The sequence below is a fragment of the Calypte anna genome, chromosome 11 (genome assembly GCF_003957555.1).
Source record: "Calypte anna isolate BGI_N300 chromosome 11, bCalAnn1_v1.p, whole genome shotgun sequence".
Lineage (NCBI taxonomy): Eukaryota > Metazoa > Chordata > Aves > Apodiformes > Trochilidae > Calypte > Calypte anna.
Genome location: NC_044257.1, coordinates 2667962 through 2807037, shown reverse-complemented (window position 1 = coordinate 2807037; position 139076 = coordinate 2667962). Strand labels below are relative to the sequence as shown.

Below are 139076 nucleotides of genomic sequence, written 5' to 3'. Positions count from 1 at the left end.
CACGGCTCTAAAGCTCAGAAGTGAGGTAAGTATACTGTGAAAAAGGACACAGAAATTTAATCTTTTTGCATAAGTATTATAAGGGCCAGAAGGCTGTTTTGTTTAAGAGCAGGTGGTGTACTGCAGTACCAGTTTTGCCTTAGGAAAAAGAACTTCATGTAGTCTTGCACTGCATATAACTGCAAAACTGGCTTTGTGAAAGTGTATTGCTTTTCCATGTGTTCTCGAAAAATGACTACAGGGAGTGACCACATATAGATTGTAAATAAAGAGTGGCAGATCAGAAGTAGATTGCATCAAAATGCAAGTGTATAACATTAATTTCCTGTCTTGTAACTACAGAGTATATATTTCGTGTTGGTATACGACGCAAAGGCTTATTTAAAGGAAGTGAAATTTTTTTCCTGACACAAGTTAGTACAGTTTCTTTTTTTAAAAATTAATTAGCTCTCTAAACCTGGGCTATCCAGTTTTCCATCACCAGTACCTGGAGTACAATTCAAACATTGTTGATTACATTTTTCAAAAGATTCATGTGAATGGTGCCTATGTGGACTGAAGCAGAAACAGTGGACTTCATCAAATAAGGTCAGTATGCGCAGGTTGGTTACCTTAAACAGTCTGACATACAGAGTGATGCGGTCTGAAGGAAAAGCAAAAGAAATTCCAGCTGTGACCTTCAAGGTGTTAATCCCAATAACTTTACCATCCAGGTTAACATCCTTTTCAGATACTTAAAAAAAATACTTAGAATAAAAAGACCCCCAGCAGGGGGATCTTTTTTTTCGCTCTCCCAGCTGGGTGTTCTTTTTTCTTGGGTCATGTTCATCGCCTGTGTTTGGATCCAGAAGGACCTGGGTTTTGGCAGGCAGGATAATTTAGGAGGCCTCCAGGAGCACAGCTCCTGGGGAGCATAGTGGATCTATGGCAGAAGTAGGTACCAATGATAGTAAAATGTAATTGGGATCTTTGCAGGAAAGGCGTTGTGTCGGATCTTGGAGAAATGAAAGGCAACACTAAGATAGTAAGGTAGGCAGATGCTATGAAGGTTCCCTAGTTTTATCTGTAATTCACTTGTGGAACAAACGGGAGTTAGTATAAAAAGGTAGGGTTTTTGGGGTTTCTTTTTGTTTGGTGTTTTGTTTTGTTTTGTGTACTGTGTCATTATTTCCTTGGCTAGGGACAAATAAAACTTTAATAAAGCTGTGGTTTGCCTTGCTCTGTCCTGCGTCATTATTTCCTAAGGTAGATTTGTATGTTTTCTCTTTGTAGTGACTGGATTGGTATCAAGCACTAATGCTTCATCTGGGAGACAGCAATTGAAAGTTCAGCTACGGAATGCGGCAATTATCAGAGACATTTACAAGAAATGTGACATTGCAACAACAAAGGTTCACCCAAAGAAAAACTGCCAGTATTGTGCCTGGGACACTCAGCTGATCTGAGGCCAGGAGGATTTGTGGTGGCAATTGGAAGGCCTTTTGCCTTACGTTTGTCGTAGCTGGAAACAGAAGTGAAGGGAAAAGGGCCAAGAGGAAAAACTGCCACTTCCCTTTTCTTCTCGGATTTTGTTTTTTTTTTTGTACAGCAAAAAAAAAAAGTGGAGTCTCGTTGTTGCATTTCACTGATACACACAGACTTTCCGGAGATTAGTAATCCTTTTCCTATGAAAAAGAGAAAAGATCTTGACAGGATTATTCCTGTACGGACAGTGGATCGGGCCAAGTTGTTTATGTGAATTTACCTTATGTAGAATTAAAACTTGTAATATATGAATTTGTATTCATAACTAGTAGAATTCAAGGTTAAACCGAGAAAGAAGTGAACAAAGCAGCTGAGACATATTTTCCACTAGAGCAATATAACCAATACAAGGTCATAATGGGATATACTTCTACCTCGGAGATAATTAAAAGTGTAAGTCTTGTTCTTAAAACAAGAAACTGCCAAGGCTATTTAGGCGCCAACTGGGCTCCAAAGAATGTGAACAAGAAGAACATAAAGATGTCACCACCAACTGATAAGAAGAAAGTTATGGCTGGGGTCTGATATCACCTTGCAATAATATAATGAAGTCAGCAAGAATTGACAATGTAACGATGTTGTAACCTCCTCTTTTACTGTATAAATACCCTAACTTTTTCCCTTAACCCTTGCAACATTTTGTCCAGTGCAAGCCTGAAGTTCCCCGGATCTGAAAATAAATACCTTTGCAGTTTAAAGAATCAAAACTCTGTCCCTAAACAGTTTTGTTGGCCTTTTTCCACTTCATTTTGGAGACATTGGCAGGCCTGGACTCCATCATGCCATGACCCAGGGGGGCTTGGGGGACGCTTTTTGGGGCCCCCAACTTGTGAAATATTGTCAAGATTGGTGGCCGCTGCATAAACTAGATGATGGGCAAAGGTGGCCACCGGAGGAAAGCTTAAATTATAATACCATCCTACAATTTGTGCTGTTTCTCCGTAGAAGCGAAAAGTGGGATGAAGTAATATATGCAGACATGTTTTTCACCGTAAGGGATAAGCCTGTTTGGCAAAAGCATTGTGGAAGGAATGTATCACCCCAAGATCCATTTGTTTTAGAATGGGATCAGAAAAACAGAGAAGCTAAGAACCGCTGTTGTGATGCTTTTAGTATAGGAAAAGATGCCTTAAGTTGAAAGAAAAAAATAGTGATGGGGAAAGTACCATTAGCCCCCAAGAATATCAGCCTCTTGTGGCGGTATGTGGAGTACCGCTGCCAATGTCACAACAGGAAAGTAGAAGTAGCTCCGCAGAATTGAAAAGCGAGAAAGAGAGAAATTGAAAAGCGCTCCCCAAAAACCCGAGGGGGGAGACAAAGATGAAGAGAAAGCCCCACACAGGAAACAGGGAAAAAGGTGGAGAGAACAGAGCAGACACCGAAAACCGGGGAGATGCTCCGGAGAAGGGACTAGCCATTCAGATTACACAAGGGCAACTGAGCGAAAAGAAAAGAGAGGCAGAAATGGCAGAATAGGAGAAGAAAGAGCAAAATTAGAAATAGAGAAAGCGAGATTAGAAGCAGACAAAAGCTAAAGTAGAAGCCAAAGCTAAAGCAGATAGGGTAAAACTAGAAGCAGAGAAAGCAAGACTGTAGGCAGAAAAAGCAGGAGCAGAAAAGTCAGAAATAAAGACAAAAGCTCAGATCAGAGACCATGAGGTAGAGGGAGGAAAGGAAATCCCAGAGAACAAGGAAAAAGAGGTCCCTGTACCATAGTCCCTCTTCGAAAAGTAATGCCCAAATTACTGCTAACGTGCATTTTTAATAGCAAAATGGTCATTCTTACATCCTATCTGCTCGGTGACGCTGATTTAAAGGATGTATTTAAAAAACACAAGAGCAGAATAGGGCGTTGACAGTTTCCTAGAAGCAAGTATAACTGCTGAAATTTGTTGCTACTAAAAATGCTTATGCTAGAAGTGAGTGTGAGAAAACCGCAGTTTCCCGCTTCATTTTTTTTCTTGCAAAGTTGCCGATTGGAATACTTTACCTTATACATCTAAATTTCTACTAACATCCTGTGATGTAAATGCCATTTGATGACCATACCTAATTTTGCTTACTTCTTTTCGCTGTTCAGTGACTTATTGTGTTTGTGTACAGAAGAGATGCAGAGATTGTAAGCCACTGCTGTCTTATTAATGTAGTTTGGTAAAGGTCAGTCGCAGATGTCGCGAAATCTCAAACTTCACCTGATTTTTTTGGGGAGAAAATCTTAACAGGATTATCACGAATGAGGTGAACAAGTAGTTGCAAAATGTCTTTTAATCGCTTGCATTAGAGTTTGAAATCTTGCATGTAATGCAAAATGCCCCTTTAGCAGTTCTGCTCAGAAGTCAGGTGTCAGTCAGCCTGTGCTTAGCCATCCCTGCTTCAACAAAATGAGGGGGAGAAATTAATAAGACTATGGGAGGCTCCCTTGTGGAGAAAGTTGAAACTTGACACAAAGACGTCATAACTGTAGTAAAAAAACATAAAGATTTTCTAGTGGTTGGATCTTGCTTTTCCCCTTAGGCTTTACTGAGAGTGTCTTCAGTGTCAACTAAATTCTAAGTCAAAAGGGCTGTCTCAGCCATTTGGTGTATCTTCCTTAACTGGCATTGTGAGCTAATGACTTAAAAATTAAATAGCTCTCTAAACATAGGCTACGCAGTTTTCCAACACGAGTATCTGGAGTTCTATTCAGACATTGTTGGTTACATTTTTTAAAACATTCATGGGAATGGTGCCTGTGTGGGCTGAAGCAGAAACACTGGCCTTCTTAAAGTAAGGTCTTTATGTGCAGGGTGATTACCTTACACAGGCAAGTCAAATTATTATTGTTAGGCACTGGATGAAAGGGGGTTTTTTTTAGCAAAAAAGACTGAACATTAGAATTATTTTTGTATTCACTGTACGTGCGATAGTAAAAAAGTCTACTTTGATCACTTCGGATCTCATAACATGTTTTTTCCCTCGTTATGATAAAGTCGAATAAATAGCTTATTTCAACACAAGGACACCAAAGAACCATTACCGTAGAAAACTGAGAGAAGAGTTTGCTTTGTAAGGATGAAGAATTTGTTCAGTCAGCTGTGTAACAGTATTAAATTCTCTTGAAGCCTACCTATGAATGTCACTATCTTCTGTGGAATCAACATAGATTAAATATAAAGAACAGTATCTTTAGACTCTTAATCTTCCTATGTCAACCACAGAACATGTATTAACCCTTATTTAATTAAGAGCATCAAGAGGAGGGAAGAAGTCACTAAAATTCCAGACACCTATCAGCTTTCACTTAATAAATATTTCTTATGATTGGTACATCTGCTTGTTATCCCTGTCCAGAAAAACAGTCCAGAGTACTTAATTGCTCATTAGACAGCTGGCTACAGTTAAATATGTAGTCTGGCTAACATCATAGTCGAGTCATAAATTCAACACAGAGTTACCTAAGCCATGTATTCTCAAGAACAACCTTTGGACTGCTTGTTGTTCAAAAATCACATGTGAAAGTTATAGAAAAGAGTTGTGAGCTTAATTTAAGGGGTTTATTCCCTTCCTTCAATTGTGAGTTTCATAAGAAATGTTAGTATTGCTGAGACATGCATAGGTTACATGGTTGCAGAGGTACTAAAAGATGAAGTTTATTCGTGACTTTCTGCTACCAAGGTCAAGTTGTGAGTTTATTTTAGGATGCAGGTTACCTGGGGACTTAATCACAAGTTGCTTTGGAAGGGATGTGTTTATTTAAAATATTACACAGAAGTGTGTGATTAAAAATAAATGTGTGATGTTTTTACTGCATTTTGCATCCCAGCAGCTCTTTGATAAAGTGCTTGCTCTGGATTCCAGCAAGCACTGCACAGCCGAGCAAGCTCTTCAGTGTTGAGTTTCTGAGAGATGTGGACTATGGCATAGGTAAATTAATTTCCTTGTTTGGTATTTTTCTGCTGAATTTTCACTGAGCAACATTGAGCATACAACCCTCTGATGTTATGATATCTGCTAACCATGACATCTAAGTGATAGCCAGTAGTACAAGGTACTAATGTTTTTTTTTTCTGTATTGTCAAATAAAGGTATTCTTATACTTTTGTAGAAACATAAAATCATAACAACTAGAGTAATGTGTTGTGGGTTTTGGAGCACTTTCCAGCTCTGCTGGTCTTACTCTTGTATGGCAAACACTATTTTTGAGGAAGCCTATTTCTTCAGCTAGGGCAACAGATCTGCTGTGATTTAATATAATGGAGAATTAGTAGAAAAGTGGGGATAGAAGAGGGCAGAATGTGTTCATATTGATCTGGATTTAAAAATTCAGGGCTCTGCCAGCACCGACACAGGCTCATTTTTAAATACTGAGCTATTTTCTTCTCTAAGTCATGTATTCATAAGGGGTGCTGAAATCCATGCTGCTTTATTTCTCCATTCAAAATAAACGACCACAATAGGTGCGTGAAATCATAGCAAATTCTTTGAAATTCTGACTTCCCTGAATCATCATTTTTTCTTTATGACAAACTCCATCTCATTGACGAAATTACATGTTATCAGAAACAGGCATTTTCCCACTACTCATTGATTGCCTTCTTGTCCTTCAAACGCAGGTTGCTTTTGCATTTGTACCACTAGCTTCTGAGTCAAGTAGAGGCTGGTCATTTGAACATTTGTTAGAATCCAGATGGTGAGTTAGAGTGAGCCAGAATATGACAGAAAATGTATTTTGCAGACGGTCATTTTTTTAACAGAGAATGTGGTATGACAAAGCTAGGAAATTTTTTGGGGACAGAAAATCTTACAGCTAAAGCAGGTGGCCGAAAGCCCCAGTGTAGTCATTTTCTTTATATTGCTTCTTACTATTCCATTTCCTATAGATACAGCCGCAAAGGCAGTGAGTATATAAAGGCATGCCATTTCTAATGCTGTCCAAACCCCCTCTTTGCCAGTTGTGTCACTCATGCTATATTAGTCTAACTTATGAGTTGCTGAAAAATGCCAATTTTAAATAATACGTAAACCAACTTTTCCCTCTTTAGCAAAAAAAAGCACTGGACAGCAATTAAACGAGAGTGAAGTGGCAATCTCACTAACAGCAGACTGTTGCCTGTGCCACCTGCTCAGCTGGGACAGCCTAAAGTGGAGACGACTGTGCGGAGTGCATTTGCTGTTCTGCTGTCTCAGTTATTCACAGGCTCAGCAAACAAAAGGATTTTGTGTTGGAGGAGGGGAAAACGGATCGGGAAATTAAATGTCTTTACAACTCATGCAGTCGCCAGAGCCCACCACTCCTGTGTCTGTCAGCTGGGACGAGGTGGAATCTCCAGCACGTGGCTACCCACGTCTGCTCAAGTCATTACATATGTCTGCTGGTACTGAAAGTCTTTATTGATATCTGTCTGAAAACTAGATAAATTGATTGTGCATGTTCAGAAACTCTAGATCTGAAATTTATTTTGTATTTCACCGCCTTTAAGAGGATGCAAAATTTAAGGACATCAACTTTTTATGGCACTCTTTCAGACCTTCTGAACTCTGCGCATTTGTGCTTTTTTATAAGTTTGGACCAACTTTTATGTAAATCAAAGCAGGGTATTTTTCTTTTTCCAAAACCATTTTTAGTCAAAGGTCACTGTCAGTCTTTACACTGCTTTCAGAATAATTGTGGAAGGTGTACTTTGTGCTCATTTCTGATAGAAAATTACGACCTTTTTCTTGATGCGAAATTTTATAAATATTTGGTCAACTTTTTTTTTTTTTTTTTTTTTTTTCTTTTAGGTGAAGCCAAAAAAAGCCTGCAGAACTGTTTAGAGACAGAGTTTTAAGCCTTTAAGCAGCAAAGGTATTTATTTTCGGATCCGGGGATGTCCCAGTTCGCACTGGACAAAGGGTTCTGAAGGTTAAGGGAAATTTATAGGTTAAGGGTATTTATACAGTAAAAGAGGAGGTTACAGCATCGTTACATTCTCAATTCTTGCTGACTTCATTATATTGTTACAAGGCTATATCAGACCCTAGCCATAACTTTTTTCTTATCTGTTGGTGATGAGATCTTTGTTTTTCTTGTGCAGATGTTCACATTCTTTGGTGCCCAGTTGGAGCCTAGATGGCCTTCGCAGTGTCTTGTTTTAAGAAAAAGACTTACACTTTTATCTCCGAGATAGAAGTAAATTCCTTTAGGACTGGTTACATTGTTCTAGTGAAAAATGACATGTCTCAGGTGCTTTGTTCACTTCTTTCTCAGTTCAACGCTGTATTCCACTGGTTATGAATACAAATTCATATGTTACAAGTTTTAATATACTAAATTAAATAAATTAAATAAATAAAGACATTTCACACAAACAGCTTGGCATGATTCACTCTCCTTATAGAAGGTAATCCTGTCAGGATCTTTTGTCTTTTTCATTTCCCCCCCCCCCTTCGTTAGAACTTACGAGTTCCAAGGGAAGTTTGTAGTGTAGTAACAAATTTAAGAAGGATAACACTAGTATTACCACTACCATGACTAATAGAGGGTACTTGCGTGGTCACTGGGGAATATCCCGTGAAGATATTACACCCATGACGCATCCCTACTTGTTCTATCTTTGTTAGCACCTGCTGTATACCTTTTGAATCATACCTTACTTGCCAAAGCATGCGTTGTGTAGTTTTATTAACTTCACGAATTGTGTAGTTTTATTAACTTCACGAACTAATAGTTCTATATCAGGGTGTATAAGCACTGCCTTCGAAAGATTAATATTCATGCCTATTTGCATTACGATACAGAGTATATTCAGCTTGAATCAATTGCATAGTGGTTATAGGAACAGAATAATCAAAATCACAGCCTACAATTCCTGAAAAATTACACACACATAAATTCGTACCATTTGCTATCTCAGGACAATAATCAATAAAAATGTTAAGGCATAATGTTCTGCATAGTCATGCATAGTCATTTCTTAGATAATAAACCTGTGATCAGTTGTCATTGTGGGGAATCAAATCGTCATTTTCTATACTGATTGATCACTCCTGGAGTGATCAAAACTTGCCCAAACATTATGGCCTATGGGTCGAATTACAATATTCTGATACACAGTTCCTAAGGTAGCGCATTAACTATCGTTGTACCCGACTATGGACATCCCTGGGCAATATTTTGTTATAAGGCCATACTTATTCAGAGTCCAAGCAGCAACACTAAAGGTCGCCAGTCCATAATATTGAGCTCCTTCAGGAACGTTCTTGGCAATGATCAGGGGCCCTCTTGACTCGGGAGTAGTAGATCCAGGTGGTCGCTCCTTAATTCGGACTGCAGTGAAGCAACACTTCAAAGGGTCCTTCCCATTTCTCCTGCAGAGGTTTTCCTAAAAGATTCTGAACATATACCCAATCACCAGGACTAAAAGGATGCAGTTTACAATCAGGTTGCTTAGGTTGGTGTTTCATCATCGTGGCATTTTTACCAAAGAGCTTTATCACAGCTAAAACATAATCATACACATATTGATTACCTATTTGATCTACAGCCTAACTATTTACAGTCTGCATTGCATATAAGATTTCAAATGGGCTCAGTTTTTCTTTTGAGCGGGGTTTCACCCTTAGTCTGATTAGAGAAATAGGTAAGACTTGGTACCACTGCAAGTTAGTCTCCAGGCATATTTTTTCAACTTGTTGTTAAATAATATGATTCCTCATTTCTTTAGCTTGAGGTGTATAAGGCTATGAATAAAAAACAAAACAAAACAAAAACAAAAATTAAAAAACCAACAAAACCAAACCCCAGAAGAAGAAGGACAAGTGGCAGTTTTTCCTCTAGGCCCTTCTCCCTGCACTTCGGTTTCTAGCTACGGCAATCGAGCTTCCAATTGCCACCACAAATTCTCCTGGCCTCAGATTAGCTGGGTGTCCCAGTCACAATACTAGCAGTTTTTTTCTTAGGGTGAACCTTTGTTGATGCAATGTCAGATTTTTTGTCAGTGTCTCTGATAATTGCCGCATTCCGTAGCTGAACTTTCAGTTGCTGTCTCCCAGATATAGCATTAGTGCTTGAAACCAATCCAGTCACTACAAAGAGAAAACATACAAAACCTGCCTTAAGAAATAATGATGCAGGACAGAGCAAGGCAAAACACAGCTTAATTCAAGTTTTATTTGTCCCTAACCAAGAAAATAATGACAAAGTACTCAAAAAATGCCTTTTTATACTAGCTCCCGTTTGTTCCACAAGTGAGTTACAGATAAAACTAAGGACCCTTAACAGCATCTGCCTGGCTATCTCAGTGTTGCCTTTCATTTTTCCAAGTTCTGACACAATGCCTTTCCTGCAAAGATCCCAATTACATTTTACTATCATTGGTACCCACTTCTGCCATAGATCCACTATGCTCCCCAGGAGCTGTGCTCCTGGAGGCCTCCTAAATCATCCTGCCTGCCAAAACCCAGGTCCTTCTGGAACTAAACACAGCCGATGAAGATCGTGTTGCAGACCGACCAAGACACAGGAAAAAAAACCACACCCAGCTGAGGGAGAGAAAAAAAGAAAAAACCTCCCAACTAAAGCCTTTTTAGTCTAGAAATTTTTTTTAAGTACCTGTTCGGACATCAGGGACCCCATTCAGCGATAGGGGAAATGGCCTCTGCGGACTGGTAGATTCAAGGTTATTGGTAAAATCCAAATCCGTAGGACGACTGTTGGTGGTGCTGTGGGTAGGGTTCCATGTGAGGCTTAGGGCCAACCAAAGTTTTCAGTGCTCACTCTTTGCATTTGTTTGCCAGTCCCGATATTCGGACTTTTGGGACCTCACTCAGCGGTAGGGGAGAATGGCCGCTTTGGGCTTCTAGATTCAAGGTTTTTGGTAAAACGCAAACCCGTAGGCCGATTGTTGGTGGTGCTGTGGGTAGGATTCCATGTGAGGGTTAGGGCCAGCAAAACTTTTTGGTGGTCACTCTTTGCATCTGTTTGCCAGTCCTGACCTTTCGGAGTTTTTGGGGCCCCATTCAGCGATAGGGGAAAATGGCCGCTTTAGGCTGGTAGATTTAAGGTTTGTGGTAAAACGCAAATCCGTAGGCCAAATGTTGGTGGTACTGAGAATAGGGTTATATGTGAAGGTTAGGGCCAACAAAAGTTTTCAATGGTCACTCTTTGCATTTGTTTGCCAGTCCCGATATTCGGACTTTTGGGACCTCACTCAGCGGTAGGGGAGAATGGCCGCTTTGGGCTTCTAGATTCAAGGTTTGTGGTAAAACGCAAATCCGTAGGTCAACTGGTGGTGGTGCTGTGGGTAGGGTTCCATGTAAGGGTTAGGGCCAGCCAAAGTTTTCAGTGATCACGCTGTGCATTTGTTTGCCAGTCCCGACCATTCGGACCTTTGGGACCCCACTCAGCGATAGGGGAGATTGGCCTCTGCGGACTGGTAGATTCAAGGTTATTGGTAAAATCCAAATCCGTAGGACGACTGTTGGTGGTGCTGTGGGTAGGGTTCCATGTGAGGCTTAGGGCCAACCAAAGTTTTCAGTGCTCACTCTTTGCATTTGTTTGCCAGTCCCGATATTCGGACTTTTGGGACCTCACTCAGCGGTAGGGGAGAATGGCCGCTTTGGGCTGCTAGATTCAAGGTTTTGGGTAAAACGCAAACCCGTAGGCCGACTGTTGGTGGTGCTGTAGGTAGGGTTCCATGTGAGGGTTAGGACCATGGAAAGTTTTCAGTGGTCACTCTTTGCATTTATTTGTCAGTCCTGACCGTTTGGACTTTTGGGATCCCATTCAGTGAAACAGGAAAATGGCTGCTCCGGGCTGGTAGATTCAAGTTTTTTTGTAAAACGCAAACCCGTAGGCCGATTGTTGGTGGTGCTGTGGGTAGGATTCCATGTGAGGGTTAGGGCCAGCAAAACTTTTTGGTGGTCACTCTTTGCATCTGTTTGCCAGTCCTGACCTTTCGGAGTTTTTGGGGCCCCATTCAGCGATAGGGGAAAATGGCCGCTTTAGGCTGGTAGATTTAAGGTTTGTGGTAAAACGCAAATCCGTAGGCCAACTGTTGGTGGTACTGAGAATAGGGTTATATGTGAAGGTTAGGGACAACAAAAGTTTTCAATGGTCACTCTTTGCATTTGTTTGCCAGTCCCGATATTTGGACTTTTGGGACCCCACTCAGCGCTAGGGGAGAATGGCCGCTTTGGGCTGGTAGATTCAAGGTTTGTGGTAAAACGCAAATCCGTACGCCGACTGTTGGTGGTGCTGTGAAAAGGGTTCCATGTAAGGGTTAGGGCCAGCCAAAGTTTTCAGTGATCACGCTATGCATTTGTTTGCCAGTCCCGACCATTCGGACCTTTGGGACCCCACTCAGCGATAGGGGAGATTGGCCGCTTTGGGCTGCTAGATTCAAGGTTTGTGGCAAAACGCAAACTGGTAGGCTGACTGTTTGTGGTGCTGTGGGTAGGGTTCTATGTGAAGGTTAGGGCCAGCCAAAGTTTTCGGTGGTCCCTCTTTGCATTTGTTTGCCAGTCCGGAGCATTCTGAGTTTTGGGACCCCATTCAGCAATTAGGGAAAATCGCCGCTTTGGGCTGGTAGATTGAAGGTTTGTGGTAAAACACAAAGCCGTAGGCCTACTGTTGGTGGTGCTGTGGGTAGGGTTCCATGTGAGTGTTAGGGCCAGACAAAGTTTTCAGTGGTCATTCTTTGCATTCGTTTACCTGTCCCGACCATTCGGACTTTTGGGACCCCATTTATCTATACAGGAAAATGACCATTTCGGGCTGGTAGATTCAATGTTTGTGGAAAAACACAAAGCCGCAGGCCGAATGTTGGTGGTGCTGTGGGTAAGGTTCCATGTGTGGGTTAGGGCCAGACAAAGTTTTCGGTGGTCATTCTTTGCATTTGTATTCCAGTGCTGACCACTCCAGTGCTGAGTTTTGGGACCCCATTCAGCGATAGGGGAAAATGGCTACTGCGGGCTTGTAGATTCAAGGTTTCTTGTAAAACGGAAATCCGTAGGCCTCTGTTGGTGGTGCTGAGGGTAGGGTTCCATGTGAGGGTTAGGGCCAGACAAAGTTTTCGGTGGTCATTCTTTGCATTTGTATTTCAGTGCTGACCACTCCAGTGCTGAGTTTTGGGACCCCATTCAGCGATAGGGGAAAATGGCTGCTTCTGTATTGAAGATTAAAGGTTTGCGATAATACACAAATCCGTAGGCTGACTGTTTGTGGTGCTGTGGGTAGGGTTCCATGTAAGGGTTAGGGCAAGCAATAGTTTTCAGTGGTCACTATTTGCTTTTGTTTGCCAGTCTCGACAGTTCGGAGTTTTTTGACCCCATTCAGCGATAGGGGAAAGTGCTTCTTCGGGCTTGGTAGATTCAAGATTTATTGTAAAACACAAAGCCGTGGTTCGACTGTTGGTGGTGCTGTGGCTAGGGTTCCATGTGAGGGTTAGGGCCAAGCAAAATTTTCAGTTTTCACTCTTTGCATTTGTTTGCCAGTCCCGAATGTTCGGATGTTTGGACCCCATTCAGTGACAGGGGAAAATGGCCATGTCGGGCTGGTAGATTCAAGGTTTGTGGTAAAACGCAAACCTGTCGGCCTACTGTTGGTGGTGCTGTGGGTAGGGTTGCATGTGAGGGTTTTTGCCAGCAAAACGTTTTCGTCGTCACCCGTGTCATTTGTTTGCCAGTCCCGACCATTCAGAATTTGGGACCCCATTCAGCGATATGGGAAAATGGCCTCTTTGGACTGGAAGACTCAAGGTTTGTGGCAAAACACAAAGCCGTAGTCCGACTGTTGGTGGTGCTGTGGGTAGGGTTCCATATGTGGGTTAGGGCCAGACAAAGTTTTCGGTGCTCACTCTTTCCATTTGTTTGCCAGTCCTGACCTTTCGGACTTTTAGCACCCCACTCAGTGGTTCTGGAAAATGGCAGCTCCGGGCTGGTAGATTCAACGTTTGCTGTAAAACGCAAACCTGTAGGCCGACTGTTGGTGGTGATGTGAGTAGGGTTCCATGTGAGGGTTAGGGCCAACCAAAGTTTTCAGTGGTCAATCTTTGCATTTGTTTGCCAGTCCCAAACCATCGAACTTTTGGGACCCCATTCAGTGATAGGGGAAAAGGGCCGATTCGGGCTAGTAGATTCAAGGTTTGTGGTAAAACGCAAATCCGTAGGCCAACTGCTGGTGGTGCTGTAGGTAGGGTTCCATATGAGGGTTAGTGCCAGCAAAACCTCTTGGTGGTCACTGTTTGCAATTGTTTGCCCGTCCCGACCGTTCGGACTTTTTGGGGCCACATTCATCGGTAGGGGAAAATGGCCGCTTTAGGCTGGTAGATTCAAGGTTTGTGGTAAAATGCAAACCCGTAGGCCTACTGTTGGTGGTGCTGTGGGTAGGGTTCCATGTGAGGTTTAGGGACAGAAAAAGTTTTCAGTTGTCACTCTTTCCATTTGTTTGCCAGTCAAGACCGTTCGGACTTTTGGGACCCCATTCAGCGATAGAGAAAAATGGCCGCTTCGGGCTGGCAGAGTGTAGGTTTGTGGTAAAACACAAAGCCGTAGGCCGACTGTTGGTGGTGATGTGGGTAGGGTTCCATGTGAGGGTTAGGGCCAGACAAAGTTTTCGGTGGTCACTTGTTGCATTTGTTTGCCAGTCCCGACCGTGAGGACTTTTGGGACGCCTTTAAGTTATAGGGGAAAATGGCCGCTTCGGGCTGGTAGATTCAAGTTTTGTGGTAAAACACATAGCCGTAGGCCGACTGTTGGTGGTGTTGTGTGTAAGGTTCCATGTGAGGGTAAGGGCCAGCCAAAGTTTTCAGTGGTCACTCTTTGCATTTGTTTACCTGTCCCGACCATTCGGACTTTTGGGACCCCATTTATCTATACTGGAAAATGGCCGTTTTGGGCTGGTAGATTCAATGTTTGTGGTAAAACACAAAGCCGTAGGCCGACTGTTGGTGGTGCTGTGGGTATGGTTCCATGTGAGGGTTAGGGCCAACCAAAGTTTTCGGTGGTCACTCTTTGCATTTTTTTTCCAGTCGAGACAGTGCGGACTTTTGGGACCCCATTCGGTGATACGGGAAAAAGGCCGCTTCAGGCTGGTAGATTCAAGGTTTGTGATAAAACACAAAGCCGTAGGCTGACTTTTTGTGGTGCTCTTGATGGGGTTCCATGTGAGGGTTACTGCCAGCAAAACGTTTTGGTGGTCACTCTGCATTTTTTTGCCAGTCCCGACCGTGAGGACTTTTGGGACGCCTTTAAGTTATAGGGGAAATTGGCCGTGTTAGGATGGTAGATTCAAACTTTTTGTAAAACACAAACCTGTAGGCCAACTGTTGGTGGTGCTGTGGGCAGGGTTCCATGTGAGGGTTAGGGCCTGAAAAACAGTCTCCTAGTTTCTCAGCAGGTCAGGCTTTCCTGCCTCCTGGTAAACTGCAAAGTGTTTATTGCTTTAAGTCCAAACAATGCGTCATTCATGGAGAACAATTTAAGAGCTAGACCATGAGAGTGCAGAGAACGTTGTGCTTCAGGAAGGAGACAGTCATGCAGTGCCAGCGTCTGATGAAGAAACAGGGGAAACTTGATCAATGAGTGACATCATTCAGTGTCATAAATAAAAATAACTCTATAGGCTCTTCCCAAATGCCCACTACTGCACATCATCTCAGCAGCTAAAACATTCCTACAGGGGAATTGTTCTAGAAGAAGGCAGGAATGGCCCTCTGTGGGTGACCATCATCTCTAATATGCAGAGGTTATTTCTGTCCCAGTGACTGAGAAGCTAGCAGATCTAGATGTGCAGGGTGTGTGTGAGGGCACTCAACCCCAGGGACTTTCTTTGGCTGATGACTTCATCCAAGGGGACAGTCCCTGTGCATCAGGAGGCTGATCCAAGGAGGACTGACTTGAATTCCCACTCTGGCAGGGCTCTGATACATGGTCAGGTCTAACTGGCTGGGCTATCTTCTGGGAACTGTGAGCCTGGCAATAGGCAAGGTAAGCTCATGAACAAGAGTGTAATCAAATATCAATAGTTAGAAACTCTTCTCCACAACACATGGAAATCTTCCTTTTTTCCACCAGTGCTTTCATGTGGGCTTTTTTTGTGAACAGTAGAGATATCCCAGAAAGAAATACCCCAGGGGCTGCATGTTTCTTCATCTGGTCCTTGAAGAGACGAAAGGCAAATGGTCTGGAAATGGTAGTATGAGCGCTTGCAGGTGCCAGCCACCAGGTCTCTCAGGTGAAAAGCCCCTCTGCTAGACACCAGTATTGTCTTTTATTGAAAGGGTTACTTTTACTGGAGGCCCCCCCTCTGCTAAACACAAGGCCTTTTGTATAGCTAACTAGGCATATAAGGAGAGAGGAAGCTGTAACTACAGAAACAGACGAAGACTGGTTCTGGACAGTGTAAGTTGCCAAGTGCAAGAACAAAGAACAGAGCAACTGTTGGCTTGTGACTTAAGTTCACCAGAGGGTTCGCCAGAGGGCAAGTGATGAAGAGGAAGTACGACAACCAGATGAAGAAAATTACCATCCCATGACATCCCTCCTATCCATATCATTCAGCTGGAAAATGCCTCCACATTGGTTTTGGCCCCCTGCACTTCCCTGTGTAGTGTGTGTCTGACACTCGTCCATGGAGCCGGCCATGGCTCACCTTGACCAGCCCTACCTACCCTGCTGCTCTCCCTGCCCTTGCCCATCACAACTCCAGCCCCAGTCCCACTTGGCAATGCACTATGTTGCCTATGGCTGACTGCCATCCCTCAGCTGCCCAAGTACCTAATACCTGTGCTTGCAATGGAGCAGCTTGGGCATTCTGGCTTTGCAGGGCAACCAGAAGGAGGAGGACAAATATGCAGGCAGGGGCCACATCCTCCAGCACCTGAACCATGGTGACCCTCTTTTTGCTGCTATGGCTGCTGCTGCCACTGCCAGCAGGCTGTCCCCCAGCAGCCCACGGAGAAGCGCAGTGGAGCAGCCCCTGAAGGACCACGGTGGGGTAAATGTGGATTTGTAGCCCCTGAAGTGTCACAGGTGGGCAGATGGGGAGCCGGAGCCTGTGAAGGGTTGCAGAGAGGGGCAGATGTGGATCTGCAGCCATGGAAGACCCAGATGAAGTGGCTGTTCCTGAAGCAGACCATCACTCTGTGGGCAGCCCAAGCTGGAGCAGTCTGTTGATGAGGGACTGCACCTGGTGGGAGGGACTCATGCTAGAGGACTTCATGAAGGACTCTCTCCCATGAGAGGGACCCCCACACTGGAGTAGGGGAAGAATGTGAGGAGTCCTCCCCCTGAGGAGGAATGAGTGGAAGAAACAATGTGTAGTGAACTGACCCTAAACCCCCACTGCCATAACCCTCTGCTGCTGAGTGGGAGGAAGGAGTGAAGAAGTGATTAGGACTGAAGAAGAAGGGAGGGGCAGGAGGTATTAAGAGCTGGTCATGTTTTCTCTTCCTCCTAGCAGATTAAATTAGTTTTCTCTTCCTAAGTTTAATCTCTCTGGTTTTTCCCCTTACTGTAATTAGGGAATGAAAACCTCCCTGTCCTTTTCTTCATTCACAAGCCTTTGGGTGGATTTTATCCTCTCTGTCCCATAGTAAGGTTGAGGAGTGGAGGCCCGGTTGATAACAAGCTGGTACCACAGGCCCTGTTCTTCCAGGCCTCAGCATTTACCACCAGAAGGAGCAACCACACCAGGGCAGCTCCTCAAACAGCTGTGGAGGAGACCAGTATGGCCATGGGAAATGCCTCCAGGGCACACACCGCTGGCTTAGCTTAAGCCCCCACCATAGCACCCGGGGAAAACACCTTGTCCTGTCTTGCAGTTCTTCTCGGGGAACCCTCAGGACTCTGAGACCAGCTCTGGCATTGCTGGGGCTTTGCATAGGGCCTGGGCTGAACCCCAGCACGAAAGGCTCAGGACACCTGAAGGCATCAACATGCCAGGTAGCTGCATGGGCTGCAGAACCCTGAAGCCATCCCACAAGAACCCAGGAGAGCAGCCCCAGCCTAGTGCAGCCTGCCTTGCTGGGTCCTCCGTGTCTTGGAGGAGGATGTTATCATCATTGCACTGCAGGAACCTCTTGGATTGCCTGTGTCCAGATGTGTTATCCCTTCAGCTGATGGTTGAAGTTCTCCACTGAGGACCAGGGCCTGAGAACATGAGGCTACTCCTGTCTGCTGGAGAAGGCTTGATCTACTTGTTCTTCCTGATTAGGTGGTCTATAGCAGAAACCCACCATACCTGCCACCTTTGCTTGTCCTCTCTCTAAACCTAACCCTTAAACTCTGGGTTGGCTCCAACTTCATCCCCAGGCAGAGCTTCACACACTCCCAGATGCTCTCTCACATAAAGGACAGCCCCTTTTCTCATCTGCCCTTGCTGTCCTTCCTAAAGAGCCTCTGTCCTTCCAGTCATGGAAACATTCCCCTACACGATCCAAACAACATTGTAGCACTGCAACTACATGCATCCCTCATCCCTCGTGTTTATTCCTGTGCTGCCTGCATCAGCCTACAGGCACTTGAGTGAGACATCTCTGTATGCTGAGCCCCTGGAGAGGGTTTGCAGGAATTCTCTACCCTAGTGCCTTGTGGGCATCTTTTTTGCTTGCAGCCACAAGAGGTAGCTAGAAGCAGACAGCAAAACCAGCCAATGCTGAATAAGTTGTCTTCACATGAGATGTCCAGACTCAGAGACTCAGCTTGTCACTTGTGCTCCCCTGCCACCAATGACAAACTACAGGAGCTCCCTTTGGCAATGCAACCTCCTCCATCTCTGAGCCCCAGAATGCTGTGGTCAGCAAAATTACCACCATGCAGAGTCCACAGCCTCAGGAAGGCTTCTGTAGAAGAAAAAAGAGGGTCTGCAAAAAAGAGCACTAAGAATGGAGGAAAATGTAAGAGATGGCAGAATTAATCCTTTACTTGGAAGTGTGAATCTTTCACAGAATCATAGAAACACATAATGGTTTGTGTTGGAAAAGACCTTAAAGATTACCTAGTTCCAAACCCACCCTGCCATGGGCTGGGACACCCCCAAGACCAGGTTGCTCAAAGTCCCACCCAATCTCTCCTTCAGTATTTCTAAGGATGGGATATCCATTTGCAGAACTCCTGCTCAAGCCATCACTTTATAAATAAATGATGGAGAAGGCATCTATAGTTGATATATTCTGCATCTAACTCATTTCTTAAAAAAATGATTCAGAACAAATCAAACCTACCAGCTAATAGACCATCCCAAGGGAATGTCAGATGAGGTGAAAACTAGATGAGATAATCTACATCAACAATCCCCACAGAAAGTCTGTGGGGGACCCTGGCATAGCAGCTGCGTCTTCTACTGATAGTTGGACCCTGCATCCACCACAGTGAGCCTAGCTGTGAGTCTGCGCCAGCAGAAGAACAGGGAGGGTTGGTAGAGGCAGGATACAGGCACCTGGGACAGATCCGATATGCATGGCTGGGTACTACAACATGGTACCAGGGAAATGGGATTCTCAGGAGCTTGGGGAAAAATAGGGCATAGGGGTGTTCCAGTCTTACAGAATCTATAGGGGAGCTTGATGAGGACGTGGCCCTGTGGTGGAAAAGCAGTATGGAAAAGGTGCGGGGGGGGGGGGAACTCTAGGTCCCCCTTTGCAAAGGAGGGGGACAGGGAAGGCAGGGTCCTCAGGGCTGTCTGGGACCAATGGCAAGGTACGGGAGCCCCTGACTCCCCCCAGCCCAAGCATGTGGGAACTGAGACTAGGTCCTTGAGTAGCTGGTATTTGAGCAAGGAGATGTGTGCTATCAAGGTATCTGGGACTGCTAAGAGAAGAGGGACCCTTCCAGCACAGCTGGTTTTCATGTACCTGGGTGTTGTCAGAAGTCTGTCTGCATGCCAGCCTGGCAGATGGGCAAGAGCTCTGCAGCAGGAATTCCCTTCCCTCAGCCTCTGGGGTGTTGCTGTCCTGCCCTGGGATCACCCAGTCTTCTACCTAGGAAGAAGAGGAAGGATGTGTCCCATGCCATCTGAGCCTTGTCCCTTTTCAGGCCATGTAGAGACAGCAGATCAGGCATCAGCCACTGTTGCTCAGAGCAGATCTCCTGGGTCCAGCCCCCTCTGCTGTGCACCTGCAGAGCCCTGGCCTGCTGGCCTGCCAGCATCTAAGTGTAAAGGTGCTATTTAACACAAAACCCACAAATCCTCAATAGTGTCGCCAGCAGGACCAGGGTAGGGATCGTCCCCCTGTGTAGCGGTGAGGCTACATCTCTAATCTGGGGCTCATCTTGGGCCCTCACAACAAGAAGGACACTGAGGTGCTGAAATATGTCCAGAGAAGGGCACCAGAGCTAGAGAGGGGGCTGGAGTACAAGTCTGACCAGCAGCAGCTGAGGAAACTGGGAGTGTTCAGCCTGGAGAAAAGGAAGCTGAAGAAGGTAGACCTTCTCACTGTAACTACCTGAAAGGAGTAGGAGGAGTGAGGAGGTTTTCAGTCTATTCTAACAAGGAACAAGCCATAGGATGAGAAGAAATAGCCTCAAGGTGTGTCGGGGGAGATTTAGATTGGATGTTAGGAACAATTTCTTCCCTGAAAGGTTGTCAGCCCTGACACAGGCTGCCCAGGGCTGTGGTGGAGTCACCATGTCTGGAGGGATTTAAAAGTCATGTATCCATGGTGTCAAAGGAGGTGGTTTATTGGTGGCCTTGGTAGCGCTGGGTTAACGCTTGGACCTGATCTTAAAGGTTTTTTCAAACTGAAATGATTCTGTTATTCTGTGATTAATAACATCTAACACCAACACACCCTTCCCCCAACTTAAAGGGAGGCTTCACTGTCCCTCCAGCATGCCAGTTCCGGCTCTGGACTGCCCATATCCTGCAGCAGCAGGTCCTTGCTCCTCTATGGTCTTCAGGTACTCACATAACCACTCCCGTCACAGCAGCACGATTCTCCCAGCTGCAGATGCACTGACACCACAACCATGATGTTCAGTCCTAGAGCCAGGAAAAAAAGTCCCCAACCCAGCCCCACCAGGATAATTCCAGCCTATTCTCAGATCCCCACAGATGAGGCTCACCTGGGGTGGCATGGGGACAGCAGGAGGGAGAGGCAAATGTACACCCCTGCCAGAGAAGATCCCAGGACCAGAGGAAGAAGAACATAACGCTGGAAAGAGGGAAAGAGAGAGAAGGGGCAAGAGGGAGGCTCCCAAAAATCAAAGCAGAATGAGAGAGGTGCCAGCAAGGCACAAGCCTCAAGGAAGAGGAAAAGAAAGAAGAAAAGAAGAGTCAAAGGCAGGGAGACCAGCAGAGCCCTCCAGCCAAACTAGCCGAGAGGCTGGTTTGTCTCGTTTACTCAAGGCTGCGTGCCCATATCTCAGCTGAGTCTTAGCAGTTTGCATCCCCTCCCAAATGTCCAGGCTCTTCTCCACTCAATTCAAGCAACCATAGACTACATGGTCACTCTCCCTCCATGCCCTGGCTCTGAGACCCTCTTCAGGGACTGGGACCAGTCCAAAATCTTGCTAGTTCAAGGCAGACACTGACATACCAGTGCAGGGATGAGGGCTAAGATGTAGGGAGGGGATCCTTCCCTTCTCAGGGACATCTTCACACACTTGGAAAGGGCTGTCGCCTGGGATGTTCAGACCTTCATGGGGAGACAGAGAGCCTGCAGTACTAAAAGAGGACAAGGAGGCTGGATCTCCAAAAGACCCTGCTTATCGCCAGAGTTGTGCAGCCATGGATCTTTGCTTCCCGAGTGGATCCAACCTCCCCTTGGATCCAACCTCCTTGGGCCACAACTGGCAGTTTTCCAGTCTCCATCCAATCCCAACATATGACACACCCTGCCTGAGGCTTTCTCAGCACCAAAGCACCCCACAGCTCCTCTCCAAGTGCACTCTAGGGTCTTGAGCTCTCCTCCATGGGCACCCAGGTCCCCCTCTTCCAGCAGTGCAGCCCCTGGTGAGGTTGGTGGTTAAGGTGCCCCCCTTGTCTTCCCTGCCTCCCAGATCACTGCAGGCAGGCCTAGGATGGGCTTGGATCCATTTCCCAGTAGCATACTGAAAAGAGCACAGCAGGTTCTTATCATCTTTATTAGCATGTTGGTTTTTCTCCCAACACAGTAAATTCTCTCTACAGCAAAAGGTTAGTTAAATCCAGTTTGCATATTGCTATCTAGTGTGAGCTGTGGCCTTGATGCCACTATGACAAAACTCACAGGTTGCTTTCAGACGGGAAAATGCATTGAATTCCACTGTGACCAGGAAAAGGTGAAACCAACAAAAGTAAAAGAAAACAAACAAACAAAAAAAACCACACCAAGGAAAACCAAAATGACCAGCAAAACCAAGGCAAGGAACAGAAAGCGAGCATGACCAGACCACCTCCAGGGGAACCACACAGCACCGCTTGGACAAAGATGCAAGGGGGAATGAACTGACCAGACAAACCCTTATATATATTATGCACATGTATAGGTATTTATAATATCTATTATCTGGAAGGACAATAAGAAAATGAGAGATTGCAGTGGTATCTACAATAAAAAGAAGCTACGTAGCTTTCAGAGTCACACCAAGAAGGAAGCACATAGCAGAACAAATGGGTGGACAAATGGGGACACTGGTGTTTCAGGGTGACCATTCAATATGGGAGGGGTGGAGTGGGGCACCCAAAAGCCCTCCAACACCTGCTGAGAGCCCTGGGCCCCTTGCTGGGACAGGGTCTGGGGGATGCTTTGCGGAACCGGGTGGGACCTATCCCAGCAGGTTGGTTCTGGTCACCCAGACGGGAGAAGCTGGTGGGTCCCCTACAGATCCCTGCTTGGGTTACCCACAGACCATCCACACAAACCTGAGCACCCAGAGCCTGGGGCTCACTTATCCAGGTGTAAGAGGAGCTGGGCACTGCTGCCTCCAGTGTGGGCCGGGGATGGCAGCAGAGGTTGGGTAGTGATGGCAGGGTTATGCCTTGTCGCAGCTCCTTTTGCCAAGCAGCAGGGGCTGGATCCACCCAGAGCCAGTGGCCTGATAGGGTCCCGTGGCTCAGGGGGAACCAAGCTCTTAAGAGATCCTGGGGATGTGAATGTGTGGATGTGGCCATGGTGGGTTTCACCAGCTCTGTAGGTAAAGCCAGTCTGAGGGCAAAGCCAGGCACTGGGGTGCTCACTATGTCCCATGGGTCACCTCAGACTGCCAGTGCCTGGTAGGGCAGAGGGTGCAGAGGGCTCCCTAACATTCCAGAGGGACAATGCCTTATCTTATTGCTAATGGCTCCACCACAGTGACACCACCAGGCTGTGGCAGAAGTAGAGGGGTGATTTGCCATGTGACAATGCCCAAACCCAGTGGTCTCTGAGCCCTGGTGGTCTCATCTCAAAAGATGGCAATGGAACCATCATTGTGTCAGGGAACAAGCAATCCAGGGCACACAGCTCCACTTCACCTCAGCAAGGGTTTGGAAGCAGGTGGTGGTTTGTCCTTCTTGCAACAAGGGACCAAGGAAGTGCCACCACAGGTGAGGGCATGGGCAGAGACAGGGCACCTCCATGCCACCCTCCTGCCCCAATGGCACCCTTTCCCCCTGCCCCAGGGTGCTCTAAGGGTACAACAAGGGTGAGGGGACAGTTTGGGGTGCAATTTTTCACAATGCTGTCAACTCTGAGGCAGCAAGTCCTCAGTGTGCTGGGGGATCCCATGCAAGCTCTTCCCAGGGAGGGTCAGAGCAGAGAAATGGTAGGTGCGTGCTCAGGAAGGGCCCAGTGACCTACCAGTGAGTGAGGCTATGTGGTCCCTGCCTTTCTTCCGGCTTGGCCAGTCACCAGTTGACCCTAGGGAACCAACCTACTTCCTGTATCCTCTCCACATTCTGCTTCCCTGCCCACAGGCTGCCGCCCTTCCCCCTCCCACCATCCTGTCCCCATCTCAGAACACAGCCCTTGCTCCTCCATCCAGGTTCCATACCCCTGCAACCCACCCTCCCAAGTCAGGGTCAAGCTGATGCTAGGAAGGGTGAGGACTAATACAGAACTGCTGGGCAAAGCCAGGAGCCAGAGCTGGAAGGCAGTGAAGCAAAGCCCCCCCCCTCCTTCTTTGGTACCAGACAAGGGGATGAGGCCAACAGCAAAGAACATACAAATCAGCCTCGAAGGAGCAAGGGCACTGATAGAAGACATCCATGTGGCAGGTGGGTGCTGGTGGGATGCTGACAGATAGGAGATGGCTCTGGAGGAGACGGCTCTGGAGGAGACGACGGCAGCAGGCATGGACCTCAGCATGATACCTCCATGGTGTGGTTGATCTGCCCCATGGCCTCGGTGCTCTCCGAGTGGGTGCAGGCACGTGGGCGGGTGCCGTCCATCGAGCTGGCGCTGGTAAGGGAGGCTGTGCGGGAGCGTGCCAGGCGGGTCATGCTGGCTGATGGCACTGCACAGGCACAGAGAGATGGCCAGAGTGCTCAACTTCCTCCGAAAGCCAGTGAGACCTAAGCTGACATTGCCTCGTGCAGGCAAAGCCACAGGTTCCACTCCCCTATGCAAGTGACCCCAGCACAAGCTTGTAGCATGTGTTGCTGTGATAGCGTGAGCGGCTCCAGGCTGGCACAGGACAGGGGGGCATGGATGGGGCACCCTGGGAGCAGCTGCATGCCAGGCAGATCTCCCAGGCCACAAGGCTCCAGGGAAGGGATGAGCTGGGATTGGAGTTCTCTGGTTCCTAGGATGTGCAGGAAGGTGACAACCCCATCCATCCAGGATACCCACTGGGCACAGCTCTTGGATGCTGGAGGAGGGCACAGTGGACACACTGCCAAGACTGTTCCCAAAGCAGGGAGACTTCTCTAGGTGCAATTTCTTAGCCCTGGCTCAGAGTGCCATTTCAGGCGAAGCAGAGCAAGGCAGAAGGCACCCAGCTGGGAAGGGCCAGCCCCACACCTGGACTGCTCCAAAGGCTGCCCAGGCAGCCAAAGAGCACAGGCCAGGCAGGCACCATGCAGCAGCGGGCATGGACTGAGCAGCAAGGAGCAGTACCTGTGCCTCCACTCAGCCTCCGATCCTTCAGGTGGGTGACTGGCAGGGGCAGAGCAGGAGGGCAGGGAGTGCAGAGACAGAGTGTCAGCCTAGCCAGCCACTCCATGGGGTCAGGACCCACCCAGCCCCACCTGTGCACACACATGAAGCTGCCTGTGTGCACCCAGACCTATATACACACAGACATGTGCATGAGGCCTATAAACACACACATCTCTGTACATGGACCTTTGTACACATGCACACACAGGTATGCACACATATCTGTTCATGGACCTACACACAAGTGCCCACAGACCTCTATACATGAACTCTGCACATCTGCGTGTACACAGACAGTCCCTGCTTGTGCATGCTCACACACACAGACCCTGCCCACACACATATACCCACACACACATGCCCTCATGCACACAGAACTTGTATACCCCACGCCCCTACAAAATGCCTGCATAGATATCACGTACCCCTACACATACAATGCCACAGACATACGTGCAGCTCTCCACTGGGACAGATAGAGGGGTGTCAGGATCCCTGCCTGGATAAGGTCAGCACATGCACACACAGGCACACACTGGATCTCACAGCCCCACGCCCAGCCCTGGCACTCACTGTAGCCCATGCCTTGCAGGAAGTACTTGAAGGCTTCGGTCAGCTTGCCGGGCTGCAGGGAGAGAAGGGCAGAGCTGAGGCAGTTCCAGGCCAAAAGCCCACTCATCCACAGATGCCTCTGGCAGCCCCTGCACAAAACCAGTCTGCCCACAGCAGCCAACCCACCTTCTGCCAGCCCTGGACAGTACCCATGCATGTCACAGGGACCAGTACCCCCTGTTAACACTGGGAAAGCAGGGGAGCTCACCTGTGTGACCTGGGGCAGCCCACCAGAGTCAGCCATCTGCTGAGAGAAGGTTCTGCTTAGTTTGGGGGAGTGCCTTTGCCACCCACCCCATCCCCTGCGCCCCTTGGCAGGATGCCACGGCTGGGGCCACCCTGCTCTCCCCCTCAGGCCCCAGCCCCATGACCAGGATGGGCTTGGAATGAGGAGATGGGGACACCCTGCAGCTCTGGAGCAGAGGCCAGTGAGGTAGCAGAACTGCCCAGCTGCCCCCTGCCACACACCTACCTTCAGGAAGGTGGTATTGGTGGGATCCAGCTTGGAGTTACACTCCACCTGCAGGCAAGGGGGATGGTGTTAGCACCCCGGGGTATCCTGACCCTGGCAGAAGTTGGCCATGGTTACCAACAGTGGCCCATGGCACCCTAGTTGATACATCCCAGAACCTGATTGTGCAAACATGGACAACTACATGGATGTGTGCAAGCACATGCATGTGCTGGCAGCTGTTTGGGTGTATATGGCCATGCAGGGAGAAGGCCTGTGTGCTGCACATCCAGGTGGAAAAGAGGCTTTCTAGGTTTGGCAACCACACACGGCTGCATGTGCAGCTGTGCCCACACAAGCATGTAGGTTTGCACGTGAGCATCCTCCTGCACCTAGGAGCATACATATGCCTGAGCAGGCAGCTCACATCAGTATGCCCACACATGGGCACTGTCCACATGCCATCCCACAGGCTCTACCCCATCACTCACCACCCCCTCTTCAGCAGGAGCATTATCTCCGACCACCAGCATCACAGGGCAGCTGGAAGTGAGAGGACAAAGGGCCAGAGTCAGGGCTTGTCCTGGGCAGACTCCCCTGCCCTGGGACTCCCATACCATGCCACTCTGTCACTTACCGCAGTGTCTTGGCATTGGGCACAGTCCCAGGCCGGTTAATGTCCAGGTCCCTGCGGCTGATGGAGGAGAAAGAGGGCCACTGTGAGCCCAAGACAGGTGATGCCACCAAGGCCATAGCACAAGAGCAAGGGCATCACCAACTCTGAGAAACAACGTTCAGCATTGCTGCTCCACCACTCTATGGATGGAGTACAAGACTGCGTGGCTATCTCTGCCATGCCTGAGCAAAGCCCATGCTGCAAGATGCAGCACCCTGCAGGGTAGCAAGGCTTCCAACCCCCTTCACACATGGACAGCATCTCTGCTCCTGTTCCCAAGCCTGTGCCAGCACCCAGCACAGGAGACCAGGCCATATAGACCCACGGCCATGGGCTCTGTGACATGGCAAGGCCCTGACACAAGTACCACCACTCCTGCATCCCCGTCCAGCACCAGTGTACAGCTCTGTACTGCTGCTGGCCTGCATTGGTGGGTGATGGCAGCACCCAATGAAATCAGGGATCCCACGGTGCCCTTGGGACCACTCCCCTTTGCTGTAGCCCCTGGCCCTAGCACAAGGATGCTCACCTGTTGTACATGTTGAGGAAGAGCTGGAGGTTGAACTGGTTCACCACACTGCCGATCTGCTGGCGATAACTCTGCACCAGCTCCGTGTTGTTCATCAGCTCTTCCTGTGCCACAAAGGACAGTTATCAGGGCAGGCACTGCCAAGTGCCATGTAGCTCCCCACTCCCCTCAGGCCTGCCCATGCAACGCTCAGTGCAGCAGAGCAGGGGGATGCTGGGCAGTGTGGCTGGGCACAGGCCACAGGCAGTACACCCAGGCATAATGCAGGTACAACTTGCACACTGGCAGGGCTTGGCTAACCCCATCCCTAGGTTCAGGGTCCAGCAGGTCCAGCAGCACCATGGCAGTGGCAAGCAGGGCAGGGCACACTCTGGGCGACCTGCTGAGATACTGAGCAGGGCAGGCAGGGGGCCATCAGGATGCTCAACCCTTACCTGGCTGAACAGGTGGGACAGGACATTGTCTGGCAGTGTGCTAGTGAGGCCAGAGAGCTGTGGAGAGAGCACAGGGAATTATGACACAATGGCTGGCTCATACCCCAGGGAGCCTGCAGGGCCTGGAGAAGGGTGGGAGCTCTGCCTACTTTAGTAGCTGCCCAGTCAATCCAGCCCTTGCCGTTGGGGTCAATGTTCATGAGGACCAGCCCTTCAACCAGGTCAGGGAAGATGAGCTGCAATGAGCAGGAGGGGCAATGATTAGTGGGACCCAGGGCAGCCCCCACTAGTACCACTGCACAGTGCGCTGTCCTGAGAGCAAGGGGAGAACTGTAGAAAGAGTGCCTGGCCCCTCAGGAACTTTTGCAGTGGCAATGACTGTGTGTGGGGTGTCAGCTCTTGCTCTTCCCCATGCCCCAGGCTGACAGAAGGTATGGACAACTTTTGGTCAGCCCATCCAGCCTCAAGGCTCACCGCAAACTTGGCCAGCACGTAGGCTCCTGCCCCAACGCCGATTCCAATCACATACTTGAACCTGGAAAGCAGAGAGATGTGGTTTTGGGGACAGTACGTTCCCTGGGGCACCCCACCACCAGCAAAATGGGGCACAGGAAGACATGCAAGGTGCCAGCTTACAGGGAAATTTTCCCATCCTCAAACCTTTTCCTCCTCTCCATCTCCCTGCTCAGCTCCCTCAGCTGGCAGTTGTGGAGGAGAGGCTGACTTACCCAAAGTGTTGCACCACACTAGGTAACATGGCAGCCAGCTGGTCCATGGATGGGTACTGGTACCTGTGACACAGGGAGGCACAGGACAGAGGTGATGGAAAGGCTGGGACAGGGCAGCTGACCTGCCCAAAGCCATCAGGGAAATGCACAGGACAGAGGTGATGGAAAGGCTGGGACAGGGCAGCTGACCTGCCCAAAGCCATCAGGGAAATGCCACCCACCCACAAACCACCCCACTGACCACCCTGGACCAATTATCTGATACGGTTCAGAGAGACACACAGGCAGGGCACAACTGCCAAGGCACCAACAACCCAGCAGGCACTGTTGGTGGGAATAGTGAGCCCCTGATTCTAGCACCTACCCCTGAGGGAACTGCGAGGCTCCTGCCTGCTGGCCTGGTGCATCCACGTGGCACACCACAAAGTGCTTTGTGATTTCCTGCATGTCTTCATAGTTGAAGAATGTGTTGAAGCAAAGCTTGTCTGTCAAAGGGCAGACAGGGATCAGAGACCAAACATTGTCACGGGGACCTGGTGGGCCAGGTGAGCATAGAGAGAGGTCACCTGCCCTCCTACTGCCCTTCAACCTGGTGACCAAAATGCCACCAAAGCCCTCCCATCCCATTCCCTCAAAGCTCCTCATCCCCACAGCCACTGTTAGCACCCCCTCTGGTCCCTACTACAACTTGCCGTGAGCTGAATCCATGCTTTGAGTACCAATAGGTGCCAGCAGCAGGGATTGACCCAGCATCCCCTGGAGAGTGCCTGTCCCCACCTAGCATGGGTGGGTAGATAGCCAGCACCAGAGTGGCAAAGCAGTCCTGGCTGTGCTCAGCCCAGGCTTTGGGTCCAGCTGAGCATCCAAACCCTCTCGCTGTTTTCAGGTGCCTGGGGAAACTTAATGTAGCCTGGAGACCCTCCAAGGGAAGAGGCAAAGAAACTGAGCTGGGGTCTCTGGACAATGTCCTTGCATTCCATAGCAGCACCAAGCTCACTCCCACCTGCTCCCAAGCCCCTTGACCCAGGGATCAGTACTCACAGTTGAGGCCCACGTCATGGTATGTCAGGATAGCTGGCCGATTCCCCTTGGGTGAGCCCCGGATGACCACATGCAGCAGCCCATAGGGGGTCTCAATGTCATGTTCCTGCGGTAAGAGGAGACATGGAGTGATAGCTGTCTGCTCCAAGATTTCATCTCCTGCCTGACCACCCCAGCCCTCACCGCTGCTTTCTGGGATAGCTGAGCCCTGTGGGAGCAAAAAGGAAAGAGTAGCCATCCCAAGAAAAACCCCAGCTCAGGGCAACCTGTCAGTGACAGAAGGCAAGACAAACTATGCCAAAATGCTCCCAGATTGCATCTACTCCCCCAGTAAGGAAAGACTTGGGATACAATAGTAGGATTTTGGATTGGATAAGTGTATCATGGGATGGGATCAAGGAATAGAGGTTTGGGATAGGTTGGGATGGTCCAAGAGGGCTTAGGAGAGAAGGATCATGGGATGGGACAGGAACTCTTCAAAGGTCTGAGACTGAGGGCATTTTGGCAAATGGGTGGAGGATCACAGTACGGCTCAGTTGGCCTGGACTCACCGTACCTGGGACAATCAGACAGACAAACATCCCAGGAAACCCTGCAGACTGATCCCAAAGTGAACAATAATGTTACTTTAAAATCCCTTGGTCTGAAGTGGCTGTGTGCCCACACAGAGACCAGGACTGCCATGTGCCTCAGTTTACGTGGCTGGGAGAGCTTTAGCCTCTTTGTCACAGCCATCGTCCCCAGCCAACATGAGAAACTGAGGCTGCAAGCCCAGGTGCTAGCCAAGGCATTGCCTGGGGACATGGGACTAGAGGTTGCCTCCAGACACCTGTGCTAACCAGCCAGTCCACTGCCAGTGACCTCAAAACTGGAATCTAGGTGAAGCAGGAGCATCATGCATTGAGCAGGGCTGGGCAGGGGATCCTGGCAGGGTCCCCACCTGGCATGGTCCTCACTGGGGCTACTGGCAGCCGCATGGATGGGTTGGTAGGAGGAGTGTGTGTACATGGACACTCCCATGGGTTATACATTGCCAAGGACTCTGAAGGACATGACCTCAGATGGAAGGAACCACTGAAGACAGGGTCTTCTTAACTGCAGTGCAGCCTCCTCATGGAGATGTGCTGTCCCCAGGCAGATGTAACATCTGAGGGCAGCTCAAAGGCTCTGTGGAGGCAATGCTCAGCTCCCCAAGGGCACCCCAACCCAAGCCCTCATCTGCAGCTGTCCTTTCAGTTCCTTGGGCTGTATCAGGGAAAAAATGATGAGCAGAGACATCCCCCCACAACAAAGGATGAGTAAACTGAGGCAGGGAAAAAGGTGTGGCCCAAGGTCACAGAACAGGAGGTGTCCATGTGGTCTAATCCTGCGCATAAGGCTTCCCTTCCCCTCCCCATGCCCACAGGTCCCTGTCACAGCCCGAACAGCTCAGCCCGCAATTCCACCCAAAAATCACACGTCCAAGGTGGGGGCTCCTTCCCCAGCACTGCTTGCCCGCAGCCCCCATCTAAAGCCAGACACATCCTTGCTCGTGCTGCAGCCTCTACAGTGTCGCTGATGCCACAGCCCTGCCCTTCGCTGCAAGGATGTTCACTGGTAGGGATGTAGGCAGCGACTGGGGTTGGCACTGACAACCCCGTGGCCTTTCTGAGAAGGGGCACAGGGTCGCAGCACTCATAGGTGTCTGAGAGAGCCCAGCCCTCCCCATTGCAGTGATCCCACCTCAGTCATCCTCCTCTGCACCAGCCATCGAGTGTTGCCATCACTGCAGAGGCCGGAACACATCCAAGGGATTGCAAAACAGCAAGAGACCCTCTCCCTCTGCAGCCCCGGGAATGGGGAAGGAGCAGTGTGCCTCTCTCTTCCCAGCAGCCAGCCCCCCCTTCAGCCGCTGCAGATGCGCCTTCTCCACCTTGGGCTTGGCGCAGCATCTCGGCGGGGCTGGGGGAGGACACGCTCAAGGACAATGCGTCCCCAAACACGCAACACGTTAGGAATGCGGCAGCGGGGCTGGGGAAGGAAGGTTCACCCCAATAGCAAGGCCCCCCCATCACGGCAAGCCCTCCCGGGAGCGAAGGTCCAGGTTGGGAGAGTAGTGGGGTGATGGGGAAAGCTGCTTAAGGAGGGTGGACAGAGAACAGGAGCCGGTGGTACCTACCCCATCCCAGCACTCCGGCATGTCGAGGGACCGGGGCAGGAGGATGCGCGGTCGGGGAGCACGCAGAGGCCCGGTGCAGCGGGCTAGAGCGCAGCCGAGCTCTGCGGTGGCCGAGCCCCGCGCCCCCTTTTATAGCCGAACCCCAGCTCTGCGCTGGGCCCGCCCCTCCGCCCCCTCTCTCCAGCGCAGCCCCGCAGGGTCGGCGTTATTGCTGCCGTGGAGCTGGCCCGCAGCCATTGGCTGCCGAAGGGATTATCCATGCTCCAATTGGCCTCAATACCCTGTCCGTGAAGGAAAACGCCTGGTACCGAGCGATACCCGCTCCATCTTCCCTCCTTCGTCAGAGCCAGGCAGGCAGGGGTGCAAGGACGGGGTCATACCTGCACCCCCGGCAGCACACCCAGCACTGACAGAGTGCTGCAGAGCCCAGCAATGCTAGCCTGAGCCCAGCACACACACATCACACACACACATCACGCACACACATCACGCACACATCACCCACATGCACACACTTGTGTGCCTCCTGCCCCACAAGAACATGCAGGATCACACGTGAGCCTGCAGCCACCCAGACCAAGGCATAGCAACACACATACCAGGAAGCATACACACAACCCCATGAATGGAGATGGTACATGCTAGACATACAGGAGAAGGACATGCTCTGCACACTCACGTCACCATGCACAGAGAACACACACCAACACAGACACACAGGGACCAAGCAGAAATGTGTGTGTCGTCCCCCCCCCACGTGTTGGTGCATGCAAAGTTTTGAAAAATAAATACAGTTACATATGCTGAAGCACATGCACCCCCCAGAATGTTTGTGCATGCCCCCACATGGGCATGGTCCCCATGTGTGTGTTGGTACACGTTCCTGTGCATGTATGTGCATGGGCACTTGCATACAAGGAGTGTACCTGCTGCATCCTTCTCCTGTATGCTTAGTATGTGTGCCATGGTCGTCACCATGGACGCACAATGACCTGGAAACACATAGCACCTTGCACACAAGTCCACAGAGGGGCACATATGTATACACATGAAAACACTGCTCAGATATCTGTGCTACCTTACCTAGTAGCACAGTCATCCCACTTGCTGCAGGATGCTGGCATGCAGGGGGTGTGCAGGATTCAGCCCCAACCTGGAGGTCACCACTGACAGGTAAATAAGGCAGAAGGAAAGACAAACCCAGCAGCACCACAAGGCCAATGTGTGCTGTGTGTGCATGCACATGTGTGTATTCTTGTATGCACAGACATGCAGGCAGATAGTTTCTGCCCTGATTCCAATGAGGTCTCATGAGAGAGCAAGTCTGTCTGACTTCAGCTCGCCTTCTCACCCCTGATGACCACAGCCTCCAGCCACCCAGCAGGCTCTGCCACCCCTCTGCACCCTGTCCCTGCCTAGCTCAGCACAACTGGCACCCAAGCTGCTCCAGCACAAAGCTGGGCAATCACATATGAAGAGAAAAGTCCCACAGTCCCTCCAGCACTTGCCAAGGGGCGCTGCAGAGTCAGCCATGTTTCAATGCTGGACCACAGCTGCATCCTGGAGGGACCCTCCAGCCTCCCTGCCCTCCACAGGGTTGCTCTGAGCCAACTTGATCCTGCTATCCTTTCAGAATCAGCCACACAGCTTTCTACCACCCTGCCCTAGCACATAGAGCAGCCATGTGCAGATGGGGTCCCACTGCCACCACCAGCATATGCATGGGCTTCCCATGACGGCAAAGCCCCATGTCGTTGGACTTGCCCAACAGCCTTGTTCCTGTGGAGTCTCTGATGTGGAATAACAGAGCTGAGCCACTTTTCCCTGGAGAAAGCCCTTTCCTTAACCTGTGACCTGACCCACAACTAGTAGAGAGCCCCTGAAAGCTGTTTCCTCCAAGGTGATTCCTGAACCTGGTACAAAGCCATTAGGAGGTCTGGGTGTCATTTTTGCTTTCCTCTGCCCTGCTGCCTGCAGAACCAAAGAGCACAAGCAGCCATTGCCTCCAAGCAAGAGATGCAGAGGGTCACGAGAAGGCAAAAAAAGACATAAGGTGGCAAAATAGAGGGGAGAAGGGGTGGAAAAGCTGAAATGAAGCATGGCATGAATGCAAAAGGGCAGCAGGGGGATGGGAAAGCTGAGTAAGGGTGACTCCATTTGAATGGCATTTAATGGCATTGCTACCCCACTGGCTATTGGCCCATCCACCTAGCAGGTGGCCCAGACCTCCAGCAGGGCTAGGGTGCCCAGGCCCCAGGGAAAAGGCACTTGCCATCCCCCACTCCCCAACCTTAGCCTATGCCAACAGCCCCAAGGGTATTACTTTGTCAAGGGGTGGCACTGGGGCTACCCACTGCCCCCCACTGCCCTAGCCAGGCCAGAGAAGATTAGCCAGGGAGCAGTGAGTGGCTCCAGGGGAGAGCAGAGAGATGGCAAAGATCTAAGCTGGGTGCTGGATTAAATCATTCCAAGGAGCTGAGCCTAGAAAAGGAGGTGAGAATGCTCTGAGGAGAGTCTGGTAATCCCAGCCTTTGCAGGGAACTAACTGGGGTAGGGGAAAGGAGGGGGTTTGCCCTGGCACAGCCTGGGAAGCTCATCCCATCCCCATCCTGGGGCTCTTGGAGGGGAACCAAGAGTGCAAAGGGCCTGACTGGCTTGGGAAAAGCCACCTTGAACTTTGCCCAGTTAATTGTTTCAGGAACCAAAAGCATGCAAGCACTTGGCTGCAACTTTCGCTGTCTGGATGAGCTCCAACTGGGGACCACCAGCGAAAGGGGTAGGCCAAGCCCTGAAATACTGTGATGAAAAGATTGTCCTAAAAGAGTCTCTGCTCTTTATCATTCCTTGAATACCAACTGTGCCTCCCCCAGAATAGCTGAATTAGAGCCTAACTGGTGCCCCTGGTTCTGCAGGGAGCTCTGGGCAGCCTGGCATTGCCACTTCCCTCCCTTTTCATCCTCACTTCTGTCCCATCAGGGAGGTTTGGGTTCCTTCCCTTTCTCAGAGACCCTGAGCAAACAGAGCAAGAAGCTCTGTTTGCGAACACCTTGCTACTCCCCACCCAACATCTTGTCAGCTTTGGAAGGGTGGCATTTCTCTTCCACTACAGCCATTTTTTAATAATTTTGTGGCCTCCAAGAGGACCACCAAAAATCTCCTACTCTGGGAACCACAGCAGACACCACCCACCATCCTGATGAAATTCCTTGCACTCCACCCAGCTGCACCCTTCCAGATGCCTGAGCGATGGAGACAAAGCAGGCCAACCCCAAAAGCCTGGCCACCGCTTTGGAGTGCCAAGCTGGCATAGGCTCCCTTGCCCCTGTCCTAGGAATAATGAAATTCAGATTTACTTTATCCTTGCTGCTGCTGCTGTTTCAGTGCTGAATCTGGTAGAGCTCAGTGAGCACTCACCCTTCCAGCAGTCCCAGCCACTAGCAAAGCAGCAACACACAACATGAAGTGGGTGTTGCCTGCTTTGTAAGAGGGACAGGCAATGAGCTGGGGTCCAGCAGCCCCATCATCCTCCCTGTCCATCTACCTGCAGGGAGCCCAATGGAAGCCAAGCTTGGACAGAGGTCTGAGCACAGTGAGGATCAATACAGGAGTCAGGCTGGAGCTCAGGCCACATCGTGGTGCTCCCTCAAGAGGTACAAGGCAGGCAGGTACCAGCCAGTGGAGTGGAGGGACTCAGCTCTCGGCGAGTGGTGGAGGTATGGGGGGTAATATGCCAGCCCTTCAGGAAAGAAAAATGCTTTCAAACATCCTTGTGTAAGCAGGGAGCTAGTATTGCTGGGAAACCATTGCCATGGCAATAGCAGAGGGGCTGGGAAGCAGCTTGGCCCTCCTGAGAAGAAATCGCCGGTTTTAAAGAGGTTTTGTCCCCGGCCCGTCGCCAAGTGTCCGGACACACATCTGAGTGCCAGCAGCAAGCATGCCTGACAGGGAACCCTGTCGCCTCCTGCTGGGGACCACGCGGCAGGTGCAGCCCCATGCACACACTGCCCGGGCCCAGCAACCCATGAACGGGAGGGCGGCAACACCCCCGGGGCCCCACAACACCCGCAGCTTGCCCTTGCCACATGCTTCGGTCCCAAGTAGGACCCAGGGCACTCCCGGGCCCGTCCTACCTTCCAGTCAGAATCCACAGCGGAGAGGAAGACATCAGAGTTCTCCTGCGAAAAGAAGGAGCCATCAAGGACAGAAACCCCTTTGCCAGCCCCACATTACCCTCCTCCCACCAAACTCCACTGACACCTGTTTCCAGACAGAGCTGACTGCACAGAGCTGAAGGGACACAAGGCCTTCACATGTGCACACACACACATGTGCATTAAGTATGTATGTGCATCTTTTCATACATACATCATCACACTAAATCCATGATCACCCACGTATATGCATTGCCACCAGCATGTCTGCATGCACACATGCACTCAATATCAACGTAAATGTGCACACACGTGTTTCCGATACAGCACAGATCTGTGAACACATCCACACCAAATACCCACACATAGGTGCACACACGTGTCCCCAACGTGGCACCTGTCTACACATACATATGCACTGAATGCCAACATGTGTACACATACAAGTAACTCAACACCAGCACATCACCACACACATATATATATTCAGTTGCACTGAATAGCAACACACATGCACATGTGTCCCCAGTCTCAACTGCCCTCAGCCCTCCCCCTCACCCCCCATCCTGGCCCCCATCCCACAGGGCCCTGTGCCAGGCACTCCCTGGACCCACCAGCTCAGTCTCCTGGCCTCGCAACAGAGGCTTCTCCTCCGTGAAGCGCAGCTCAGCCATGGTCATCTCCTGCAGCAGCAGCCCTGCCAAGGGCCAGGGTGATGTCAGAGTCCACCATGGCCCCCCTGCCCCAGCCTCCCAGAGTCTCCCGGGTCTCCCTGCCCACAGGGACAGTATCCAAATCAGTTTCCAACATCTGCAATGAGGACTTGGTGCTTCAATTCATCCAGAAGCTGCTGCCAGCCCCTGCACTGGGAGCTGGCAGCAGGCATGGGGTAGACAAAGCCTGGAGGAGTTCAGCTCCCAGCTCCCACCCACATCTACTAATGTCATTTAAGAACAGACCTATCTCCATGGCATGGTCTTAGGCAAACTGGGAGACAAACCAGGTCTGCCCATTCTGGTCATCCCTGTAAACACTCATCCCAGGACAAGAGCATCCCAATTCCCACCCCAGCTTCCAGCATCAGTCTGAGAGAGAACAGCTATGGTTTTGGGGGAGTTCTAGGCTGCAGCCAGACAGAGGTGGGACAGAGGGAGCTCTCCCTGCGTGGTCAGAAGGGGTGATGTTCCGAAGCTGTGCTGGTAGCAGAGAGATGCCCTGAGCAGCAGGGGAGCAGAGAGACAGGCTGAACTTTGTATTGCAACAATGGGAGAAACCCAAATGCTCCCAAACTCCTCTCCTTGCCTGCCAAGTAGGTGCTGGTGAGCCAGGAGTTCAGCCCAAGGGTGTGCAAGGTTAGGCTTCAACATGGCTTCACCAAGGACAAGCTTAATTGCAGAGCTGCTTGCCAGCACAGATGTGTATGATGCTGACCAGGACATTGGAGCTTGGTACCCAGCCCCAGTGCCAGCATCTCCAGAAACACCTCCAGGGATAAGCTTAACTTGGAAAACAGAGGGGGGACAGGAGGATGCCTGCACTCCCAGAGGCTGGGTGCACACAGAAGATGACAGACACGGGGGGCACAAGGAACAATCCAGGCTCATCTGGGATAGATAGGGTGGGCAACTGGCAAGTCCGAGCACAAGGGCTTTATCTGCACTCAGGTGGGAATTGGACCTCAGGCATTTGTTCTTGAAGCCTCCATTTCCCCACCCTTCCCCAAGGTCAAGCCTTCAGACAACTGTTGCTGCTCCAAAGAGTTCAGCACTGGTCCTACACCCCCTTCACTTGCCACTCACCCTTTGTAGACTGCCTGGGATCCTGGAATGATACTGGGCTGTGTGAGCACTTCAGACAGACCTCGCTCCATCCACAGCCTTGGCCAAGCCTGCTTCACTCTTTGTCCACTTTCTAACTTGGGTCAGCCCAGGCTGACAATGTGAAAAGGCCACCAGGAATACAGGAGCTGGTCATAAACTGCCCTCCAAAGCCAGCTTTTTCTCATCCCATCAAGTTTTCCATTCACAAAACAAGTCGGCTGTTCCACCCATCTGCCTTCTGCAAACACTGCTTTGTTCCTTGGGATTCATCTAACAAACCAGAATGGTTTGGAGGGAGAAACATCACTACGAAGCCTCTTGGAATACTCAGGGCAGCCAGCACTGGGGGTCTCCATGTCATCCCACACATCCCAGTGGACCAGGGTCACAAACCCTGGTGGGGTGAGGTGCTGGCAGCCCTGTGGAGATGCACACATCTGGGGTACACTGCTGCAGGCAGGGCTGCTGCTGGGCAAATGGCTTTACACAAGGGGACAGTCCTTACCTGAAACCCCCACTACATCTGGGACCATGCAACCTGAAGAGGCACTGACCAAGCAATCCCAAGATCCCCTGGGGCAGGATTCTAGGGTTAAAAAATGTAAGGAAAATCGGCCTCACAAGCAGATGAGTCTGGAATAGAGTAAGAGAATCCCACGCTGACTGCACCAGCCTACTGGGGTGGCTGGAAGCAGCACTTAGCCTTTATTAATTAAAGCTTCCAGCTAATATGGGAGAGAGGGTGACCAAGCAATGAGGAAAGGTCCTGTGACCTTGCTGGCTTGTGGGGGGGGTGGAAAGCTGGGTTATGAGTGCTATGGCAGAGCTCTGTGCCAACCAGCATCCTCAGCACAGGATGGGAGGTCACCAAAAGTGGTGCTGAGCATGGAAATGGAGGGTGCTATGGGCTGTGAACAGGATAGCAGCCATGCTTCAGGTTTCTCATGGGTGCTCTGCTTCCCAGGCCACCCCACAAGGTCTCCTCATCCCTCCCCCAGCCTGGCTGGGCCATTGTCACTGCAGAGGGCTGGTGAGAAAGCCAGGGCTCCAGGTCTCCTAGCCAAAACAACTTGGCTCCCATTATAAGCCGGGGCAATGTGACAATAAGCCCTTTTTGTTTCAGTTTGCCTCAGTGCTACCTGACAGCACTCATCCCCAAGAGTGGGGGCCAATGGGCACCCATCTCAGTTCCTGCTCTGCCTTCCCAGCACAGTGCCACCATTTCCCAGGCAGAGTTCGGACATGCCTTTTACCTCATCCCAAATCAGTCCCAAACCCAGTGCAACATTAGTGCTCTGTTTGTGACTAGTGCTCTGCCCTGCTGAGGCCCAGGCACCACATACATGAATAGGAACAGAAACAGCCATATTGGATTCACAGCCATGTTGTTATTGGCAGAGAAAAAACTCGTGGCAAGGAAATACACTATTATTATCATTACCATGATGAAGCTGTGAGAAGGGCTTAGTACTGGGCAGCGTGCCTGGTTGTAGTCATAGAATCATTAAGGTTGGAAAAGGCATCTAAAATCATCAAGTCCAACCATCAGCTGTGACCACCATGACAACTGAACCATGTCCAGAAACCAAACCTAAACTAAACCTGGTAAAATAGGATGGGATCCCTCAAAAACACACTAGCCCCATGGAGTGTCCCTATTCACCACCCACATCCTACCCTGTTGCAGACATGGCACCCATGGGATGATAGCACATATTCTGAAGACTAAGAGAGAAGGAACAGACAGGGAGGTAAGTCTGGAGAACCAAGGGATGGACTTGTCAAGCAGCAAAGCCATGGCAATTTTCAGTGAGGTGGGAACAAGAAGGAAGGGAACCTGCAGCCCAACCTGCTCACAGTATTGCCCCTTGAGATGAAGCACTGGGGTGTATGAAAACCCTAGGGTGACACCACCGAGGCCATTTCCCACCCAGGGCAAGGTGAACACCCACAGCTCACTCTGACCACCATGGGGGCACAGGTCAGCACTCCTGTAGGTACCACAAATCAGACTAATGATGCAGTCCAACTAAGATGCCATAGTGTGACAACAACCACGACAAGGAAGCCGATGCCACTGACGCAGGTGCTGAGCATCCCAGAGTCGGGGGCTTTCTGGAGCACCGGGGGGCGGCAAGAGCAGTGGAGGACTCTGCAGGGCATCAGGGAGCGGCGGGGGCAGCGGGGAACTCCCTGGGGCAACGAGGAGCGGCAATGCCAGCAGAGGGCTCTGCGAGGGCATCGAGGGGTTCCGTGGAGCAGCAGCAGGCCCTGAGGGGGCACAGGCTGTCGCACAATGGCTGTTGCTAAGAGCATTCCCAGCCCCATCGGGGGGGCACAAGGAGACCCTCAGGGCAGTCTGGAGGAGAAGCGGGCTCTGCCGCCACAGGCATCCTCTCCCCCTCTTTCCCTGCTGGGTAGACCCCCTCCCAGGAGGCTGCCAACCCCCTTTCCCCTTCCCAGCACCGCCAGGGTGGACTCCCCTCGCTGCCTGGCACGTTGCCTGGCATCATCTCCCGTACGCCAAAAAGCATCGTTCCTCCCACCTAGGGAAGAAGAGACAGGCGGCAGGAGGGGGGCGCCCCAACTCCAAGGCGGGGGCTGGGGCTCTTTCCTACCCCCGACCCCGACCCATCACCCCAGCGAAGCGGCTCCTCCTAGCCTCGCCCCCCGCCGGGAGCCACGGGAGCAAAGGGGACGGACCGGACCGTACCTGTCAGCAGCTCGATCTTGTGCCGGAGAACCTTCATTCCGGGGCCGGGAGGAAGGCCGGGGGGACAGCGGGATCCGGCGTGGGGAGTCACAGGAACCCGGGAGTCACAGGAACCCTAGCCGGTGCCGGAGCCCGTGCGAGGGGCGGTGCCGGGGAGAGGTTGGGCACAGCCCCGCAGAGTCCTCCCATCTCCGGACCAGAGGGAAGGAGACGGGGTCGGGAACGGGGCCAGGAACGGGGTTACGCCAGAAGGACATTGGAGCCGGGCCGAGCAGGAGGAGAGGGATAGTGCCATGGGGAGGGAGAGAGGAATGGAGAGATGGAGTGGGGATTACATGGCGAATGGAGCGATGCAAGGCGGGGGAGGGGAGGCGTTAGACGGGAGATAAAGCGAAGCGGGGGAGGGGAAGGGATGGAGGGGACAGTGGCACACATCAGCCATGTGTAGGGAACCATGGACGTCCCAGAGCTGGCCTATGATGGCCAGTGTGTCCACGGAATCCTTGTGGTTGTGGGGTCCCAGGAGCCTTGGGGACCCCCTGGTACAGGGCCATGCCCAAGAGATCTGGGGGTCCTCAAAAGCAGGGGATGGTGATAACCAAGGTTCCTGGAGAGGATCCTGGGACAAAAGGGATAGATAGGCCCAGATGGTCCTAGGGTAAGGGGGACATGTGCCATAATGGTCTGGGGGCGCCAGGGAGTGAGGATGGGGATAGCTATTGTCTGAAGGATGTTCCAGGAGTGGAGGCCATGACTAGGGTGGTGATGACCCCACACATTGATTCTGGGGCTGCAGAGTGGTAGCTGTTTGGGGAAGAGCAGGAGATTGTGGGGCGGCTGTTGAGTCAGACAAAACCAGAGGCTCTAACTACTGCCATGGAAGCTGGGGGGTTTGGAGAGGGCCAGTCCCACAGCAGAGCAGATGCAGGACTGTCATCTTTTGAGTGAAGCTCATGGTGCTGCTCTCTGTCCTGACTGTGATCCAGTATCTTCAGGGGCAACTAGCTCTGCATGCCAGTCACCCTTGTCATGTTGCCCAAGTTTTGAAAGGACTGAGGACCCCATCATGTCCCTTCTTTGGGCTTGGCTACGTGTAGAGCCTGTGTCCATTGCAAAGGCAGAGTGAGCAAGTCAGGACCTGATGCTGCTTCATTGTTGCTATTTATGTAGCCTGGGAAAGCCAAAGTGTCTTGGGGGTTGCATAAAGCTCAGGTTCTTCTAAGCCAGGAGAGGTCCATGCAAGAGGATCCTGCAAGAGGGTTGGGATTTGGATGCTGGGATTGGCAAGACAACCCCTGCCCTGAAGGTCCTGGGGACCTAGCAGCAGGAGACGTAGGCTGGCCCTGGAAAGGGGTTTCATGGCAGTCCCTGTCTTGAGCCTTGGGAGCAGTGCTGGCATCTCAAGGGCACAAACCAGGGTTAGCACCACCTTCATCTAGACACCCAAGTTTGCCCCAGACCTAAATTCCCAGGATGGCAGCAGGTGAGGCTGGTCAGGGTGCAATGAGGATGAGGTTTGGAATGCCTAGTTGAGATGCAGTGGCTGATGAATGTACCTCAGTGCTTCATAGCACCTTCCACTGCTGCATTATGAGGGGCTTTGAGAGCAGCCATAGGCAGCTCATCCTGCAAGCACCTCTTCGGGGGCTGCAGGAATGTCTGCTGAGACAGACATTCATCTCCATCCCTGGCACATCTGTTTTAATGGCTTGTCCCCAGCTTTTTGGATGGCAACCAGTTTTCAGATGATTTCAGCCTCTCTGGATGAGTCACCAGGAGCTCTGTATTTGCCTTCACACCTCAAAGGGAGAAACCACCTAGGATTTCAGGGAGCACATGGACCCTTTAATCCCTCAACAGGGATGTAGTCCAGCACTCAGCACTTTAATAGTGTCAGACGTTCCCTGCCTCAGCACTGCCTTCCACCCTCTTCTTTGGTTCCAGGAGCAAAGAGGTTTCCTCTGAACTGGTCAGGGATGAAATAGAGTTGGATTCAGTCTCTCCTCCTGACACTGTGCAAATTTAACATCCTCTTTCTTCTCCAGTTGCCAGTGGTTTCTATGGGAATAAATGATTTTTCACTCTGGGGAGTTATGTTCTCTGCATGAAGTCCATCTTTATCAAATAACAGCTGTTAGATGGCTACCTTGCCAAAGGAGGAGGGCCAAGGGGCAGAAACAATGGCACAATTAATTAGGCTTGGGAAGAGCACAAGGTCTCCGTGTTCTAAGCTGGAGGGATTGGGATGTCATCCCATGGGGGAGTTCATAAATCACCTGTCCATGGAGCTGTATTCATTCTGAATTGTATCATTAAAGGGAAACACAAGGTTTATTTCCACATTATTTTTCACTGCACTTTTAATACAAGTCAATGTGGCATTCTCTATGTGGCTTTCCCTGTGCTTTTATCTCAGTCACATAACACTAAGCACAATTGATGAGAGGTCTGGCTTCAGAGATAGCCTCAGGGAGGTCACAGCCCTGGCTAGAGACTCTCCAGGACCTCACTGGCAGTTTGGGGATCCTGCTTGAAGACTTTTGTCACCTCCCAGCATTTAGTCACACACCCCTATGCTCATGTGGCCCCAGTGCTTCACTCTGCCCAGAGATGTCTAGTACAATGTTGAAGCTGGGCTGCAGCTGCTGAGGGTCATCCCATCCCTTGCACCAAAGACAGGTGATTGTGTTGGGGATATTTCAAGCCTGAGTGATGTTCTCCAGCATCCAGGGTCTGCCCAGAGAGGGGTATCCACCAAGTGCTGCCACAGCCTAACCTCTTGGTCTCTCCCAACAGGGCTTTGCTATGGTCTCCTGGGCATGGGACAAGAATCCCACCTTTGTGCTGCCATTTCAGAGTGGTTGGGTGCTGCGGGCCACAGATTCAGCCTGGCCATCAAGCAAACAGCCTGAACCTCCATCTGCCAAAGTTGATCTGAGGGCAGAAACTGAGCTCCAAATACATCCCACAGTGTGCTGCCCCTGTATATCACTAAGGGCTGGTGTCCCCTAATCTGCTGGCTGCCAGCCGTTAGCCTCCCCACCAGCATGTGGACTCCTGGGCAGGCTTCTGCAAAGCCTGAGCCACCTGGAAGCCACATGATCTGTGGCACAGCATGCCAGGCATCAGCCCCAGCAAGTCAGAAGCCAGAAGTTGGGTACTGCAGCATGAGCCACGTGATATGTGGTGCAAAGGCTGCCCAAAGTACAGTGCCACTGGCCAGACCCTAGCCTCTGCCCTGCTGCCACACCTGGTATGCAGTCCCAGGGCCATGCACCCCCTTGTGCCACTCCCCCCTTGGAGCCACCCTCCATCCTGCCCCATGGGGAGCTGAGGGAGCCAAGCCAGCAGATGATATTTTAAGCCCCTGGCTGGGAGCTGGACCCTTCCACCTTGTCTGTCTGATGTGTTTCCTAAGGCCTGCTCTGGCCAGCATCATTTTCCAGCCCCCTTCTCAACTGTGCACCTTCCCAGAACCCCTAGATTGATTCCAGGATGGGTCAGTCCCCCCAGAACTGCTGGGCTCCACTCAGCTGTGATGCATGAGCACAATGCTGGGGGTGCAGGCAGGAACCAGCCTTCCACTCACCAGCCTCACATAGCACATTTTGCTGACACTGCTGGGGAATAGGCACCCTGCAGTAAGCTTGGCATCCTCTCCCCACACACAGTCCCACACCGGGAGCAGTGTCTCTTAGGGGCCAAGAGCAGGACAGAGTTGTGCTGGGCCCTGCCAGCTCCCCCTCTGCCACACAAAGCATGTGCTGAGGCTGGCGAGCTGCCATCCCCCCTACCCAGCCACCTCCTGAACTCTCAGTGCAGGGCTACCAGTAATTTTCCATCGTGGCTGTTGGCTCTGCCCTAATGAGATGCTCTACATCCCTCTAATAGGGCTGGACCCCACTAAGTTTATCTGTTCATTCAGACCCAGAGTAACCCCTTTGGCTACTCAAGCTGCCCACAAGATCTGCAGGATGGCTGCTCCTCTGGGCCCTATTCCTCTCTGCACTTGCAGCCCCTCTGTCTCAAGGAAAACATAGGATTTCGTCCAAAAGACAGAAAAAAAAAAGCCCAGCAACCTGCCAAGAAAAAAAATATTCTCATGGTTCAGCTGCACTCTTGGGCCAGAAACAAGGCAGCTCCTGGGACTTTGTGTCTGCTGTTTCCAAAGCTGCCTCTGCATGGTCACCTTTGTGAGGAGTTGAAGGTCTGTGTCCATCATATGCATTGGTCAGCCAAGCATAGAAGAGCAAATTTGGTTTACAGAGGAAGGTATTTGGCCCTGGAGCTCAGTGTGCCCACAGCATGTGTGCTGCACTGAGCTGCCTCAAACTCCCTTCTTGCAATGAAGCCACTTAACCCTAATCTCAGGTTAGGCATTGCACTTGGTGGTCTGGAGGACCAGAGGGAGATACACACCCTCCTCAGCAAGCAGAAGGTGGAGAGGCAGGTCTTTCTTCTGCCTCAGCCCAGATGGGCTGATGGGACCATGCATCATTCCAGCACCTGCCATTGCTGCCCCAGAACATTGCAGAAGATGCAGCACACCTCAGGAACTGGCATTTACTCCCACTGCTGCCTCCATGTTGAGAGACAGTGCACATGGCTTTCCTGAGATGGGGGATCAGATGCATCTGGCAAGGAATATGGATGCAACCATCCCCTTTGTGCAGGGAACAGCTTGTCCCAGGAGGGGCAGGAAGAAGGTTGAAGGCACAGATACTGAGAGGATACCTCTGCTGCTCTGCACTTTGTGGAGCCCACTGCAACTCAGGAGGAACAGCGCATCCGAGAGTCTCCATCGCAAAGCCTCAAACCACCTCTAGGAGCACCAGAACCTTGATCAAAATACGATGAGGTTCACCTACCTCCCTTGGGGCAAAGCAGGGGCAACCTTAATCCCCGCTCCAGTGTGCCCCCTCCCAGTGCTGCACTAGGGACAGAGAGGGGCACTGAGAGCAGATGTACAAAATGAAGGATGAATAATGTGGCATTAAGGTGTTTTAGCACCAGCAAATAGTGTTACTTTGGACAAGAGGTTCCTCAAAGCATATAGAGGCCCTGGGAGAGACAGACAGCTGCATGAACAGGACTGGAGCACATGTAGTTCTGTGAGCACCAGGAGACACCTCTTCTGCAGGTGCTCTTTCCCAGGTCCTTTCCTGCAGATCCCATCTGCAGCCCCTCTGTGACTTGCTGGTCTGCTGAGGCCTTTGGGCCCACAGGCCAGCCTCCTGCTCATGTCTCCTGAGCATCCCTACCTGCATCTTAAACCCAAGCCAGGCTTTAAATAAATACCTGTCAGCAGAGCTGAGCCAAGCTGTTTGGAGCAGCTGCATGTGTGCAGATGTGTTTAGCAAGTTGGTAGGCACGAAACAGAGAAAAGGAAGAAGGGTCTCTCTTGCTCCTTGGAAGCTGTTCTCAAAGGCAGCATTAATTTTCAACTAGGCAACACTCTTCCGTTCCCTTGGAGAAGAGAATACCAGCATTTCCAAGGGCTGGCTTCTCTGGCTGTGAGCTGCCACCATGTTTTAAAGAGAAGGTGAAAAGTGAGAAGACTTAGTTTTTCTACCAGTTTCCACAATTCCCCATCACCACAACAGGGAGAGGACTGGAGCTTTTAACCAGAACCCTAATAATCTCACATTGCAGCTGCTCCACTCTAGAGCCTCCATCAAATCCCCTGTGCCTATCTGGAGAAGGGGTATTTGTGCTGTCATGACCTGTGCATCCTCTCAGCTCAGGGGCTTTAAATCCAGTCCTTTTGTTAAACAGCCCTGGAAAGAGTGGCTTTCACCAGTGGGTGCCAAATACCCATTCACACCCTTTCTTCTTCCAGCCTTCACATCTTCTTCCAGTGGCACAGAAATCTTCAACATTCTTGTTGCTGGCTGTGTGACTGTTGGGCTACAGCTGGTCCTGGCAGAGTTGCTGGAGCCACATCCTGAGGTGGATAAAAGAGGCTGCTCTTGCCCAGCCTGGCACTTACTTTGACTTTGAAACCAGTCACACGCATGCCATCAATAAGCAAATGCAAGACAACAAAATTAGTTGTTGCAGACAATTAGCATTCTGGGTATAATCAGCTTGTGGGTTTTCAGGATGGAGGTGAAGGGCCAGAGATGTTGGGGAAAGGCAGGATGAGAACTCTGGTGAGTCACAGCCAGCCCTGTCTGCTGGCTTCCTTAGTCAAGCCATGAGTTAGAGGCCAATGTGGGAACCTCCCTAGCATCACCTCACTGGTCTGTCAACAGCTGAACTCCAGCCAGCAGGGAGGGATGGGCATGGGGTGGCTGAGCTACGCCATTCAGGGACTTAGCCCCAGGATGAGGCAAGTAGACAGCTACAACTGCCAGACCCCAAAGTGTTCCACTTAAAGCCAGGAGGGATCTCAATGTCTGCCACTGAGTACTTCTCAATTAATTAGCATCCTGCTGATTTCACAATTGAATCAATTGCTAAGGAGATTAAAGCAGTCCCTGCCATGAGACATGTCTCTGTTTGCAGTGATTTTCCTTTCCTTGTGCCATCCTGCTCTGCTGACTCAGCTGAAGCCCCAGGGTGCTGGGCACAGCCAGGCCAGCTGGCTGGGGGTGGGATGGCTCAGCTGAGATGCTTCGGGGATAAATTTCACTGCATACCCAGGGCATCCTAGAGGATGCTGTTATAAATCTAAATCAGGGGAGCAGCATGGCCACAAACAGGCCTAGCCACACAGGGATCCAGGGATCTGTTCACCACATTCTGCCTGAGTCAGCAATGGACATTCACAGCCCAGCAACTAGAGCCTCATTTATGCATTCAGGAGCCCAAACTGAATGGAAAAATCACAGCTCAGCCTCCAGACAGGGCTTGGTAAATCCACCATGACTACAATAAACCCTGCTGATTTGGCAAAAATTTTGAGTAACCCTGCTGGTTTCACTGGAGCTAGCTCAGGTTTACAGGGCTAGTGCAATGGAGCACAGCCCTCCCCAGAAGAACAATGGCTGCACCTCGCTTGGCTTGGGTCTGCTTCACTTCACTCCACCAGAAGCAAGGAGGAACTCTTGTTCAAAAGCCTTAGCATAGAGGGTGACTCCAACAGTTCTGTTCATGATGACCAGGGCTCTCCATCCAAGCCCACAAGCCTCCTGTTCCCTTACCCAAGCAACAGAGCTGCCACCCAGCAGTGAAAGGGGCAATTCAGCCATCCGAGGGAACAAAAAGCATTTAGCAAAAGGACTGTAGGGTCCGTCAGTTCCCATTCTTCCTGGTGTCTTACAGTGAAGCTACTTTCCTCTGATCTTACAGGATCCCAGCATAAACAGAAGACAGCTTCCAAATTTTAAAGCAATCTTCATCCCTGGGTTCCCCCCTCCATTTTGTAATCTAACTGAAAGTAAAATGTTTTTAATGCATTGCTGTCGGTGAGAACCTGAACCAGAAATGGGAACAAGAGCAGTTGATAATGGACTGGAGTGTGGTGAAAGCACAGCTCTGATACCACAACATGAGGCATTAAAGAGACACTTAGGAGAGAATATTAGAATGAAATGGGTTTAGTCCTAGGGTGCTGCTGTGCAGCACCTTCCAGCTGGAGACAGGCCCCACAGTTTGTGCTTCCAAACACTGACAAGCAGAGGAACCTCACTTTCCCCCAGGTATACCAGCTGCTTCCTCAGAAAAGCCACATCCTGAGAGTTGACTGCAGTGCTGTAGCTGTCACCCTACTCAGAAACAGGCAACCAAGGCAGCCACACCCTTCACATGCTCCATCACCACAGCATGATGTTCCCCTGAGCAGCTGTGCCCAAAACTCCAAACCTATACATAGGTACAGTCAGAGACAGGATGGAGGGTTGGGTGGGGAGAAATTTAATGAAATACAACAAGGGCAAATGTAGAGTCTTGTATCTGGGAAAGAACCAGTCTAGGTTGGGAACTTATTGACCTATTAGAGAGCAGTGCAGAGGACAGGGACCTGAGGACCTGGTGCACAGAAGGATGACCATGAGCCAGCAATGTGCCCTTGTGGCCAAGAAGGCTAATGGCATCCTGGGGTGCATGAGAAGGGGGGTGGCTAGGAGGTGGAGAGAGGTTCTCCTTCCCCTCTACTCAGCCCTGGTACGGCTGCATCTGGAATGTTTTGTCCAGGTCTGCACCCCTCAGTTCCAGAAGGACAGGGAACTGTTGGAGAGAGGCCAGCACAGAGCCACCAAGGTGATGGAGGGGGTGGAACTTCTCTCTTATGAGGAAAGGCTGAGGGAGCCTGAGTTCTTTAGCTTGGAGGAGACTGAGGGACAACCTCATTAATGTTTTTTGCCTGGCAGATAAAACAGAAAGTCACTTAGACATCTATTTGATCTCTTACGCCAAATAAAGTTCTTGCTACATACAACTTAAAAGTATCCACGGTAGAACTGGCACAAAAACAAAGTCTGGCGCTCATTGTCCCCTTTCCTGGCTGCTGACTGCAGAGCCTGCACTGTTCACCTCTTTCTGTGGTCATCCTTCCAAAATCCCCTAGGAACTACTGGGAAAAGCCAACATATGCCCTTCAGTCAGTAGAAAAGACATTACTGCAGACTGGAAGAAAAAGAGTAAGAAGGTGTCTCTAAAACCCAGTGACACCGTCAGAGTACAAAGCTCCAACCTCACTGTGTGTCTGTAACACAGGCTGAGGTGACAAGATTGAAAAGAGAGAGCAATATGAAGCTTCCAGATTCATTGCAGAAACATCTTAGTAGTGAAGAGATTGGACTGATTTCTGGGCACAGGATTACAGGATATGAGAAACTAGATAAAAATTCAATACTCTAGTAACATGTATGCTTGGTTCCAGGCCAGCTGCAGCAAGTTGTCTCCATAGCAATGTGCCCATGATATTAACAGGTCCACACCATCACCAGGGTCCTGTGGATATATCAGGTTTAGTTGCGGAATGAAGGCCACCAGGTTGTTCCACACCCAATACTCCACCTGCCTGCCCCAGAGTCAAATCCCATTGCCTTGTAGTACAAAGCATAGAAAAGAATGTTACACTCACTAGTTCTGCTCCCAAAGCCAGTCATGCAATGCAAAACCATCAGACATAAGTGTGCATGGCCTTCCCCCACTACTCACTTGTGTGACATGATGGAATCAGAGCAATCTGTTATCCTTCCACCAGTTTTTGTGCAAAAACCCATCAACAATTCTGCTCAGCATTTAGTGCTCAGGCTCCCATCATTTCCAGTGAAAGCACCTTGTAAGACCAGGACAACACGAGTAATGTGGGCTTGGAACTGCACACCCAGCCATGCTCTGAAGGGTCAAGCAGCTGTTCTGTCCAATGGCTGAATGGCAAGGACTGGGAAAACCACTTCTTTCTCTTTAAAGTTACCAGCTATGTGGCAGTCCAAGCTTGGCAGTAAGGGTTTAACAGGACTGCTCAAAGAAACTGTAATGCTTTCTGTAGAGGGGAATCTTCCACCTCTGACAAGCACTTACTAAATAAGCATCTGAGCTCTGACAGATGCAGCAGAGCTGGGAAAATGTGGCCAGCACATTTGCTGGAACAGAGACACTGCATACAATCCGGACAACAAAACACACTACTAATACAGAGTGAGTTTTGTTTTGTTTTTTTTTGTTTTGGTTTGGTTTGGTTTGGTTTTTTTTTGTTTGTTTTTTTTTTTTTTTTTTGTTTTTTTTTAAAAAAAGGGAAAGTGAGGCAAGGAACAGCTTTGAATTGTCTTGTACCAAGAAGAGGCAGCACTAACTACATGGTTTCTTTAAATAAAACCATGAACTCCAGAGCCTTATGCTGTGCTAGCAGTCAATATGTTTTAGAAAAAGCACATACTGGGACAGAAACAGCTCTGTGTGAACACATTCAGCACTGTGCCTCTACTGAATTACATCTCACCTCTGTTAAGCAACTGGTTCAATTAAAATTTTGAATTAACCTCTTGTAATATCTGGTCACCAAAAAAAAGTATAGAAAATCCCTGATCTAGATCAGAAAGGTTTGTGCTTCTGACTCATTTAGGTGTCACTGATTCTCTCATAAAAAATAATGAGCTCAAAACATTTCTTGCTGTTGTTCCATCTGGGTGCTACTGGGTGTAAACACAAACTATTGCTTCCAGCCTGGCAGAAGCAATCAGCTGCTTCACTCTGCCAACCAAAAATAAATCAATGCTAGAGGACAAACTAAGACATTGTTTAGAGCAAAGATCAAGGAAGAAAACATGAATGTTTTGGGAAAGTCTAATTTAGATGGGGGAGAAAGTGTGTGCTGGTTGCAGAGTTATTTGCATTTAACTAGGAACCAAACCTCTACATGCTTGAAAAAAAATACATAGATACACAAGAGGTGAGAGTTTTACAACAAGTTAATGAAAACTTTACGTGATGCAAAATTCACCCTCGGGCAGCTCGACAGACCACGCAGCTCCAACTTTGCTGATCATACTCCACACCGGAACAGACTGCCTGGAGAGTCTGAGGGTTCTGCTGCACAGGGGGCTTCAAAAGGCCTGGCATAGGCTATTACAAGCCATTAAGTCAAGAATTGCAGCAGTATTTGATCTTGCACATACTTGAAATACTTTCTGTCAGGCACAGCTTGCAACCAGCCTCCTGCAGCAGGACAGCTGCCCCTGCACAGGCAAGGCAGAGATGCCAAGGTGCTTGTGAAGCAAAAATGCTGCTCCATCTCACCACCTCCAGAGGCAGTCTTCATTCCTGTGACCAAGAAGAGACCACACACCCTTTGTACTTGAGGTTTCCAGTTTAAACTATTTAATATCCAGCTGCATCTGCAAGCTCAGTAACAACTACAAAATGTAGATTTTGCTGTCACCTCCCAGTGATTCCCACAGAATACAAGGTGCTCTTATTGCTACACTAAGCTATTCTGCAAGGTTTGCCTCTGCAGATGCTTAGAAGCACCTGCTTCCAAAGGACAACTGTCCTGAGAACTGTTTTCTCTCTCCAGTCCAATGGGATTTCAGGTAATCCAGCTTTAATGGCATTCACACTGGATGGACAACCACTGTACTGGCTAGCAAGTTCCAGCTCCAGTCACTCCTACTGGCAATAATGACATTTGCTAGAATCATATAGATAGATCAGGAAGGAAATTAAATTCATTTGGTCCGTCCTTTCTACTAACCAAATTTAGTTACTGGAGGACTTTTTAATAGGGAATATAGATGGTTCAGAAGTTGATAATGGGGGAGAGTTTCTCTTGAAGCTGCTGCTCCTGATCCAATCCAGACTAACTCTTTGATGCCTTCTCTGTAAAAAAAGTGAAGGAATTTAACACCCACCAGAGAGTTGCATCCATGGCAAAGGACACTGGCATCAAAAAAGAACATTCTCCATCCCATGCCACATCAAGTCCACAAGGGCCAAAGAAGAGAGATGAGGAGGCTGCATGTGATGCTGCCCAACCACTTTGCTTGCATCTGGGTTAGAGAAAGTATTTTTCTCTAACATAGTGTAAGCAAGGAAAAACATTCCTGCCTCACAAAGAATATCTGTTCCACTTCAATATATAAGAAATGGAAGAAAATCAGTGGTTTGTACCACATTTTTTTCCACATCACTGGGCTTCTTCTAGGAATAGGAAACCTGGAAGTAGCTGTTCCCAGGAGGCTGGAATGGGAAAGGCAAGATGAAATACATAGAACTACACCTTCTTTCAAACAGATACAGGATTGTAAAAATCAATTTGGAAGATAAAGAATAATCAATATCAAATACCCTTTTAGAAAATCCTCTCATACCCTTTCAGCCACCAAGCAAATACTTTAACTGCAAAACCTCAAAAGTGGTATGAGTCAGCTGTAAAGCTATGCAGTGATGCGATGTGATTTATTTTTTATACTCTTGCTGTCTGCCTTTAAAATTTGGACTGGTCTAATCCAAAGATGTTATTAGAGAAGAACTCCCGTTAATGGACAGGGAGCCTGTCCTTCCCCAAAGCTGTTTCATCGTCCTCATACATGACAGACAGACTGACAATCTCCTGGTGTTCCTCACTGTAGCTGCATGTACTTCAGGCTTTTAACCATCCATATCTGTGAACTTTCTTTTCCCATAATTCTGGACCACACTGGAAGCTGTGATTTGTGAAGCCTGACCCTTTTCCCAGTACTGGAAGTCATTCAGCCCTTTCTGGCCAGCTTGAAATAAGTTTCTCTCCAGTTCATCCAGCCGAGCCACCAGCACTGATGTGTCCTCGTTGTAGGCATTCTGAGAGGAGTCCATGATACGACGAAAGCGACTTATAAATGTCTAAAGAAGATAAGCAAAGTTACTGACAGGTAACACAAGAGGCTTCTTCAGCTCAAATGCTAGAGGCCTGAGCTTTCAGGACTGAAAAGCTTAAAGTTGAGGCTCTAGTTCACAGAGCCTCAGGTTCACAGGTTAAGGTTTTGCAAACATTAACCATTAATCTTGGCTACAAAAATAAACCACTTCCTGCCTGAGCTGGGAGAGCAACTGAAACAACCTAAAAAGTTAAGGCAAACCACTACTGTATTCAGTAAGCTGAAAAAAACCACTTAACCATGACAAAAGTCAAAAACCCAAATCCATAACTAATAAATACTATTTTAAAAAGCAAAGCAACAAGACATTTTCACAGATTTTTATTTCCCTCCTTATATTTGATTTTTGGAATAATAAAAAAAAGAAGGGTTAAAACTCTGAAAGTTTTGTTATTTCGGAGGCTGATTTTAGAATCATCAGAACTGTAGTATTTTAGATATTTACTAATAGAATAAATACAATCAGTAATTCTCCTTCTGGCTTTGTCACCAAATGGCTATACTTCACATTTAGAGTTCCTGAATACCTGGAAGGAGGTTTTTTTGTTGTTTATTTTTTAAGTCAGCACAGCTCTCCTCTTTGCTTTTAATAAAGTGTATATTGTATGCTTTGTTTTTCTGTCAATAAATGATGTATCTTTTTTAACATGTCCATCAGCAGAAAAAGGAAAGATGTGGTCACCCCCTCAATGCAGAGAACTAGCTTTCGTGGACAGCTCAAAGAAGCAGCAGCAGTACTTCAAAGCCCTGCTGGATCAGCCTTCATTTAAAGAATCAAAGAAAGAAATAAAAAAAAAAGCCAATAGCACAGTAGCAATCATCCCAGACTATTTAAGGGAGCTGGCTGAAGACATCTCAGAGCTCTTAGTGGTTATCTTTAAAAGCTCAAGGAGCACGGAAGTCCAGTATCAGGCAAAGATGGTATCTATCTTCTAAAAAAAGAAAGGGGAGATGGACAGGAAGGAAGAGCCAGGGCACCTATCAGTATCAATTCCTGAAAACACACTGGAACAAATAAACTAGACAAAAACTTCTGCAAGAAAACAGAAAGAGTAAAAGCCAACACAGACTTGTCAAGAACGAATTTTGAGAACCAAGCCTAGCTCCCCTGATATGGCAGGATGACAGGGCCCTACAGTGGAAGAAGCAGCAGAACAGTATCTGTCATGGGGTACCCTTGTAGGAGTCAGCTACATTGCCCATAAGTGGTCAGTAGAGAAAATAACCCATAGCTGCTGTCAGGAGGAAAGACCTATAGATGTGAACTGTAACAATTTGGTGACAAAGCCAAAAAGAGTTATCAATTTATAACACATTTTTTCAATTAATATTGAACTATAAATATGAGTGGAGTCTACCCATAACTGAGTACTGTTTGATATATTAATGAGCTTTCTGAAGGAGCAGAAATTACACTTACTAAATCAGCAAACAACATGTGGGAGAAGGAGGGGACTGCAAGCATGCTAAGGAGTAGAAATTAATTCTTAATAATCTTCACAAGGACGGTGGGAAAACAACAGTATGCAATTCAGCTAGGCCTAATGTAAGATTTTATATTAGGGCAGAAATAGGGAACTGTACAAAGACAGAAGGAATGACTGTCTGTGTACACAACCTTCACCATCTCCCCGTGGACTGCAAAGCAAACAAGCCAACCACGATGAGGAAAAAGCATTAAATTTTTCCTCCAGAATTCACAAAGTAATATTTTTGTTTTCCTCAGCGTAAGACCTGAGGAGGAGACCATATGCTGTTCAGTGCACTGTGCATCACAGTGGACTAAGATCAACAGGAAAAATACCAGCAGTGCACAGTAAGGACAAGCAAAGGTTAGGATCATGACCCACAAAGAGATACCAAGTGCAGAGGGACTGCTGAAGAGAATAATTTGTTCTCAGTGTATACTTTGTGTAAGACAACCAGAACAGAGCTTGTATTGCTGTGAAGGAGCTTTATACATTACAGGAAACTTTCTAAGAATAGGATGGCAAAGCACAGACTGCCTAAAGCAGCATTAAGTCTCATCATTACAGAGCTTTAAAAACAGGGTAAAAAAATAGAAATAATAGAGGGTTAATTGTTTCTGCCTTGCAGGCCTGGTTAAATAATCCTGCATCTCCCCTAGTCCTGTTCTATAAAATTTTATGAAACATTACATTTACAATGCAGAAACTTCAAGCTAAAATTACAGTCCTAGAGCTCTGAGGATTTCACCTGTGCAGCTGCCAAAAGAGTAATCCTACATCTTGATCTAGAAATCCATATTCAATCCAGAATTTATCTGGATTACAGTTAGGATTAAAATAGGGTATTTTTCCTAAAGGCAGCTGAGCAGCTGGGAGCAAGAGAAAGATGAAAGAGCATAAAACCAAATTTCAAGATTTGGTTCAGATGCTTGCCTGCAGGATAGTCTGAGCTATCTCAGGGTTCTCCAGATTGTCAAAATTCAGGAGCTGGGAGCCAAATCCATAGTAGTATGGCCCCATTTTATGTAGATCAACCACACTGGCATCAGCGCTGAACACTGTTCTCCAGGCTTCCTTGTAAATCTTTGGCAGTTCCACAGAAATGATTCTTCTCTTGCTGTCATGCAGACCTTTAGCAAGCCACAGAGGTATTTCCAGCTTTGATCCCTGCATGAATGAGAAAAAACAAAAGTTGTCCTTGCCACGAAATTACATATAAAGCAACCCCAGACAGTGAGCTTTATTAAAATCATGCCCGGTATTACAAAAAAAAAAAAAAAAAAAAAAAAAAAAAAAAAAAAAAAAAAAGTAAATTTTGTTTTTAGAAGTCTACTGTAATTGTAACATAAAACAGAGACACCTTTTTACTGATGTTGTCCAATGTAGCAATTGCCATATTAAACACCAGAGGAAAAAAACCCCAAACGTGTAAAATACATATAACAGTTGTCAAAATAACTTTTAAAAAAGTAGCTAAGAAGCACAGCTTGCCTTCCAGTGACTCCAAAAATGAAGGTCAGCAGAGCCTGGGCCGTGCGAGGCTGCGCGTCCCCAGCTCCCAGCGCCTCAGCCACCCCTGCGCACCGCCCCGTTCCGCGCTGGGGGTTGCAGTTCGCCGCCGCCCCCCACCCCACCCTGCTCCCCCCAAGTCCCCCCAAGTTCCCCCCCCGGTTACCTCCGGGATGGAGTCGCCACAGCCGGACCCCTGGCCCAGGGCGAAGGCCAGGCGCGGCAGGGCGCTCTCGGCGCGGCACGGAAGTTTCTCCTGCGACATCAGAATGTCGTCCAGCGACAAGAAGCTCTCCTCCAGCCCCAGCCCGGGGCCGACAGGGAAATACGCTTCAGACATGGCGAGGCGGGCGAGCACCGAAGCGCCACCGACACCGCACAGCCCACGAAACCTCCGCAACACCTCCCGCTTCCCCGATCGACCGCCCCCCTGCAGACGCCGCGCATAGGCTGTGGGGCCGCCCGCCCCGTCGGCGCAGCCCCGCCCCGTGCCCTGTCGGGAACGCAAACCGCTCGGGGGGACGGGAGGGGGCTACCGAGCCAGGCGCGGCGAGCAGGAGCTCCTCCTTGGAGCTGCGTCGGCAACGCGTCCTCTGCCCTCCCCATCCAGAGTCTCCCCGGGAGCGCCGCGGCCACGCTGGCCTTGCCGCCGGTGTCCCCAGGCCCGGGCAGGCTCTTGCCTCCGAGGGAAGGCCAGGCCCCAGGTGCCGAGCCAGGCCTGACGCAGCCTTGTCCTTCCCGTGCCGGCGGCAGCTTCGGTAGCACGGCCCAGCTGGAGCAGAGGTCCCGGATTGCTTTGAGAGCGGGCCCTGGGCAAGTCTCGCCAGCTGGCACCCCTCCGGCCTTGGCCTTGCAGCAGAGCTCCGCAGAAGGGGTATCTGGGAGGCGGGTCATGGATCACAGGCACCAGGCTGGGTTTGCAGCGGGACTCCCTGACAGCAGCGTGGGCCCTGCCTGGGCAGGGAGCAGCAGTGAGAAGCTTGCTGCCATGGCTGGCCCCTCAGCTGCACTGGCAGCTGGGGGCATTCTCCAGCAGCCTAGGTACATTAATCTAAACCTACCAGTTGGCTGAGTGAAAAGCCAAGTAAATCCCACTAATGTGGTTACTTCTGTGTTTCTTTTTGGCAATTCATTGAGTACTAATATCACAGATTCATTTGGGTTGGAAGAAATCTTAAAAATCTAATTCTAATCTCCTGCTGTGGACAGAGACATGTCCTACTAGACGTGATTGCTCCAAGCCCCATCCAACTTGGCTCTGAAAGGTTTGCCAGATCCTGGCACAGGATGCCCAGAGCAGAGTTGGAGTCCCCATCCCTGGAGGTATTTCAAACCCCTATAGACATGGCGCTGATGGATATGGTTTAGTGGTGGCCTTGGCAATGCTGGGTTATGTAGAGAAACAAGGTAAACCAGGTGCCTTGAGTTGCCAAAGAGTGGGTGTGAGTCCACTGTGCCCTGGTTAGGGCAGGCCCCCTATTACCAGGGGGCCAATAAAGATGGGAGACACACCCACAGAGGACAGCCCAGCTCAGCTCACTCTGGTGTGAGGCAATAGAGAGGCCAGCAGTTTATCTAGCCTCAGGAGCAAGAAAGACTCTTCCTGCTACATTTGGTGGAAAATGTGGGCAACTTGAAAGAAGAACAACTTCTGAAAGGCAGCAGTGTGAGGAGCTGGCAACAGGAACATTCTCCCTGATTTGAAAAAGTGCCTGGGCTAACACTCTCCCTGAAAGGTATGACCAGCAAGCTCTTTGGATTGGAAACCCCTGAGCAGAGGGAACCCAAGATAAGGATTCTCTCTTTGGAAACCCCTGAGCAGAGGGAAGCCAGGAGGATGGAATCCCATGAGGAAGGGTTAAATCTCATGTATGGAATCCCATGAGGAACCAGAAACCCATGAGGAACCAGCAAGCTCTTTGGAAACCCCTGAGCAGAGGGAAGCCAAGATAAGGATTCTCTCTTTGGAAACCCCTGAGCAGAGGGAAGCCAAGAGAAGAGCAGATACAGGAGGGAGAAGAACAACTCAAGTTGGAAAGGCAGAGACTTTGTGAAAAGTATATGTTTGTATGTTTGTAAGCTAGGGTTAAATCCCGTATACTATAAGTGTATGTTTGTATGTTTGTAAGCTAGGGTTAAATCCCGTAAGCTAAAATGTATGTTTGTAAATCAGTGTTAAAATGTTTGTAAGCTAGGGCAAACTGGGAAAGCTTTGCTGTAAGAAAAAAAAAAAGGGGGGGGGAAATGTAGAGAAACAAGATAAACCAGGTGACTCAAGTTGCCAAAGAGTGTGTGTGAGTCCACCTGTGCCTGGTTAGGGCAGGCCCCCTATTACCAGGGGGCCAATAAAGGTGAGAGACACACCCACAGAGGACAGCCCAGCTCAGCTCACTCTTGTGCGAGGCAATGGAGAGGCCAGCAGCTCGTCGAGCCTCAGGAGCAAGAAAGGCTCCTCCCGCTACAGGGTTAATTGTTGGACTTGATCTTAAGGTTTTTTCCAAGCAGAACAATTCTGTGATTCTATGATTAACCACAGAGAGCAAGATTATGTGGTTTCTATCAATCAGCTCACTAAAGCCAGAGAGCTTCTGTAAATGCACACACAATGTCCAAGGGGAGCACTGTGCACAGGAATTTAGGTGGCTTCTGGAAACATGGTGCATTTCTAAGGCTTTGGCACAGAGAGCTGGAACTGTGGAGGAGGCTGGTCTAACAGCTTTTTAAGTTAGGTTTTATCTCCATATTCAGGGCACTGAAAACAAGTAATTTTCTTCTGCTTTTCACGAGTGCTGAGTACATACTGGAAGCTATGAAAATACATGAGACCACTTATTTGGCTTATGTTTTATTGGCCTCAGGAGCTTGATTTTATGAACTACTTTTTTAAGCTCAGCAAAGGCTCTTATCACCAAGAGGGTCCTCCAGAACATGCTTGTGGCTTTGTCAGGGGTGAGTCGTTGTCACAATGTCACAGATGCTGCCAGTCCTGACCTCTTCACTTAAAAAACTCTGTATTTAATTTGCTGCTTTTTCAAAACTGCTCTAACAGTAAAGCAGTGGCAATCCTGACTTGTGTCTCCACTTTCCAGCTCTCATTGGGTGACAGGAAACTGTGTTCATCTCCTGGAGGCTTTTGGGCTAAAACGCATGCTCATTCATTACCTTTCTGAATCTGTATATGATGATGAACAGCCTCCCAGATGCACTGATGTAAAGAAACATATTCTAGTTACTTAGAGATGTAAATAGGACCCTATTTCTAGATGAAATATTAAGCAGTGGTTTGGAATATGCCTTCTTCCTAGGCAGTTCCTGGAGGTGCCCACAGCCTGGGCTTCCTGGACCTTCCCAAGACTTGGGGGTTAAGGAGCAGAGCTGGTGATGTAAACTGTGTTCCCTGATGGAGAATGCTAACTTCTGTTCTTGGTTTCCTGCAGTGGGAATCTGATTCCTCCCTAGAGAAGGGCCACAATTGAGATTACTGGAGCTGCATTGCTATTTCTGAAGAGCTTGTTTTCCAGGAGCACAAAGCACATGGTTACAGAAACTTTGACCTAGTATCAAAATCTAAAACCTCTCCTGGGCAACTTGCGACTGTTTCCTCTTGTCCTATGACTGTTACTTTTGACTGACCCCTCTTTGCTCCATCCTCCTTTTAGGTAGTTTATAGATGTGAGCGCATCTCCCCTCAGCCTCCTTTTCTCCATGTTTTCACATCCCCAGTTCCCTAAGCTGCAGACCTTCCCTAAGGTCAGACTTGTGCTCCAGAGCCTCCCCAAGCTCTGTTGCCCTTCTCTGGACACATTCCAGCCCCTCAGTCTCCTTGTCATGAGGGACTCAGAACTAAGTACAGTATCCTAATGTTAGTGACTAGCAGTGCACTGAGAATAATTTTTAGATCTTCCTTCTGTTTTTCTGTACTCTGCAAACCAACACATTTAGAAGCCCTCACTGCTCTGCAGTTATGACAAGTGGCACGTTTCTGCAGGGGAGGTTGCAGTAGCAGTCACCCTCAGCAGGTTCACGTACGCTCATAGCTTTATGTGAAACAGAAAAGATTTTGATGTTGGCTCTATTTGCCTACAGATCCCAACCCAAGCTGGGTGCCTTGTGCTGAGACCAATGTCTAGACCAAAGGAATCGGGTCTGGGGTTTCAAGTTAGGTAGCAAATGGCTTTAAATGCAGATGTGAGTTCTGGTGAGAGGAGTCACATTGCAAAATAACACTTGATCTTGGAAAACTGACCAGATTAGCACTCCAGCATGCTTGTATTAGTGGTGCTGAGTGACCCTGTCCTTACTGCATTAGCAACTCAAGTGCTTGCAGTCCTCAGGGCCTCCTGCCCATGCTAGCTTGGGTTCAAAGTGAGATTTCAATTAGCTACAAATGTCAGTGGTTGGAGAAGAGACCTTAGCTGACCTTGGAAAAAGCTGTGCCTACCTGCTCTTTTATAGAGCCAATACAAGACATGATCACACAGGACAGTGCATGTCAGACTCCTGATCTTGTCTTTTTCAGTTTCTAATTGCCATCTCAAGATATTCTGGTTTGGGATGTTTACTACTAGGCTATCTCAGATAAGAAAGATTGACATTAAAATGAAGAACTGCCAGCAAACATAAATCTATCAGGGCACTGATCACAGAGCTCTTGCTACTTTTATTTTAATGACGTTTTAAAAATTAAAGCCCAAAGTTGTAGTTTTAGACTGATAGTTACAACTGCTAATTTTGATTTTTTGACATGACTAAAAAAGGAACAGATTTCAAAGGATCAGTTTCAGGCTGGAAAACTCCATTGCAGTGTAATTCCTGTTGTGCTGCAAACAGCATCCTTTTCTGCCACAAAAAGCAACCAAGCATCCCTTGTTGTAAGTCCATCAGGAAGCACGTTCCACATTATTTGGAGCTTGCCTAACATCTAGAGCCACCAACAGTGAGAAAACATAAATCAGATCTTTTAAGCCATTTATAACTGAACTTTGAGTTTTCAGCTAGTAGGACCAAAGCCAGGAGGGGGTTTTTGTAACTATCTCAGTGAGGATGGGCTAGATCACCACATCCACGTTGAGCCTGCATGGAATGAAAGCTTTTGAGCATTGTCTTTGGGGCAGAATCCCTCAGTGTACCAATATGTCAACAGCATGACTTCTAAGTGTGAAACCTAGGATTAGGTCATCTCTAATCCTTCTTATCTAATCCCTTCAGCCTTTAAAAGTTAATTTCAAACTTTTCATCCCATGACACCTGTGAATTTGGCAGCTCTTTGCTCTGTGAGGAAGACTCTTTTTCTTTTCTGTGCTAGCCTGGTAAAGATTTTTAGCATAATGAAGTTTTAATTGTTTTATTATAAAGACATAGGCACATAGCCCTTGGCAAGGTCACACTTCAGAATAAATTGAGTCATAATCATATAATAGAAAAGCTATTTAGTATGGATCTGTCTCTGTATCCACCTCCCATAGTAAAGGGTGTGCACATCCCTTAGGACATAGTGTTATCAAACTGATTGGACTTCTGCTAGGAATGCTTGTTTGCTTTTCTCCTGACAAATCTTACTGTCCTGCCTGTGAAAATGTCTAATGGCTGCTACAGTGATGTGCTCATGTGGGATCAGCCCTGGTCCTGGCCCTTCTCTAAACAGGGCTGCTGTTTTTCCAGGACTAGTACATCATCCACTGCCAGAAGGATCAGCCTGGAGACTCTTTGTCTCGACCTGCCCAGACTGTCTAGTTCTATCTTTTTCTACACAAAAGTATCCAGCAATACAACCCCAGGTTTGATCCCCAAAGATTTCAGTGAGGATGGCATGAGATGCCATGATCTGTCGTGATTTCCCTGGAACAGGACCACAGGCCAGCCACAGGAGTGGCCATTAGTGGCCCCAGTCAGCCAGAAGCTCCAGTCAGGGCAGCTGTATCAAGATGGGTGGGGTGGCATCCCACCCTACTCACTTCATGATCATGATAAAGAGGGAGGTGTGCTCAGGGGTGATGTTCCCTTTCTTGGAACTCCTCCCCCTTGGGCCCACCACTCTCTCTGCTACTCTGGAGTAGTGTGAGTGTAAGTTTATATACTTGTGTTGGTGTTTGTATTTGAATATTGTTTTGTATATTGTTATTTGAGTAAATCCATTTTCATTTTAGTCCACAGCTCTCCTCTCCTTTTCTGGGTTCCCTCTCAGCTGAGGAGGGGTCTTAAGGTGAGAGAGCAACTGCTTCCTTGTATACAGATATGGGCTAAACCAAGACAGGACCATTTCCATCTACCATAGTGTCCCACTACTGTGACTGGATCTTGGCCACCTAAATAGTGGGAAAAGGCTTTCAGCCTCAGAAGTGAGGCTATTTCAGTAAGCAGGTTTCAACCCCAAGAAGGGAGAGACCTGAGCCTGTCTGAGGCTGGGCCATCTAAGATGATTTCAAACTCCTGCAGTGGGAAAATGCTTCCCATCTCCAGGGGATATTTACACTTGCCCCAGGTGGTTGGGAAAGGGGTAGATGCTCCCTTCTTGCCGTTTCTTTTTGTTAAGTAAAGGGAATACCCTTTTGCAATTGGAAAGCCTGCCTGGCTCATGCATGCCATGCTGAAATTATTTGCCCTTTATACTCACACTGCTCCTCTCACTTCTGTTGTTGATGTGCACTTGAAGGTGTTGAACTCTCATATCTCCCAGGGAATCCCTCCCAGTTCCTCCTGCATTTTGTGCTCACCAGGGTTTGCTCAGAGAAAAAGAATGGTTCCTGTGAACATGTCAGGTTTGATCACCAGAGAATAACTGCTTGTGGTGATGGAGGAAGGGAGAGAACCCGAGTAGAGCTGGCTGTCCCTGCATGGCCTGTGCAGGGTCCAGGCAGCAGAACTTGGTAGAAACCAGCACATGGTGGGACAGACCGAAGACGTGGCCTTACAACAGAACCATGGATTTCTTTATTATTTAAAGCAGAAGTGGTTCCATCTCACTGCAGTGTACAGAGTGCCATATTCACCCACTTGACAGCAAATTTCCCCGTGGGGCTGGGCCCTTCTGCAGCTTCCACAGTCTGCCTTGGAGCATTGGACAAACCTAGTAGTGGTTATAATACATCCTGACCTGGTTCCATGCTCTGCGGTAGCTTTGCAAGGACATCTGCAAGAGGACAAAGAAGAAGGCCTTAATATGTTCAGACAGCAGTGATATGTTGAGGAGAAAGCTGCAAGGCTGGAATACAGCCTGGCCTGAGCTGTATTGCTGCCCCCTCATCCCCCCTTGCTCCCACTTGAGATCTGTACTTGCTGAGGCATAATTAGGAGAACTCTTGCAGCTCTACACAAGCTTGGTTCTTCCTGAAGCCACACTGATGCCTGGAGATCCACACAACAGCATTGTAGTAAGAAACCTACAGCCCCTCAGATGGCAGCAGGCAGCAAAGAAAACCAGTTTATAGCCTCACTGCTCTCCAGCTCCCAAGAGGCTACCAGGACTCTAGCTTGCCTGCAATGAGGCAGCATGAAGCCAGGTCTGGGTCCTCAGTCTCCTAGGGGAACAGCCTCGGTGAGAAGGGATCTGCCTGAGCAACAGGCAGGCTGCAGGCAGACTGTCCACCAGCTCTTGGGGAGCACAGCCAGGACCTATTTCTGAACTCACAGCACTGATGCATGCTGATGGGTAAGCCCAAATCCATACAGTTCTGAAACAGGCTGGACGACGTAAGCCCTGTCCATTGCACACCAGGGTGCGGGAGCTAAGTGCTGGACAGGAAAGCCAACAAGCCCATCTCTGCTCCAGAATGACAGGGTGTCATAGTACAGCACCACACTATTATGCCATCCAACCTATCCTCTTCTATCCCCACACTGCTGTGCACACATACATCCTGCAAGGGGCAGAGGTACAGACATGTCCTGCTACCTTCAGGCTTTGACTATGCTCCTGTGTTCTCTCTCCAGCTCCTCACAGGCTGCAGAAGTTGGGGCAGGAGGAGATTCAAAGATATTATTGCAATTTTGCTCAGAAATCCTGTCTGGATCTTGACTAGTATTTACTTATCAGGGAAGAGTCCAGATATGAGTAAGAAATTTTTGAGGACGTCACGTGTGGGAAAAGGCCAGTGCAGGTTACATATACAGAGACAGAAACCTATCGGGCTGCCATATGTCCCCTTCTCCTTACACAAATGACAGCTTTCAGCACAGTGACAGACCAGTGATGCTTCCTGTCAAATTACAAGGTGTGTCCTTGTCTTGGCTTCCCCTCGGAGATCAACCATTAAGATTCAGCCTCTGTTCCCAGGGGAGGGAGCCATCACCACTCCATAAACAGGAAGAATCTCCGGCTCTGCCTGGTGATGGTGAAATGGAGGCCTGAGAACCTTCTCACAGCTTCCCAGTGGGTCAGGAGCCTGCACCCCACTCCCCAGGGTGGCTGCAGATGGGGGGCACACACACAACTCCCAAGAAATGCTCCTGAACACCCAGCCTGATCTTGCTCACCTCAGCAACTGTCACCTTCCTCGCCCAAGCCTTGAGGCTGCTCTTGAGGTCAGTAACATCCATCTTCTTCTGCACATAACTCAGCACAGGGGGGACACTGTAATCCGAGAGCTGCTTCTGCAGCTGACAGTTCACACTCTCAACTTCTGCTTGTTGCTGCCAGAGGAATAGGAACAGAGGGCAAAGAGATCCCAGGGAAGATTTCCATTGCCAGCTGGTGGCCAGTCTTCCAGGGAAGCAGATAGGTGGGATAAATTAAACCTCCAGCACTGTGGGGGATCAGTGAAATGCATCACCAGTGCCTCCATCCTGGTCAGCAGCACTGGGAGCCCCTTGACCCTGCTTCTCAAAGCAGTAGTGCCCCTGCCAGTCTATGTGTCCCCAGACTGGTATGACAGCAGTGCCACTTCTCCCTGTAGAGGACACTGCTAATAAAAAGTTAAAGGAAACTAAACTTCAGGAAGCAACTGGCAGGTCCCTGTGGAGCCAGGGACAAAATCTATAACACGTCCTGTTCTGCAAACCTACCCATGGTCACTGGCACTGGCAGGATCCCCAGAACTTGCTCAGACCCAGAAAGGCACACAGGTAGCCAGCTTGTTGCCAGTACTCAAATGGGCATCAGTAGCCAACACACAACAAAAATATCTCAAAAAAAGTCCTCCCTAGTAAAACCTCAGGGCCTCCCAAATCACTCTTACCTCCTCCACCAGAGCAGCTTCTCTTTCGATTTTCTCCAGCAGCTCCTTCCTCTGGGAGATGTTTTTCGACAGAGAAGTAGATGTTTCCATGGCATCCCGCAGCTTCCTCTGGAACAGGAGAGCAGGACAACATCAGTGGGCAAAGCAGCAGCTCTCAGACATCTTGAAAAGCACCCCTCTACTCCTCCAGTTTGGTCCCAGCAGCTGATGCAAAAGGTTTGCTCCCAAGAGAGCTCCATGTCACTGCTTGTTCCCTGCAGAAGGCAGCATCATGCATGGTCATGCAGCTACTGCTTCATGCTGTCCCATGTCACACTGCAGCACAGCCCACAACATAGAAGCTGGGGTTTAGGATTGACCCTGACAGAATGGCTGACCAGAAAGAAGCAAATACACCCAGATGAGAAGGCTGCAGCTCATGACATTGTTTCAAATGTCATGGGTTATGTAAAAAAATATAGTTTCCTGTGCAAGTCACCGCCAAAGCTCTTTCCTACTGGAATTTTCCCCTGGGGTGTGAAATAACCATGCTGCAAAGGTGCATCATCAGGCTGCAGCCAACATGAATGAGGGCATAGATGCTTTTGGTGTGTCAGGCAAACCTCCCAACCCAACTATTAAGTCCATGGGATGGCAGAGGTGTTCACCATCCTCTGACTGAGAGAAGGATGCAAGAGCTTGTGTGCAACCCTCAGAAACAGAAGGCAAAATAGAGATCCTGGGAGGTTCACTCACTTTATAGAAGTTGAGGACTTGAACAGTCTTCCCTAAGGTAATTTTTAACTTCAACAGCTCCTGATTCTTCTCATCAATCTTCTCCTGGTACTGGGCATTTCTAACCTGCAGCTGCTGCAAACGGACCTCACAGAGTGTCTCTCCCACCTGCTCCTTCTGCAAAGCCCAAGGAAGCAGAGCTGTAGGTTGCTGACCAGAGCTGATTCCAAGTAAGAGAGCTTTGCAGGCCTAAAGAACTGGCTTCAAGCCTGGGGCTCAGGGAGGGGTATGAGACACATTGTGCCACTGAGCCTGTGCTCTGCTCTTGCTTAGAGAGTCCAAGCAGTGCAGACAGGTGCCCTCTGGTGAGGTTCCTGACATGCCAGCAGCAGCTGGTACCCAGGGAATTTCTCTGATCCAGCATCTTTCAGGGCACAAAGAGACTTCCACTCAGTGAGACTTCTGTAGATTGTGACTCCTGTCACTCTTCAGGAGTCATCTAGTCCTGTCAACTGCCACACGCACCTGTCTAATGCTGCGGAGCTTCTTCTTGTAACTCTTAAGCAAAAAATTTTTCAAGAGCAACTTTCTCTCAGCAGATCCTAAAGAAAGATGGCAGATTATGGAGGAAAAAAACCACCCAGACCCCTCCTCACGGTGTGGTCCATCCATCCCATCCACACTGCAGCCTTCACTGCTAGCTTAGAAAGGAGGCACAGAAGAAATGCTGCTCAGCAATACCCACCAAATATGGGGGCATGGCCAGGTGCTTTCTCAGTCTGAGACACAAGGATAAGGAACTAGGATTTTGCTAACCATACATGTCAGATGACAGACCCCTCAAAACTTGCCATGATGCACTGACCTCTGGCAGTTCTTCTCCTCCATGTATTCTTTCTCAGAAGCTATGACACTCCCTCTCTTGCAGGAGATGGTGCTGGTAATGTCTCAAAGTCACTGATAGCTTCTTAACATCAGTCCACCATGCATCTGCTTCTTCTGTGACTGCCTGCAGGAATAAGGTCATGTAATAGTCAAGAGGTGCTAACCTCCCTTACTCAAACAGCTTTGGCAATAGACAGCACCAGGCAGGATGAGGCACTCTCTCTAACTGGTATTACTAGCATTTCTCCTGTGGGAGCGTGAGTTTCATCTTTTGCAGCTCAGGGCACATGGTACTTCACTGACTCAAAAAGAACAATTAAAAAGTGTCTGAGCGTCAACATCTGTCACTCCATCCTAGCATACAAACATTGCCTGTCTGACGAAGCCAATACAAGGCAAATTACCATCCTTTTTGTATTGTGTACACCCTGTGGTCACATGGAAGAGATGGGTTCCCTGCTTCACCTGCCCTGGCCCCTGTTAGCAGCACCAGCAGTCTCAACCAGACTGAGAGGTTCTTCCTTCCAAAACCTTCTTAGCACCATGGCTCATAGGTGTTGTCAGACAGCACAGAGCCAGCAGAGATAGTGAACAGCCACAAGGAGCCTGCAGCAGGAAGGTTCCTGCTTAGCCACTTGGAGCATGCTTGAAGAATCCCACAGAAAGTGGAAAGGCAAACCCTGAAGGACTATGTGGAGCCTGGACAAATCAGGCAGCTTCAGGATGCTACTAGGGGGAAAAATATGTTTGTCACAAAGGGCACACCTCCAAAAGATGACTAAAAGAAAATTTTCCTTTCAAGCCTTGACTTCTTTATATCACACAATAGGTCTAAACTTCTCTACCTAAAAAGCTGTACCTCACCTGTATTATTAATTAATTCCTGCCATAATAAGATCCATCCTCAGAGACCAGGCACTACTGATCTCTGTTGGTGTATTTGTCTTCAAGGAAAGGCTTAGATGACAGGAGGGTTCTGCCTCCCACTTTCAACTCTGGACCACTCACAGTGATGCTCTGCTATGAACAGACTTCACCAAGCAGGTCTGTCTCACTCCCTGAGGGATGGCACGTTGAAAGAGGTGGGGAAAGTAACAAGACCTTGAGTTTCTCCATGGTCTGCTCTGAGTCCTCCTTCATACTCTGAATGTCATTCTCCATCTCAGTCAGCTCCCGCTGAGCCAGCTCACATTTCTGCTCCACTGTCAAGCCCACAAGACAGTCTGTCGCACCATGGAGCTTGGATTTGTACCTGCCACGTGTCTGCAACAACCAAGAAACAACACAGATGCCCTTAGAATGCCAACACTGGCCAACTGTTGCTGCATTTTCCTGTATTCAAGAAGAAAATCATCTCAGTGGTCACGTTAGTGGAATTCCAGGTTACAGCAAGGGCAAGGAGGCTTCTCCAGAGCAGAGGTAACTCGGCCACACCTGGGCTGACTCCATCTGTCCTCTCATCCACTCACAAAACCCTTCTATGCAAGCACTTTCAGTTCAACAGGCAAGTCCAGAGCTAAAGTTTAAAGCCAATGTGAAAGTTTTGTGTGAGTTGGTAAAACACCTCTCTGTAGTGTAGATGCTTATTGCTGTATAGAACAGATGGGGTCTTCTACCCCTGGCCAGGTTAGACACCCTGTGTTCTCAGAAGAACTGACACCCCTCACAGGCAATTTCCAGTGCTTTGGGTAGGCACTGGAGGCAAGCACTGCTTCACAGTGGGCAAGTGCCCACCTGGCCAGAGGCAAATTTTCAAAGGGCTCAGTCTGAGCATAACCAGAAAGCAGATACTTTGGGCTCAGGCAGGCACTAAAACCCAGTGCAGGATGTTGACTGATTAGAGCTCAACTGCAAATGGTCTAGAATTTTTCATTCTGCTTCTGATGAAACTGGGGACAGGAGGTAAAAATCTAATCCAAAAACCTGTTTATGGCCCCAGTGAAAAGAAAGCACTCAGCAGAAGTATCTGCGTATAGATCCACACAGGTCTGAGCCCACTTCCCACTCCTCCCAGGGCCCACTGCCCCAGGAGGAGTGTCGAGTCACAGACCTGACATAGTCTTGTGCAAGTCTTCTGCTTTCTTGGCATTAAGTCTCCCTGTTTAATTTCTACTTCAAGTTATGCTGTGTGTGGCTTAGCTCATCCTAGAACTCCCTGGCATTGATTTCCAGGGTGACACAGTGCTGTCACACAGGGAAGGAACAGCATCAGCAGGAGGAGAAATGAGATGGCAGCCTGGCCTTTAAACTGACAGTGGGAATGGCAAGGCAACCCCAACTCAAACCCAAACAAGACCAGTAGCACCTTTTTGTAAGCCAAAATCTAGATTAAGAGCTCATCCTTGTGAAGCCTAAGTGCAGAGGGCTCTTAGGGGACTCTGTCATCACATTTCAAACTAAGAATCTTGCCTACTGACCTCCTTTCACATGAGCAGTGAGACCAGGAGCAGAGGGGATGCAGAGGGAGGAAGGGTCATAGCTCAGTGCAGTCAGGAGGCAGCCAGACCAAAAAACACAGGACCTGCAGCCGTACCTGTGTTGGCTCTGGTGGAGCACTCATCTCAGACTGATGCAGCAGAAACGGGCCACACGACTCCATCTTATGGTAACATTTCTCAAACATTTCCACCTCCATTTGGAGCAGGGTGTTGGCATGGCTGTGAGGAGCAGAGGTTCGGCTGAGCCAGACCAGGTGACTGCAAGGCAACAGAGGCCAACCCGAGAGGGACAGGAGTGCCCTGAAGCCACCCCAGCCTAAGGAGGGCCCTGAGGCCACCCCAGAAAGGGGCTCAGCCGGACCCACTCTCTCCCTGACCCTCAAAGCCAGCAGTGCCTGGAGCACAGTGGCCTCCACGAGGTCTGGGGCGGGAGAGCGGGTGGACTGTCTTCAGATCAAACCTCGTCGAAGGGCACCCGTGGCACAGCCGGACCACCGAGGCCTCTGGGGACGGTGCCCGAGGGCCAACGAGCAGGCATACTGCCCTACCCTGCCCTGCCCACCCTATCCCCCGACCCCCCGGCAAGGCCCCTGCCCCGCCACCGGTACCGCGCCTCCTGCAGCTGCGATCGGAGCTGCGGCAGCGGCACCGCCCTGGGGCTCCGCTCCGCCATTGTCGTCTCCGGGCAACGCTCGCGGCGCGCACGGCCGGCGGGAGAAGGACGGGCCAAGGGGGGAGGGGCTGCGGCACGGGACGTAGGGACAGGGGGACAAGGGGGGACATAAGGGTAGGGGGGCACACGGGGACAGGGGGCATGGGGGAGCATGGGCACGGGGACAGGAGGCACAAGACACCTGGGCACATAGCGTGAGGGATATGAGGGGACAGAGAAACACCAGGACACATGGACACACCTGTAAGGACACACAGGAAGTTTCCTGTACACACAGTGCACACACACGCATGAACATGCACCGACACAAGGTCACACGTGCACACACACCCGCAGCTCAGGCCCTACTTCCCTACCCAGATGGGGCCCTGGGGCAGTCCTGCAGGGCTGTCTGGCTGGGGACAGTGTATGAAAGAAGGAGGCAGGGGAAGGCACCCCCAGTGGCACCACTGTCCTCTGCCTGGGAGGCCGAAGCTTGCGGGCAGATTTCCCCATGAGGTGTCTGTGGTAAAAATGCATCTGCGGGGGCTTGGCTGGAGCGACACGGGGGGAGGGAGGGTGAGATGCCGAGGGGACAACGCCCCCAGAGTCCCCTGGAGTGGACACCACTTGCTCCTAGAAGCTCCTGCTTAAACCTTACCAACCCAGCTCCTCCTGGCAGGAAGGATCGGGCCCATCAGCTGTGTGTGGGTGCCTGAAGAAGGGTGCAGGCAAAGACAGGGGTCCTGTTCAGTTTTAAGGTGCATCTGCACCACGGCAGGGGGGCTCTGCCTGTGACACTGCCATCTTTGGCCACAATAGTCAGAGAGTTGAGGTAAATGGCACAGAGTCTAGTTGGAGGCCTGTCTCTAGTGGAGACCCTCAGGAGTCAGTACAAGGCCCAGTACTATTCAACATATTCATCAGTTCTGGATGAGGGACTAGAGTGCGCTGTCAGCAAGTTTGCTGCTGACACAATGCTGGCTGACACCAGAAGGCTGTGCTGCTAGCCAGCGAGATCCAGACAGGATGGAGGGCTGGGTGGGGAGAAATTTAATGAAATACAAAAAGGGCAAATATAGAGTCCTGTATCTGGGAAAGAACAACCCTGTGTGCAAGTCTAGGGTGGGAACCTATTGACCTATTAGAGAGCAGTGCAGAGGACAGGGACCTGAGGACCTGGTGCACAGAAGGATGACCATGAGCCAGCAATGTGCCCTTGTGGCCAAGAAGGCCAATGGCATCCTGGGGTGCATGAGAAGGGGGGTGGCTAGGAGGTGGAGAGAGGTTCTCCTTCCCCTCTACTCAGCCCTGGTGCGGCTGCATCTGGAATGTTTTGTCCAGTTCTGTGCCCCTCAGTTCCAGAAGGACAGGGAACTGTTGGAGAGAGGCCAGCACAGAGCCACCAAGGTGATGAAGGGGGTGGAACTTCTCTCTTATGAGGAAAGGCTGAGGGAGCCTGGGTTCTTTAGCTTGGAGGAGACTGAGGGACAACCTCATTAGTGTTTATAAATATGAAAAAGGGCAAGTGTCAGGAGGATGGAGCCAGGATCTTCTCAGTGATGTTCAATGACAGGACAAAGGGCAACACGTACAAGCTGGACCACAGGAGGTTCCATGTAAATGTAGGGAAAAGCTTTGTCACTGTGAGGGTGACAGGGCACTGGCACAGGCTGCCCAATGAAGTTGTGGAGTCTCCTTCTCTGGAGGCATTTAAAACCTGCCTGGACATGTTCCTGTGTGAGCCACATTATGTGACCCTGCTCTGGCAGGGGTGTGGGACTTGATGATCTTTTGAGGTCCCTTCCAACCCCTAACATTCTCTGATTTCTGTGATCTTCCTCTTACAGACCCCGTTTTGTCATGGTGGCTGTGAAACCAGAGGGAACAGTAGAGCTGGTCCTGCTGGCAGCTGACCCCAGGCATGCCTAGGAGCTCTGGGAGTGTGTGGAGCACCGTATGTTCTTATTGTTCCTGTTTCTGAATCCAGTCTGTGCCATGGTGATGTGCTCTGGCTGCCGTGTGCTGGATGTTTAGGACCAATGGCAGTAGCTGGCAAGTCTGTGTAGATCTCTTCTCCCAGAAAGCTGGTGATGTGGCTGGTGATACATCTCCATGGCTTTTCTGGGTTGAGGGGTTCAAGTCTACCTAATTATATAGTCAACTATAATTATATAAATGTCAGTCTCACCTCTGTGCATGGAAAAATCATGGTGCAGATTCTCCTGAAGGCTCTGCTAAGGCAAGCAGATAACAAGGGGGTGATTGGTGACAGCCAACAGGGCTTCACTATGGGCATGTCCTGCCTGACTGATTTGGTGGCCTTTTATGATGGGGTCACAGCCCTGGTGGACAAAGGCAAAGCAGCAGACATCATCTACCTGGACCTATGCAAAGCATTCCGCAGTACTCCACACCACATTCTGATCTCTAAACTGGAACACCATGGACTCAATGGATGGACTACTTGTTGGGAAAGGAACTGGCTGTCTGGTCACACCCAAAGAGTTGTGATCAGTGGCTCAGTGTCCGAATGGAGATGTGTGAGGAGTGGTGACCTCAAGGGCTGTTTAACAGCTTTGTCAGGGACATGGACAGTGGAATCGAATGCACCCTCCACAAATTTGCTGATGATACAAAAGTGTGTGGTGAAGTCAACATGCTAGAGACAAGGGATGACATCCAGAGGGACCTGGGCAGGCTGAAGAAGTGGACTGCATGAAGTTCAACAAGGTCAAGTGCAAGCACTGGCACAGGTTGCTCTGGGAGGCTGTGAAGAGCCCATCCATGGAGAGATTTAGATGCTGTGTAGACCCTGTTGTGGACAACCAGTTTTGGGTGACCTTGCTTGAGCAGGGGCCTGGACCAGCTGATCTCCAGGGGTGCCTCACCTCAGCCAGCCTGTGGCTCTGCCGAGTCCCTCCAGAGGAACACGGTGCCTTTCCTCCACCCATGGGACCTCCGTGGTACCTACTGCAGTACCTCGGTGTTACCATGGGGTAATGAGGGACTGCCACAGGGAGTGTGGCAGGTTATAGTGGGGGTGACAGCGTTAACAGGGGACTGACCAGGGCTGTGACAGGACTGAAGTGGTATGGTGGGGATGGCTGGGCTGACAGGGTGTCAAGAGGTGACAGTGGTGTGACAAGGAGTGACGGAGTCGTGACTGGGACAAGTGGAGGCTGGGTGGGTGACCGGAGCTGGGGAAAGCTTGGGGGAAGGGGCCCTGGCGGACAGAAGGCGGGCTGAGGAAGGGTGAAGAAGCCTGACGGGCGAGCGACGGCTGCGACACGGGGGACGTGACAAGGCGTAACCCCGGGCGACGGCAGCGGCCCGGAGGCGGCACCGAGGGCCGGGACCTCCGTGCCGCCAGGGGGCGCGGCGCGGCGGCCGGGTACCTCTTGCCGCGGCGCCTTTTCCGGGTTGGATGCGCGGCGCTCGGGGCCGGCTCAGGCTGCAGCCGCCGGCACCGGCCCGGGCCTCGGCACGCTTTGCGCGGGCCTAGCGCCCGCCGCTCCCGGGCCGGCCCCGCCCCGCTCCGGCCTGGCTCTGTCGCCTCCCGCCGCCGCCCTCCTGCGCGCCGCGCCCCGCCTTGCCGGCCTCCCACAGCGGCCTCGAGCCCTCCTCCTCCTCCTGCAGCCGCCGCCCGGCGCCGCCATGCCCGGCCCGGCCGCCGGCAGCCGGGCTCGGGTGTACGCCGACGTGAACAGCCTGAGGAGCCGCGAGTACTGGGACTACGAGGCGCACGTCCCGAGCTGGGGGTAAAGCTCCTCGCTCCTCCTCCCTTTCCCCGGGTCACCGGCGGCCTCGCACTCTCCTGCGGGCCCACGGGGAAGGTTCGCTCCCCTCCCCCCCCTTTTGGGGCGTCCCCGGGGGGCTGCGGGCGGCTGAGGGCGGTGCTGGGAGAGCTGCCTTCCCCCTCCTCTTCCGACTGCAGGCTTGCTGCCCTCTTAGTTATCCTCCCCTCCCTCCTCTTGGTGCTCGCAGAAATCAGGACGACTACCAGCTTGTTCGAAAGCTCGGGCGGGGGAAGTACAGTGAGGTCTTCGAGGCCATCAACATCACCAACAACGAGAGGGTCGTCGTGAAGATCCTCAAGGTGAGTGTCCCGTTGATGATGCAGGGACTTGTGGCTGGAAGTGAGGGGGAGAGGAGCTGGGTTGACAGGGGCAAATGACTGTTGGATCTTCTCCTTCATCCCAAAACCCTTGTTTTAGGGCATTGAGTTGAGGGATTGGAAGTGGATTTGGTATCCTGTGTGCTGCAGAAATATTTTGATGTCTTCTATCCAGCATAGCTTTGTACTGAGAGTTCCTCTGCAGAAGAGTTGTCCTGAGATTTGAACAGCGTTGCATGTGCTGCCTGAGTTTGGTAAATCATGTCTGGTAGTGTCTGTCTAAAACAGACAGTGCCCAGTGACTGTCATGTCAAGAGGAACGTGAAGCCTGTAAGGGGGGAGTCTTGTTAACCTCTAGACAGCCAAATGGCCTTTTCAGAAGCAGTCTGTGGGATGCTCAGCAGCCATAAAAGTGGGCAGAATTTTATATTCAGTCCTTTGGAGGATTGTGTATGGAAAAGAACCTCACAACAGCCAGGCAAAAAATACCATGGAAATTTGCAGACACTGACAGTCCATCTGAAGTTTGGCAGCATTGGTGACCTGTATTCTGGTGTATTTGCCCTGGAGGGTTGGGCTTTGAGGAGCTTAGAGCAGCAGTAACAGGTTGTAGTTCAGGCTGGCTGAATGTATGGGTTAGCAGCTGCAGGGCATTCCTTACTGTGTTTTGTACTGAAGCTGCATGCTGACAGCAAGCTGTGATAACTGCTAGCAGCAATGCTTTGGTGATCTGGGGATAGACAGGGGTGTTAAAAAAAAAACAGAAATGAAACGTTAGAGTTGAGGTACTTTGGGTTTTGTCTTGGCTGACATTTGTGGCTGCTGCTTCTTGGACCAGCAACACTTGTCACTTTTTCCCCAGGAGCACATGGGAGCCAGTGTCTGACCATGGGTGTTCGAAGATTTTGGGCATACATTGATCTGACACATGCAGGGGGGTCTGAGCTTAACCTGCCCTTGCAGCCACTAAGACAAGCAGCTGCCTAGGACATACTCTCTCTGCAGGGTTGCCTTAAGGCATTTGCTGGATCCACTCTGATAGTGTAGCTGCCTTGTCTCGCGTTGACTTTGCTGATATCCCTGCTGTGCCCATTTCCTTGGAATCTTCTGTGGCTTCCCAGATAACTCATCATGGTTTGTCTAGATGCTGCTTCTAGGCAAGGCATGATCTCTCTGCTTTGGCTGTGGTCAAGAGCAGAGTAGTGAGGCTCACATGTCCTCGCCAAGCTGGGTTCCTCTGGCATGATGATTGGGCCTCCCCCTCCTTTGGATGTTTTATGTGGTTTGTTTGGGGGTTTTTTTGCTTTCAAGGAGGGTAGGTGGAATTTTTTCCTATGAGAGAGTAGTCAAAGGTAGCCAGTGCAGAGTTAGATTTTACAGCAAGATGTGGTCAGGCCGAGAAACTGCACTTCTGTGTGCTGATCTGGAGTCTCTAATGGTTTGTTGAGACCATTGGTCTTGTCCCACATAGAACCCAGGAGTGAGAAGAGACTGCAAGGAAGAAAGTTAGAAATCCTTCTCCTTGTCTCTACCCAGCCCTAAAGATCCCCCCCCCCCCCCTGGAGTGATGCTGTTCTACATGAGGCAACTGAACTGTCATGTCCAGGGAGATTGTCAGCATTGGACTATGAGTCAGCTGGCAAAAGTCATCTGAGGGCATCTGGGTACTCCTTCTGCCTGGTCCTGAATGTTTGCCTTAATGCCCGGGGAGACAGGAATTGGATTGTCCCCAGATTGGAAGTGGAATGGTGTTGCCATTAGTTCCCTCCACTTGCGTTAACATGCAGACAGCATTCCTGCAAGTGAGCAAGGAAAAGTAGAAAAATCCAGATGAAGATGAACTTCTTAGTGGAATATGGGTCAGAGAAAAGAGTTTCAGAGCACTATGTTATGTGTGTTACAAACACCTGGGAAGTGTAGCAATAACATCATGCTGATCTGTGGAAAGTGCATCTGGTTTCCTGTAGCTAGACTCAAGTTATTTGCAAATTGCATGTGTCTACAATGGAGCCTTAGCAAAGAGCCTGGGTCTCTCTGTTCCTCCTTGTTCAGGTGGGATCCTGAGGTGGAAAATGCAACCAAAAGTGATGAGGTTTTTGTTTGGCTGCAGAGGTGGGACAAAGGGGAAGACTGTTGCTGGGCATTGGATGCAGCTGTTCAGCACAGCTGCTCTTGTTTTTCTGAGAAGACAGAGTGATTTCAGGCAAGAGTCACTTTTTTTAATATCTGTGCCTTGTGTGGGTTGACTGGTGTCTCTTCCCAGCCTTGCTCTTTGAATCAGCTTACCTTACTTAAGTCAAGTTAGCATGTAGCAAGTACTTCCCTTACCTTTTTTTCCCCCATTTCTTTGGTGTGCCTCCTGAACATCTTGTACCCTTGTCCAGAGAGGCCGGGAAATTTTTCCACCCTTTCTCTGGGGCAGCACTAAGCCACAGATTTCCTGTGTGACTTTGAGCAAGTGTGTAAGCCTCAACAAAGCTGAGACTTGAGCACAGGTCCTAGTCTACAGCTGCATAAACAAGCTAACTGATCTTCCTCTTCGGGCACCCACTTGCCTTGTTTGTTTAAGTGCCTTCAGAAGACCTCAGCTGTGGACAAGGCCAGGGAGCTAATGGTTCTGATTGGTATCACAGTGCCTCAGGTTTCTTGGGCTTGCAGCAAACAAAATGTCCCATTCTCCTGGCCAGTACAGAGCATTGCCTTAATGTTCTGCTACCCCAAGTGCAGGACCAGCCATAATCCTGCAGGAAAATGGGATGTAGTAGTGGTTGTGATCATAACATGTCAGCAAAGGAGCAGAACTAATATGATGACTATAACATTACTGTTTCCTGGGTCAAGTGTTTTTCTTTGCAAACATGATGCTCTTAGTATCACTTTTTCCAGCAGCTCTTGAAAAAAAAGCAAACAAACCAAGTTGCTTCTCACTGCTGCAGCAAGACATCAAGACATGCTGTGTAGGACAGTGTGTGCAGAGCAGCAAGGCAGGAGCCGTGGCTTCCCACACAGCCCTGCCAAGTGTCCTCAAAAAGATTTTTTCTTGAGAAGTGAGACTGGGGGCAACAGCACATCTTTCCAACCTCTTCAAGGAGCAAAGATTGAGCAAAAAAAGCCTTAGGGCTGAAGTCACCTGGGTAGATTGTGGAGGACCCTACATTGTACTGATCTTCCTACCCCTCACAGGTAGGATCATGGAGTTACCCAGCAGGTGTGCTCCTGCACTCCCTAGCTACTGTAGGAGGTTCCTGGGCACTCATTGGTCTGGCTGGCCTCTGTACAGCTGTGGATATGTTTCCTGCTTGCTTCAGGGAGAGCCAAGACAGGAAGAGGTAATGTGTAAACATGTCCTGTACATGCTTTTGTGTCTCATTTGAGTATGATGCTAAATTTTCACTCTCAGGATGAGGTCTGCCACTACTTGGCATGTACAAGGAAAGTTTAAGGCATCTCAGTTTCCAGTGAGTCATGTGTTGTCTGCATCCAATGGAAGTATCAAAGCCCTGCTCTGCTCTATCGTATCTAAGCACAAAGATTCAGATTTCCGGTGGACTGCTGAAGACAGTCTGCAACCTTTGTGCTGTCTCATTTATGATCTGCTCCTTTCACTTTTCTGCTAATGCATCTCCAAAATGTCTGCCAGTCTCCTCATGTACCTTAAAACTGAATTTTCCATTCTGGGGTAGCTGTTCTGAGGGATGTGAACAGCCTTGCCAGTGGCCACTCTGGCAAGCCAAAAGCCAAAGCCAAACTTCCCATGTTGCTGGCAGCTTTTGTGGTTAATTTTTTGTGGTGAGAATACTGCTGTTGAAGTTACCTACCCTCTGAAGGGCCCTTCACTGCCCATTCTCACATGCTGATTACCACCCTCTCAGTGTCCTCTCAAGGCAGAGATTACAGCATCCATACTATCTGCTTTGGGCAGCAGTTCTGCCTTCCTGATGCAGGGATGTGTCTTACATATGCTTTACTTGCCTACAAAGCATTGAGCCCATCACATAAATAGACTGTTATGTGCTTGTATGGTCACTTTCTGCATAGGTACAACATGCAGGTAGAGGTTAGGGGAAGAATATAGCTATGAGGAGAGGGAAATGCAGGTGCTGCAGCAGTAAGTAGCCCCTTTCTCCTTTGGTGGCTTTTGTCCCTTTGTGCTTAGTCCACAAGCTAGAACTTTCAACCATGTATGTGATTTCACAAGTGCATTCTTCTTTGTTTGGCTTTGTTTTTACCCAGTTGCCCCTTTTTGGGCTGTGTGAACCCTCCAGAGTTGCTTCTTATACCAAGCACTGCTGCAAGATCCTGCCAGCATTGAACTCAAATTATCACTCTAGTAGCTAGAGGATCATTTGAGGAAGGTAGCACTGTGGTTCTGGTAAATCTGTCTCTAAAAGCTGTAGAGCCCACATACATCAGCATGTTCTAGATGGGGGCTGGAATGACTCCAGTGCTGGTGTGCAAGAAGAGATTGCACAGGGAAATAGGATTGAATTATCTTGGTCCGTGAGGCTGGAGCTTTTGACTGCATCAGTAACCTCCCATCAAAGCCATTCAATGCCTGTTCCTGGTAGCTCTGTCTCCTGCTCCTGCATTTGCATGCACCCAATCAGCTTGCCCTGGCCCACTTCCTCCTCTGGCAGTCTTGATGTTAGCCCTTGTGCAAGACAGCTGGGTACAACTCTTTGAAACAGTAGTTGCCCACAATGAGCTTGGCACAGTTGGCTGTTGGAGTCCAGCCTTGTTTGGAGCTGAGACCAGCTGAGACAGTACTGGGTGTCTTGCAGAGGCCTGGAGACACGAGTGTTTATCCTGTGGTGGTGGTCTGGAACTGGGGAACTGGTGAACTGTGAGGAAGAGGGTAAATTACAGCACTGTGCGTGTTTACAGTAGCCTGTATAAGCAACCCTTGGAATGGTGATGGTGAGGCCCAGCACTTGGTCCTTGTGTGTCTCACTTTTAGTTGACTGCAGAAATCTTGATGCATTGTCGGCAGTCCTGAAGCCCCAGGAGGGCTGTTTCAGGATCCTTGTGAGAGGAGGAAAGGCATTTGGAAGGAAGGAATGGCACTGTCCTCAAAACACATGCTGCTATATTCTACCAAAAAAAAAAAAAAAAGGCAAAAGTGATTCAGTGTTTTCAGGTTTGGTTTCTTTTCTATCTTTTCTAAAATTTGAGAGCAGCTTGGGAAAGTCTGAATTCAAATAATGGAAGTTGTAAGATGCAACGAACCAACAGAAAATTAACATAAGTGAGCTCCTTGATTTTGTAGCTCTTTTGAATATGATTATATGGTTTCTCAGCTGATGTCTGGCAAAATAAATGCTTCAGCTCTGAAGCCAATTTCCCTATTGAGCAGTTGGCATCAGGCTTTTTATATTGATTACTGTGATCTTTTTGATAATACTTGCAAAAGATGAATGAGCTTCTAGTGGTAGCTTTTAAATATTGAAATACTGTCATAAGGATGCTGCTTGAGCCTTTTGCTGGTTCTGGACATTGTGTGCAGACATTTCCATACTTGTTCACTGGAAGCATGTTTTGGGCTACCCAGCTTTGGTGAACAATGAACAGATCTTTTTCTTTACAGGGCGCTGAAATATATGGCGTTAGTTTTATCTTTTGACTGCTAAACCTTCACCCCTGCTGCACTAGCCCCAGTTATTTTTCAGAGCACCTGTCACCTTCTGTGACTCCTTGAGAGCAGCATGTGTGCTCTTCAGCTGGCAGTGTGTGCACGCTGTCCAGCTGCCTGCTTTTGGCTAATGTGAAGTTATTTTAATGCTTTGGATTTATTTCACGTGCCTTTCTGGTCACTGTTTTTCTTTCTAGGTATGGAAATGCACAGAGGACTTTGGCTACCAAGTCTATATTCCCTCTCATTTCTTGAATTCAAATGATGGGTTCTTAGGTTTTTGGGGAAGGCTGGAACTGAAGTATCTGTCAAGAGTTTTCTCCCTTTGTTTCAGAAACCAACCAAGAGGTGTTTAATCATGCAGCTATGTATTCAGTCAAGACAGGTTGTAGCCTTGTATTTAAAGGTTTACTTTAGCAAACAGTGTTAACTCTCTCAGCTGGTTTTTGCTGCCACTGGACTCCTTCGCTGCTTACAGGTTTACATGATCTCATGGAAAATGACCCGAGACCTGCTGTCTTGGTTTCAGAGAAATATTTTCTTCTGCATCTGCCTGACTGCAGAGTAACTACTTTTTCTGTGCCATTTCTCAGCTCTGCAGAGGAATGCCATTGCATGATTCTTTCCAGTCTTTGGGCAGAGGCAGTTGTGTTAGGTCACTGTTACTGCCTTTTCTGCCTGACTTTCAAGTAGATTGAAGCATCCTCATGGTCTGTTATGGCTCATACGTATGAGGAAGCTTCAGCTGGGAACAATTTAGTAGGAGCTACAGGGTCCAGCAGAGACCGTCCCTCTAAGGATGGAGATCACCTTGTCCCTCTGCTCCTGGTGCTCAGTGTAGTACACAGCCATGAGCTGCATCTTTTGTCTCCATGGTCTACAGCCACCTCATTTCCAGTTTGCCTGAGGAACAAAGCAATTTCCTGGGAAACTGGAAAACTAGCATGTACTAGACAGACATGCTGTTCTAAGGGTACTGCTGCAGTTGAAGTAATTAAATCCCTCCCAGTGTAGACACGGTTAAACTTAGACATGTCTCTTAGCCCAGTTTCCTATGGAAACAAGCCTTATGCAATCCTACTGTCTGTCAGCCTTTCTCTTTCTCCTCCCCCCCAGTAGTTTTTACACTGGTTGGCCAATTCCAACCAAATGTGACACAAGTCTCCAAGCTGTCAGGTTTTTAGATTTCATGGAGATGGGTGTTTGCATAGAGCAGAGGGACTCTGTTGGACCCTGTACTGGAGGGAAAGGCTTCAGTGAGGGTTTGACTTACACTGGTCACTGGGGAATCCTGGCATGGAGGAAGGCTTTGAAATGCCTTTGCTGTGGGAACAGACAGAACTAGAGTCTGCACCTGTATAAAATGTTGCCTTGCAAGCACAGCTGGATCAAACTTGGGAGCAATTAATTTTGTTTTGATGCCTACTTTATTTTTCTGCTAGAAATCCCCCTCCCAGGGCAGGGTGACTGGGCGTGGTAGGAAACAACCTGAAATGCTGGTTCATGGTCTCCTTTAATAAAATAGCCTTAAATTAGTAGTGTTTAAAATACTATGATTGTAAGAGCTGTTTTTTTAGAAGCTATCCCATCTGGGACAGGCAGGTGGTTGGAGGACATAATAGGTTTGATTAGTTCATATTTAATCCATGTGTGTTTGGAGTCAACATCCTTGGAGTGCAGATCAGGTGACTGAGGGACAGTTGTAACAACCCAGACTTAATGCTGGTGCTTGGGAGGATATGCTGCTGAGCACCTGTGGCTTCAGCAGGACTGGAGCCAGGGACAGAAGAGAACTCAGCATGGTTTCTGTGTTGGCTCTAATGCAGTTCTGTCTGTGTGCTGGAGTGGTTTGCACCAAGGTGTTTGACTTGCCAGAGGCAAGAGCCTGGGCTTGGAATCAGTTAGTGGGTGACAGCTGAGCTCTAGAGATGTGCTCTTGGATAGTGGATGGCATTTGTAGTCATGGCTGGAGTGATGTGATGGGACAACATGTGGGGAGGAAGTGGCCTGTGGCTGGGTGGGCTGGGGAGGTGAAGGCTGTGCCAGGGTGGGGGCCAATGGTCACCACTGTCTTCTCTGGCAAATCTGAAATGAGGAAATCCTCTGTCTGCTCCCCTGTCTTGCTCTCTGAGGAAATTTCCAGGCAATAGCCTTTCCTCTAAGATGATGTTACTTCAGTCTGTGGCATTTCACCCAGCCTCATCCCTGTTTACCTTGTGATCCAAACCCCTGTACTGGCCACTGACTGCAGGTGGGCAGTGGCTCTGACACTGTGGTGATCAGGGCTTCCTGTGTGCCCCCCTGCCCAAAGGCTCAGGGGGCCCTTGCCCCTGGCTTGCAGGCAGCATTGGGTAAGTGTAGCCTAGTGTGGACAGCCTAGCCCGTGCTCTGTGCTGCTGCAGCTTAGCAGGAAAATGAGCCGCTTTTAACTCTCCCTCTTGCAGAGACAGTGTTTGCTGGAGTGTCTTCCCTCAATGATGTCAGAGATGCTGCTTTTGGTGATATCTTCAGGCATTTCATTAAAAGAGACCAACTTTCTTCCCTTCTTTTCTCCAAACATCACTGATTCTGTCTGCTTACATATGTTAATGTGTGTTGTCAGTGAGGGTGGAGATAATGCAGGGCATCATTTTCACATCCTGAAAAAGGTGGAGACATGTGGAAGTCACTGAAAGACAGTATCTTCTGCCCCACTGGGAGTGGTGGTTGCTATGAAAGGAGAAATGGAAATGCTGGAGGGAGATCATCCCTTTCTAGCTGATGCTAAAGGCCTTTGAAATAACTACAGTGCAAAGGGAGAGGTATTTCAAAGTGGGCTTTGGGTCTGGTTGGCTGTGTCAGGAACTGTTTCTGCTCCCAATAAGGTGCAAGTGTCACAGCAGAGAGGCTGTGATACATCTGTCAGTAGCCAGGCCATTTAGCAAGTGGTTTAGGACAGCCATGGCTCAGCTCCCTCTTTGAAGTTCCTTGGAAAACAGCTTGTGTACACACCTGCCTCACTGGATGAGCAGTAACCTAATTACATCCTCTAATTCCATCCTGACCTTCTGGTAAGATCAGTGCATGTGGGTGACACAAGGGTGGTGTCTCTCCCCATGCTCACATAAGTGAAATTAGTCTCTGTCTTGTGTTAGTGCAGTGGTGTTTTGGAAGTGGGGGGGGCACAGGGGTTGCTCCTTTGAGAAGCTGCTGGAAGCTCCCCCAGTTCTAAATTCCCCACCTCTGGCCAAGGCCAAGAAGATATGGGAAGCCGGATGTGCCTCTGCGAGTAGCATATTCAAGAAAAGGAATATGAAACTGCAAAGATATGAAAGAAGACCTGCAGAGGAGAGGAGGAGGTGAGAGAAATGCCAGAGAAAAGACTCCAAGGACAGTGAAGAAGGAGGGGGAGAAGGTGCCTGAGCAGAGATTTCCCTGCAGCTGGTGATGCGATGGGAGCTGTCCCCTGCAACCAATGGAGGAGCATTGTGGAGCAGTCCCTGAAGGACCACAGTGGAGTAAATGTGGATATGTAGCCCCTGAGGTGTCACAGGTGTGCAGACATGGAGCCACAGTCTGTCCAGGGTTGCATAGAGGGGCAGATATGAATCTGCAGCCATGGAGGACCCTGTGCCAAAGGAGGTGACTGTTTTCCTGAAACAGGCTGTGACTGTGGGCAGCCCAGGCTGGAGCAGTCTGTGCCTGAGGGACTGCACCTCGTGGAAGGGACTCATGTTGGAGGGGTTCATGGAGGACTTTACTGTGGGAGGAGACCTCTCACTGGAAGAATGTGAGGAGTCCTCCCCCTGAGGAGGAAGGAATGGCAGAAACAACATGTGATGAACTAACCCTTAACCCCCACTGCCCATACCCTTGTGCTGCTGAGGGGGAGACAGGAGTGAAGCAGTTCAGGCCCAGGAAGAAGGAAGGAGTGGGGGGAGAAGATCTGGCCAGGTTTTCTGTTTCTCCTAGTAGATTAATTAGTTTTCTCTTCCCAAGTTGAGTCTGTCTGATGTTACCCATTGGTATAGTTGGGGAATGAAAACCTCCCTGTCCTTGTCTTGATTTGTGAGCCTTTGGATGGATTTTCTCCTCCCTATCCCAAAGTGAGGGTGGGGAGTGAGTGAGCAGTGGCCTGGTTGATACCAGCTGGGCCTAAGCTGTGACTTCCCTAATGAAGCATCATCTTCTCTGGTTTCTGTCTCCCTTCTCTGGCTGCTTCTCCCTGTCTGTCCAACCTCCCACCAGCTGCAGCTGTGTCTGGGTATTGCCCCAGGGGTCTTGGTTTGCCTCTTCCTCAGCCCTGTGTCACTCCAGCTCAGGCTGACAGCAGTGGTGGCCTTGCTGCTGTTCTCCACAGTGGCTCTATGAGGTGCTGATGCTCCTTGTGTCAGCATCAGTGTTATTTTTGGCACTTTGCTTCAGGCTGTGATTCTCATCTTTTGCTTGAAAATCTAGCTCCTGCCTTTTAACTTGGAAGAGGAGAAGGGCAGAATTTGAATCTGAAGGTTCCAGCCACCTGAAGAGCCTAAAAAGACAGCTTATTTAATCACTTACATAAATGCCATATTTTCCCATAATATAAAAAGATTCTTTTCCTTCTGCCATCTGCTTTTACATTCCCGTGAGGAGTCTGAAACCAGGGATTGCCTAGGATCCACCTGTAACAGGAGTGCAAGTTTCCTGAATGGCACTCTGCAGATGTCATTAAAGTGGGAGGCTGCAACAGAGGAGAGGTAGTGAGCACAAGCTGTTGAGTTCTTGTGGCTCCTTGTGCTTCATGTAGACCTCTGATAATGCATCACTTCTGTAAGGTGCCGTGTACCTCTTTGCCATTCCCCATTTCTCTGCTTCTCACATGCCAGACTCTGTGCTGGGTGGTGAATGTTCTAGAGAAGTAAATGTCCAAAGAGGAGTGTTTTCATCAGCAAAAAAATAAAAAGCAAGGATAAAGATAAAGCAAGGGTTTTACCAGGCCCTGCAAGACAACACTGCAGCTCTCTGTAATGGTACTGGTGGGTCAGGAGGGAATGTGCCAGCCCTGCAATAAAGGGCTACTGGACTAACTCAGATGACACTGGTCACTAGCCAAAGCTCAGTTAGAAAGTCTCATCTCTTGGCTGCTTGAAGCTGCCTTTCCTTCCTAGGAACTCTAGCAGGCACAGAGCTAGAGTTGTTCTGGGAGTGGGTAAGATACATCATCTAGGGGTGAAATGATAGTTCCTTTGTGTTGAAGCTGAACCGCTGGATGACCAGAGTGTGAAAGCTGAGCCCTTCCTTGGGAGCAGCTGGTTTTTGTCACTCTCTGCAGTGTAATGTCCAGAGAAAAGCTTATTTTGCAAAGGGAGTTCCTGGGATTGCACAGATTCAAGGAGGAGTCAAAAACTGTTAAAAATGTTTGTAGGCTTTAAAAATAATCATGGTATATGGATTCAGTGGTGTGCTGTGCAGTTGGACCTTTACTCCTGGCATGGTTGCAAAAAATCCATGACCATTAGTAGGTGTAGCAGTGTCTGACCTTAAAAGAAACGTTGGTATTGGAGTCTCTTAAGTACTCATTGAGAAATGAGTTGGAATTAAGGAGTAAAAAACCTGCTTGTCCTGGTAAATACAAGCCAAGATACGAGGTCCACCAGGCTTTTCCTGTATCTTTAAATGCAAATCCCAGAATGAGTGTGCTGAGATGTCCACACAGCAGTCCAGGGTGCATTTAACCAGTTACCAGAGTCACTATTATGTTTGCTTAGAGTGGTTTGATTTTCCTCTGATGAGTGGAAAGTGCTCACTGATGAGTGGGAAATCCTAATTCATGAAAGATCTCTGTCTCTTTGAAGTTAAGAATGTTTCCTTGTGAGGGTGGGAGCAGAGAGAGGAAGGGATGGGATCTAGGCAGAATTGGTGGCAGAAATTGGTGTTAATTTCTGAAAGGACTCTCACTTCTAATTTCTTTTGTCTATTTAAGCCAGTGAAGAAAAAGAAGATAAAACGTGAGGTTAAGATTCTGGAGAATCTACGTGGTGGCACCAACATCATTAATCTGATTGACACTGTCAAGGATCCAGTGGTAGGTGCTTATGTGTCATGGTGGGGGTGGTAGACTTGCCTCGTTGTCAGCTACAGGCACAGGGTGGGCACTGCTGCACGAGTCTGCTGTCAGCCTGGGCTAGGTGCTGCCTGTGCCTTTGTGCCATCCAGGGGTGAGGAGTGTCCAGCTCATTAGGATCTCCTGAATGAGTTGGTTTGGATGCATCATGTCCCTCTGCATGTTTCTGAGAATCTTTTACACCCCCTTTTATGGCTTCTGTGAGTTACACATGGCTGATGGGGGGATAATATTTGTATCCCCACAACTTTGCTGTAAGAAAGCGGTGCCTGGTAGATTTGGCATCTGGAACATAAGTATCTGCCAGGGCAATTAAGTATTAACCACCTTTATTCTTTCTGGTTGATTTCCTGTGACCAGATCTCACATCCTTTGCCTGCATTGTCACAGTTACCCCATTCCCAGGAATTATTCTCTGATGAGCAACTGGCTGACAGCTAGGAGTCCTAGCCTGTGGTAGCCACACAGAGGAAGTCACACTACTGTGGTGTTGGCAGTCCTGCCTGACCTTCCACCAGCGATGGGTGGCAAGCTCTTAGCCTTGTTGACACCTTTTGCCTTGCCCAGTGCTGTCCCTGGCATGGGAAGGAGCAGCACTGGCCCAAATGCTGTGTTCTTAGGTCTTTAGGAGCAAAGAAAGATCAAGAAGGGTGTTTTAAACCATAAATCTCTCTCTCTCTCTTTCTCTCTTTCTCTCTCTCTTGCAGTCAAAGACCCCTGCTCTGGTGTTTGAGTACATTAATAACACAGATTTTAAGGTGAGTCTGCCTGAGTGTGAAGGGAAGAGGCTTCCCATTTCTGTTGCGTGCTGTGATTTTTGGTTGTTAGATACCTCTCAAAAGTTATGGGAAAAGTTTGGGGTTTTCACCTATGTCAGCTTCACCTTCCTTTCCTCATGTAAATCACAAGCCTGTAAATAAGCTCTAAAAGGATAAAAAGTGGGTGTGCTGAATGTCCTTCCAATTTTGTGAAGTTCAGCAGGTTAGATATTCTTACTCTCTTCTCTATTAGTGATTACTGTTGATTACATAGTCAGTCCAAGTTAATCCCAGTGGTATAATGCTCTATTGACAGCAGTTCAGTTGATGGAGCAAGTGATACCAATTTGTGCTGCAATCCTTGAGACTTGGGGACTGTGGGGTGTCAGGGACTGGAGAGCATCTCTTCCCACTACTGGTGTGCCTGGCAGCAGGGGACTGAGCAGTCTTCAGTATGCCTTAAGGCCTTTTCTACTTGCCTGAGGCTGCAGCACATTCCCTGCCAGTTCTGATTTCTAAGGAGCTCCTAGTGGCATTACTCCTTCCTGGAGCAGGCATCCTGTCTGGGTGCAGCTGTAACTGCCTGTACTGCAGAGATGTTGCTGCCTGGCAGCAGAAAGATGATATGCAAAAGGGAGATCTAATGATCAACCACACCTATTTTAATAGTGTTTTAGGTTCCTCCATCTAAATCTGTACCCTCAGTCATTTAATCAGTGGGGAAATAATTGAGCAGTTGCCATTGGAAAGCCAGTAGTCATCCCCTCCTGCACTGTTCAGAGATTTCTTTTGTTCCATGTTAGGGCACCATGATTTTTTCTTCCTGGCTGTGCTGTGATGTTGTGTAGGTGCACATAACTTGTAGGGTGCAGCTTCAGTAGATGCACCAAACATCCAGAGAAAGAACCTGGGGTGCTGGTGGAAAGGAGGCAGCTTGTCAGCTGGCCCACACACAGGCTCACCTGCAGCCTTGAATGGTGTGAGGCAGCATGCTTTGTTCCTGTCCCTCCAGACTCAGTCTGGTGAGCTGAATCCTGATGAGTGGAAGCCTGGGCATAGCCAGAGCTGCAGCTGTGCTGGCCCTTGTAGTCTCAGTGCTAGTTAATCTCATGGAGATTTACTGCAGAAGCTAGAATAATAGTGATTTGCAGCAGTGTGTGCTCTGACAGCCCTGGATGGGGAGATGAGTGTTGTGGCCATCAAGTAAACAGCCATCAGAGGAGTGCTATGTGGTGACCTTTCTGGACTAATTAAAGCAGGCTTGGTTTGTCTGGGCTGTTCTAGTGCTGCATGTGTGCTGGGAACATGGCCATGTGCTTCTAGTGACCTAGGGACTCTTCATAAGGCTCATCCTAGCAGTTTTTAACTTTATTTAGAGGTTGGGTTTTTTTATTTTGAATAGATGACTTGAGATAAAATGAGTTGCTAGGGCAGCAGCACACCTTGCTGCGGTTTGCTTCACATGTCTCCTAGTCAAAATGACACACCACTCTGCTGAGTCCTGTGAGGAAAAAATTATCATCTAAGATACCACCTGGTAACAGAAATGTGTTCATGAAGTGAAGTGTTAAGTAGTAACTTGAGGCTGGGAGCCAGCAGGAACTCATAACTGAAAAATGCAGGACTCAAAGTACGTGGTATGTCAGTGGATCCAGCCACGATGAGAGCTGCTGTGGGCATCATTGCAGCCAGTAAGGCAGCACCTGTGTGGCCACAGCAGAGGTAACAAGTGCTTAGCTCTGGCTGTTGCATTAGAAACAACTATATGAGTTTGCAGCAGATAATTTCTAGACTCCTAGGAGGAAGCCCAGCTCCTTGAGGAAGTCCAGATTCACATCTGTACAGGAAGTATGGAAGGTTTTGATGCTGATTGGTATAAAGCAGGAACTTGGGAATCCAAGTGTGTCCCCCAGAGTGTGCAGTGTGACTGTTTGTGTTCAGAGCTTACTTGTAACTTGAGTTATGTGTGGGTTTTTGAGAGATACTCCCTTGAGCTCTGCTACCTCTTTGGGTAAGTTCTTGGTGCTGCAGCTACCTGGCAGAATACAGAGCTGCTGCTGCTCACTGGTGCCTCTGGTTGCCACCTATTCCCTTGCCCTGAAGTGCCCTTGCCAAGCCAAAAGCACACAGTAGATTAGACCACTTGTGTGAGCCTTGGCTTGCCCTCAGTCTCTATTCATGAAGAAGCTGGAGAGCATCTAGTCTGGTCACTGTCTCCTCTGCTCCACAGTCTAGATCTCCCTGGGCAGCCAGTTCAGCCTCAGTTAAGTGTCACCTGAGCTAATCCTTATGATGACTTCTTGTTTTGATGTGGTGCTGCTGCTGATCTGCCCATCTCTGCACTGACCTCTGGCTTCAGCAGTAGAAGCTGCAGTTCTGTGGGGTCTAAGCCATGGCTATGAATAAATCCAAACCACAAGCACAAGCTTGTATTCCACGTGATTTGGCTGCTTTAAAATTATGGTATAAACAAGACTCCCTTGAGCTGATCACATTTTTCTTATATTATACACCTGCATTCCTTCTGAAAGTGATGACTCCGTACTCGCAGGGATGAGGAACTAGACTAAATGCATATCCTGATTTGTAAAGAGAGCAGCTTGTGTACAGGGTTAGTGTTTCTCTTCAGACCTGCTGTATTACCTGTTGCTTGTGAGCACTCAAGCTACCCCAGTCATGTGCGTTAAATGGTAGCTGCACTGCAGAGCTGTGCCATCAACACAGTAACTGTCAGTGACATTAAATGTCTTTTGCTAATTGGCTTCAAACAGTCCTAGAATCATAGAATCTTAGACTGGTTTGAGTTGGAAGGGTCCTTACAGAGCACCCAGTTCCAGTCCCCTGCCATGAGCAGGGGCACCTTCCACTAAACCAGGTTGCTCCAAGCCACATCCAACCTGGCCTTGGACACTTCCAGGGATGGGGCAGCCACAGCTTCTCTGGGCAGCCTGTTCCAGCATCTCACCACCCTCACAGCAAATAATTTATTCCTAATATCTCATCTCAATCTCCCCTCTTTCAGTTTATAAACCCTTCCCCCTCATCACACCATGACCTTTTAAAAAGTTCCCAGCTTCAGGTACTGGAAGATGCTCTAAGGTCTCCCTGGAGCTGTCTCTTCTTCAGGATGAACAACCCCAGTTCTCTAAGCCCATCTCCATAGCAGATGTGCTCCAGTCCTTGGATCATCTTTGTGGCCTCCTCTGGACTCACTCCAGCAGTTCCATGTCCTTGTTTTGGGGACCCAGAACTGGACATAGTACTGCAGAGCAGGATCTCATGATAGCAGAGGAGGGACCATCATCAGCAGCTGTCACATGTTTTGTGTAGTCTGTGAGCATACCTTGCATTGTGCCTTTCATTGCCCTGAAGAGGCAAATCCCTCAGGAAAGAAGAGGGCAAATACAGGTCTCCAGGAGCAGTGCTTGCCTGGGTTTGCTGTTTTGTTCTTAAAACACGTTATCAGATTTGCATCAGGAGGAGATGGGCAACAAAGATGAACTGTGAAAGATTGCCTCAGGATGTTCAGCTTGTTGGAGTTGTGGGGACTGAGAGTTTTTCAGTCAGATCTTCACTTTGCCTTCACCTCAGTGAATTTGCAGGCTGAGCTGCTGTGAGGGAGTTGTGTGCCTGTGTTTCATCCTTGCACATCCAAGGCTAATTAAAAAAAATAGCTGTTGCCCTGGACAGACAGTGCAGAAGTATGCAAGATTTTCCTCCCATGGAGGTTCTCCCTTGGTCTGCCAAGGCCAAGATGCTTTGGGAACTGTTTTATGTTGCTGATGTCTGCCCTGCATCCCCAAACTGTGTCTCTCTCCTCCAGCAGCTCCTCACATCCACCCCATTGCTTTGCAGATGCTGCTTCCTGCATGTAGCCAGCTGTGTTGGCCCCTCAAGGGAGCAGAATAAGAGCTATAAGAGTAGTGCATGGGACACATCTGTAAAGAAGGTGTCTGCTCTCCTCTGTTAGACTGGGCAAAGGGGATTTGAGCCTGCTGTTTAGGACCCACTTGCAGCAGGAACCTTGTCTCTGTCCTTCAAAGCCTTGTGTATTCCCCAGCTGCCTGCAGTGCCTGAGCACACTCCTGCAGGGACTGTTCCCCACAGGCAGCAGAGCCCAGGTGCTGCAAGCCACACTGTTGGCCTTGGCACAGAAAGAGGGTCAGAGGTGCTGGGTTTTACAGGCAGCTCTTCTAGGGGGGTCTTTTGAAATCTAATTGTCCAATGACTGCCTCTACTGAAGGCTGTGAGCTGGAGAACTGAGAGCATCATGGGCCTGAGAAGAAGGGCATCAGTGACCTGCCTTCCATCCCCTTACCAGCAGTGAGAATCAGAGGTACCAAGGAATGGGGAAAATAGGGTCTAGCCTCTGCCGCTGTCTCCCTTGCCCTCTTACTTCTCTACCTTCATTACTGTTGCCAGGTGAAGTTGAAGAGAGTGATGATTCCCAGAAAGATACATTTTAAGCATCTCTGTCCCCCCCACAGTGTTTGTTTCCAAAGCAAGCCATTGTCACTAACTCCTAGAAGCACTCGGATATGCACAGCTGGCCCTGGGTCATGCATCAGAGCCATGTGCAACTGAGCTAGGGAATCTGTCCCTGCTGTAGCTTGTGGCTATGCCTTTTTTGCTCCCCACTCACTTTCTCCTTCAGTGAGATGCTCTGAAGTGTTAGGGTCATCCCAGCTATGAGAATACAATGCAGCTTGTGAGCTGGGGGCTGTTGAAGCTCTGCCTGTGTAACTGACACTTCTCTGTTGTCACATTATTTCACAGAGCAGTATTGGGGGTGGTGGAACTCTTTGGAGTAAGACAGGATCCTGAGAATCTGGGCATGGGCCTTGAGGGGATCTGGGACCAGAGCTGCTTTCTTGGAATGTAAATTTCAGTCCCTTGCTCTGTTTTTTTTCCTGAAGGTGCCAAGTGGTGCCCTGATGGGCATCTGGCTCCAGTGCTAATGCAGTTGGTGAATTGACTGAACCTGTTTTGTTAGAAAGGGTAAAGGGGTCTGGCTGTACTGCTGCCCTGTGAATGTCCTTCCATGACCTACCCTGATGTCTCCCTTTGCTTTCCCTGGACAAGAGCACAGCCTGGCACTGTTCAGAAGGTAAATTTGAGGCCAGTTGTGACCTTGGCATGGGAGCAGCAGGATGATGAGTTCTCCAGTGAGGGTTCAGCTTCAAGTGCACCCTGGATCTTTTGTCACTTCCACATGACAAGCCACAGAAGGACACAGAGGAGAGGAGGGTGGCAAATGGGTGCTGGCAACAAGCACTTCCCTGAGACTCCAAGCTATGCAGCTCTGCTCTCCATGGCACCACAAGCATTTCTGTACTCTTGGGTTGCATTTGCCTTTTTTCTGGGATAGAGGAAAGCCTCCACGGCTCTGACACTGGCTTTAGCCTTTGTGCTTCCCCACTCCATACTCCTTTAGGTTAATGTTTTTCTTTCCCTACCCCATCCTGAGCACTTGGAAGCCTTGACCACGTGTTCCCAGCCTGCTTGCTCTGAATGCCATTATCCATGTTGTGAAGTCACTGTAATGACTTTGCATGTGAACAAAGTCATCTGTACCAACTTCAGCATGCTCTGAGGGGCCTTGGACAGACAGACTTGCTTGCCTTATGCTGAAAAGAATTAATGAAAGGTCTGAATGATCCCAGTAGCATTTCAGGGGAGCTCTTCTGTCCTTTCTGGATTTCCTAGTGCATAGCCCTGTCAGGTCTGAGAGCAGGACAGCCCTTGGGAGTGGCAGTAGTCAGAGGGGATCTGGAATGGGGTCAGAGATTGGAAAGCCATTGGGGCGCAGGAATGGAACTAATCTAGATCTGGAGTATTTATTTTTTCTCTCTCTCTCTCTTTTTTTTTCCTCTCCCTCCCCAAATCTCTTTCAGCAACTGTACCAGATCCTGACAGACTTTGATATTCGGTTTTATATGTATGAGCTGCTGAAGGTGAGTGACATTGCATATGGCAATCTGGATGTGGAGACCAGGAATGAAGAAAGCAGTAATGAGACTCATGGAGCAGTGCTACTAAGTGGTTGTTTCTCTTGTGTTCAATGCAGAATCCATTTATCACAACCAGGGAAGGTTTGAGAAGAGATCTGGTTACCTGTTTTGTTTCTGTGGTGTTTAAGCCACACTGTTCACTTCCAAAGAATCTCTGGGATCTGGTCTTTTCCTGTGAAGCATTTGTGATTGTTAGGGGCCAGGCAGGGCCATGCTTGGTCTCCCAGTGTTTCTAGCACCATTTGGCTGCTACGAGGAAAATAACTCCCAGCCAGAGCCGTTACAAGCACAGAGAGGTGTTTACAGGACTGGGGAACTGGGGACTCCATCATGCTAGAGAGAGAAAAGAGAGGGGTTGCCAGCTCCAGGCTTTTCATGCTGCAGTCCTTATGCCCACTTGGTCTTAAACCCTTGTGCCCCTGGGCAGAAGCTCTAGGACACTTTAAGTACAAATAGCTATCTGTGGTCACAGAACCCCATGAACGTGGTTTTGGGAAACGAAGCTTTGGGTTATGCTGGCTACTACATGTTGATATAACACTGATAATTCCCTTTGAGACCTTCCAGGCAAAGTTTTCCTTTCCCCTCTGATAAAGGGCAGGGAATGCCCTAAATACCTCTCCTTAACCAGCCTATCTTGCACCTCCCCATGGGAGTGCTCAAGGAGGCAGATGACAGATCTGTGAGATGTGCAGCACTGCCTCTCTGGGGGCAGGACACAAAGGCAGCAGGGCTTTAGGAAGAGCTTACAGGCTTAACTGATCTGTGCTGACCTGCTGGAGCAGCGGCTTGGCTGTGTCCAGTCCTAGCAGGGCCTTGGACTCATGGGCTGGCACTTTGTCTCTGGAAAGGAGTGCGATGGGGTGGGGAGAGTACCTTGGTGCTCCCAGACTTGGTGAGTGCATACTTCCTGAAATAGATCCAGTGAGCTAGAGGGAGGCTTTCTTCTGAGCACCTGTCTGCAGTGAAAAGACCTTCCTCCTCTGAAGCATCTCAGAATTAGGGTGAGGGGTGATGAGGTATAGATGATCCAGCCTTGGGACAAGCAAGACATTAGAACAGCTTCACCCCTGTAAGCAGCTTGACCAACGTGTTACAGATCTCCCATACCAAGACCACTTTTTGCTGTGACTCCTGTTGGTTGCAACATGAAGTGCCATTGCAGTGATGTTCCCTGAGGCCTTGCTGTGATGTATCCTGTTGCCTCCTGTGCTTCTTGCTGTGTCAGCAGCTCAAGGACAGTGCTACTGCTCTGGTATTGATGTCTTGGGTATTGAATGACTGCAGATTGTACCCTCTGTCCATGTTGTGGGGAATCTCAGAGCACCTGATAGCTGTTGATGGATGAATCTCATTCCCCCTTGGAGATGAGAAAGCAACATTCTAACCCCCTTTCCCTAGGGAGCAGCTGCAGGGTGGGGTCAGACTAAGTTGTGCAAGGTCACACTTATTAGAGCTCCTGCCTCCAAGCTTTGAGCAGCATCTCTCTCCTTCATGTGCTATTGCTTGCCTTTTGTAAGGGTAGGTTTGGCTTCAGTCAGGAGGGCAGAGGTGACTTTCCAGCTTGTGTTTTGGAACACTGGGGGAAAGCTGCACTGGAAGGCTGTAAAATGTTACTGTGTAAGAATTTTCCCCTTTCGAGAAAGAGACTGTGGCCATAAGGCTATGCAGGTGGGAGCGTTGGGGTTGTCACTGCGTGGGATATCTGTCTGCATCATGTTCTTCAATGACAGTGCAGGGAACATGGTTCCAGGACCTGTGACTGAAGCAGGACACAAGATGAATGCAGTCTTGTTGCCAGCTTGACACTTCATCACAAGCTGAAAATGCCAGTTTGTCGTGCCAGGGTTGCAGCACTTCCTTGTGAACAGGGCACTCTTGCTCCTGCCCAGGAACTCTTTATTATATAGTTAATGTTGTGCTTGGGGTTACCATCGTGTCTAATGTATGTGCATGTGTCTGTCAGGCCCTGGATTACTGTCACAGCATGGGGATCATGCACAGAGACGTCAAACCCCACAACGTCATGATAGACCACCAACAGAAAAAGGTACTGTGGCATTAGAGCTTACAGGCAGGGTTTATCCAGGGAAACTTGCAACTTCAGTGTCTCTGTACCCCTACCCTGGGTAGTGTTCTTACCCCTTTAAACCTTCATTTCCCAACTCCCCTCCACTGATGCCTGTGTCAGGTGGTGGCCCAAGTCCCACTGAGGAGTCCATGGCTTGGAAGTTTCTCTTCCCCCAAGCCAGCCATGCTGGTCTTCTTTGGCCACAGGTGCAGGTCTGGGCCATTAATCTTCCCTGGGAGAGGAATGTCAGTAGGGTGCAGAGGCCCTGGACAGAAGAGGGTGGCCTTGTCTGAAATGCATGTGGATATTTTTACCTAGAAGACATAAGCTCTTTCTGTAGTACAGCCTGCTTGTCTTGCAGTGCCTTCCTCCCTTCTGGGTTGTGCTCTTAGGTCACAGGAAATGTCTGTACCCAGCTTGCTACTGCAGAAGTGGGCAGCACAAAGAGCTTCCCTACCCCATACTCGAACCTTGTTGCGTACTGTGTGGACCTTTCTCCCCAGGGTCTTGAGATTTGCAGCAGTGAGTTAGTTGCTGGTCCACAGATTCTTCCTGGTCAATTAATAGTGACTGTAGAGGCAAGGGAAGGTAAGGTTTATAAAGGAGAGTGAAATTTCTTACTAGACCTGCTGTTCTTCAGTAACATGGTAGCTCATCCATCTCTGAGGCTGCAGAAGACATAGTCTACCTGGCAGGATGTGGCAGGCTCCCCTCCCCTCCTACATTGCTTCCTGCTCTTAGCTCTCAGTTAAAATCAATTCTGCCTTCATCCGAGCCCCTCAAAACAGCAGAATAAGGAGCTGGCTTTTGGCTGTTCCTTAGTATGCCATGGCCTGTTGCTGGTGGTGCTGGTGACGAGCCATCTGCCCAGCAGTAACAGAGTGCTTGGACCCAGGAGGCAGAGGAGCTCTCTGAGGTGGGCTTTACCCCACCAGCTGATGAGAGAGAAAGGAAGAGCCTGACCAGAGCACTGCTTGGAGCATCTCCTGTCCTCAGAGCGCCTCCCTACATCCCAGGCTCTACACCTGCAACACAAGATTGAGGTTTGGCATCAGGTGACCAGCTCAGTATGAGGCTCCTGACTCTGTGTCTCTCTATCACATGTTCAGCTGCGGCTCATAGACTGGGGTCTGGCTGAATTCTACCACCCAGCTCAGGAATACAATGTCCGTGTGGCCTCTAGGTACTTCAAAGGACCAGAGCTCCTTGTGGACTACCAGGTAAGTGTTCGCTTTCTCTTTGCTAGCCACTCATAACAGTTGTGGTTGCACTTTGGCCACCTTTGGGTTATCTGGTTTTGCCTGCCAGGGCATTGCCTGGGTTGGAAAGAAGGTGGCTACGAAATGGAATGATGGAGGTTGCATGTTCAGTTGGGGAAATGGGCTGTGGTAAGTGTGCCTTTTCTGACAGCTTCTCCTTTTCCCCCCTCAGATGTATGACTACAGCTTAGACATGTGGAGTTTAGGCTGTATGCTGGCAAGCATGATCTTTCGAAAGGAGCCCTTCTTCCATGGCCAAGACAATTATGACCAAGTAAAGACTTTGCTACCTAGCATATTTCATGTCATTACCTCATCTCTGCCTGTATAGTGGGGGGGCTTCTGGGGATTGGACCACCAAGCTGTGAGGGTGTGTGCTGTGTGCTTAGTTAAGCCATTTGGGATTATTCTCCACTGCCTTGTGAAGCACAGAATTCTTGTGTTCTGCACACGTTGCAAACACAGGTTTCAAGGGAGATATTCCTTCCATCTGGGATGATTCCAGAAGGAGAGCTCTTAGATTTGGATAGCTCTGCCTCTGTGAAAGAATGGTGGCCTGCCCTTCTTCTCTCTCAACATGCCTCTTATTCCAGCTGGTTCGCATCGCTAAGGTCCTGGGCACAGATGAGCTGTATGGGTATCTCAAGAAATACCACATAGAACTGGACCCACACTTCAATGATATCCTGGGCCAGTAAGTAGAGAAGTGAAATGCTGCCTTTTTTCCTTGTAACACAGAGAGGGACATAAACAGATATCTATTCCCTTGAAGGACTCAGAAGAGACATACTCTTGAGTTACAGTGCTGATTGCAGGCCTCCCATCTGGCTGTTCATGTCATGTCAAGAGGTCACTGAGATGCATGCTCTTTCCTTTTGCCTCTCCCATGATCCACAAGCCATCCCTTCTTTCTTCCTTCTCCAGTTTGTTGATGCCCTAAAAGTGGAGATGTAGACACCAGAGCTGTGTGGGCTAAGGGGCTCAAAATCTCCCAGCAGAGGTTTCTGAAAATGATCAGAAGTGGATGGAATAGCCAGGACAGCTTTTGTGAGGCTGTTTGTCAGGCCGGAGCACTTAACAGTCCCCAGGACATCACCCTGCCCGCTGCATGCTGTTCTCTAGTCCCTGTAGACAGAAGGGAATGTGCAATATTGTGCTTTTCCCAAGCCTAGGGGACAGCCACACAGTTGTGTACCTGAAGAAGATAGTTTTCCCCCTTTGGCAAGGGCTTGCCAAGAAGTAACTTGTGCAACAAAGAGCTGTAGGCAGTCTCTGTCACAGCCATCTCATCTCAGAAGTGGACAGGGGGAGGTGAGTCCCCTGGGACCTTTGGTACTGCTGTGCTGATCAGAACTGGTCCTTTTGCAGACATTCTCGGAAGCGCTGGGAGAACTTCATCCACAGTGAGAACAGACACCTGGTCAGTCCTGAAGTGCTCGACCTCCTGGATAAGCTCCTGCGATATGACCATCAACAGAGGCTGACTGCCAAGGAGGCAATGGAGCACCCCTATTTCTGTGAGTCTGTGGAGAAGCTGGGGCCAGCTGGGATGGAGAGGGGTCTTGAGCTGGGGGGACAGATTTCAGCTTCCCACTCTGCAAAAGCCTTAGCAGCTCTGTGGGTTTTGAGGGCAATTTCTGTAGAAGGGTTTGCCAGGGTAGAGTTTCTGCTTTATTAAATGCAGTTTTCCCTTCCTGCCTGGTCTGTGTCCTCTGCAGATCCAGTGGTGAAGGAGCAGTCTCAGCCCAGCTCAGAAAATGCTGTGCTTTCCAGTGGCCTGACGACAGCACGATGAAGACTGGAAAACGACGGGTAATTCAAGATGTTTACAAATAAAAGCAAAACCTTTGGTCACACAGTGAAGGGAAAAGAACCAAGGAACCTCCCCCTTCTTCCCCTTCCCTTTTTACTTGGCAAAAATCTAACCTTGGGGGGGTCATAAACCTCAGTTCCTTTCTGGTGGTTGTGGTTAATGTAACTCTAACCCTGTGGTACCAAAGCCCTGGGCAAATGGTCTTGCAAGAGCTAAACATGTAGTGATATCCCCAGGGCTCAACACAAGTGATTATGGTTCATATCTCTATGGATCCTTCTCTTCCTTCTCAGTCTAGCCTTCCCCACCATGCTGGTGGGGATAAATTGATCGTTCCACCATCAGCCCTTATCATGCCTCTTTCTAAACATGCCTTTCTGACTTGTAGACTCTGGATGAACCAAATTCAGGCTGGGGGTCAGCAGGTGCAACTCTGTTTTGAGGTCCAAATATTACTGCTCACTCTGGGCTTGAATTTGGCCCTTGAATTCCAGTTTCAATTGTGAATGCCACGGGTGTGTGGGGGGGGTAGGGTTTCAACAAAAAGCATCCCATAAACCCAGCAGCATCTCAGGGTTGGTTTGGAGCATTAAAACAAAGATACTGATCTGAGTTGCTGGGGAGAGGTGAGATCCCCGCTCCAGGTGTGTTTGACAAAGGCTCACTCTGAGAAGAAACTCAATTGACCTGCTTTGGGAACTGGTGAATGTGAGGGCTGTTCTTGGGGCAGGAGCAGGGAGGGACTATCTAGACTTACCCACTGAGCTCAGGAAAGTCAAGTGTTGCAAGACTTGTTGTGATAGGTGTGCAACCACGTACCTCACAACGTGGCTCCCATGAGAATTCATGCCAGACGCAGACTTGCGCCAGATCACAGCTCTGGAGTGGTTCAAGTCCACACTGCAGGACAGGGGAGGAGTGGAGGCCAGGGAGGAGAGTATGGGAAGGGGGAAGGATCAGCAAACAGTGGTGGGGTCTGTTGGGGAGGAAGCTGTGCAGCTACTGATCCAGGACTTGGGATCCCATTTAGGGTTTAACAAAGCCAGAAATTTGTTGAATTCTGGGGTGCCTATCCTGTTGCGGAGGGTGGGGGGGTTCGTCTTACGGGTTCTTTCATCAGATCCCTCGATGGCTTTATAGCCCCACGATTCACAGTTGCCTCCTTTTGTTCTGTGTGTAACTTCATCAAGTGGTTCTGGTGATACTCAAACCTAGAAGCTGGAGATAGTGTTTTCCTACCAGCACCTAAACACAGAATTTCCTTCTGCGGCATTGTCGAAATAGTTAATTTTTTATAAGGTTGCAATGTTTCTATTTGAAACATCTGTTTACATTCCATGTTCCAATAAAGTTCTATTGGCATCGATAGCAGGTCAATCCATTTGTATAATTCACTGAAACCAATAAATATCTATACGTCTGAATGTCTGCTGTCTCAAATCTATGGAATACCCTGAAGGAAGTCAGGTTGGCTCTTCCAATCTCTCTCTTGTCCGATTATTTTGGAATCTGTTAGTCCTTGGTTTCAGTTATTAACATTGTCAGCCCAAAGAGCTTCACTGGGGCAGATACTGGCAGAGGAAGTGCAGAGTTTTGGGTGCAGCGTGGCAGTAAATTAGGCTTAGACAGCCCACGTCCCAGACAGTGTCCTCAGGCTGTGTTACATGGTTGGTCAGGCAAGAGGCCACCAATGTGTGGTTGGAGGCTGGCAGTTCTCAGTGTGAGTCCACCCCATCCTCTCAGCCTGGGTAGATGACTTTCTCTGAAGATGTACTGAGCCAGTAGTATCTCTTCTTTCCCCATACTCTGGGATGTGACCAGTGCATGAGCTCAGTGTCCAAGCTGAGGAGCTGCCTGTGTTGCTGCTGTTGTGCCACAGGGCCCTCACTAGCACTGGCCCTCCTGCAGATGCTGCTGAAAGGTTTGGTGATTGTTTCCAGCCCTTTGTCCTTCTAGCTGCCCAACCTACCTTCTAGCTGCCTGGTCTGAGAGGCTGAGGGGGTCTCTTCTGCTCTTAGGCTGTGCTAATACCAGCAGAGATGATTGGAGCTTTCACTTTTAGAATTGATTTTAAAAATTAGTTGTTCCACTGAGAGGAGGCAGGAGTGGATGTTTATCATGGTCTATCCAAGTTGCTATGGGGGAAACTTGCCCATTTTCCAACTCTGTTCCTAACTTCTGGAGTGGATGCATGGGAATTTGTATTGGTGAAAAACACTGATTGTTGTATGTGAGCAATAAATGGTGTCCAAATCTGATGATGGAATTTCAGGGTGATGCTTCAGGAAATACAAATTCTGCACTCCCAAGTCAGAAATTCTTTCCTGGTACTCTCAAGCAGAGGAAGAGATGGTCTTCCCAGTGAGTGAGATGGGTAAACGGTCTTCCCTGGCTATAGTAACACAACAACCTGCCCTGTATCTCCCCACATCCCTATCCCAGCTCTAGGGTAGGATGATCTGTGAGAGATTCACCCTAGCAGGAAACTCAGCACAGCAAACAGCCTGGAAATGAGGAGGGTGTAGAGTCTTTTGATCCCTGGGAAGTGTGGACACATGGCTGCAGGTTTGGCCAGTTCCTCTCTGAACCTATCAGCCCTTCTAGCACTTGGAGTTGGAAGCTTTTCTGGACCTTAGCAAAGTGTCATCCTGCCTGTAGGGAGGACTTCTTCGTGGAGAAGACAGTGTTTTGTCCTTAGGAAAGAAGGAGGCTAAAAACCAGAACTGCAGTGACCATTGAGGGATAGGTAGGAGAGGGATGCAGTAAGCACCTTCCCCTACTTCTTGTTGCCTCTTCCAAGTGTGCTGTGGCATGACAGGAATCTTCAGCAGGGCTGCAGGAGATGCTGACAGCAGTAGAGGGAGATGTAGTACAGGTTGGAGAGAGAAAGTGCTGCTTTACTGGACTGTGTCTGTCCCTTGCCTTGCTTGGCCCTGCCTTTCCCTCTCACCTCTCCATCCCTTCCAAAGCAGGCTAAGGGTCCCCCACTGTCCCCACGTCCAGAAGGGCATTGAAGGTGTGCTGGGCCTGGCTGGGAATGGGGTGGCAGGATGTGGGACAGCTTGCCCAGCCATATCCTTGTCATCTGTGCCTGAAGGATCACTGTGTCCAGCTGGAAGAGCCCTGTGACACTCACTTCCCTCCTCCTGTCTCTCCTCAGGTCTGATGCTGTTGCTCCCAATTTTCCATAAGCAGAATGAGAACCAAATCAAACGTCCTGTCAGCACGGCGGGTAGACTGCGCAGCGTGGGTAGGGCCAAGAGTGGGGCAGCATGCCAGGCTGGATGGCACTCACCTCTTAATGACAGCCCTTCCCTTCAAGTGTTAAAGGTTCCTCTGCCTTTGGTTCCTTGTTGAGCTCTTCCTGACCCAGAAAGCATGGAAATGTGAAGGGTGTGCAAAGCAGTTGCTGGTTAGTTGTTCCTTTATCTGTTCTGGCTGATCCCCCCAACCTCTGACAGACCATGGTTAGCCAACTTGTGCTTTTCTCTGCCAAGCCACAGGAGTGACAAGGCGTGTAGTATCATGATGGGCAGTTCTATATTATAATTAAAATAATTCTATATTGTTGAATAAAAGTCTTAAAAGAAGCATATGAGAAGGAGTATTCAGTGGGGAGAGAGTGATAGGGCAGAAGCACCCACACCACGATCCTGGAGGATGCTGTTCCTGGCAATATGAGCTGTTCCTTGGGCCCTGATAGGACAGGCTGGGCCAGAAGAGCCCAGGTGGGACTAGTATAAAATCACCACAGCCAGAGGCAAAGGAGCTACTTGCCACCTTTTGTGGTGTCCTTAAGCCTCTGTGCTCTTCTAGCAGTCCCTGCTGGGTGCTAAAGCCAGTACTTGCTTTCCTCAGCCCATGGGGCTTGGGCATGGCTCTGTCTCCGTACCCCAGGAGATGCTGTCTCTTTCTTGGCTCTCCTCCTCCCCAACACCATTGCTGCAATGCCTTGAGCTTTTAGCTCCTGCCTGTTGGCCTCTGCATGGCAGGAGTTCCCCTACAGACATGGTGCTTCACTGGCAGCTCTTGAGAGAGCATGTCTGCCATGCTGCTGGTTGTCTCGGCTGTGCTTTGGTCATGGATGTTAACAGACCACTTAAAACTCTGGTCTAAAAACCTTCATCTGGACTCTGTCCAAGTGCACATGGTTATTTCTCTTCCTTTGACCCATCTGTCACTGCCCACAGGTTTTTCCATAGTTTTCCCCTGTACTGAAGCTTCCCAGACTAAGGGTACCTGTGAGACAAAGCTCTTAACTGGGAAGAGCCCTGTGGCCAGGAGTTGGGGGAGCGCAAGCTGTTGTTCTTGCAGGCACAGAATCATGTGCTCCTGCTTTCACACAGCCCTGGGCAGTCGCCATAGGGGAAATGTGGGAGACAGTCTTTTCATAAAGCCTATGCGTGGGACAGATGGAAATTTGCCAACACCATCATCATATGTCACACCTGGAGATGTGCCAGCACAGGACCAGATGTAAACGTGTACACCAGGGAAGTTGAAGCCACCCATGAGACAAGGTCCATTTCCAAGGCACAGTGTAACAATGGCTCTGTTGTATCCTGGATTGTGCTGATCTCTGGTACCTTAATTCAGCAGTACTTTTTTGGCTGGTGTAGACCTAGCCAGTGCTGAGAGCTTGTCTTGCAGGGAAGAACCCATGCCATGGTCCACGAGTTGCACAGCAGCAGTGCTTCAAACACAGCGAACTGAGATCCAAGCATGCTAGTAGTACATCCAGGGTGCCACTATTCAATCCATCTCTCTCCTGACACTGTTGGGTCACGCTCCCTGTTCCTACCTGCTGCAGCCCAGGTCCTCTCCAACTCAAATAGCTTGTCTCTAAAGGATGCTCTTAATGACTATTTTTAAGTGTTGCTTGTCAGAAATAAACTCTTTGGGGCCTGGTTTTGTGTCCCGTTTGTCCAGTGTCAAAAAGGTTTTGTTTATTCTTGACCAGTGCTCCACGGCAATATCCATTGAGTGGTGGTCCCACCAAGGCAGAGTGTCCTGCTTCCTTGACTTTCTCTGCAGAAGGGCTCCAGTACCCACAGGCAGTGCCTCCTTCTGTGCTCACTGATGTTTAGACCCCTGATCCCTTCTGGCCCCATGCAGCTTCCCGCCCCCCCCTGCACTGCTTGAGTTTGGCAAGCACAAGGTGCAAAGCATTTATCTAGGCTCTCTGCAAAGCCAGTTTTACACCTTGCATGTGGTGACCATGTGTCTCCTGTCCAATTCCCTTGGTTTCCTCATTACAGCTTCATCCAGTCCTGCTCCTATAGGAATATCCAGGTGACTGCAGTCATCGAGACAAATCCCAGGCTCTCACCTTCCTCACAGAAGTAATTGCTTTGAGCTTGGTTTTGCTGTGCAGGGAAGGCTTTTGGCTCACAAAGGTGCTGAATTAATTCAGTCTGGTTTCACTGGTCCAAGCATTGTCCTTTGAGCTGGCCCACTGGGCCATGCAGCACTCCCAAGACATCTGCTCATTAGCAAGGGCTTAAGCCCAGAAGGCAGCAGTCCAGGTTAGGATTTCCTGGGTTGTGGACCTGGACTGTGTGCTCCAGGGCAAGCACAGACTTGGTGACAGGGGGGAGGATGGCTACATTTTACTCTAGAAATTGCACCCAGCAATGTCAAACTGCAGAGGAGCAATGTTTGAGGAGCTTCCTGATGATCTCATTCCTCTCAAGGCACTGGATTTCTGGGAAATCTAAAGGGCAGGAAATGCTTTAGTGGAAGTTGTTACAGTCTGCAGGCTCTTATCCTGCCAACTATACCAACTGTTATGGTTCAAAGTAACTTAGAATTTTTGGATCTGCGAGAACAAAGTCCAACCACCAAGCGTCAGGTGCAAGCACAGGCTTCTATTTGACAAATAACGAGAGCGAAGTGATATAACTGTGAATATATGGCAAATACATTGCAGGGAGGTAAAAAGAGAGAGAGAGAAAGGAAAAGACACAAAGAAGAGAGAGAGAGAGAGAGAGATGGGAGAGAAAAGAGTAAGAAAATTAGAAACAAAGAAAAGAATGAGGGAGTTTGAGAAAGTCACCACCACATGTCCAAAGGTGTCTGGCAAAGGTTTCTTGTTCTGATGGTATTGCAACTCTGGACAGGGCCCAAAGCAGGGTGGTGGGTCGGTGAAGGAAAACAACAAAATGGGAACATCAGTATTGCTTATATGCCTCTGAATTCCTGCTATTCCAGGCAAATTACTCACTGCTCGTTAGTTGGCCCAAGGAGAGTGGAAATTCTTTTTTTTTTAGCTTTCCTCCCCAGGAAGAGGAGAGCTGTCATTAGCACAAGTTAGTCAGTTGCCCGTTATCAGCAGGAGGTTGGATGTGTTCCATTTAATTCAGAGACAGAAGAGGAAACAGGGTAAGAGACAGCGAGAGAAAATCACCAGTCCTGGATCCAAGCATTGAGCCAGCCACTGGTTGATGCTGATGAAACTCCCCAAGCCTACCCATTGGTGGGCACATCATATTATAGCCCTGTGTCACTTAGTAAGCATGGCTGAGACGTGTCAGATTGAACAGCTGGAGCAGACCTCCACCCACTTTGCTCTCTAATCCTTATTTCTATCAGACCCTAAGTCATATGGAGACCCTATCTGTCTCCTTCCTCTCCAGCAATCCCTTTGGAAATGCTAATGAGGATTTGGATAGAGGGGGGGTTGCAAAGGTGACTTGGCACATACTGCCTGAAGAGCAGCCTAAGAGGGTCCCATGGAGGGAGTTCCTCCATGCGGTCCCTTACACCACCTCATGTCTCAAAGATGCTATATTCTTCACTCATTGAGGTGATCTTTACATTGCAGACAGAGGGAAAGGATGAAGATAGCAGACAGAAGGAAAATGAGGAGAAATACTCAGAAAGCCAATTATTAATACACTCAAATGTCATTTCAACCATCCAATCCCATCCCCCCATGAGTCGAAATATCATAATGCAGATGATGGTCACAAGCGTAGCACTCCAGCTTCAATTCAAGTGATGCAGATACCTTGTCCTTCAAGCAGTGTCACCTCTTGACTTAACTGGTCCTGTAGAATCATCTCTGGGACCTGCTTTACCTGTACTTTAATTCTACAAAGCTGCATTTGACAAAATTATTATTTTTCTTATTATTATTTCTCTTATTATTAATTTTTATTTAATGGCATGAATAGTCTGGCAGGATCTCTTAATGGGTGGGTGGGACTGCTTATGCACCCCAGCTGCTCCCAACAGCACTGGAATGGAATGGATGGATGGATGGATGGATGGGTGGATGGATGTCTCCTGCAGCAGCAAGCAAAGCTCAGGGCTGGAGAGCAAGTCTGGGGCTCATGGGAGCAACAAAAAGGGGCAAACACTGTTTGGATGTTCTGTTTTGTAAAACCAACATTGAGAGAAACCGAGGCCTCTGGGAAGAAACTGAGAAATGAGCCATGAGCCCAGCATGACATGAGAAACCAAACCAAAGACTGACTATTTGTCAGGTGAACTGCAGTGGGGGCACTGGGACATTTTACAGATGTTCCTGGCTGAGCACCAAGTGTCCGGTGGATGCGGTCAGGCTGTGTCACAGCCATATTGCAGCCATGTCACGGCCACAGCGCGACAGGCGCGAGCCTGCGCCTCCAACGGCCTCGGCTTCAGCAGCGCATTGCGCCGAAGGAAGTGGGAAGACGGGCAGGCAGGGCAGAGCCGAGCCGGGCCGGGCCGGGGAGTACCGGGGATAGCAGAGGCGGGCTAAGCGGGGCCAGGACAGGCAGAGCCCGGCCGAGGCGCGCAAAGCTGTACCGAGACGCGCCCCAGCCCTCGGGCAGGGTCGTGGCCGACGCCGCTGGACGGCCCGAGGTCCCGGCGGGCCGGTCCTATGGCTCTCTGGTTGTATGGTTACCAGCAGGCCGGGGTCCGGGCCAGGGTCCTGTCCCCGCCCCCCGCCGTTGCCATGGCAGCGCGCACTCCCACAACACCCGCCCCGGAGCGGCGTCCAGAAGCGGTTCCGGCGGCAGCCGGGAGGGGGGCGCGGGAAGCGTGGAGAGCGGCTCCCTAGTGGCGGCGGCGGCGGCGGCGGCGGCGGCGGGACCCGGAAGTGCGGGACGGTGGGGCTGAGGGAACCGCGGGATCCTTCGTACCCCAGAGCAGAGCGGCGGCCCCGGCCCCGGCGGGAGAGCGGCGCCCGGCCCGGCCGCTGCGGCCCCGGCATGTTCAAAAACACGTTCCAGAGTGGGTTCCTCTCCGTGCTGTACAGCATCGGCAGCAAGCCGCTCCAGATCTGGGACAAAAAGGTGAGGGGGCGGGTGAGCAGCGTAGCCACTCGCCTCAGACTGGCGGGGCTGCGCCGGGCCGCTGCCGTCCTGGCGTGGCGAGAGGAGAGGAGAGGAGCCGCGGAGCCGCGGCCGGGCTGCTTCGGGCACCCGTGGGGCTGCTCTTGGCCTGAGCCACCCATAGCCCGGGGGTTACCCGAAGGCCCAGGAGCAGGCCAGCGCCGTGCTGGGAGGTGCAGCCCTTCAAGAGGCCCCGACACACATCAAAGGCTGGAAAGGCGGAGGAGAAAACCGCCCGGGCCTTGCCAGTTCGGCGGCGACTTCCCCAGTGCCGCTGGATGTCACTGGTTGGGGCCTGTGACCTGTGTTTGGTACTGCTAAAAGCATGTCACGGCAGGCGGTGGTGGCTTTTTGGAGTCCGAGGAGTCGGGAATGTTTGTTTTTCCTTCCTGTGTGTTTCCAGCACGGTTCTGCTGAGGTTGCCGGGTGCCTCGCACCAGGGAACCCTTTGGGAGCCTGTAGGTGTCTGGACCTGTGGCCTCCCGCTGTCCATGGCTGTATTGCTGCCTGCAAGGGCTTCTGCAAAAGGTGCTGGGAACAGGCTCCCGCCTCTGAGGGTCTAGGGACAGTATGCCACTACGTGCTTGAACCTAACCTGATTTCTTGTGGTTGCAGCAGGAATCAAAGCCTTGGGGGCAGTCAGCAGGCAGCATCGGTGTTAGACCGCAGCGGGCTTGTGTGAGCATTTACAAACAAACAAGACAGGGGATGGGCAGTGCAGGCCGTCCTGTTTGGCATCAGTGGGGCCCCCGTGTAGCTCTGCAAAGGACTGGCTTGCCTTGTGTTGCCTGTCGGTGTGTGTGCACTTGTTGGGGCTTTGGCACAAATATTCATGACTTTTTAAAGGATCAGCAGTTGATTTGAATGGTGTGAGGATGAGACACATTAAAGCCTCTTAGACGAAGGGATGTAGCATGCGTAGAAAGGGAAGCTACAGGGAGTCTGGGCTTAGCCTCCTGGGAGGTGGAGGTTGAACTGGAGACCTGAGGTCCCTTCCGATGCTTATTGTCTTACACAGGGTGATACTGTTGCGATCCCGCGGCTCATGGGGTGACCCAAAGGAACTCTGCTCTCAGGGTGTATGTATGCAGCGGTCCCCATGGGTGCAGTAATTGCTGGACTGGCTAGGAAAGACTGATGAAAAGTTATTTCTGCTTTTCCTGTCTGTGCAGGCTGTTCCCATCACCTGCCATAGGGCTGGCGTGTGGCTGGACTCCTCTGGCGCTGCCCGGCATGAGCAGCCTTGCATCTGTGTGAGCAGCCGAGCTGTGTGTGGATGCTCCTCCTTACTCGGATGTCTGATTGTCCTCAGGAAGAGGAGTCAGCTTGGGAAAGCTTGTTGGGAGGTTTGCTCTGCTAACAAAGGTGCAGCATGAAACCAGAGTGGTTTTCTGACCTCTTTGCCTGTGGATATCAGCATGGCTCACTCTTTCATCTTCCCTTTCCATTTAAAGGAGTTTGGGTGCTGGGTTTGTAACAGCTTTGGCATTGCTGATCAACACCCTCAGCGTGTTTGCAGCAGGAGGAGGCATCAGGAGGCAGTACTTGGGGCATCTCACGGCCAGGGAGCTGAGAAAGAGGAGTCCCTCGGGTCTTCGCTCCACCGTGTGTTGGTGTCATCTCCCCTGCTCAGAAAATACTGACCTGTTGACATCCCAGGAATGTTCCAGCTCTGGCATCGCCACAGGGGAGGGTTAGGGCTGGGGTTTTTGGAAGGAGGGAAGCAATGAAAACTCTGCAATAAGTGACTTCTGCTTTCTTCAGGCGTGCATGAAATACTCCTGTAGTTTTGCTGAGAACTGGAACCGAGAGCTGTGGTGTTTTTCTGTGTCCTCACTGTATGCCTTGAGAAGTGGATTCATAGCTGTCCTAACAGGGACTCTCTTCTCTTTGCAAAAAGTGTTGTTGGGCAGTGACTTTTTTTTGTTAGATCTTGGGGAATCTCAAGCTTTTGTGACATGGGTAAAAGTTTCTTGTTCAGCTGTTGTAGGATGTGCTGCTTGTGATGGTGGAGCCAGTGTGAAGTAGAGGCCCCTTCACCTGCTACAGGTGTAGAGATGGGGCCCTGGAAGCTTTTCCTTGTTGTGAGTATGTGCAACCACCTTCTAAACAGCAGGATACAGTCATTTCCTTCTCCCCTTTCTCAGGGGCTGGGGTAACCTCTGGACAGGACTTGGCAGCAAACCCTGCCAAGGCCGATCTGTGCTTGTTACCAACATCCTGTCCCGGGGGACTCTGGCAGGTCTGAAGTGTCCAGGCCTTGGGAAGACCCTGGTGACTGTCCCACCGTATCTGCAGGCAGAGGTTCCTCCTTTAGCCTTGTCTGTGGAGACCAAGTAACTGCAGGGCTGTGCTCATCTCCTGTCTTCCAGAGCTGGACGTGCTGGTTTTGAGACCTGTTTGCAAGGTGTCTTCTGTTTGCCTTCCAGCTCTTTGTTGTTCAGAGTCCTCAGTTTATTCCTGCAGCAGCCTGCCACCATAGTCTTCCTCGCTGACATGTGGAAATGCACTGGCCAGTCTCCAGGGGACTCACTGACACTTTTCTGCAGAGCAAATGGGAAAAGGGTCTATGAAACTTGTCAAACCTGTCCATCCTCTTGTCAGCTTCTCCATGTTCCTTCTGCTGATGTATCAACACAGAATATCATTAGGCATTGCAAATGCTGTTAGGAGAATACAAGGTCAGCTGGCATTCAGTGCCCATCTGAAAGTGAAATTTGTGCAAATACTACTGTGAGGTCCTCTCTTGCAGCTTTTCTTGGACTCTTTAGTTCTGTCGCACAGTGTCCTTGTGCCAGATCTCTGCCCCTTGAATACAGCTGTCTGTGCTGCTCGCTCCTCTGCTCCAAAGCTGTGTGTAGCAGGCTCTACAGCAGTGCCAGGTTCTTCCTGCTTTTGCCTCTTGTTCTGCCCTCTCTCCCTTCCTGGGGGGTGGGTCTGGTGCCTGTTGTGGACCCACCACTGGCTTTGGGAAGGGCTGCCTGTCCCAAGACAAGGCCATACCCATGCCTAAATAGTCTGGATGATGGCACAGGCTGTTGTGCTGCTGACACAACACCATCACCTAAAGCTGGGGTGGCCAGCAGTGCTGTGGGAATGAAACCTCCTGAGGCTGGCCTAGGACTCTGGCATTCTGTCCAGCTGCCAGTGGTTGGGCAGCTGGACCTGGGGGAGAATTGGCCCTTCCTGCTCTTCCTCCAGCCTCAAGAAATATGTATGTTCAGAGACCACTGTCTGTGAAGCTGCTGCTTCCTCCAAGCCCTGCTAGATCTGAAGCTGGCATCTGCAAAAACTTTTTTGGTTTGTCTTTAGACAGCAGGTAACTAACTTCTCAGTTATCCTAATTCAGAGGATACTGGGCATTTGAAACATTTCTCTTTTCTAAGAGGGCTACTACCCTTTTTTCCAGCTTCAAAAATCCACCTTCTTAGAATTAAGGTGGCTAGAAAATATTGGCCAAGTCGAAGTGTGCAGTGCTTTGTTTAGATTTCCAAATTTTTCTGAAAACTTCTCTTTCTGCACTTCTGAGAGGTAGGGAAAAGCTTTTGCTGAGCTGCCACTGCAAGCTCAGCAGGCCAGTCCCTCTGCCCTGTTGCTGGCTGGACATTTTCAATTTTGTAGCCATGCTCTGCTGCAGTTGCCACTGAAACCTTTAGGCAGACCTGGAGCCCCGGTGTTGGTGGGTTTGGAAGGGTTGCCAAGGGAGGGTGGTACAGAGCTGGCAGTTGCCTCTTGGTCAGTGCGAACCCATTGGGAAGAACCCCCCAGAGCAGGGGTGGAAGGGAAGGAAGGGAAGGGCTTCTCTGGCTGGGATCAAGACGTTTCCTCTATCATGACAGGGTCCCCAAGGCAGACAGGAGGTGAGCTTGGATTTTGGCAGGGAGCTTTCTCTGAAGTGAACCAAGGGGCTGAGCAGGAGCCCTGGTGGCATCTGTGTGACCTGGTCACAATCTCCTTACAGCTGGGTATTCGTTGAGCTTGCAGAAATTGACACTGAACTAGGGGGGACTGGGAGGAAAGGCTCTGCCACAGCCTGGCCCTGGTTTGTACTTGTCTCCTCTCTTTTCTGCTGTCTTTCATCCTGTTTCTGGCAATGCTGAGGAAAAAGAGTTGCTTCTCTTCATTGTACTGTAATCTGGGGAAGGAAAGCCTTCACAGGCTAAGGAAAGGGACCTGGTTGCAGATAGAAACACTGCTGACTAGTTGGTTTAAAGCACATGTACCCATTTTCTCTGCTACTGGGAAAAAAAAAAAAAAAAAAAAGCAACCATAAAGGGGGGCAACTCGTCCAGACTTTATGCGGTAGGTTTTTCCTGAAGAGACCTATAAATCTATGGGAGTTTGATGCAAAGGGGAGACCTCCAAGCTTACTGTTTTCTGGAAGTATCTGTAGAGGCTTGAGGCACGGTTAAGAGTAGCCCGGTGGCAGGGTGGGCTGCACTCTAGTGTTTATCAGCAGCAGCTGCATGATCAAGATTGAGGTTTCTTGAAGCTGCCTAGTGTAGAACTGGGCTGGTGGGCAGTGTGGGCTGCTCTGAGAGCTTATCTGTTTCTTTCCTGTTTCTGTAAATAATTTTGTGGTTTATGACTGGAACCATCCCGTTAGAAGCTTAATGTATCCTGTATAGTAGCAGCAGTGATAAGTGCTAAAGAAATGTGTTCCTGGGCTTGGAAGGAGAATTGCAATTCGCTGATCCAGCACTGGGGAAGGGCAGAGGGCTTAATTAGGAAAAGTGCTCCTTAAATGGAGATAAATTTGATGGGAATTCAGCTGCTTCATTAAAAAAATAAATCCTCAGACCCTGGGATTCAGCCATATTGCTTGTGGAGAAAAGTGAATTTGTGTTGGCTCCAGGTTCCAGCCCTGGCCTCCCTGAGCTCTGTGTGGAGCTGGCTGCAGCCAACTAGCCAACCCCCCATGCCCCTCAGCAGAGCACATCATGATTCTGTGCTTGCCCACTGTAGTTTGATCTTGCTGTGACACTTTTCTGTTTGTTTATTTGGGCCTTTTAACATGAGGCTTGAGTCATTTGTGTTCACTGTAGCATATTTTGATAGCTCAAAGTCTTGCACCCAGTGTCCCTGCAATATGCTGGGCCACAAACTCCTTTCCTGGCACTCTGGGGCAGTGGAAAAAAAGCCTTGGGAACAATGATGTGCAGGGCCAGAGGACCTAAGTGAACATAGATGGGTCCTCCTGGGATCTTTTTCACCCTCTCAACGGAGCTATGGAGGCCTCTTGTTTCCTCTCAACTAATGTCTGTGCTGTCTGCCCCACTTTTCTTTCAGGTGTGCAATGGCTACATCAAGCGGATCACGGACAACGACATTCGGTCACTGGTACTGGAGATTGCAGGAACTAATGTCAGGTAGGAGAAGGTGGTTTGCTCTAGTGTACCCTGGGGGTTTGGCCCTGGAGCAGAGTGGAAGATGTCAGTGCCTAGCTGACAGTCTCTTTGTCAGTAAATTGAAGAATTTGGGGTCAGATCATTGAAACTCCTCTATGGGACTGTATTGTGCCTTTCCTTGGGTGTGCTTTTAGAGCCAGAGTCTCTTTTGTCCCCAATTAGGCTGAAGGATAAAAGATAAAAATAAAGTCACATTATTTTTCCACCACTTGGAGAAATAAGCTGTATTTGGTACTAGGTCCCCAGTCAGTGAATCATAGAATCATGGAACCATAGAATTGTCTGGGTTGGAAGGGACCTCAGAGATCATCAAATCCAACCCTTGATCCACTCCTGCTGCAGCTCCCAGCCCAAAGCACTGAGTGCCACATCCGGTCTCTTTTTAAATATCTCCAGGGATGGGGAATCCACTATTTCCCTGGGCAGCCCATTCCAATGTCTGATCACCCTCTCGGTAAAGAAATTATTTCTAATCTCCAACCTAAACCTCCCCTGGCACAACTTGAGACCGTGCCCTCTTGTCTTGCTGAGAGTTGCCTGGGAAAAGAGCCCAACCCCCCCCCCTGGCTCCAGCCTCCTTTCAGGGAGTTGGAGAGAGTGATGAGGAGCTCCTCTGAGCCTCCTCTTCTCCAGCTTGAACACCCCCAGCTCCCTCAGTCTCTCCTCATAGGATCTGTGCTCGAGTCCCTTCACCAGCCCAGTTGCCTCCTTAGGACCCGCTCCAGGACCTCGAAATCCTTCCTGAGCTGAGGGGCCCAGAACTGGACACAGTACCAGGGCTGAGCACAGGGGCAGAATCCCTTCCCTGGACCTGCTGGCCACGCTGTTCATGATGCAGGCCAGGATGCCATTGGCCTTCTTGGCTACCTGGGCACACTGCTGGCTCCTCTTCAGCTTCCTGTCAATCCAAACTCCCTGGTCCCTCTCTGTCTGGCTGCTCTCCAACCACTCTGTCCCCAGCCTGGAGCTCCCCATGGGGTTGTTGTGGCCAAAGTGCAGGACCTGGCACTTGGCCTTGTTGAACCTCATCCCATTGGAATCAGCCCAACTCTCCAGTCTGTCCAGGTCCCTCTGCAGAGCCCTCCTGCCTTCCAGTTGATCCACACTCCCCCCCAGCTTAGTGTCGTCTGCAAATTTGCTGATGATGGACTCAGTCCCCTCATCTAAATCATCAATAAAGATATTTAACAGAATTGGGCCCAACACTGATCCCTGGGGGACACCACTAGTGACCAGCCTCCAACTGGATCAGCACAGTTCAGCACCACTCTCTGGGCCCAGCCCTCCAGCCAGTTCCTAACCCAGCACAGAGTGCCCCTGTCCAAGCTGTGGGCTGACAGCTTTTCCAGGAGAATGCTGTGGGAGATGGTGTCAAAGGCCTTGCTGAAGTCCAGGTAGACCACATCCACAGCCCTCCCCTCATCCACCAGTCGGGTCACCTGATCATAAAAGGAGATCAGGTTGGTCAGGCATGACCTGCCCTTCCTAAACCCATGCTGGCTGGGTCTAATCCCTTGCCCATCCTGCAGGTGCTGTGTGATTGCACTGAGGATGATCTGTTCCATGACCCTGCCAGCCACTGAGGTCAGGCTGACGGGCCTGTAGTTTCCTGGGTCCTCTTTCCGGCCCTTTTTGTGGACTGGCGTGACATTCGCCAACTTCCAGTCATCTGGGATGTCCCCAGTGAGCCAGGACTGTCGATAGATGATAGAGAGAGGCTTGGTGAGCTTTTCTGCCAGCTCCCTCATCACCCTTGGATGGATCCCATCCGGTCCCATAGACTTGTGGGGATCCAAGCATCTCAGTAGGTCACTGACTGTGTCCTTCAGGATTACAGGGGGGCTGCTTAGATTCTTGTCACCTTCTATAAGCTCCAGAAGCCAGCTGTCCTCAGGGTAACCTGTCTTTCTGTTGAAAACTGAGGCAAAAAAGGTGTTAAATACCATGGCCTTTTCTTCATCTTTGACAACTATATTCCCGCCCATGTCCAGTGAAGAATGGATGTTTTCCTTGCCCCTCCTTTTGTCATTAATATATCTGTAGAAGGACTTTTTGTTATCCTTCACAGAGGTGGAGAGATTCAGTTCAAGTTGCGCCTTTGTCTCTCTAATTTTCTTTCTGCACAACCTAACTATATTCCTAAATTCCTCCTGAGTAGTTAGCCCTTTTTTCCATAATTGGTAGGCCCTCTTCTTAACCGTAATTTCTTTCAAAGTCTCCCTGTTCAGCCAGACCGGTCTCTTCCCTGCTGGCTTGCCTTTCGGCACACTGGGACAGCTGCTCCTGTGCTTTCAAAACTTGCTCCTTGAAGTACATCCATCCCTCCTGGACCCCTTTGTTTTCAAGGGCTGTTTCCCAGGGTATACTCTGAACTAGTCTTCTGAATAGGCCAAAATCTGTCCTCCGGAAGTCCAATGCAGAGGTTTTATTGACGACCCTCCTTGTATCCCTGAGTATTGAAAACTCTATTATTTTGTGATCACTGTGTCCCAGACATCCACCAACCACTACCTCTCTAACCAGCCCCACTGTGAACTGTTTGTTCACTGTTTGTGAACAGGAGGTCTGGCGGGGCTCCATCCCTGGTAGGCTCATTTACCAGCTGGAGCAGGAATTATCTTCTATACACTCTAGGAATCTCCTAGACTGCCTAGTCTCTGCTGTGTGGAGTTCCCAGCAGACGTCCGGCAGATTAAAGTCACCCATGAGAACAAGGGATGACGATTTTGAAACATCTGCCAACTGCTTGTAGAATAATTCATCACCCTCATCATCCTGACTGGGTGGTCTGTAACAGACTCCCATCAGAATATCAGCCTTGTTAGCCTTCCCCCTGGTTCTGATCCACAGGCACTCAACCTTATTGTTACTGACTTCAACTTCTACAGAGTCAAGAGACTCTCTAACATACAGAGCTACCCCTCCACCTCTCCTACCCTGCCTGTCCCTTCTGAGGAGCCTGTAGCCACCCATGGCAGCACTCCAGTCATGGGACTCATCCCACCACGTTTCTGTGATAGCGACTATATCACAGCTTTCCTGCTGCATGATGGCTCCCAGCTCCTCCTCTTTGTTGCCCATGCTGTGTGCACTGGTGTAGATGCACTTCAGCTGGGCTGCTGATTTGGCTCTTTACTTGGGCTGTCCACCCTTGGGCTCCTTTCTGGAGAACCCGGTTTCAACCCCTTCCCCCTTCAAACCTAGTTTAAAGCCCTCCTTATCAGCCCTGCCAACTTATGGGCTAGAGTCCTTTTTCCCCTGTTAGATAGATGCAGCCCACCTGGTATGCTGAAATTTGGCTGACATTTTCGCTGAAATTTGCTGGCAGTTGCTGAGAAAGCAGCACTCAGCATTCTGCGTCTTTTATTGCCTTAGGCCCGTTCTGCTCTCCCCACGTGACTGCTGCTCTTCCAAGAGCAGGAAGATCAAAGGGAGATTTATGAGGGGAGTTGCTTATGGTGCTTTGCTTAGCAACCTCGTCTCCATCAACCAAGGAGAGAGACACCAGCTCCATGAGTGGGTTCAGAGTCTCCAGGCTTCTCCAGGGAAGAAGTCTCCAAGCTTCCACTGATTCAGAGCAGGACTCTCCTTATAAAGGGCAGTGGAGACTCTTCTTCTGCAGACAGACTGAGCCAACACTTCCTCCCAAGATGTGTTGATTCGGAACTTGCCAGGCGTGACGTGTACTTCTAGGACTCATGACCTTTGTTTTCCCAGCCATACAGAGCACACAGAGCCTCTGCTGTGCTCTGCAGGGTTCAGCTAAGGGTAGGAAGAGGTTGGGTTTAGAAACAGTGCTGACAGTGGACTTGAAACCCAGGAGGTGAAGCCTTTTTTCTCATTCTCCCTGCAGCTACCTGTGAAACCCTTCCTCCTGTTACAGGAAGCTCTGTCTGTTGCTGAGATCCTACAGACACAATTATCTTTTTCTTTCTCCAAGACTGTGTTAGTCCAAGGGAGTGAATTGGAATTCAGCTCGTGTGCTTTGTACCACATGGGATCCTAAAGCATTTTTCTGTCCCTCTCAGTACCACATACATCACATGTCCTGATGATCCAAAGGAGACTCTGGGCATCAAGCTACCTTTCCTAGTGATGATCATCAAGAACCTGAAGAAATACTTCACTTTTGAAGTGCAGGTGAGGAGCAAACAGTTTTGCATTCTCGGCTGTTGTGATGTTTCAGGGGTTTCTGCTATGGGGGCATCACTCAGCTCAGGCAAATTGTGGTGATTCCTGAAAATGTTTTTTTTTCCTATGTTAAAAATACTTCTTCTGTGCCCTGCTTAAGAGACAGGTACAGCCTGAGACTGGATCAGTTGCTCTCTCGGGGGTTCCTGACACCAGAGTCAGCAGCTTTCCTTCCTTGCCCCAGGTGCTGGATGACAAGAACGTACGCCGGCGTTTCCGTGCAAGTAACTACCAGAGCACAACTCGGGTGAACCCCTTCAGCTGCACCATGCCCCTGAGGCTGGATGATGGCTGGAACCAAATCCAGTTCAACCTGTCAGACTTCACACGTCGGGCTTATGGGACAAATTACATTGAGACCCTGAGGGTTCAGGTGAGGAGGCACATCCTGCCCACAGCAGGCAATGGTTGGCAATCTTCTGCTGGCTGGGACAGCCTTGCTGTGGCTTTTGGATCTGGGTTTAGTCCTGAATGGTTCCTGTACCAGTATGCTCTTCCCAGAGTGTTTCAGGAAGGTAACTGAGGTGGCAGAGGTCTTGGTCTTGTCTTGTTTACTGGACTAAACTGGGATGAAGGGCTCCATTTCCATCTTGCTGGCTGTCATCCGAGGTAAGAGTTGCAGCGCATCTGATGTTCCTTGTGTTCCATGTGTCCTGCTGGGTGGAGGCCTGGGAAATGGCAAGGTGCTGCCTTAATGTCCAGATGGTGGCTGGACATGAGCCTGGCTGGTAAAGACCTAGGGTGTTATGGTGTGTACATACACCCAGTCAAGCTTGTGGACCCTGCCTTGACTGAGCCATTTGGACCAGAACTGACACAGCATTTGCTCCTGTTGAGGATGTGAAACCTGTTCCATATGCTGGAAATTCATGTTCACTGTGTCCAGTGGCATGTGTTATTTTGAGGATGCCTGCTCCTTCATATGATGGGACTACTGCAGCTCCTGGCCCTGAGGAGTGAGTGTTGAAAATGCAGCACACTGAGGCTGGGAGTGCTCTGGTAAATGCTGATATCAGTGGAGAAGCAGAGGTGGGTTCACAGCAAAGATCCTGCTAACTGAGGTGGATCTCAATTTGCAGAGATGCCAGACTGTGACCAAATCTCCCTAGCCAGTTTGTATTGCTGGAGAGAGCATCTAAAACAAAGTGGGGGGCATGGGCCAGTGTTTCTTCTCTGATACCCTGTCAGGTCCAGTGAAAGGCAGTGAGGTTTCTTCTCCAGCTGCTGAGCTGAGGAATCCAGGCTGCTGCATCACAGCAAAGCTGGATGTGGAATGAGCATGGAGAAAATGAACCTACTCTTTGTTTTGACTCTCAGATCCATGCCAACTGTCGCATCCGACGGGTCTACTTCTCTGACCGGCTCTACTCAGAGGATGAGCTCCCAGCTGAGTTCAAGCTGTATTTGCCTATCCAGAACAAGGCCAAGGTGAGTTACCTATGGGCCAGGAGGGGGGAACAGCAGCTGGCCCAGGCTGGTGTTCCGTTTCTCCTCCTGCCACCTGCACAATGCAGAGTTTTTTCTAGTAGCTGAGCTCTTACCAGCCTTGGCCATCAGCCAGGGAGCACCCTTGCTGTTGCCAGGGTGAGCAGGTGTCTTGCTGAGTGGCTTTGTTGCCCAAACATGTGGAAGTTGTCATTCTCATCTAGGAGCAGGGTGAGCTGTGCAGCTGCTCCCCACAATCTGCTGGCAAGGTGGCAGCCTCCTGGCACCTCTCTGGAGCTTTGAGCCATGACTCAGCACAGCACCTTTGCTCTTCAGAGCTAGCTGCAGCTCCACAGCCAGTGTCTCGTAGGAGAGATGTTTGTGTCCCTCAAGCACAAATTTACTCCACTCTGATCTCCCTGGCCACCTGCCTAGTAGTGCTGTGATGCAGGAAAGAGACAGGCAAGGCTATGCAGAGAAGATTCCTGGATAAAAATTCAAAGAGCTGAGGGAGGATGTTAGGTGCTGATCATAGTGAGAGGTAGAAAGCAGTGATAAAGGTGAGAACTTCTGTTCAGGGTTCTGTCCCTGCCTGCTGGCCTGTAACAATCTGTAGGGCAGTCTGGGGAATGCTTGGAGCCCTCTCAGTCTTGGTTTGCCAAGACTAGTAAGTGTCTCCTTTCTTCTTCCCTCTCTGTCCAGAAATAACACCACATTGGGAAGAGGTGGAGGAAATGTTTGGGGTCAGAAGGAAAACAAATGCTCATGGAAGTGAAGTGCCTCCAAAGAGGGGATTCCTCCCAGCAGGAATAGTGAGGTTAAGTGTGCCCTTTTGAAGATACCAATTTTATTTTTTTCTTTCCTTGTTTTCCATCTCTTATTTTATATATGCTCTAAATATGGATGCAAAATGCATTCTTGGAAAATTATTAAACGTTTGATTCCGTAAGTCTGCTCCTGACTTCTTCTGATGGATCCTTTGACTTGCATTTCAGAAAGTGTTGAGAGATTTCTTTCAGAGCCCTAATATTAGGATTTGCCTCTGAATTTGACTTTGACAACATCAGTGTGTGAGATAGAGCACAGGTGTGAACAATAGCAATCTGGAGAGAGGAAAAAAAATACCAGAGTTGCCACAGAGAAGACAGCATGTGTTTCCAGTCTGTGAGGTTTGTGGCCCTCTCTACCTATGACACAAACTCATGCTGTTCACTTTTAGTACATGGAAGTGGGTTTTCCTTCCCTTCTTACTTGAATCTCTTTTTGCAGTAGTGACAAGTTGGTCTTACCTGCCTCTTGGGGCACAGCTCTATTCACTGTGTAGTGAACAACTCCCCCCAGCTCTCACCCAGTCCTTTAGCAGCTACTTATATTAAGAAGCACACAATAGTCTTCCAGCTGCCAAACTGTCCCCTTCCCCAGGGATCAAAGGGGAGGTTTAGTATAGCAGGAGAGGAAGTCTTTTCCTGTTCAGGAGCTGCCCTTCCCTGCCTCAAAAAGCAATCTGCCTTTGTTGTGGAGAGGCTTGTGGAAGAGAGGCAGCAGAGCTGTGCCAGGAACAGAGAGCCTGGGAGTGGCAGTGCCTGTCCCTGGGGCCAGCTCGGTGCAGCTATACAGGTGGGAAGGTACCTAAGGCAGGTCCTGGGTACTGATCCTTCCCTGAGTTTGGGCTGGGCAGTGAATGGCATAGGCTTTCTTTACTTTCCCATGAAAAAAGCTGGTCTCCCCCAGAAGAAGGAGAGGCTCTTGGGGAATATCTGCCCCGGAGTCTGGGGTTAATCTTGACTATTGACACCCTGCCTAGTTTAAGGGCTTGGCGTGTCTGCATCTTTGTGGTCAGCAGCTCCTCTGTGTGGACCCCGCTTGACCTGTGTGGCCTCCTCAGCACATCAGTACAGCTGCTGCATTTGTACCTTTAAAGCTGCTGAGCTTTGAACAGGGGGTGCTTGCCCCATGGTGCCCCATGGTGCTGGAGGTCTTTTCTTCCACTTCTGGAAGGCTTTCTGGAGAAGACCTTTCCAATGTTAGTAGCTTGGTAGCCAAGCCAAGAAAGCCTGCATGTGGGGGCACCATCCATCTTGGTTTGACATCTGTGGAGGCTCAGCTGGACTTGAGATTTGTTGAGTATAACCACACTGTATCAATTGCCAAGGATTGGCCTTCATGAAGTCCTTGGCGAGGCTTTCCTGCCACTTTTGCAAAGCTTGCTAGGGCTGGGGGAGCTGCTGAGGGCAGGGTAAATCATGCATGAAAAAGGATGCATGATTTATCTGGCTGGGTGAATGATGCATCCTTTTCCACAGAACTCATGAGTACGTCTTTTTGGCAGTGATTGGTGTCCAAGAGGTTGCAAGGGGCCACTCGTGCCTTTCCCTGCCCCGGCAGGGCCCTTGCTGGAGTTGCCCCTTCTCCTGAAGGAGCTGCACTTGCTCTTGGGTGAGTGACCTTAAATCATGAGGAGGGGTTGGGCTCCCCAGAGCCTTGATCTGACTGCCTCTGGGGAGAGCTTAGATGGGGCCTCCTGGCAGGAATTTTTGTGAGGAGCCCTGAACTCAACCTGGAGCAAAGCGGGGCCTGCCCACGGATGAATTTTCCTTGTCTCTGCTGACTTGTCACCTTCTTCTTCTATTGGTGGGGACAAAGTCGTCTTGCACGTGGGCACTTTGATGAGGACCCAAGTGCTGGGAGCCCGCTTTCTACACCTAAAGCAGAGCTTCCCTTTGGAATCTTGTCTGGAGAAGGATGGTGAGTGTAGAGCAGGAAGAAAGTGCCGAAGGAAGCGATCCTCCTTGAGCTGGGCAGGGGAACGGATGTGCTCAGGGTGAGCTGGAGCAGCTGAAGCAGTTGCAGCATGTTGCAAGCCAGGGCTGGGACATCCCTTGGCTGTGGTGTGTAGAGGAATGGCTTGAAAGGCAGGAGCATGCTGTAGTGCAGCATGCTTGTATGCACAACCCCATGTTTGAGGCTGATCAGAGAAGAGGAGATACGAAGTGAAAAACAAGCAAAAGCGGGTGCTATGCAGGACATTGCTAACCACACGGTGGGAGGGGCGAGCCTGTGCTAGGCTCGTGGCTCCCACCCCTGCACCAATAGGATTCACCTTAGCTGCACGTGAACAGCATTGGGTGACCAATAGAAGGCTGTTTTGGAGTGCGTGGACGGCGCGTGGGCAGCTAAAACAGTATATTAACTGAGCTTGTACACAATAAAGTTGAAGCGTTGACCATACCTCTGTGAGGACTCATCTTTGACTTTGTGCTGAACCCCTAAGGTCGCCCTTCACTGGTGGCTCTGCCCAAGCAGATGTCAGGGGAGGCAGATGACAGGCTTTTCCTGTTAAGATTTCTTTTGTCTGTTTGATCTGCCATTGGGGCTGAGACAGCCTGTGTGAGAGCCTTGCCCTTTGGAGTGGCAGGACACGACAGGCTTCTGTCCCTGCCTGTAGCTTTCCTCTAGGTTTTTTCAATGGGGGAAGCCTCAGAGCCACTAGAGGTGATAAGATGGTGGATGCTAACTCATGCTGAAGCAGACCTTCAGACCAGCTGCTCCACAGTCCCTGTTGAAGCCATTGATGGGGTCCATCCCAAAGGCATGGTTGCATCTGGAGAAGCAACCTCTACTTGCTTTTTGGAACAAACTATTCTCTTAGGAGGTGCTTTTCTTCTAACTCCTTCCCAAAATCTAATCCATCTGCAGCCTGGGAATTGGGAATGGGGGTGTGTCCTGGTTTAAGATGACCCGGATAGAAAAACCCTGCCTGGAACACCCCTAGCTACTGACAGCCTGTTAATGAGGCAGCTATAATGAGCAGCAGTTGAGCCTATGGGAAGAGAGGATGGCTCAGGTGACTAAATGAACCAATTACAGTATTTCCTTCCCATGCTGCTTAGTATAAAAGGCATTTACCAAGACAGGTTGCCTTCTACCTACTCAGGTTTTTTCAACCTTAAAGTATCTCTCCCTTCTTCTCTCTGGGAGGGATTTGGGAATAACAGAGAGCATCTGTCACTGCCCAGGCACTGTCCAAACTGTAATAGATTTATTGGTGGCCACTGTAGGGCCTGGATAACTTCGTAGGTCTATACTTCAATATATCCATATTTTGTTTTGCTCTGCAAGGCTGGAATTTAAAACAGGATCAATGTGTCATTCATCAATACCCTATGCTCTTTCCTTGCAAATAAGAGTGTCTCAACATTGTTGCCCAACTTGCCATATCTTATTATTTGAACCTCTTAGGTATTCAGAAGAAACAAACTGGGTTGTTTTGTTTTTTTTTCTTGGTTGGGGTCTTATGCCACTAGTCTATTCTGCAATAAGCTGGGTAGTAGCTCTGCCTGGGTACTTTGTACAATTTTTAATGACCTATATTACAGATTATATCTTCAATATTTTAATGGGAAATTGTACATCTTCTTTTCATACCAAGTTGACCCCATCAGCATTTGGAGGTCCTGTAAATAGTTGTCCCTGTTTCTGTGAGCTACTTATGTTCACTGTGTTGCAGGGGTGGTTTATTGTCAGCAGGCAAGACTAGGACTTACAATACAGGTATGACCACCACTCAAATGTTTACAGCAGCCTTTGCTGATATCCCTCCACCCATACCGGGATGAGTCACTGTTGTATCAAACCCAGCAACAAGCACTTCTTCAATACATCTGCCTATACTGGCATGGGTTGCTGTTGTATCAGATCCTACAGTGAGCAATTCTTCCATCCCTTCACCTATACTGGTGCAGGTCCTTGTTTCATCAGGCCCTGCAACAAGCACTTTTGCCATCCCTTTGCCTATAATTGCACAGCTTGCTTCTGTGGTCAAAAACTGAAAAAAACAAACTCGGCCCTGTGTCACCAAAGACATAACAAAGATAGAACATCTGGGAGAGAGCTCCAATGAAGATGAAAGACCAGATCAGGAAGAGAAGTTGTAGAGAAACAAGATAAACCAGGTGCCTCAAGTTGCCAAAGAGTGGGTGTGAGTCCACCTGCGCCTGGTTAGGGCAGGCCCCCCTATTACCAGAGGGCCAATAAAGGTGGGACACACACCCACAGAGAGAAACTCACTCTTATGCAAGGTAATGGAGAGGCCAGCAGCTCGTCGAGCCTCAGGAGCAAGAAAGGCTCTTCCTGCTACATTTGGTGGAGAATGCGGGCAACATACAGACGTCTAAAGAAGCAATATACAGACGTCTAAAGAAGCAGCAGTGTGAGGAGCTGGCAACAGGAACATTCTCCCTGATTTGAAAAAAGTGCCTGGGCTAACACTCTCCCTGAAAGGTATGACCAGCAAGCTCTTTGGATTGGAAACCCCTGAGCAGAGGGAAGCCAAGATAAGGATTCTCTCTTTGGAAACCCCTGAGCAGAGGGAAGCCAGGAGGATGGAATCCCATGAGGAAGGGTTAAAACCTGTGTATGGAATCCCATGAGGAAGGGTTAAATCCCGTAATCCCATGAGGAACCAGAAACCCACAAGGAACCAGCAAGCTCTTTGGAAACCCCTGAGCAGAGGGAAGCTAAGATAAGGATTCTCTCTTTGGAAACCCCTGAGCAGAGGGAAGCCAAGAGAAGAGCAGATACAGGAGGGAGAAGAACAACTCAAGTCGGAAAGGCAGAGACTTTGTGAAAAGTGCCTGGGCTGACATTGAACGGTTTGCCTAGGCTGCAGCAGTGTGAGAAGCTAGGGTTAAATCCCGTAAGCTATAAGTGTATGTTTGTGTCAGTTGAAAAAAAAATGTGTATCAGTGTTGTAATGTTTGTAAGCTAGGGCAAACTGGGAAAGCTTTGCTGTATAACAAAGGGTTAAATCCCGTAAGAAAAAAAAAAAAGGGGGGAAATGTAGAGAAACAAGATAAACCAGGTGCCTCAAGTTGCCAAAGAGTGGGTGTGAGTCCACCTGTGCCTAGTTAGGGCAGGCCCCCCTATTACCAGGGGGCCAATAAAGGTGGGACACACACCCACAGAGAGAAACTCACTCTTATGCGAGGTAATGGAGAGGCCAGCAGCTCGTCGAGCCTCAGGAGCAACAAAGGCTCCTCCCGCTACAAGAAGTCCTCTGCAAAACTTTGAGTACATGTCCTTCAAAGGTAGCCCTTCCCTCATCACAAGAGAAGGAATTGGAGTCAGAAGTTTGCAGTCCTTTTCTCTGAAGGACATGCAAAACCTATGAAAGAACTTTGGCCAGCATGAGGGTGATATGCTTATCACCTGCTTACTTCGGTGCTGGGATGGTGGGGCTGGTATAATCTACCTAGGTAATAGAGAGGTTAGATGACTGGAGAGCCTGACCAGAAGTGGAGGCATCAACAAAGCAATTGGGAAAAAATTAAACATTGTCAGCCTCTGGAGAAAGCTTCTGGCAGCTGTGAAGGCCACATATCCTTTAAGGATGACTTTGAGTGCCACCCAAGCAAATGGACCAGTATGGAAAAAGGTATTAAATACCTTAGAGAACTATCTGTGAAAGAGGTGATTTATGGTGACTGGCAAATAAATGTTGATCCTGATGAAATGCCCTGCCCCCAACCTGTATCAAAGAAATTTGTGCAAAGTGCACCATCAGCTTACTCCCACACACTTTCCAACATGGTCTGGGGAGATCCCGATGGTGATAAACCAGCAATTAATGAAGTGGCTAGCAAGGTACACCAGTATGAAGATAGTCTGTCCCTTCATTCTCCTGTTGTTGCAACTGTGGAGAAAATGACCAAAGAAATAGCAGGTAGAGTAGACAAGATGACAGAGAAGTCAAACTTCTGCCTGGACTCGTGTCTCCACTGTGAGGAGAAGACATCTTCCTATGAAACCAGCACAAGTAAAATGGGACATGCAGCGAGGTGAGGTGGTGCTACCTGTGCAGCTGTGGAGAAAGTGGCATCAACAACCTACTGCAACCCTGAGGGCTGTGTGTGAGCTACAAGGTGTAATCCCCATATCGGAAGACTGTTCCTGGAAGATGGCTGCATCAGGATCTAGTGAAAAGTGTTACAAATTCCAGTGGTTACAATCCCAACACAAACCCTTTTATTGATGCAACAGCAAGTTATGTAGCTGCACCTGTTGACAGCAGAAGATACCCAAGAGATGAGAGGAGTCCTTGCCTCCAGCCAGGTGGAGGAAAGGGATAATTGAGTTTACTGGACAACGTGGATTAGATGGCCTGGCACATCAGAACCAAAAAGGTATCAAGCCCTGGTATATACTGGTGCCCAGTGCACCTACATCAAAAGGTAGGAAAAGAAGCTATTTGTGGAATCACAGGAGGCTCTCAAACCCCATCAGTAATAGTAACATGAAGTAACATGAACAATGAGTGCTGCAGTACCTGACATGTTGGAACTCCTGTACAAGCTGCAGAACAAGGCAGCAAAGTGGTAGACTAGGACTGATATTGCTAATGCATTTTTCTCCATTCCCTTATAGGCTGAGTGCAGGCCATAGTTTGCTTTCACCTGGGGGGGAATCCGGTATACCTTGAATCGGCTGCCCCAGGGGTGGAGGGACAGCCCAATTATCTACCAGGGACTGATCCAAACTGCGCTGGACAAGGAGGGTGCTCCAGAGCATCTTCAGTACATTGGTGATACCATTGTATGGGCAGGCACAGTAGTTGAAGTATTTGAAAAAGGGAAAAAGATAACTGACCTTCTGTTAGAAGCTGGGTTTGCCATTAAGAGAAGTAAGGTTAAAGGACCTGCCAAAGAGATAGAATTCCTGGGAATTAAATGGCAAGATGGATGACACCAGGAACCTGCTGGGGAGAGCTGTGTGGATTCCTTTACCCCTGGGCAAAGGCAAAGTGATCTATGGAACTGTGGGAACACCCGGTGGGTAATGCAGAACAGAGAGGTCCAGCATGTGCCATGAGGTAATTTAACTTTACCGGAAAAGATTTAAGCACATGGTAAGGAATAAGGGGTGCATTGTCCTGGTTTGAGAGGACCTGCATAGAAAAGCCCTGCCTGGCACACCGCCAGCCTCTTGATGAGGCAGCTCTAATGAGGAGCCTGTGGGTGGAGAGAAGGGGTCAGGTGACCTCTATAAACCAATCACAGTGTGACTTCCCGTGGTGCTCATTATAAAGCGGCTGCAAGAGAGCCCCTGGGGGATGTTCTCTGCTGGCTGGGGACAGACTGGCACTGCCCTCCCCCCTGGTATTGCTCCTTCTCCTTTCATTATGGGAGAAGGACAACATTTATGAGGTGGGTTGCTTTCTACCTACTTAAATTTTTTTGATCTTAAAGTCTCTCTCCCTTATGCTCTTCTGCCCTCTGGGAATAGCAGCATCCATCATTGACCAGCGACTGTCCAACCTGTGACTGGGTGATGTAACACCAACATCTTCCCAGCAATCGTCAGGGTGGGTAACATCAGTGTGTGAGTTTCATTGAGATTCATCTCCTTAAGGCTCACTCCTGAATACCAACCTTGACTATTAATGTGCATTAACATCTCAGTAGGCTTCTCTGTTTCTGCCTCCTTTAGCCCCCCACGTCTCTGGGGAAAGAGGAGAGGCAATGAGTATTTTTTGTTAAAACTCATTGAGAGTCAATACAATTTGAAACCCAAACTTATTTCCATACACATCAGTTGCAGCCAAACATGACATTAAAATGGCAAGAGGAGAGCATGTGAATGAGCAGCCTGGCCAGGAAGGGCAGCTGGATATTTGTCCCAGTTGTCTCAGCATTATTTCTTTGTGGCATATAAAGTGTTCTCTAATCCACTGACTAAATATAGCTGATAATTTCTAAATAATGTCTTGGTATATGTGTTTTCCTTTGTGCAACGAGTTGAAAAGGAAGGAGAAAGTGCTGCCAATAGGGGTCAGGGAGGAAGGGTGCGTTTGGGACACCAGTGGCCCAAGGGAGAGACAAGCCCAGCAAGCACCAGTGCTGTGGCTGTCAGCAGGGTTGGGATTGGGCACTGGCTGGCAACAAGTTGATGCTTTTTATGCTGTTGAGTGTCTGTATGTTGAAAATAGATGCTAAAGGTGTTATTTACAGCAGGAAGAGATGTAATATATAATGTGCTATATTTCAGTTAAAAAATGTAATTTCTAACCCAAGCTGTTCCTGTTAGGCCTCTTCAGCTGTGCAAGGCCCTGTTTGTACTTGAAAGCATTTTCACACCAGTAAAACTGTACAGTAGCTCTCCCTTATAGTGCATCTTGTCCCAGTTCAGAAAAAGCAAAAAAAACCAAACCCAAGGCATGATTGTTTGCAGTCACACAGTAAGAGACAACTGGTGTTGGTGGCATGGTTATCTCAGAACACAATGTTGAGCACATGCCAACAGATAATACTTTCTACTGGAGTCTAGACAAGTGTTTTAAAGGAATAACTGTTTAAAAGGAGTAAGTAAACAGCATCAAAATTTGGGGCTGTACTGTGTATTCTGCTACTTTGTGCTCTGATAAGGACTGCTTCTGAAGATGAACTGGGTTGTGCTCATGTCCCTGTGCCACAGAGATTTCCTGAACAAATAAATGGTCCCTGGGTAGCCAGGCCAGGCCAGGGCCCTGCTGACCCTCCTGCTCCTGTGAAAGGAGTTTTGTAAATCCTGACTGTGAGGATTCTGCCAGCTGTGGGTACTGGCAAAGGACAGAAGCACCATTTTGGCTTGAGCCACAGCTGCTGGTGGAGGGCAAGGAGGTAGAGGGTGTGCAGCCACTTCACATCATCTGTTTCTCACACCCAGGGGAAGCTGCTTTTGTTTCCTGCCTTTGGGAAAGTTTTCCAGGGATTCACTCCTCAGCCACCTCTTTTGCTTGAGGAGATGCATTTATGCTTGGGTTTTGGTACTGCACATAGGTACCCAGGTAACCCCAGAGACAACAGTGGGAGTGGGCTCCCAGGGACCCACCCATCTTTGGGCTTGAGCACCACAGGCCCCCCGTGGTTGTGCTGTGTTCCTTGGCCTGGGGGTGGTGTTTCTCCAGAAGGGCAAAGATGCCTCATGCCAAAATCCACATCTCCATGTGGTTTTATGTGCCCCTTTCTCCTTTACATGCATCTTCAGCACCTTCACCTTCCTGGGAGGAGACTCCCTCAAAGGAGTTCGTGTTCTTTCCCATGGCTAGAGAGCTACAGGCACTGGGACAACTTCCCCCACAATTGGATGCACAGGAGGCTCCCTTGTGAAGCGTGATTTGCAGATGTCCCAGCAGCAGCCTCTGGTGCTGATGTGTTCCTGTCAGTGCTGCATCAGTGTGCAACAGAAACTGAGGTCTGAGCACAGAGCTGCAGCCAACTCGGGACCGACTAGCAGCAGAAGGATGGGAAATGGTCTGGTGGAGGGTGGACCATGCCCACTGCCAGTGGGTGACTGAAACACTTCTCTCAAAGGGGATCACCTTTCCCTTGGCTACAGAGCTACAGGAAAGTACTTGTCCCTGTTCTGGAGGACCCACAACGTTCCCTGAGTGGCAGGAGCTGCTCTCTCTGGTACTCACACTTCATGGCAGTGCTACCCAAAACCGCAGGTGCAGAGGCACTGGCCTCTGCTCAGAGCAGTCATCACTCACGTTTTAATGGCATGAATAGTCTGGCAGGATCTCTTAATGGGTGGGTGGGACTGCTTATGCACCCCAGCTGCTCCCAACAGCACTGGAATGGAATGGATGGATGGATGGATGGATGGATGGGTGGATGGATGTCTCCTGCAGCAGCAAGCAAAGCTCAGGGCTGGAGAGCAAGTCTGGGGCTCATGGGAGCAACAAAAAGGGGCAAACACTGTTTGGATGTTCTGTTTTGTAAAACCAACATTGAGAGAAACCGAGGCCTCTGGGAAGAAACTGAGAAATGAGCCATGAGCCCAGCATGACATGAGAAACCAAACCAAAGACTGACTATTTGTCAGGTGAACTGCAGTGGGGGCACTGGGACATTTTACAGATGTTCCTGGCTGAGCACCAAGTGTCCGGTGGATGCGGTCAGGCTGTGTCACAGCCATATTGCAGCCATGTTGGGGGCTGACCTGCTGGAGAGCAGTGTAGGTGAAAGAGACCTGGGGGTCCTGGTTGACAAGAAGATGACCATGAGCCAGCAATGTGCCCTTGTGGCCAAGAAGGCCAATGGCATCCTGGGGTGCATTAGAAAGGGGGTGGTTAGTAGGTCAAGAGAGGTTCTCCTCCCCCTCTATTCTGCATTGGTGAGGCCGCACCTGGAGTATTGTGTCCAGTTCTGGGCCCCTCAGTTCAAGGACAGGGAAGTGCTTGAAAGAGTCCAGCACAGAGCTACTAAGATGATTAAGGGGGTGGAACATCTCCCTTATGAGGAAAGGCTGAGGGAGCTGGGTCTCTTTAGTCTGGAGAAAAGGAGACTGAGGGGTGACCTCATCAATGTTTTCAAATATGTAAGGGGTGAGTGTCAGGGAGATGGAGTTAGGCTTTTCTCAGTGGTGACCAGTGATAGGACAAGGGGTAATGGGTGTAAATTGGAGCATAGGAGGTTCAAGTTGAATATCCGGAAAAATTTTTTTACTCTAAGGGTGACAGAGCCCTGGAACAGGCTGCCCAGGGGGGTCGTGGAGTCTCCTTCACTGGAGACATTCAAAACCCGCCTGGACACGTTCCTATGCGAAGTGCTCTAGGTGGCCCTGCTCTGGCAGGGGGGGTTGGACTAGATGATCTTTCGAGGTCCCTTCCAACCCCTGTGATTCTACGATTATTCTATGATTCCATGTCACAGCCACAGCGCGACAGGCGCGAGCCTGCGCCTCCAACGGCCTCGGCTTCAGCAGCGCATTGCGCCGAAGGAAGTGGGAAGACGGGCAGGCAGGGCAGAGCCGAGCCGGGCCGGGGAGTACCGGGGATAGCAGAGGCGGGCTAAGCGGGGCCAGGACAGGCAGAGCCCGGCCGAGGCGCGCAGAGCTGTACCGAGACGCGCCCCAGCCCTCGGGCAGGGTCGTGGCCGACGCCGCTGGACGGCCCGAGGTCCCGGCGGGCCGGTCCTATGGCTCTCTGGTTGTATGGTTACCAGCAGGCCGGGGTCCGGGCCAGGGTCCTGTCCCCGCCCCCCGCCGTTGCCATGGCAGCGCGCACTCCCACAACACCCGCCCCGGAGCGGCGTCCAGAAGCGGTTCCGGCGGCAGCCGGGAGGGGGGCGCGGGAAGCGTGGAGAGCGGCTCCCTAGTGGCGGCGGCGGCGGCGGCGGCGGCGGCGGGACCCGGAAGTGCGGGACGGTGGGGCTGAGGGAACCGCGGGATCCTTCGTACCCCAGAGCAGAGCGGCGGCCCCGGCCCCGGCGGGAGAGCGGCGCCCGGCCCGGCCGCTGCGGCCCCGGCATGTTCAAAAACACGTTCCAGAGTGGGTTCCTCTCCGTGCTGTACAGCATCGGCAGCAAGCCGCTCCAGATCTGGGACAAAAAGGTGAGGGGGCGGGTGAGCAGCGTAGCCACTCGCCTCAGACTGGCGGGGCTGCGCCGGGCCGCTGCCGTCCTGGCGTGGCGAGAGGAGAGGAGAGGAGCCGCGGAGCCGCGGCCGGGCTGCTTCGGGCACCCGTGGGGCTGCTCTTGGCCTGAGCCACCCATAGCCCGGGGGTTACCCGAAGGCCTAGGAGCAGGCCAGCGCCGTGCTGGGAGGTGTAGCCCTTCAAGAGGCCCCGACACACATCAAAGGCTGGAAAGGCGGAGGAGAAAACCGCCCGGGCCTTGCCAGTTCGGCGGCGACTTCCCCAGTGCCGCTGGATGTCACTGGTTGGGGCCTGTGACCTGTGTTTGGTACTGCTAAAAGCATGTCACGGCAGGCGGTGGTGGCTTTTTGGAGTCCGAGGAGTCGGGAATGTTTGTTTTTCCTTCCTGTGTGTTTCCAGCACGGTTCTGCTGAGGTTGCCGGGTGCCTCGCACCAGGGAACCCTTTGGGAGCCTGTAGGTGTCTGGACCTGTGGCCTCCCGCTGTCCATGGCTGTATTGCTGCCTGCAAGGGCTTCTGCAAAAGGTGCTGGGAACAGGCTCCCGCCTCTGAGGGTCTAGGGACAGTATGCCACTACGTGCTTGAACCTAACCTGATTTCTTGTGGTTGCAGCAGGAATCAAAGCCTTGGGGGCAGTCAGCAGGCAGCATCGGTGTTAGACCGCAGCGGGCTTGTGTGAGCATTTACAAACAAACAAGACAGGGGATGGGCAGTGCAGGCCGTCCTGTTTGGCATCAGTGGGGCCCCCGTGTAGCTCTGCAAAGGACTGGCTTGCCTTGTGTTGCCTGTCGGTGTGTGTGCACTTGTTGGGGCTTTGGCACAAATATTCATGACTTTTTAAAGGATCAGCAGTTGATTTGAATGGTGTGAGGATGAGACACATTAAAGCCTCTTAGACGAAGGGATGTAGCATGCGTAGAAAGGGAAGCTACAGGGAGTCTGGGCTTAGCCTCCTGGGAGGTGGAGGTTGAACTGGAGACCTGAGGTCCCTTCCGATGCTTATTGTCTTACACAGGGTGATACTGTTGCGATCCCGCGGCTCATGGGGTGACCCAAAGGAACTCTGCTCTCAGGGTGTATGTATGCAGCGGTCCCCATGGGTGCAGTAATTGCTGGACTGGCTAGGAAAGACTGATGAAAAGTTATTTCTGCTTTTCCTGTCTGTGCAGGCTGTTCCCATCACCTGCCATACGGCTGGCGTGTGGCTGGACTCCTCTGGCACTGCTCGGCATGAGCAGCCTTGCATCTGTGTGAGCAGCCGAGCTGTGTGTGAATGCTCCTCCTTACTCGGATGTCTGATTGTCCTCAGGAAGAGGAGTCAGCTTGGGAAAGCTTGTTGGGAGGTTTGCTCTGCTAACAAAGGTGCAGCATGAAACCAGAGTGGTTTTCTGACCTCTTTGCCTGTGGATATCAGCATGGCTCACTCTTTCATCTTCCCTTTCCATTTAAAGGAGTTTGGGTGCTGGGTTTGTAACAGCTTTGGCATTGCTGATCAACACCCTCAGCGTGTTTGCAGCAGGAGGAGGCATCAGGAGGCAAGTACTTGGGGCATCTCACGGCCAGGGAGCTGAGAAAGAGGAGTCCCTCGGGTCTTCGCTCCACCGTGTGTTGGTGTCATCTCCCCTGCTCAGAAAATACTGACCTGTTGACATCCCAGGAATGTTCCAGCTCTGGCATCGCCACAGGGGAGGGTTAGGGCTGGGGTTTTTGGAAGGAGGGAAGCAATGAAAACTCTGCAATAAGTGACTTCTGCTTTCTTCAGGCGTGCATGAAATACTCCTGTAGTTTTGCTGAGAACTGGAACCGAGAGCTGTGGTGTTTTTCTGTGTCCTCACTGTATGCCTTGAGAAGTGGATTCATAGCTGTCCTAACAGGGACTCTCTTCTCTTTGCAAAAAGTGTTGTTGGGCAGTGACTTTTTTTTGTTAGATCTTGGGGAATCTCAAGCTTTTGTGACATGGGTAAAAGTTTCTTGTTCAGCTGTTGTAGGATGTGCTGCTTGTGATGGTGGAGCCAGTGTGAAGTAGAGGCCCCTTCACCTGCTACAGGTGTAGAGATGGGGCCCTGGAAGCTTTTCCTTGTTGTGAGTATGTGCAACCACCTTCTAAACAGCAGGATACAGTCATTTCCTTCTCCCCTTTCTCAGGGGCTGGGGTAACCTCTGGACAGGACTTGGCAGCAAACCCTGCCAAGGCCGATCTGTGCTTGTTACCAACATCCTGTCCTGGGGGACTCTGGCAGGTCTGAAGTGTCCAGGCCTTGGGAAGACCCTGGTGACTGTCCCACCGTATCTGCAGGCAGAGGTTCCTCCTTTAGCCTTGTCTGTGGAGACCAAGTAACTGCAGGGCTGTGCTCATCTCCTGTCTTCCAGAGCTGGACGTGCTGGTTTTGAGACCTGTTTGCAAGGTGTCTTCTGTTTGCCTTCCAGCTCTTTGTTGTTCAGAGTCCTCAGTTTATTCCTGCAGCAGCCTGCCACCATAGTCTTCCTCGCTGACATGTGGAAATGCACTGGCCAGTCTCCAGGGGACTCACTGACACTTTTCTGCAGAGCAAATGGGAAAAGGGTCTATGAAACTTGTCAAACCTGTCCATCCTCTTGTCAGCTTCTCCATGTTCCTTCTGCCTGATGTATCAACACAGAATATCATTAGGCATTGCAAATGCTGTTAGGAGAATACAAGGTCAGCTGGCATTCAGTGCCCATCTGAAAGTGAAATTTGTGCAAATACTACTGTGAGGTCCTCTCTTGCAGCTTTTCTTGGACTCTTTAGTTCTGTCGCACAGTGTCCTTGTGCCAGATCTCTGCCCCTTGAATACAGCTGTCTGTGCTGCTCGCTCCTCTGCTCCAAAGCTGTGTGTAGCAGGCTCTACAGCAGTGCCAGGTTCTTCCTGCTTTTGCCTCTTGTTCTGCCCTCTCTCCCTTCCTGGGGGGTGGGTCTGGTGCCTGTTGTGGACCCACCACTGGCTTTGGGAAGGGCTGCCTGTCCCAAGACAAGGCCATACCCATGCCTAAATAGTCTGGATGATGGCACAGGCTGTTGTGCTGCTGACACAACACCATCACCTAAAGCTGGGGTGGCCAGCAGTGCTGTGGGAATGAACCTCCTGAGGCTGGCCTAGGACTCTGGCATTCTGTCCAGCTGCCAGTGGTTGGGCAGCTGGACCTGGGGGAGAATTGGCCCTTCCTGCTCTTCCTCCAGCCTCAAGAAATATGTATGTTCAGAGACCACTGTCTGTGAAGCTGCTGCTTCCTCCAAGCCCTGCTAGATCTGAAGCTGGCATCTGCAAAAACTTTTTTGGTTTGTCTTTAGACAGCAGGTAACTAACTTCTCAGTTATCCTAATTCAGAGGATACTGGGCATTTGAAACATTTCTCTTTTCTAAGAGGGCTACTACCCTTTTTTCCAGCTTCAAAAATCCACCTTCTTAGAATTAAGGTGGCTAGAAAATATTGGCCAAGTCGAAGTGTGCAGTGCTTTGTTTAGATTTCCAAATTTTTCTGAAAACTTCTCTTTCTGCACTTCTGAGAGGTAGGGAAAAGCTTTTGCTGAGCTGCCACTGCAAGCTCAGCAGGCCAGTCCCTCTGCCCTGTTGCTGGCTGGACATTTTCAATTTTGTAGCCATGCTCTGCTGCAGTTGCCACTGAACCTTTAGGCAGACCTGGAGCCCCGGTGTTGGTGGGTTTGGAAGGGTTGCCAAGGGAGGGTGGTACAGAGCTGGCAGTTGCCTCTTGGTCAGTGCGAACCCATTGGGAAGAACCCCCCAGAGCAGGGGTGGAAGGGAAGGAAGGGAAGGGCTTCTCTGGCTGGGATCAAGACGTTTCCTCTATCATGACAGGGTCCCCAAGGCAGACAGGAGGTGAGCTTGGATTTTGGCAGGGAGCTTTCTCTGAAGTGAACCAAGGGGCTGAGCAGGAGCCCTGGTGGCATCTGTGTGACCTGGTCACAATCTCCTTACAGCTGGGTATTCGTTGAGCTTGCAGAAATTGACACTGAACTAGGGGGGACTGGGAGGAAAGGCTCTGCCACAGCCTGGCCCTGGTTTGTACTTGTCTCCTCTCTTTTCTGCTGTCTTTCATCCTGTTTCTGGCAATGCTGAGGAAAAAGAGTTGCTTCTCTTCATTGTACTGTAATCTGGGGAAGGAAAGCCTTCACAGGCTAAGGAAAGGGACCTGGTTGCAGATAGAAACACTGCTGACTAGTTGGTTTAAAGCACATGTACCCATTTTCTCTGCTACTGGGAAAAAAAAAAAAAAAAAAAAAGCAACCATAAAGGGGGGCAACTCGTCCAGACTTTATGCGGTAGGTTTTTCCTGAAGAGACCTATAAATCTATGGGAGTTTGATGCAAAGGGGAGACCTCCAAGCTTACTGTTTTCTGGAAGTATCTGTAGAGGCTTGAGGCACGGTTAAGAGTAGCCCGGTGGCAGGGTGGGCTGCACTCTAGTGTTTATCAGCAGCAGCTGCATGATCAAGATTGAGGTTTCTTGAAGCTGCCTAGTGTAGAACTGGGCTGGTGGGCAGTGTGGGCTGCTCTGAGAGCTTATCTGTTTCTTTCCTGTTTCTGTAAATAATTTTGTGGTTTATGACTGGAACCATCCCGTTAGAAGCTTAATGTATCCTGTATAGTAGCAGCAGTGATAAGTGCTAAAGAAATGTGTTCCTGGGCTTGGAAGGAGAATTGCAATTCGCTGATCCAGCACTGGGGAAGGGCAGAGGGCTTAATTAGGAAAAGTGCTCCTTAAATGGAGATAAATTTGATGGGAATTCAGCTGCTTCATTAAAAAAATAAATCCTCAGACCCTGGGATTCAGCCATATTGCTTGTGGAGAAAAGTGAATTTGTGTTGGCTCCAGGTTCCAGCCCTGGCCTCCCTGAGCTCTGTGTGGAGCTGGCTGCAGCCAACTAGCCAACCCCCCATGCCCCTCAGCAGAGCACATCATGATTCTGTGCTTGCCCACTGTAGTTTGATCTTGCTGTGACACTTTTCTGTTTGTTTATTTGGGCCTTTTAACATGAGGCTTGAGTCATTTGTGTTCACTGTAGCATATTTTGATAGCTCAAAGTCTTGCACCCAGTGTCCCTGCAATATGCTGGGCCACAAACTCCTTTCCTGGCACTCTGGGGCAGTGGAAAAAAAGCCTTGGGAACAATGATGTGCAGGGCCAGAGGACCCAAGTGAACATAGATGGGTCCTCCTGGGATCTTTTTCACCCTCTCAACGGAGCTATGGAGGCCTCTTGTTTCCTCTCAACTAATGTCTGTGCTGTCTTTTCTTTCAGGTGCGTAATGGCCACATCAAGCGGATCACGGACAACGACATTCAGTCGCTGGTGCTGGAGATTGAAGGAACCAATGTCAGGTAGGAGAAGGTGTCTTCTGCTCTAGTGTACTCTGGTGGCTTAGCCCTGGAGCAGAGTGGAAGATGTTAGTAAATTGAAGAATTTGGGGTCAGATCATTGAAACTCCTCTTTGGGACTGTATTGTGCCTTTCCTTGGGTGTGCTTCTGTTGAGCCAGAGTCTCTTTCATCTGCCATTAGGCTGAAGGATAAAAGATAAAAATAAAGTCACATTATTTTTCCACCACTTGGAGAAATAAGCTATATTTGGTACTAGGTCCCCAGTCAGTGCTGGCAGTTACTGAGAAAGCAGCACTCAGCATTCTGCGTCTTTTATTGCCTTAGGCCCGTTCTGCTCTTCCCACGTGACTGCTGCTCTTCCAAGAGCAGGAAGATCAAAGGGAGATTTATGAGGGGAGTTGCTTAGGGTGCTTTGCTTAGCAACCTCATCTCCATCAACCGAGGAGAGAGACACCAGCTCCATGAGTGGGTTCAGAGTCTCCAGGCTTCTCCAGGGAAGGTCTCCAAACTTCCACTGATTCAGAGCAGGACTCTCCTTATAAGGGCAGTGGAGACTCTTCTTCTGCAGACAGACTGAGCTAACACTTCCTCCCAAGATGTGTTGATTCGGAACTTGCCAGGCGTGACGTGTACTTCTAGGACTCGTGACCTTTGTTTTCCCAGCCATACAGAGCACACAGAGCCTCTGCTGTGCTCTGCGGGGTTCAGCTAAGGGTAGGAAGAGGTTGGGTTTAGAAACAGTGCTGACAGTGGACTTGAAACCCAGGAGGTGAAGCTGTCCATGGACCTTTTTTTCTCATTCTCCCTGCAGCTACCTGTGAAACCCTTCCTCCTGTTACAGGAAGCTCTGTCTGTTGCTGAGATCCTACAGACACAATTATCTTTTTCTTTCTCCAAGACTGTGTTAGTCCAAGGGAGTGAATTGGAATTCAGCTCGTGTGCTTTGTACCACATGGGATCCTAAAGCATTTTTCTGTCCCTCTCAGTACCACATACATCACATGTCCTGCTGACCCAAAGAAGACTCTGGGCATCAAGCTACCTTTCCTAGTGATGATCATCAAGAACCTGAAGAAATACTTCACTTTTGAAGTGCAGGTGAGAAGCAAACAGTTTTGCATTCTTGGCTGTTGTGATGTTTCAGGGGTTTCTGCTATGGGGGCATCACTCAGCTCAGGCAAATTGTGGTGATTCCTGAAAATGTTTTTTTTTCCTATGTTAAAAATACTTCTTCTGTGCCCTGCTTAAGAGACAGGTACAACCTGAGACTGGATCAGTTGCTCTCTCGGGGGTCCCTGACACCAGAGTCAGCAGCTTTCCTTCCTTGCCCCAGGTGCTAGATGACAAGAACGTACGCCGGCGTTTCCGTGCAAGTAACTACCAGAGCACAACTCGGGTGAAGCCTTTCATCTGCACTATGCCCATGAGGCTGGATGATGGCTGGAACCAAATCCAGTTCAACCTGTCAGACTTCACACGTCGGGCTTATGGGACAAATTACATTGAGACCCTGAGGGTTCAGGTGAGGAGGCACATCCTGCCCACAGCCGGCAATGGTTGGCAGTCTTCTTCTCCAGCTGCTGAGCTGAGGAATCCAGGCTGCTGCATCACAGCAAAGCTGGATTTGGAATGAGCATGGAGAAAATGAACCTACTCTTTGTTTTGACTCTCAGATCCATGCCAACTGTCGCATCCGACGGGTCTACTTCTCTGACCGGCTCTACTCAGAGGATGAGCTTCCAGCTGAGTTCAAGCTTTATTTGCCTGTCCAGAACAAGGCCAAGGTGAGTTACCTATGGGCCAGGACGGGGGAGCAGCAGCTGGCCCAGGCTAGTGTTCCGTTTCTCGTCCTGCCACCTGCACAATGCAGAGTTTTTTCTAGTAGCTGAGCTCTTACCAGCCTTGGCCATCAGCCAGGGAGCACCCTTGCTGTTGCCAGGGTGAGCAGGTTGTTGAGGGTGTCTTACTGAGTGGCTTTGTTGCCAAAACATGTGGAAGTTGTCATTCTCATCTAGGAGCAGGGTGAGCTGTGCAGCTGCTCCCCACAATCTGCTGGCAAGGTGGCAGCCTCCTGGCACCTCTCTGGAGCTTTGAGCTATGACTCAGCACAGCACCTTTGCTCTTCAGAGCTAGCTGCAGCTCCACAGCCAGTGTCTCGTAGGAGAGATGTTGTTTGTGTCCCTCAAGCACAAATTTACTCCACTCTGATCTCCCTGGCCACCTGCCTAGTAGTGCTGTGTTGCAGGAAAGAGACAGGCAAGGCTATGTCTGCCTAGCAGGCAAGATGCCAAAATCTGCTCGTTAGTTGAAGGGAGCTGATTCTGTCTCATTGGCAGCAATCTTGAGGCTTGTGAGGAAGCACCTTATTTGCCACGGCCAGCCTGGTTCAATGTAGATGCTTCTTTATGCAGAGAAGATTCCTGGATAAATATTCAAAGAGCTGAGGGGGGATGTTAGGTGCTGATCATAGTGAGAGGTAGAAAGCAGTGATAAAGGTGAGAACTTCTGTTCAGGGTTCTGTCCCTGCCTGCTGGCCTGTAACAATCTGTAGGGCAGTCTGGGGAATGCTTGGAGCCCTCTCAGTCTTGGTTTGCCAAGACTAATAAGCGTCTCCTTTCTTCTTCCTTCTCTGTCCAGCAATAACACCACATTGGGAAGAGGTGGAGGAAATGTTTGGGGTCAGAAGAAAAACAAATGCTCATGGAAGTGAAGTGCCTCCAAAGAGGGGATTCCTCCCAGCAGGAATAGTGAGGTTAAGTGTGCCCTTTTGAAGATACCAATTTTATTTTTTTCTTTCCTTGTTTTCCGTCTCTTATTTTATATATGCTCTAAATATGGATGCAAAATGCATTCTTGGAAAATTATTAAACGTTTGATTCCGTAAGTCTGCTCCTGACTTCTTCTGATGGATCCTTTGACTTGCATTTCAGAAAGTGTTGAGAGATTTCTTTCAGAGCCCTAATATTAGGATTTGCCTCTGAATTTGACTTTGACAACATCAGTGTGTGAGATAGAGCACAGGTGTGAACAATAGCAATCTGGAGAGAGGAAAAAAAATACCAGAGTTGCCACAGAGAAGACAGCATGTGTTTCCAGTCTGTGAGGTTTGTGGCCCTCTCTACCTATGACACAAACTCATGCTGTTCACTTTTAGTACATGGAAGTGGGTTTTCCTTCCCTTCTTACTTGAATCTCTTTTTGCAGTAGTGACAAGTTGGTCTTACCTGCCTCTTGGGGCACAGCTCTATTCACTGTGTAGTGAACAACTCCGCCCAGCTCTCACCCAGTCCTTTAGCAGCTACTTATATTAAGAAGCACACAATAGTCTTCCAGCTGCCAAACTGTCCCCTTCCCCAGGGATCAAAGGGGAGGTTTAGTATAGCAGGAGAGGAAGTCTTTTCCTGTTCAGGAGCTGCCCTTCCCTGCCTCAAAAAGCAATCTGCCTTTGTTGTGGAGAGGCTTGTGGAAGAGAGGCAGCAGAGCTGTGCCAGGAACAGAGAGCCTGGGAGTGGCAGTGCCTGTCCCTGGGGCCAGCTCGGTGCAGCTATACAGGTGGGAAGGTACCTAAGGCAGGTCCTGGGTACTGATCCTTCCCTGAGTTTGGGCTGGGCAGTGAATGGCATAGGCTTTCTTTACTTTCCCATGAAAAAAAGCTGGTCTCCCCCAGAAGAAGGAGAGGCTCTTGGGGAATATCTGCCCCGGAGTCTGGGGTTAATCTTGACTATTGACACCCTGCCTAGTTTAAGGGCTTGGCGTGTCTGCATCTTTGTGGTCAGCAGCTCCTCTGTGTGGACCCCGCTTGACCTGTGTGGCCTCCTCAGCACATCAGTACAGCTGCTGCATTTGTACCTTTAAAGCTGCTGAGCTTTGAACAGGGGGTGCCGGCCCCATGGTGCCCCATGGTGCTGGAGGTCTTTTCTTCCACTTCTGGAAGGCTTTCTGGAGAAGACCTTTCCAATGTTAGTAGCTTGGTAGCCAAGCCAAGAAAGCCTGCATGTGGGGGCACCATCCATCTTGGTTTGACATCTGTGGAGGCTCAGCTGGACTTGAGATTTGTTGAGTATAACCACACTGTATCAATTGCCAAGGATTGGCCTTCATGAAGTCCTTGGCGAGGCTTTCCTGCCACTTTTGCAAAGCTTGCTAGGGCTGGGGGAGCTGCTGAGGGCAGGGTAAATCATGCATGAAAAAGGATGCATGATTTATCTGGCTGGGTGAATGATGCATCCTTTTCCACAGAACTCATGAGTACGTCTTTTTGGCAGTGATTGGTGTCCAAGAGGTTGCAAGGGGCCACTCGTGCCTTTCCCTGCCCCGGCAGGGCCCTTGCTGGAGTTGCCCCTTCTCCTGAAGGAGCTGCACTTGCTCTTGGGTGAGTGACCTTAAATCATGAGGAGGGGTTGGGCTCCCCAGAGCCTTGATCTGACTGCCTCTGGGGAGAGCTTAGATGGGGCCTCCTGGCAGGAATTTTTGTGAGGAGCCCTGAACTCAACCTGGAGCAAAGCGGGGCCTACCCACAGATGAATTTTCCTTGTCTCTGCTGACTTGTCACCTTCTTCTTCTATTGGTGGGGACAAAGTCGTCTTGCACGTGGGCACTTTGATGAGGACCCAAGTGCTGGGAGCCTGCTTTCTACACCTAAAGCAGAGCTTCCCTTTGGAATCTTGTCTGGAGAAGGATGGTGAGTGTAGAGCAGGAAGGAAGTGCCGAAGGAAGCGATCCTCCTTGAGCTGGGCAGGGGAACGGATGTGCTCAGGGTGAGCTGGAGCAGCTGAAGCAGTTGCAGCATGTTGCAAGCCAGGGCTGGGACATCCCTTGGCTGTGGTGGCTCTGCCCAAGCAGATGTCAGGGAAAGCAGATGACAGGCTTTTCCTGGATAGCTTTCTTTTGTCTGTTTGATCTGCCATTGGGGCAGAGTCAGCCTGCGTGAGAGCCTGGCCCTTTGGAGTGGCAGGACACGACAGGCTTCTGTCCCTGCCTGTAGCTTTCCCCTTGGTTTTTGTCCCCCTCCCATTAAATGGATAACAAACCAACAGTGCCTGACCATGGATGTGATTTGCAGGAATAAAAAGAAAAATTAAAAATCTGCTCCTTGCCCTCTCTGCCTTCTATTTTGTATCTCCTTAGATGTCTTGGGCCAAATGTTGTCATCTTTATAGAGGGGCTGCAACCCCAGGGCAATGTGAATCCTCTGCAGTTGCTGTCTGGCGTGGGGCAGGCTATGCTGG

General features: G+C 49.7%; 6 protein-coding genes across 15 annotated transcripts; 3 read left to right on the top strand and 3 right to left on the bottom strand.

Moving 5' to 3' along the window:
* Window positions 1-21545: 21545 nt before the first annotated feature.
* Window positions 21546-40211, bottom strand: NDRG4 (NDRG family member 4). 7 transcript variants are annotated; one of them, XM_030457780.1, is made up of 17 exons: window positions 39853-40000; window positions 35934-36016; window positions 35299-35343; window positions 29011-29116; window positions 28334-28454; window positions 27970-28032; window positions 27716-27776; window positions 27391-27477; window positions 27242-27298; window positions 26808-26911; window positions 26240-26296; window positions 26094-26145; window positions 25624-25671; window positions 25360-25395; window positions 25113-25164; window positions 24498-24536; window positions 21546-23895 (listed from the first exon to the last, which is right to left on the bottom strand). In XM_030457780.1, exons 1-17 carry the CDS (start codon window positions 39887-39889, stop codon window positions 23741-23743), a joined length of 1203 nt encoding a protein of 400 aa, XP_030313640.1. In that variant the 5' UTR covers window positions 39890-40000; the 3' UTR covers window positions 21546-23740. The 7 variants fall into 7 exon arrangements, with proteins under 7 accessions (XP_030313640.1, XP_030313639.1, XP_008494416.2 ...); XM_030457779.1 differs by having other exon boundaries at window positions 25360-25398; window positions 39853-39951; XM_008496194.2 differs by lacking the exon at window positions 24498-24536 and having other exon boundaries at window positions 39853-40211.
* Window positions 40212-49707: 9496 nt separating this feature from the next.
* Window positions 49708-55614, bottom strand: GINS3 (GINS complex subunit 3). The gene is made up of 3 exons (XM_030457856.1): window positions 55299-55614; window positions 54557-54790; window positions 49708-52119 (listed from the first exon to the last, which is right to left on the bottom strand). Exons 1-3 carry the CDS (start codon window positions 55470-55472, stop codon window positions 51889-51891), a joined length of 639 nt encoding a protein of 212 aa, XP_030313716.1. The 5' UTR covers window positions 55473-55614; the 3' UTR covers window positions 49708-51888.
* Window positions 55615-62019: 6405 nt separating this feature from the next.
* CCDC113 (coiled-coil domain containing 113) lies at window positions 62020-69064 on the bottom strand. Its single transcript, XM_030457833.1, is given in 10 exon segments — window positions 62020-62261; window positions 63605-63760; window positions 64306-64413; window positions 65041-65196; window positions 65545-65604; window positions 65881-65968; window positions 65970-66028; window positions 67006-67167; window positions 68438-68561; window positions 68951-69064. Coding segments are annotated over 10 exon segments (1041 nt in total). The 5' UTR covers window positions 69016-69064; the 3' UTR covers window positions 62020-62198.
* A 3482-nt stretch (window positions 69065-72546) lies between these two features.
* On the top strand, window positions 72547-101520 carry CSNK2A2 (casein kinase 2 alpha 2). 4 transcript variants are annotated; one of them, XM_030457629.1, is made up of 12 exons: window positions 72547-72755; window positions 72982-73093; window positions 84682-84783; window positions 85530-85580; window positions 91475-91534; window positions 93558-93641; window positions 94772-94882; window positions 95094-95195; window positions 95515-95615; window positions 96290-96438; window positions 96640-96733; window positions 99895-101520. In XM_030457629.1, the coding sequence occupies exons 1-11, from the start codon at window positions 72652-72654 to the stop codon at window positions 96714-96716; spliced, it is 1053 nt and encodes a 350-aa protein (XP_030313489.1). In that variant the 5' UTR covers window positions 72547-72651; the 3' UTR covers window positions 96717-96733; window positions 99895-101520. The 4 variants fall into 4 exon arrangements, with proteins under 4 accessions (XP_030313489.1, XP_030313490.1, XP_030313491.1 ...); XM_008496192.2 differs by lacking the exon at window positions 99895-101520 and having other exon boundaries at window positions 72587-72755; window positions 96640-98158; XM_030457630.1 differs by lacking the exons at window positions 91475-91534; window positions 99895-101520 and having other exon boundaries at window positions 96640-96992.
* Window positions 101521-104602: 3082 nt separating this feature from the next.
* Window positions 104603-117033, top strand: LOC103530634 (cilia- and flagella-associated protein 20). The gene is made up of 6 exons (XM_030457731.1): window positions 104603-105016; window positions 110345-110424; window positions 114492-114603; window positions 114839-115027; window positions 115972-116082; window positions 116782-117033. Exons 1-6 carry the CDS (start codon window positions 104618-104620, stop codon window positions 116785-116787), a joined length of 897 nt encoding a protein of 298 aa, XP_030313591.1. The 5' UTR covers window positions 104603-104617; the 3' UTR covers window positions 116788-117033.
* An 11234-nt stretch (window positions 117034-128267) lies between these two features.
* On the top strand, window positions 128268-136744 carry CFAP20 (cilia and flagella associated protein 20). Its single transcript, XM_030457732.1, has 6 exons — window positions 128268-128448; window positions 133770-133849; window positions 134835-134946; window positions 135182-135370; window positions 135522-135632; window positions 136486-136744. Exons 1-6 carry the CDS (start codon window positions 128365-128367, stop codon window positions 136489-136491), a joined length of 582 nt encoding a protein of 193 aa, XP_030313592.1. The 5' UTR covers window positions 128268-128364; the 3' UTR covers window positions 136492-136744.
* The last annotated feature ends 2332 nt before the right edge of the window (window positions 136745-139076 follow it).

What these genes read in the sequence shown, in the direction of transcription:
- NDRG4 (XM_030457778.1), bottom strand. Translation starts at nt 39,889, where the DNA reads ATGAAGGTTCTCCGGCACAAGATCGAGCTGCTGACAG. An exon ending in TTGACTGGGCAGCTACTAAA is followed by an intron (nt 27,299 to 27,390) that starts GTAGGCAGAGCT and finishes CTCTCTCCACAG; the next exon opens with CTCTCTGGCCTCACTAGCAC. An exon ending in TTCCTCAACATGTACAACAG is followed by an intron (nt 26,297 to 26,807) that starts GTGAGCATCCTT and finishes CTCCTCCATCAG; the next exon opens with CCGCAGGGACCTGGACATTA.
- GINS3 (XM_030457856.1), bottom strand. Translation starts at nt 55,472, where the DNA reads ATGTCTGAAGCGTATTTCCCTGTCGGCCCCGGGCTGGGGCTGGAGGAG. An exon ending in GTGGCGACTCCATCCCGGAG is followed by an intron (nt 54,791 to 55,298) that starts GTAACCGGGGGG and finishes TCATTCATGCAG; the next exon opens with GGATCAAAGCTGGAAATACC. An exon ending in TAGCTCAGACTATCCTGCAG is followed by an intron (nt 52,120 to 54,556) that starts GCAAGCATCTGA and finishes TATCTTCTTTAG; the next exon opens with ACATTTATAAGTCGCTTTCG.
- CSNK2A2 (XM_030457629.1), top strand. Translation starts at nt 72,652, where the DNA reads ATGCCCGGCCCGGCCGCCGGCAGCCGGGCTCGGGTGTACGCCGACGTG. An exon ending in TAGACCACCAACAGAAAAAG is followed by an intron (nt 93,642 to 94,771) that starts GTACTGTGGCAT and finishes TCACATGTTCAG; the next exon opens with CTGCGGCTCATAGACTGGGG. An exon ending in TTCAATGATATCCTGGGCCA is followed by an intron (nt 95,616 to 96,289) that starts GTAAGTAGAGAA and finishes GTCCTTTTGCAG; the next exon opens with ACATTCTCGGAAGCGCTGGG.
- LOC103530634 (XM_030457731.1), top strand. Translation starts at nt 104,618, where the DNA reads ATGGTTACCAGCAGGCCGGGGTCCGGGCCAGGGTCCTGTCCCCGCCCC. An exon ending in TCCAGATCTGGGACAAAAAG is followed by an intron (nt 105,017 to 110,344) that starts GTGAGGGGGCGG and finishes CTTTTCTTTCAG; the next exon opens with GTGTGCAATGGCTACATCAA. An exon ending in TTGAGACCCTGAGGGTTCAG is followed by an intron (nt 115,028 to 115,971) that starts GTGAGGAGGCAC and finishes TTTGACTCTCAG; the next exon opens with ATCCATGCCAACTGTCGCAT.
- CFAP20 (XM_030457732.1), top strand. Translation starts at nt 128,365, where the DNA reads ATGTTCAAAAACACGTTCCAGAGTGGGTTCCTCTCCGTGCTGTACAGC. An exon ending in ATTGAAGGAACCAATGTCAG is followed by an intron (nt 133,850 to 134,834) that starts GTAGGAGAAGGT and finishes TGTCCCTCTCAG; the next exon opens with TACCACATACATCACATGTC. An exon ending in ACTTCACTTTTGAAGTGCAG is followed by an intron (nt 134,947 to 135,181) that starts GTGAGAAGCAAA and finishes TCCTTGCCCCAG; the next exon opens with GTGCTAGATGACAAGAACGT.